The following is a 144,179-nucleotide window of genomic DNA, read 5'->3' on the forward strand; positions in this document are numbered from 1 at the left end:
CAACGTTTATAGCAGCGACAGTAAATCAAATGAGAATGTTCTAATTATAATACAATATGTATCTATTCGCAACTTGAATGGAAAAGAAGCTGAATTGGTACAACGCACCTAACAATTGCAATGGAGAAATCTTATCTAGGCCTACGCGTCTTCGAGTTTTGGGATCACAATTGATACATGTTGAGTTGTGAACTGAATATTCCAGTGGCGGCTCGTGACAATATCGGGTGGTGGGGCAAGGGCTGCAAGCGACATCAAGATGACGTCACAATGGCGTTTTCCAACGTAAACAAGTAACTTGGTGGTACGGTAACACGACGACAACAGTGATTTTAACGTATGTGCCGCGAGAGGTCTGCTGGTGAGCTGTGACTTGAAGTGTGGTAACTGCGTAAACGGCGTGCGGAACAAAGATTCGACACGGTTCATGTTCGCACTACACCTGACTAATTATCACAGAAATGGAAATGACTATAACTCGAGAGATTGCGTTAGCTTAACTGGAAAGGTCAACGAGTTCGGACACATACGCAATTGTTATCTCATAGATTGGACAATGGACATGGACATGTCATATTGAATCCAAAACATCATTCTGAAGAACTACGGATAGCAGCCTCGGAAATTCGGTCCCGGTACAGCATAGGAGATTTTGGCCTTGAGGCTGGAGACTGTCACACGACACATACGGCTTACGGTCTATATGTCTGCTGCAAAATCGCCTTTGGAAAATATATTACCGAATAAATACGTGATTGAAAGCCGAAAACTTGGTACACTGTTACATGAAATCATCGAGAAGTAGCCTCATGACCGTTTTCGGTATGGTACACTGTCAAAATTAATACGAACAGACCAACACCAAATTTTGCGTAAAATTTACTGCAGAATAGGCTGATCAAGCGATCAGCTGTTAGCCGCCATCGAAACGAAACAGCTATCGCGCTTGACAGGGGTTGTATTGTAAGCAAATGGCCTGAAGGCCACAATTGCACGGTGAAATTGACATTGAAGAATATAAAATAAAACTAAATATTTGAATGCAACGAGGATGTTAGTAAACCGTTTCATATCATCATCTCATCAACTATCTCAGCATGGAACACAGTTAGCGTTAACACAGATACACCGGCTTTTGCGTGAAATCCGCAAAGCGTTAGGTAGGCTAAGTGTCAGATCAGCGCACATCTCTACCATACTCGACCTTGACAACGAAATTGCTGCCCGAATCATTGAGTACCAACCTTGAGACTTGGCACAGCGTTCGATACTAAAATCAAGACATACCATGCAAAAGCTCATGACGGATCTAGCTCAGGAGCATCGTTAAAATCAACGGAAACCAATACCGGTTTTGCGTAAAATATGTTTGCGATAAATGACGAGTCAGCTCTCACTCGACTTAGGAAACGAAATTACAACTAACATAGTTCAGTGACAAACTTGAAACTTAGTACAGCGTTCGATACTAACATTAAGACTCACCGTACCAAATGTCATGACCGATCTCGGTATGGAACATCGTCAAAATCAATGGACATGGACACCAATACCGGCGTTTGAGTAAAATCTGTTTGCGATACATGACGGATCAGCACACACTCAACTTCGGAAACGGAATTACTACCCTAAACTTTGAGTAGAAACCCTGAAACTTAGGACAGTGTTAAATACCACCATTACGACATGACATACCAAGTTTCCAGAATTAACATGGAGTGAAACACCATCAAAATCGACCTATACCAGCAAAGATCGACTCAACGCATATGACGGTAACCGAGTTCAGATATAGATACGATTGTTACATCACACCTTAAGGGCAACTAAGCTATGTTGCACCGGTTGCTCGGTAATTTTATGAATAGGAGAGAGTAAATCACCGTTTCTTTATTATGCGCGGCTTTGAGAGAATAGACAGTGAAAGCTTGTTATGAGCGCTACCGGGGCATGCCCCGGCTAGGCATTCGCAAAGCGAAAACACGCGGAAGAGAATTCGATTTTCGCAGAGACTTCGCTATATATGGGCATTTACAAGCGAAAGGACAAGAAGAATACGATTTTCGCTGTGATTTCGGTGCGTCTATAAATGGTAAAGAATTGTTATTGAACAGAATTTTAGGTGGGGCAATGCCCCAGTTGCCCTATAGGACGAGCCGCCACTGGAATATTCCCAGCGTGAGCTTCACAAGGGAGTTAGCGTATGTGTGTAATCTGTGTATTGTAACATCACCAGTAAAAAAGCGTCGTCATATCCAATCCATGATACAGCGTAGGGATGCCAGTGCTTCATTGGTTACACACGGCGTCCGCTTAAAACATTTCAGCAACCTGCTGTATGCGACTACAAATTTGCGGCCCTGGCCACAAATATTCATTCAACACAGTTTCGGCATATAGGTTTAGGTACTGCTGGGCAGTCTTGGAAAACTAGAAAATTCTCAGCTTTCCCGAATTAGATTAGAGCTCGAATGAGAGCTATACAATTTCTCCACGTCAGACTAGAATTAGAATTACAGCTACACAGTTTTTTTTCTTCAAATTAGAATGGAATTTCTGAATTCGCGAAGATTTGCAAATGGAATCAAGATCATTTCCTATCAGATCAGAGTTCGTTTCCGTGTCTGTGCTCTGTACAGCAAGCTCGGCTCATTTCGCATCATATTGTTCTCCTGCAGCATTTTCAGGAACACCACAATTTAGATTTAAATAAAAATGATAGCAAAGAAACATTTAACAGATTAGATTAAAATGTAATTACCGGCAATTCGCTCTAACTAGACAACTATTATCTAGTCCAGTGGTTCTCAACCGGTGTGACATTTAGCCTACGTCTCGCAGGTGTGCCGCGAGCGATTTCATCGGAATTTTGAAATTATGCGCAAAATAATTCTAGTCCATAGCAAACGATCAATAGTAATCTAATTCGAGCTTGATGTGAAGTTTGTACACTTGAAAAATAAAAATAAAAATTGATGTTATGCCCGCAATCAATACCCCCTCGAATTCACTTAACGGAAGTGCTGGCACGATACCTAACAATCGCAATGTGGATTGCCATGTCTGTAATTCGAATTTGTTAACGCGAACCTCAATTCCAAAGAAGTTCATTTTTCGCTGGTGATTGGCGAGACAATGAGAATTAGAAAACTGCATTGTCATGCAGGCGCCGTTAAGTCTGCTCTTCTCTGCGATCAATCAACGCATTGTGCAAAACTGAATTCAGCCTTCAAGACACGCGATCTGTCCGGTTAAATATAATTGAACTGCGGGTGGCTGCCAGTACGACCATTGAGGTATGGCTATGCTCAGTTCCTCACGCGTGCTACACGATCTGCGTGGAAACGCATTGTACAGCCTGGTATAGCCTACACCTATACGCCTCCGTATTCGTTAGCGGGTATCGTGTATGACCTCGTCGACCCAATGCGGCAGTGGGCAGATTTATTGTAAAACAAATCTTATGAAATAGTATCTCAGGGCAGCCCGAAGTTTCTGTGAAGTCGCATATCAAAATGGCCCCTTTTACTTTCGTCCGAATACGCCCTGTTTGTTGTAATCACGAAGGAACGATATTCTGGCCCGAGGAAAACGACGGTTTTTTATCACGGCTTAGTAAGCTATACGAGGGACGTTTACTTGCAAAAGTTTACTTTTAGAAATATTAAAATGGAGAAGTTTATTTCAAAAGAAAGGAAGTACAGAAATATTTTGGATTGACTGCAGATGTGGTCACATTAGTCGGCGTTACTATTGGGTGATAATAAGTATTCTGGTAGTTTGCAGGTGCTGTAAGCCAAAAAAGTTGAAAAACCACTGTGATGGTGTGCCGCGAACTATTTTTCATTTTCGAAGGGTGCCGCGAGGTCAAAAAGGTTGAGAACCACTGATCTAGTCCGAGTATGCTAATGAGCCGGGTATGCTGCATGTCCTGAAACAAATGGTTTCTGTCAACAGACCCAATCTTTCACCAAGATCACCTCCAGTGAGTATGGAGCGCAATGATCAATTACTTTTTTCAAATACAAATATCGACTTTAGAGGGATAGATAGTCAGGACATGCCGCTTGGAAGCGTCCGGACTTCAGTGCATATAAGCCTAGAAATATCAATCTACCACGACCACGCTACGCAACCAAGTATTCCGTAACAGTGCTTACAAGACAATTGTATTCCAAAATAAAATTCAACATCAGTTCACAGTTGATGATATCGTTGCACTATAAAACAGCTTAAAAGCATCCACACAGTAGCGCAAATAGCTGATTGGTCGTATCGAACCACATGAAACATGAAGTACAAATATACTCATATTGTGGGTATGAGATATCTGTGTAGTAGAGACCAACACACAGCATTTGCACAAAGTGCAATGAAATAGGTATGGTCAAAGAATACCAAATTATCTTGCAGTCCTGTAGAACTGGCTTTCTATTCTTTGTGGTCGCATAAAAGGTATATATCTGAACTTTCCCCATCGTTCATACTGCCATGAGATCATATGCGGTCAAATTCGAGATACACTACAAAACAAATTGCATTGCAATATAAAATCCGACACAGGTTCACAGTCGGTAATCTCACACTTCAATACGGTCGTCTACTATGGATAGCAGCTAAGTAGACCCACACGCAAAGCACAGAAGCGGGGTACGGGTGCACGTGCACAGCAATCGCAAATTCAATGTCGGTGTCCTGAATCTTATGCACTTCGGTGCTGCGTACTGCTTTCACCACGGCCTCTATGTCCGTGAACGGTATGTCCATCGGAAAACCGATGAAACGCGCGTCGCCAATCAGCTCGCGCAAGCGCTGCACGTGATCGTCCCGCGAATACCTTCGATTGTGATCGCCGCCCGAAGCCGTGCCGTATCTGCAATCGTAACAGCGACAGCTCAAGGTGATTTCTAGTGTCACAAATCATAAATTAGACACGGAAAAAGACATCAGCTACACGCTGGCTTGATTTTCTGGGACGGGAAATTCACGCTCGTCACGCTGGTCAGAAAGGCATTACTTCTACTTCTTCGGAGGACTAACGCACTACTTACCCAAGTGCTTATGTTTTAGAACTACTCCCTTTTCAAAATCCGCAACTTGAACTAGAACTAAAAGTACTCATTTTTCAAAACCCACAACCAGAACTAGAACTAGAACTACTCGTTTGTCAAAATCAGAAACCAGAGGTAGAACTAGAACTACTCGCTTTTCAGAATCAGGAACTAGAACTAGAAATACTCAATTTTCAGAATCCGCAACTAGAACTAGAATCACTCGCTTTTCAAAATCAGAAACTAGAACTACTCAATTTTCAAAATTCGGAACTAGAACTAGAATCACTCGCTTTTCAAAATCAGAAACTAGAACTACTCAATTTTCAAAATTCGGAACTAGAACTAGAATCACTCGCTTTTCAAAATCAGAAACTAGAACTAGAACTAGTCACTTTTCAACATCCACAACTAGAAGTAGGACTACTCATCTTTTTATATCGGCAACTAGAGCTAGAAATACTCAATTTTCAGAATCCGCAACTAGGACTAGAACTACTCGCTTTTCAAAATCCGCAGAACTAGAACTAGAAGTATTCATTTTTCAAAATCCACAACTAGAACTAGAACTAGAACTAGAACTACTCGCTTTTCAAAATCCGCAGAACTAGAACTAGAAGTATTCATTTTTCAAAATCCACAACTAGAACTAGAACTAGAACTACTCGTTTGTCAAGATCAGAAACCAAAGGTAGAACTAGAACTACTTACTTTTCAGAATCAGGAACTAGAACTACTCAATTTTCATAATCCGCAACTGAAACTAGAACTAGAACTACTCGCTTTCCAAAATCAGAAACTAGAACTAGAATTACTCAATTTTCAGAATCCGCAACTAGGACTAGAACTACTCGCTTTTCAAAATCCGCAGAACTAGAACTAGAAGTATTCATTTTTCAAAATCCACAACTAGAACTAGAACTAGAACTACTCGTTTGTCAAGATCAGAAACCAAAGGTAGAACTAGAACTACTTACTTTTCAGAATCAGGAACTAGAACTAGAAATACTCAATTTTCATAATCCGCAACTGAAACTAGAACTAGAACTACTCGCTTTCCAAAATCAGAAACTAGAACTAGAATTACTCAATTTTTAGAATCCACAACTAGAACTAGAACTACTCGTTTGTCAAGATCAGAAACCAAAGGTAGAACTAGAACTACTTACTTTCCAAAATCCGAAACTAGAACTAGAACAACTCTTCAAAATTCGCAACTAGAACTAGAACTACTCAACTTTCAGAATCCGCAACTAGAACTAGAATTACTCGTTTGTCAAGATCAGAAACCAAAGGTAGAACTAGAACTACTCAACTTTCAGAATCCGCAACTAGAACTAGAACTACTCGTTTGTCAAGATCAGAAACCAAAGGTAGAACTAGAACTACTCAACTTTCCAAAATCAGAAACTAGAACTAGAACAACTCTTCAAAATTCGCAACTAGAACTAGAACTACTCAACTTTCAGAATCCGCAACTAGAACTAGAATTACTCTTCAAAATTCGCAACCAGAACTAGAACTACTCAACTTTCAGAATCCGCAACTAGAACTAGAATTACTCTTCAAAATTCGCAACCAGAACTAGAACTACTCAACTTTCAGAATCCGCAACTAGAACTAGAATTACTCTTCAAAATTCGCAACCAGAACTAGAACTACTCAACTTTCAGAATCCGCAACTAGAACTAGAATTACTCTTCAAAATTCGCAACCAGAACTAGAACTACTCAACTTTCAGAATCCGCAACTAGAACTAGAATTACTCTTCAAAATTCGCGACTAGAACTAGAACTACTCAAAAAGCCAGTAGTTATATCACTATCAAGTAACTAAACTGGCAGTTTACACAAGTCCGTTTCCAGACAGCATAAAACACAAACACGGACCCACCGTTCCTTCTCCATCCCTTCCAGACAATGCTTGAGAGCGGACGAGCATGACCGGTTCCACCTAGTGACGTGCCTCGTCCTCCAGCCCATTATCGCGTCCTTCAGCGCTCTCTCGATCTTTTCCTCCAGCCTCTGCACGTAAGCCACCTCCGTGTCAGGGTAGACGAGCGCGTCAGGCTGGACAGAGGACAGGCCCTGGGTGGCGCCGGCCGATTGAAACAGGGGCTTCCAGCCTGGCGCGGCGACGTTGAAGGTCATTCGAGACGGCGCGTCGTGCGTTTGCATGTTGAACCAGATGTTGTCCTGGTGACGAGGAGAATACTTCAATGACTAAGTCATTCCCATTGGCGGAAACATGGATGAAAATGTCCTATTTTATTTTCATTATTTCGTTTTTTATTTTTATTGTTGAGGGGGTGCACCTTATAAATTTTGTTTATTTATGTAAGGGTGGCGACCAACTCTGAAGGCTTCACGGCCCCTCGCCGTCTACTAGCCCACACTGCAATTTTGTCATGAATATTTTTCCCTGTTTACTGGTGTGACAAATAAACATTCTATGAAAAATTTATTTTTTATCATAATTTTTTTTTTTGGGAGGGAGAATTTTGCTATTTTTTTATGTTAATTATTTATTTGTGGAATCAGATATTGGCCTGATAATGGGGAAGACAGCTTTATTGATTTATTTTTCAATTTTTTTCGAGGGAGGAAGCGCGTTTTTATTTTTATTTGGGGGAAGGGAATAGGAATCGGGCATTATATAATTTTGTCTTCGATGGTTTTTCAATTTTTCATTCATTTCATTTTTTTTGGGGGGGAGGGGCAGATTTTTTGAAAATGATATTACATCAGAATGTCTGATTGAAAAACTCCAAAACGTTGTTGCCCCCCTCGTTCCACCCCTTTGTTAGTATGACTCCTGGGAATATAATTTTCTATTAGTAAATATGTACCTGGGACATGAAGATAAATCTAGGTGTGGCACACGCAGATTGAAGACGATTGAATATTGTACTCACATTGAAATAGGACCAAATATTTTAAGCTGACACTCGTCAGTAACTAGTAGAGAATTGGAAAGGACATTGTATATAAACAATCGTATCATTGGAGACAGTATCGCATTCATACAAATTGTGCTTATCTTTACCGGTTTAAGCTTACCAGTTATGATTTGATGTCCAAATATTTCAAGGCCATCGAAGAGTTTTAATATGTATATCGTGTAATGTCAAACATAATTCGGAACGAGGATATTCAGAAATTCGCTCACAGCTACCCAAAAATAAACACACGCTAGGACGCCACAAACCTGGTTTATCAGAGCGTACACATTTTGCAGAGGACACAGGCTGTCCGAGCTCTTGTAATGCTCGCCGTTGCTGGCGTTCCAGAGTAGGAAATCCTGGATTGAAATCGAACATGGTCAATAAACAAAGTAGGTAAGGGTCATGGTTGTAACCAAGTCGCAAGGTCACGAGTCACAAGTCAACTCCACTTTTACAGTTTGACTCGAGTCATTTTCAATTCACCACAGAGTCAAGTCTGAGTTCAAGTCGGTAAGTAGAGGTTCGAGTCCGAGTCATAGTGTTGTGACTCAAGTCCAAGTCTTTGTGGTTCACTGCTCAGCTTCGAGTTCAATATGGTTCAACCCCCTTTTTCCAACTCTGCCCGAGCGATATAGAATGGCTCGCATTCATAATATCGTAATTTTCTTCAGTCCTAACAGATTCTGGCCCTATTTTCCAAGTATCAGAACTGATAGACGAAATACTAATCATGTGGTGACTTGACTATTCTTCGAAGTTACAACAAAATGTCTGTCTTGGCCGTCCTAGTCTCGAGTCTTACGACTTGGTTCGAGTCATGCACAATGGCCCGAGTACAAGTCGAATCAGTATACAAATTGACTCGAGTCGAGTCCTTTTACGCATTTGACTACTTCTACCACATCTGCCTACTTTGACCACCTCTACGTAAAAATGACACACTCACCTGTCCTTGCTTGTGAGTCAAGACGTACGCCGTGTCGCCTTCCGGTATAGCGTTGCCAAGGACGAGAAAGGCTGTTACTCCGACGTGCAAGAAAAAATTCAAGAGCAAAACCGCGTGCTCCTCCTCATCCCCGCACAGCATGCTCATAAACTGAAACAAGCGTCGTACTCGTACTCTAACCGACACAGATAACGATAACGCGGGAGCACCTAATCGGTCCGTGGACATATGAGCACTGAGCAGAGCACGCGACACAATAGCATGCTACTAGAGCATACAAATTAGAATTAGCGTTAGACTTAGATATAGGGTGAGATTAGGTATAGGGATCGGTTTAAGTTGAGGGTAATGGTTACATTTGGATATTCATACGACTCCCACGGGTTCGTCAATCAAGTGTAAGGATTTGCTGGAGGCTAAAACACGCAGTTCACTCATACAGCATAATCATTCATTATTTCAATTCAATTTATTTTTAATAATTTCATCATTCCAATACACTACAAGAATGCGATACAATGAGAAGATAGGAAGGTGTCGATACGACTTGGAGTAGCCTTTGGAATCAGAGACCCACCTGGGCCTAGGCGATGTAAAAAGGAGGCATGCACACTGAATAAAAAGTAAGATGAGATAATATAGAAGGACAGGCGACAAAAAGAGGTGGCATGTGCCAGAAGGCGAGATCGATATGTCAGGTCGTGGTCCGGTAAACTTGATGGCTGACTAGTATTGATTCGAATATCGTCTTTTGGTTTTGTTGTTTTAATACTTGTGTTCTTTCAACACTGTTGATTTTGTGCACCCGTGTTCTGTGTTTCGTTTTTGCGACGAAAATTTGGGGTTTGCCGAAGCCTTGCAGATTAGCGTACGCCGTGTTAGTAAAGATAGGAAATACTGGTTTCCGGGTTAGGGTTAGATTTGGGGCTATAAATACACATTGGGATTGTTCAAAAATAACTTTTGTTCCAGATTCCAGGGATTCACTAATTAAATTGTTAGGTCGTCTCAAAAGACGCTGCGTACCACATTTGGATCGATTCCAACCGGTAGATGTGAAAGCACAGGAGTTTGAAAATTTTGAATTTATTAAAAAAAATTCAAAATATTTTTTTCGCATCTTTCTGTCAACCCCATGAAATTGTTGAGTTGTTTACAAAAACGATGTAAAACAAATTTGACGCAATTCCAACCCGCGGAAGCGAGTTTTTCACTGATAATACTACGATAACCCACAGTCCGAGCTATTTTTGAGAGTCCAAAATTTTCAACTGCAATAACTTCACTTCTACCGATTTCTTTCAATTTAATCAGTGAATTCCCGGAATCCAAAAAAAAAGCTATTTTGGAACAGCCCTAATACACACGACCAAGTGTAGCATGCTAAAATCACTTGCAACCCACCTGATCGCAAGTGCTCCACAGATCGCAAGTTCCGGCGTAGATCACGTTGTCCGATACAAACGGTATCAGCGATACGTAACGAGCTAGTCTTTCTAACGTCTGGAGAGATTGACTTTCACCGCCCGACAGAAGACTGGACGGCGGCGGGATAGGTTTCACGTATCTGTGATATGGCAGTCGTATTGGTCATTTCCAGGGTAACAAAGTGATTCGATTTCGAATCGTAGACTATGGTCGAGTATTTAAGTGTCACTGATGAGTGGGCGATTTTTTTTGATATGTTGAAAAAAGTCAAAATTTTGTCAAAATTGTAGCGTTATGTCAAATACTTGTCAAAATTGTAGCGTTAGGCCAAATTTTTCGCAACCTGCATTTCGTTTGTATCGTAGATGTTTGCACTGTCCGTGAACTTATCATTTGACGTCTTACAGCTTGTAGCCTACTTTATAGGCCTACCGTTGTAGACGGCCCATAGTCTGCTCACTGGGAATCATAAACATTCAAATGAAACAAATGGGTCGACATGGTGTTATGCTCCACGTACCGCGATATCCTAACTGAAGCAAGACCCCATGGGCATTGGTTCTTATATCAAGAAGTGCATGATTAAAAATTGTGATGTAGACAACATTGTCAGAACGCACAATTTCAGTGTTGTCAGCCGACAGCTGCTGCTGTTGAACGTTCTTTCTCCATATCTTTCGTTGTACTGCAACAAATTTTAATAATTTCTACCGTAATAACTACTGGAATTCTTCATAGGTCCAGATTTTGTTAAATGAAGTTTTTTCATGTAAACATTTAAAAGTTTTCAAGTCAAAAAGTCTTTTCGGGCCAAACTACTCCGTAAGGACAGACAGTTCCAACCAGAAATAAAGATAAGTATTACAATTCTAACATTATATGCGAAAACACCTAATTTACATACATGAGGGCAAAATTTTGTTAAAATGAAGTTTTGCAAGGTCAAAAAATCGCCCTTGAGGTAATACGGTGGCTTTTCACACGGTTTTATGACAATTTAACTTTCAAACCTACTTTCCAGAATCCAGGGAAGAGTAAAAAGTAGCAGTTTTCCCACAGGGAAACGGGAAAGTAATCTAAAACATAAACGCTTGAGTATGTCGTGAAAATATCCCAAACCCACTTGAGTAGTGTAAAAATTAGAAGTAATTCCTAAATTCTAGACAAGTGCATATTTAGCCTCCTCACCTGGTGATAAACACGCTCTCCCCTTTAATGTCGATGACGGTGGTCTTGATTTTTCGGTTGGGAAATTTCCTTTTGCATTCCTCCATGAAACGTATCGATTGGTCGATCAGCTTCTGTTCTTCCTGCGTTTCGAACTTTTGCGGCACGGGTTCCAGCTTGCCTAGCTGCGGCTCCAGCGTGACGTAGATCGTCAAATACGAGCCATCTTGCGGTCGAAGGAATTGATTTTGCATCAGTGCGTATGGGTCCGTCGGAGGTTGCTACGATGCAATAAAATAATCGATGACAAAATATAGAAAAAATCCTTTTTTGCACCATGCATTCGATGTGTGTAATTAGAGTCTTTCATATTGAAATGAACCCGAATATCTTCTGCCGACACTCATCATGGGTAATCGTCAGCAACTAGTAGAGAATTGGAAAGAAAATTGTACCATGTACAATTGTGTACTTAAAATAGTGCATTGAGCTTAAGCGATCTCTTCGCCCCGATACTTTGGACTGGAATAGACCAAGAATTAAACATTTTGTCCAAAACCAAATTAGATTAGGGTTTTAGGAAAGAATTCAGACCGAGGATCTGTGAATTCCATTATCTTCGAGGCTAGCAACTCGATTATAATTGCATTACATTATCTACCTCAAGGAATGGATTGTTATGTGAATTCTTGTGGGATCGCACCAGGGCTCCACGGACCCCATTGGGGTAAGAAACACCAAATCAGGGGTTACGAGATGCATTGTGGAACTATCTAAAGTCCAAAATTATTTTGCAAACCAACAAAAAGAGGAATTATTTCCGGGCAGATTTATTCAACTTTGTTCGCGCAATTTCATGTGAATGGCGTTTTTGATTTTATTACAGGTACTATCAGGGGTTGCGTTGAAACTAAATAGGGGGTACGAGAAATAGAACTGAAAGCGAAAACTATTCTAGGCTGTACGATACAACGTGCAACTATCTTCAATTGCCCATCAGATTAGTAACTGTAGCTTTTTCAGGAGAAGATAGTAGTTCAACTAGATATATATAGCATGTACAATATATCTAGCAGCCAAAATACTGTGTAGTAGGGGTATGAAAATGATTTAACATATATCAATCTTTTCGATTTGATATGCAGCTAGTGCTAAGACATGTGATGGTATTAAATTACAGAGGGATAGTCGTTCATGCGAACAGGTAATGAATGTAAACATATCATAAGATGGAATGTATAGTGTACACTTCAAATTAACTGAAGACGAATATAGAAATTGGGTAGTATACGATGCTCAAATGTTAACTTAAACATGATACTACCGATGTACAGAATCATGCAAATTGTTAGTATCAAGCTGTGACAATTACACGATGAATATAAGGCTCAGATTTCATAAGCTCATGAAATATGTGATACATGCAGCGATTTAGCGAGCAAGCTATGTGAAATATTATGCCTGTATATTTTGTTCTTCTTGTCTATCCACCTGAAAAATATCCGTGAAATAATAAAAATACCGTCAGAAATCGTCCATTAAACGAGAAATCGTTACATTAATCTTCATACGGCATAAAACTCGGCACAAGGTGCCGAAGATAGCAAGATTTATATCGATATATCGATTGGACCTTGATAAGACACATTATATATTATATGTTACAATATATTCATATTGAAATAAACCTGAATATTTCGGCTGACACTTGTAAGAGGTAGGCCTAATCGTCAGCAACTAGTAGAGAATTGAAAAGAAGATAGTATATCAACAATCAAATCGCATAAAATTTATTGAGACGAAAGATTTCGCGAAATTTCATGCCGGTGACGTCATATTTTGGTAATACGATTGCTGACACAAAATGTTCCTTCCAATTCATTACTAGTTGCTGACGATTACCCCTGACGAGTGTCAGCGGAAAATATTCGGGTTAATTTCAATATAAATGTATTATTCGATTGTATATTAAAATTCTGTACCTCCAAGAAGCTCTTCATAGACACAATAAACAGAATTCCAACAAAAAAAAGGAAAAATGAACTACTAAACATGTCTTACCGCCTTGTTAGCCGAATATCCCAACATCATCGCTGGTATGTTCAATTTGAAGGTGCCTTCGATTTTTCCTCGCTGGTACAACGTGGAAAACGGAATCTTCAAAGTGCCCAGCCAGTGATTCTGGATGCGGTGGGACACCACGCCGGTGGCTGCCCCCGACGCTTCGCCTACGTTGTGACGATCGCGATTATCCCCCGCCACGTCACTCACAACTCTTAAAAATAAAGTATTGTTGTAAATTTTCATCTTTCCCGAATTAAACTGGAATTAGAACTATAGCTACACATTGTTTTTCCAGATTAGATTAGAATTATAGCGTCGTGTTTTTTTTTACATTAGAAGATAATTAGAATTACTGAATTCGCGAAAACTTGAAAGTTGAATAAGTTAAGTTCATATCAAATTATTGTTTTGTTGAATAATGCATATTTGTAAGTGTGCTATTCATTTTGGCGTCAACGGTTGACGAAATGCATCTATCTATCTCTCTCTCTTTGCTTTGAATTATGACGGTGAATATTTATTCTTTTTTGTTAACTAACCGTCCCTTCCTCATTACTTAAATTCAACACATCCATTCAACAGCATGTATTAACAATGTCACTCACTACTTCCAATTTGAAAAAGAAATCAATGCGCTGCAGAATATGGTTAAAATTTTTGATCCGGCCCGCCAACGTATTTTCTGCTTTTCATTTGGCCGGCGGGGAAAATAATTGCCCACCCTTAATTTAAGGGTGAGTAGCCTAAAAACGTTTGCATTTGGTTGTACGAAGAAAAGAAATTCACCCACTTGTCAAAAACGTGCACAAATAACATGTCGTCCACCGTTTGCATGTTGTCGGGGCTGTAGTCGTTGCTGGGGGCGGAAAACGGCACCTGTCGGAGAGAATTGATCGTAATTACCATCAGATTTTCTATTATTTTCGTTTGCTCAAGACACGTAATGTATGATGCTGTACGTAAGATATAACGACCAAGTACCATCCATCAATATGATATCAGCTCGGCCCAGGGTTGTAATGACCCGACTCGAGTCCGTCTCGAGTCACGATTTTTTGGTGACTCAACTTGACTCGAGTCATTTTTTCAAATACGTAGAATATGTCGACTCGAGTCAATTCGTGTATTGACTCGACTTGTACTCGAGTAGTTGTGCAAGACTCGAACCAAGTCATATGACTCGAGACTAGGATGGCCAAACCGACATTCATTGTACCTTCGAAGAATAGTAAAGTCACCGCATGGTCGGTATTTCGTCGATCAGTCCTGATACTTGGAAAATACGGCCAGAAATTGTTAGGACTGAGGAAAATTACGATATTATGAATGCGAGCCATTCTATATCACTCGAGCAGAGTTGAAAAAGTGGGTGTAACCGACTTGAACTCAAAACTGAACATGAACACAATGACTCGGACACGAGTCACAACATTACGACTCGGACTCGACCTCTACTCACTGACTTGGACTTGACTCGGTTGTGCATTGAAAATGACTCGACTTGACTCGAGTCAAAACAATAAAAGTGAGATAGATCTTGTGGCTCGGAACCTTGTGACTTGGTTACAATCCTGCCTCGACCTACTGGTATTACCAGTACTAGTTTCTGTCTTTCTTCCACAAAGAAATTAACCCCAGTTGCACGTCGTACAAAATAGTTTTGTGTGTCTCGAGCACGGCTATTTCATAATGAGGGTCGATCACTACTACAGAAACGAGGGGGAAAGAGTATTACTATTACTATTACTATTACTCCAGGTGTGAAGAAGTATAATAACTCCAACCAAAATATTATTAGCACAGCAGTCCTTAACAGGCGTTCAAATGAATGGCAGGAGTTCTCCAAGCCAATCTCATGGGTTGTCAGCGGTCAAGACGCACATACAACAAGATGTGAAGTAAATATTCATAATCATTTTATTGTTTTGTGTGCATATCATGTTTCACGGTTTGTTATTTTGTGCTCATTTTGTGCACCAGTATCCTATCGTGGTGTATTAAATTTGAAATGTGCTAAGTGTCTGTCCTTCTGACTCTAGCCGAGTATATAGGCTTTTACATACCACAATTTCTTCGTTCCAGTTGGGATTCGGACCTTCCGCGACGCCCGTGGCTTTCACGTTGCCCTGGAAGCTCACCGAGACAAACGGCGAGAGGTGGATTTGACTCGAGTCTGTCTCGGGCGCGGGCTGGTTGCTGCCTCCGAAAATAGTCTGCGTCAAAGGATCTGAAACGCGAAAAATTCATGCCAGCCAATCGGTCTACGGCTGTTAGGATATAGGCGCTTAAAAACAGATTGCCAACGTGTCTTAATCCAGTGTGGAAATAGGGGTAGTAAGTAACAAACAAAGTATTTCTACTTTTACGGAGTACCGGTCCTCAGTAGGTTTCACTACCAGTAGGTACTACTGCCAAGGTTGTAATGACTCGAGCTGCGATTTTTTGGTGCATTGACTCGACTTGTACTCGAGTCCTTGTGCGTGACTCGAGACTAGGACGGCCAAGACAGACATTTCATTGTAACTTGAACGTATAGTAAAGTCACCACATGATTGGTATTTCGTCAATCAGTCCTGATACTTGAAAAATAGGGCCAGAAACTGTTAAGACTGAGGAAATTTACTATATTATGAATGCGAGCCATTCTACATCACTCTGGCCATGGCCTACTACTGTTTTTAGTAGGCCATGCTCTGGCAGAGTTGAAAAAATGGGTTGAGCCTGATTGACGTGAAAACTGAACAGTGAACATTATTACTTGGGCTCGAACGTGACTTGGCAGTGAATTGAAAATGACTCGACTTGACTTGAGTCAAAATTACAAAAGTGAGATTTGACTTGTGACTCGGAACCTTGCGACTTGGTTACAACCCAGACTACTACCATGCTTTACGCTACCGTACTTCAACTTATAGGCTACTTAACAGCAAAGCCAAGGCTACATATTTTTGACATCGCTTTTTGAGTGAAATTGTCAAACAAGAGGTCGGAATAGCCCCTGTTTCAGTAACACAAAGTAAATGAATGTAGTTTTTGAATGAATTTTTCATATGCCTATATTTGTAACGTATTAGTCATGATGATAGACCCTGCGATTTCCAGTCTCTACTAGTGAAGTGGACACATGAACGTGAATTTTGAAGGAAAATTGAAAACAAAACTGACCGGTTTATGTCGGAATTATATGGTCAAAGTCAAAATTTCCAAAAAATGGACATAAGACTGTTTGGTTTTCCAGCGACGATATATTATAACTTCATTGATATATACAGTAGAGATACATTCAAATTTATATCTGGTTCAATAAGAATACATCTGTTGGAAAGGTTACAAAAAATCCTTGTTATGTGCGTAGGCCTATACAAGACAGGCTGTTGCATGTTACGTCAAAGTTATGCACGCGATTGAGTCAGGTCCGTCGGAAGATGAAATGATACGCAGCGAAGTACGCAAGCAACCTTCTAAAGTTAGATTACACAAGTCAATAACATGACATAATTATTAGCCATGTGTAATAGGTAGCAACGCTGACTAATTTGACCATCTCCGGTCATGGTCAACCAATATTATATTTTAACGGTACATTTAGCTCGGGTATTATGAACTTACTTCCGGTGTTCAGCATTTGCTGCCTGTCGCGAGTGGGCAGATTGTACGCCCGTACGACAGACACCAATATAGTGACGCTGCCTTCCGTCAGATTTTGACTGGACGCCTTCTTGCGCTGCGTTCTCGCCGGTTTCAACGGCCGTCGGGGTTCAACGGTTTTGAGCAGGCTGATGCCGAGAGTGCCAATGTCGGGGACCTGCTCTTCGATGACCATATCCTGGAAAAAGATTTAACGGAGTGTGAGAATTTTCAACTTTTCCAAATGAGATTAGAACTAGAATTACAGCTTCAAAGTTTGGTTCTGAATTATTGCAGAATTAGAATTATAGCTACACAGCTATTTCCAAATTACATTAAAACTAGGATTATAGCGGTACACTTTTTTCAGATTAGAATAGAACAGTGGTTCCCAACGTGGGCGATATCGCTCCTCAGGGGGCGATTCGTCGGTCCAGGGGGGCGAAAATAGCCAAGGGGGCGATAGGGGGGCGAAAACGGACGAATGGGGCGATAGGGGGGCGATGGCGCATTGAAATGGCTATATTGGCGTGGATCCATGACCGTAACTGCCACACCAAAATCCCCAATTGGGATGGGGGCCCGAGTTCGAAGGGGGCCCACAATTTTTTCGTGAATTAACAATAATTATATAGTATTATTTTAAAAATTTAGGCAACTTTTTCAAAAAGTTTCGCAATGCGCGCCATTCCGTATCACATATTTTTTGCTTATTGGATACCCTTCCTCCAAGAAATAATACACATGAGTTATAGAAATGGGCATTGGCGTGAGCCATTGTCACACCATGACGCACGAAGACATATGAAGTTTCAGGCCATGTGACATGGGACTCCGAGAAGTGTGCCAGAACGAGAAAACCTTGGCGGAAAAGGACTGCCTTTATGCTGACCGACTTCGACATATATACGATATACATATATAGTTAATTGTCCATAGGCGCCTGAATGGCTAGCGCCAAATGTTCCTGTCCTGGCAACCAGAACCCCACAAAAAATGCCATCTCGCGGAGAAAAATTAATTGCCAGTGCGGAAATACCAATTTGAAATCTTGTGCGTCTTTTAGTCTGGTACGTATGGGCGATTTGAATATCTTTTGTCATAGCAAACAGGTCACGAAATGTCATTACGTAACAAAGTCATTATACCCACTGGTCCGCCCGAATATGTTCAATTATCATTTACGGGCCCTACATTTTCCAAGACACTTCAATCAGCTTTACCGGTATATCTGAATACATGAGCAGAGAGAGGATATAAAATTGACAGCAATATATATGCAATTCCCGATCATATTGACCGATTCAATCATGAATGATAGAAGTTTTTCGCGCTTCGCGCGAATTAAGCCGGCTAACTAAAGAGTTCAACAATTTGTGCTGAGAAGTAGCGGTAAAGAGGTATCGGGGTGAGTTGTGTCTGAGGGGTGGAGAAATTTGCTTTATCGCCCTATGGAGGGGGTCAAGACGGGGGACGGGGTCTGACGAAGTGCTGTTACGGTCCTTTTGGGAACAAGTCGGAGAAATCACCTTTTTAGTTAGTCAACTCACCAAAATTTAGCTGGAAAAGTGTAATTTCGAGGTCGAGCCTTTTTTCTTAGTCAACTCGCCGGTGACTTCAGTCTGTACGGCCATTTTTCGGTTCTCTATATTTGGGGGGCGATTATCGGTGTGGAGTTTGAAAAGGGGGCGATGAGTCGAAAAAAGGTTGGGAACCACTGGATTAGAACTAGAGTTACGGCTACAAAGTTTGTTCCTGAATTAGTGTAGAATAAGAATTATAGCCACACAGTTATTTCGAAATTAGATTAAAACTAGAATTGTAGCTACAAAGTTTTTTCTAAATTAGTGTAGAATTGGAATTATTGCAGCACGGTTATTTCCACATTGAATTAAGACTAGAATTATAGCTACACAATCATTTCAAAATTATATTGAAATCAAAATAATGGCTACATACTTTTTTCAGATTAGATTAGAACTAGAATTACCGCTACAAAGGTTTTTCTAAATTAGTGTAGAATTAGAATTATTGCAACATAGTTATTTCCAAATTATATTAAAATTAGAATTATAGCTACACACTTTTTTCCGGATAAGATTAGAACTAGAATTACAGCTACAAAGTTTTTTTTTCTGAATCAGTGTAGAATTATAACTAAACCTACATAGGCTACTTTGTTCCGAATTAGAATAAAACTAGAATTACTGAATTTGCGCAAACTTGGACATTGAATAAGTTCTGTAAATAGCAAATCATGGTCGTTCTTATGTGCCAGAGAATGGTAAATGTCTGTACAGCAAGCTTGGCTCGTTTCACACTATACCCCTCTCCTGCAGCATTTACAGGAAAGCCAGAAATTATATTAGAATTAAAATAAGAACATAGAGGCATTTCACAAATTAGATTAAAATTAGATTACCTTTAATTAGCCCAATTTGACAGCTAGAATTAACGAATTGTCAAAGTCTGGCTACATCCTGTCAGTCAGACCGCAGATAGAAAGAGCGAGATTTTCACAATGGAACATGTCCTATAAATTATGATACACCACAATGGTCTCGTGCCTTCACAAAGTACCAGTTCTAGTCTGCAAAAATCAGCGTTACCTGCAACGTGCGGTAATGTTTTGCCGTATAGAATCTTCTCAACACGCTTTCGCGAACTCTCTGACGGAACCGCAACACTTCCAGCCTGAAAGAACGAGTGCATTCATTCATATTTCCAGCGAGTCACAATATAGCTAAAAATTTAAGGAATATAATATGTTAAAATCTAAGAATAAGAACTTAATTGACTTATAGTAATATTACCATCTAATCAAATTTAACCAGGTTGAAAATTAGTCGCGCCCGGTTACACGGAACAAGGGAATTCATGCAGATTTCCATTCACAATACAGCCACAAATATAGAAAATATATCACAAAAGAATGAACGTTATTATTAACATCAATTCGTATTAAGGCAGGTTGAATATTACCGCACCAAGTTGTATAAAACAAGTAACTTCATTTCAATTCCCACGGAGTCACCGTATAGCTACAAATAAAGGGAATAGAAAATCTAACAAGAAAATAATTGAAGAGCTTCTTGGAGGTACAGATCTTTTATATACAATTGAATAGTAGGGGAGAGTGGGTAGGTATGGGCCATTGTTGAGGTGTGGGCCACTGCCATATCTGGTGACTGTGACATCACATATGTTTGTCAAGCTGTGTGATTGTTAGAAAAAGGCTTCAGACTCACCCATGTTACTCACAGCCATGAGATGAGGTCAGCGGAGTTTTTGACTCAGCTAGAGATATATCATTTTTGCGGTCTAAAGTAAATTTATTTGAAAGTATGGAATTTGGGTTTGAGTCCACATATGTGCATGTTTGGATTAGACTTATTTATGGTGTGAAAGCTATAGAAATATGCTATCTATAGAGTGTAGTTTTAATGCGTTGTCAATCTCTTGGATCTTGAAATTATGGTAAGAATCCCCAAGATGGGGTGTTTGAGGTATGGGCCTTTTAGCAGACTGGGGTATGGGCCGGCCCATACCTCAATAGTCTGAGGAATGGGACAGCATAACATATACCTGAAATCAATATTTGATTGATCCTATTAAATATATTTATCTCTAGAATACAGAAGGTGTTGGTCTTATCCCTCCCAAATACAATCACTTGAAAGTAAATCATGAAACCCATAAAAAGGCCAGTTTTCAGAATCAGATCTGAGCTTGGCAATATGAAACGTTAAAGCATGGGACGTATCAAAAAGAGAAGCATGTCGTCAGTACAAAATTGGTAGAGCTACATTAAACAGGTATATGGAAAAACAGGGAATGAGTCTCACATGAAAAAGATTTCGAAATCGTTTTCCAATACTGTCTTTAATGAAGAGGAGAAAAGTTTGTTAGCACAGTATGTCATCATATGCTCAAATATGCATCATGGTTTGTCACTCCCACTTAAATAAGAGATAGAGCTGTGAGATTTGGATTTGATGGGGTAGTTGAGGCGGAAGAAGCATGATTTGATAGTGATTTTAATGTTACATATTTTTAGTTATCTTGTTTCATTATGCGTTATGGCTTACGATCAATACGGGAATTGAAATATATGAAATGTCCACTTCCAGCCCAGCTTTATTTATATCAGTATATACAAATTGTTGGAAACTGTGACAATAGTTGAGGTTTGTAGGATATGAATGGAATTTATTGATTCAATACAGACAGCGGCCCGTACCTCACCACCCCCCGGCCCATACCTCATAGCCTATTTTTTGTTTACAAAAATGATGTATTGTTACAAAATTTGATGTCACTTTCAAATACATGGGTATTTTAGCTTAATTCTATCAGTAATAGTTAGATATATAACTAATGATCGTCTATACCGAAATTTAGGAATATTAGACCAAGTTTGGCCAAGTTATAGCTTTGTAAGATTTGGTGGCCCATACATACCCACTCTCCCCTATATTCATATTGAAATAAAGGGTTAATCCTCAGCAAATAGTAGAGAATTGGAAATAACATTGAATATCAACAAACATATCACATATTATATCATATGTTTTTTGTGCTAATTTAATATTTTGATTTGTTATTATTTTTATTAATTACCTGTGAGCGCTCAAGATGCCGTCCTTGACTTTACGTTCGGCCGCGTCCCCAAGGGAGTCTTTCTCTCTCTGTCTCCGTTCGAACGCCGTAAACGCCGAGTCCATGATCTCGTACTCGTTGGCCGGCACCATGGCCAGGTTACGGAATTCGGCCACGCCTTTCGAGCGGTATTCCAATATCCGCAGGCGTCTCATGTTGGCCAGGTCCTCGTCCGTAATGAAATCAAACTGCTGCTGCAGCTGGTCAAGGCGGAAAAAATCCATGGCAGGCACGAAACCTGACATTCAAAATTGATACGAACATTATTCAAACCCCCCGTTAGGGTTAAAAAAAGACTGAATTGAATATTTATATTTTCAATTAATGTAGTAATGCTATGAACACTGGCGAAATCAATCTTCAAGTTCTGTACCAGGAACCAGCTATTTAATGTATGGAATCACAGCTGCGCCGGTGTGATCAATTCAGTTTGAAGATTGCTTGACAGCTTTTTTGTAAAATTACGTGCTGTCGGCCTTTGAACGCAAAACCCTCAAAAAAGTATATTTGATAAGCTTCTTGGAGGTACAGAACTTCAATATACAATCGAATGGTATATTCATATTGAAATAAACCCGAATATTTTTGGCTGACGCTCGTCAGGGGTAATCGTCAGCAACTAGTAGAGAATCAAAAGAACATCGTATATCAACAATCTTATCACAAAATATGACGTCACCGGCATGAAATGTCGAATACTAGAGCTTTCAATGTACTATTTTCAGATGGTTGCTGACATTTACACCTGACGAGTGTCAGCCGAAAATATTCGGGCTCATTTCAATATGAATATACTATTCAAAAAGGTATAGACTCGTCGGTTTTATTGAACAATATTGCTTCTAAAGTTTGTCGGTATTTACAAATAGAATCGTAGTTTGGCAAAATTATTAGTGAGGAATATTCTTAAGAGAGCTGACCAAGTACAACTGATCCTTACATCTGGGAAAAATCGAGCAACTGAGTGATTCAGTTCTCTGCTCAAGTCGAGTATTCAAGAAACACTCATTATGACTTCATATGAGTATGGACGATGTGGAATGTTTAAAAAATGTACCTTTTCGACTGACAAAAAAGAAAATACCATCAGTTCTAAAGCACATAAGATAATTTGCTATTTTGATCACAAGTTCACAGAAAAGTCATTTTCACTAAAAGTGCTTTGTTTTTTTATCGGGTTGTAATGACTCGCGTCACGATTTTTAGGTGACTAGACTCGAGTGATTTTTTCAAATGCATAAAATTGACTCGACTTGTACTCGAACTAAGTCATATGACTACAGGACGGCCAACGCCAGTGGCGGCTCGTGACAATATCGGGTGGTGGGGCAAGGGCTGCAAGCGACTTTTTATCAAGATGACGTCACAATGGCGTTTTCCAACGTAAACAAGTAACTTAATGATGGTACGGTAACATGAATTTCCCGGCAACAGTGATTTTAACGTATGTGCCACGAGAGGTCCGCCGGTGAGCTGTGACTTGAAGTGTGGTAAGTGCGTAAACGGCGTACGGAACAAAGATTCAACACGGTTCATGTTCGCATTAGACCTGACTAATTATCTGCAGAAATGGAAATGACTAACTCGAGAGATAGCGTAAGCCTAATTGGAAAGGTCAACGAGTTCGGACAGATCGCAATTGTTATTTAATAGATTGGGCCTGTCATATTGAATCCAAAACATCATTCTGAAAAACTAGCAGCCTCGGAAATTCGGTCTCGGTACAGCATAGGAGATTTTGGCCTTGAAACTGGAGACTGTAACACGTCACATACGGCTTTATTACTGTCTATAGGTCTGCTGCGAAATCGCCTTTGGAAAATATATTACCGAATAAATACGTGGATGAAAGCCCTAAACTTAATACACTGTTACATGACATCATCGAGAAGTGGCCTCATGACCCTTTTCGGTATGGTACACTGTCAAAATTAATACGAACAGACTAACACCGAATTTTGCGTAAAATTTACTGAGGAATAGGCTGATCAAGTATAAGTGATCAGCTGTTAGCCGCCATCGAAAACGAAATAGCTATCGCGCTTGACAGGGGGTTGTAAGCAAATGGCTTGAAGGCTACAATTTCACGGTGAAATTGACATTGGAGAATATAATATCAAAGTAAATATTTGAATGCAAACTGAGAATGATATCATCATCTCAGTTAACGTTACCGCAGATACACCGGCTTTTGCGTGACATCCGCAATGCGTTGTAGGCTAAAGTGTCAGATCGGAGCACATCTCTACCATACTCGACCTTGATAACGAAATTACTGCCCTAATCATTGAGTGTCAACCTTGAGACTTGGCACAGCGTTCGATACTAAAATCAAGACATACCGTGCAAAAGCTTATGACGGATCTAGGTAAGGAGCATCGTTAAAATCAATGGAGACCAATACCGGCTTTGCGTGTAATCTGTTAGCGATAAATGAAGAGTCAGCTCTCACTCGAATTAGGAAACGAAATTACCACTAACACAGTTCAGTGACAAACTTAAAACTTGGTACAGCGTTCGATACTAACATTAAGACTTACCGTGCCAAATGTCATAACCGATCTCAATATTGAACATCGTCAAAATCAATGGATACCAATACCGGCTTTTGAGTAAAATCTGTTTGCGATATATGGCGGATCAGCACACACTCAACTTCGGAAACGGAATTACTACCCTAAACGTTGAGTAGAAACCCTGAAACTTGGGGCAGTGTTAAATACCACCATCACGACATGACAAACCAAGTTTCAAGAGTTTTTATGGTGTGAAACACCATCAAAATCGACCTATACCAGCAAAGGTCGACTAAACGCATATGACGGTAACCGAGTTCAGCTATAAATACGATTGTTACATCACACCTTAGGGGCACAGAGCTATTGTGCCCCGGTTGCTCGGTAATTTTATGAATATGAGAGAGTAAATGACCGTTTCTTTATTGTGCGCGGCTTTGAGAGAATAGACAGTGAAAGCTTGTTATGAGCGCTACCGGGGCATGCCCCGGCTAGGCATTCGCAAAGCGAAAACACAGAAGAGAATTCGCTTTTCGCGGAGACTTCGCTATATATGGGCATTTACAAGCGAAAGGACAAGAAGAATACGATTTTCGCTGTGATTTCGGTTTATATAGATTGGCGTGCGTCTATAAATGGTAAAGAACTGTTATTGAACAGAATTTTAGGTGGGGCAATGCCCCAGTTGCCCTATAGGACGAGCCGCCACTGGCCAACGCAGATATTTCATTGTAACTTTGAAGAATAGTAAAGATACCACATTATTGGTATTTCATCTATCAGTCCTGATACTCGGAAAATGGGACCAGAAACTGTTAGGACTGAGGAAAATTACGATATTATGAATGCGAGCCATTCTATATCGCTCGAGCAAGTTGAAAAAAGTGGGTTGAAACGGATTGAACTCAAAACTGACCAGCGCACACTATGACTTGGACTCGTACTCGAGTCACAACATTATGACTCGGACTCGACCCTCTACTCACTGACTTGCACTTGACTCGGTGGTGAATTGAAAATGACTCGACTTGACTCGAGTCAAAACTATTAAAGTGAGATTGACTTGTGACTCGGAACCTTGTGACTTGGTTACAACCCTGTTTTTTCTAAACGTTTTGTATGCTATGGCACGATTAGTCCACAGTGGGAAAAAACATCGATACTATAATTCCCAATGTTCATGTCAATAATATAACTCTCGAGCACTTAAATCATTATGCCCAACCCTACTCCAGATTACTGGAGGCACCACACGGATAACTCACCTTCCTGCACATTCCCAAATGTCACAAGACCCGCATTACCCGGATCATTGGGGTCCAGCTTTCCTTCTTGGGACCACAACGCGTCGATATCGACCACTTCACCCCCAAACGTATTCTGTTGAGGCCGCTGACGCACTTCCTGTAATTCAGACCCGTGTTGGGTCAAAACTTTCGGCGCTAACACTCGCCCGTCCTCCGTCAAACCCCAAGCGATGCTCAAAAACAGGCTCCCCCTCGTTTCCAACGAAACAGGAATACGGCTGGGGTCAGGGTATAGTTTAAAAGGGGTGCTGCTACCCACACCTTCGTGATTGTTATAAGTTACGATCCTCTTGTTTGAAAACTTACACGGGAAGCTTTGAGAGTTCGCCGAGTTCACAGATGCATCCGGCACATTTAGAAACACCTCGTCCAGTAATGGACTGGTCAGCCTGCCGACTTCGCGCAGCTGTACCTTGACCGTGTCCGGCCATTGGGAAATGTAGATCTTGAAGATCTGACCAAAGTGTACTTGGAATTCGGGAGTCACTATTCTCGGTTCCGAAGTGCAGACGTCCTTGCCGTTGATCTTCACTTGGGCCAGGATGGAGGCGCTCTGGAGAGCGCGGCGTCTTGCTAATTCACCCGTAGGGACTTGAGTGTCCGGGGTGACGTTGTGGGTCTTTGTGACCTCGAGGGATAGCTTTGCTTCGGCTGAAAAATTAAGAGAGTGTTGCCGTTGACATGGGGCAACACTAAGGATAGTCAACACTTTAGTAAAGACTTAATATCACCTGTTCATGGCCATTTTGGTAAGCTGACGACCGGAAAAATGTCCCCTCATTGCCGAAAATAAGGACAAACAAGGGACACAAGTCATAAATCTGATAAATGAGGTCGGTGCGGCGAGCCTGACTATAGACTCCTCGTAATACAGCCAGGGTTGTAATGATTTGAGTCACGGTTTTCTGGTCATATGACTCGATAATCAGATGACCAAGACCGACATTTCATTGTAATTTCGAAGATTAGTTAAGTAGCGACACTGTCGGGATTTCGTCCGATGGCACTGGTACTTGAAAGTGCGACCAGAAACTGCTAAAAGTGAGGGAAATTAGTATATTATAAATGCGAACCATTCGATATCACCAGAGTTATAAAAAGTGGATTTAACAAGACTTCAACTGGTAACTGACTTGGACTCGGACTTGAGTCATAATACCATGACTCGGACTCGACCCTCTGTTCACCGACTTGGACTTGACTCGAGTCAAAACTATAAAAGTGAGATTGACTTGTGACTCAGGGCCTTGTGACTTGGTTACAGCCCTGCTACCGGTAAGAGAAATTCTTCAAGTAATAACTTAGGAGCAGAATTTTGGCTATCAGTGGATTACCTGGATTTCTTCTATGCTCTATCGCTTGCGTGATCAATCTCTGGCGTCTTTCCTCGGCGTTGAAAACTTCGGGAGCAATCGGTTTGAGCGGCTTCGGGTTCGCGCCGACAAGCACGTCTTCTTCTTCAGGCTGTTTCTAGTAAATGTAAAATAAAATTATTGTCACAGGAACACGGACCCTTAAATAAGCGTCTGCCATTATAGGGGCCGAGTGGTCTTGTTGGATATGGTTCCTTACTGTCTAAAACAGTATGACGAAATATATTCTGATGGTATACTAGGTAATATGTTCGTTTGTTTATTAATATTTAAAAAGTTCAAAACAACAATATATTATGAAAAGATGGGAAGGAGTCAAAATGACTTGGGAGGATTCTTGCTATCCGACACCCATCTTTGCCTAGAACCGGGGTTCTTAACAAAGGGTCCTCGGAACTCTTGGGGTGATAAGCCCCAAATCAGGGGATGGGATACGTATTGTGGAATTATGCCTATACGCTATCTAGAGCCCAAAATTATTTTGCGAACCAACAAATAGTGGAATATTTTATGGACAGATTTATTCAACTCAAAAATTTTCTTCATGCTACACGCAATCTCATGCCAATGGTCGTTTTGATTTTTATATGGGTACCATAAGAAGTCGAGTTGAAAATGCACGGAGGAGTTGAGTTGAAAAAAACACTGGCCTAGAACATTTAAATATGCACACTAAAAAGTGATAACATAAAATAATAAATAACGAGGCAATTGGCAGTAGGCCGGGCCCGGTAATCACAAGAAATCCCGAGAAACTAGGTACAAGGTAGCTTAACGAACAAGTACCATCAGTGCTCCACACAGATACTAGTCATACTTTGGAGTAGTTTTGATTCGGCTAAACAACCCACCTGAGATCCAGACTTCCCTGCGCGGGCCGCTGCCAGTTTCTGCTGCCTTTTCAATTGGAGCTTCTTCTTTTTCCAGTCCTTAACAAACCACATCAATGGTACGTCGCATTGAAAAAGATACGGGGCTAGAACACAGCTGTTTTACAGACGTTCTTGCTAATTTTATCCGGGCTTAGAGTCGTGCAGCAGCCGCTTGTATGATTTCGTTTTGTTTGCAAATTTACCATAGCAATTCATTCAAAATAACTCTAGCCAGCCCTAACCCTATCCTAATATAACCTCACCATATTCCCTAACGCTGCACACTATTTTGCTATGAAGTAGCTTGAACTGTTGTATATACCGCAATGTAATTTATAGTCTTAACTCTCCTTAACGCATATATCATTTAGTGCAAACGCAAACGCATATGGGATTGTGAAGTCCTGCATCAGATAAGTCTCCTAACAAACCGTATTTATTTCAATATCAAGGACTCTCACCTGAATATCAGCTTGGTACCGGACCATTAACCTTTTATAAGGACGCAGGACAGTATACTCGTATTCCTCTTGACACTCCACCAGCTCCTGGTCGATTTCTTTGGTCCACTCCATTCTGTCGGCGTCATGGTCAACCTGGCGGTGCCGAGTTGCAAAATGAAGGCGCAAAATTTTCAAGGCAAAATTCTTGCATAATGTGCTTACGCAACTACTTCATACTGAATATTTATAACTGCAAGGGTGAATTTGCAAGAGTGCAAGAGTGAATTTGCAGTAATTTAAGTACAATCCACAGTGTTTTGGGTCTAGTATACTTTCTTATCCACATCAAGAAGTGCACTTCATGACCATTGTCCACAAAAGTTCCACATGAACATCACAAAATCGATGGTTTTTGACGTGATCATCAACTGTATTCTCCATGAAACTTGATAGATGCAGTTTTATACGTTGAGGGTTAGATTTGGCGTATCGTAAGATTAGGGTTGCGTCTTAGTGCTGGGTTAGGATTGGGGGTTGGGGTATTGTATGATTATGGATAAGGGGCTAAAGGTACGCTGCCATGACAGCTTAACCTAAACCAATTATAAGAAGGTACACTAGACCCTAGTTTTCTAAATTGGATCAGACAACATTCGATTCAAAACCAACAAACTGAATTTAACACAAGCCAGATCCTATTCATAACAACCTCTTGTTTTTTGACGGTGAGCTTGACGTTGGTGTTGCTGAAATTCTGCGTGGTCCTCAACTTCCTTATTTCGTTCCACTCCTTGATGATCTTCTTGACCAAGTCCCTCTCATAAAATTCGGACTGATCGCGCTGATTGCAAGTGCGACGAATCTCGACCAAATAGTCTTGGATTCGCAGAGCGTGATTCCCGGAGCTGTGAGCCTCGTCTAAACGTAAGTATGTATGCAATAAATCTGTTGAAAAACAACGTCCACACGGTTCGGTCATAAGGGATGATACCTCGCTTTTTGTATATGCTGTTACCTTACACTTTTTAAAGAACATTAGTCACATGTGGATTTTTCAATATCTATTTTCAAAGTGTTATAAAATGCATTGGCGTTCTACTAAGCAAATATCATACTGCACTGTGAAAAACACAGCCATAAGCTTAGTACTGATTTCGTGAAATTTACATCAGACACTTTCATATATTGGTTATCACTTGGGAAATATTTGCATTTTACCAGTTTCCGTTGGTTTATTTACTCCTCGTGATCGATGATTTCAGTCCAAAAAGATATTTCCTTCACGAATTATGTCACAGTAGATTTACCCAGGCCATTTCAATGAAATTTACTCATTTCCAGCTAATGAGCATCATTTCTTTTTCATAAATTAAAAAAATGGTTGAAATTTCAAATTCTAATAAGTACACTTCTTCTGGTTGGAATTGCGCCAGATTTGGTGTGCAGCGTTTTATCAGGCAACTCAACAATTAATCACTATACGAGTGATAGTTGGAAAGAAATTCTCAACTGCCAAGACCAAGACACTCAGTAAACGACTTCATGGCTTCCCGGCAAGATCAAACCTTACAAGGAAATAGTTTTCCAACACGTACCGTGTCCAGCTCACCCCAATATCGTTTCTCAAACTGCTGAAAAGTGTTGTCAGGTAACGTGTGCAGCTAATGGTTCAAAATAGAATGACTTTGATGATCATAATACATTGTAACTCATCAAAATGTTTTTTACATTATGGTAACTGATTATGCCCGTTGTCCATGTTAGAGAGCACAGCGTTGTTCTGATGTAAGATTTAAAACCATGGTTGATAAAGTTTGCGGCCCTCGATATTGAATTGATGCGGCTCACGGCCTCGTCGAAATTGAATGTACATCATTAGATGCACCATAGAATAACGTGTTGGAGTGTGTTGCACAAGCTATCAACGAGTAAGGTAACGTATAACGTGGACCCTGCGATGCAAACATTTTGTACTTGTTTTGCAGGGACACTTTACCTTCGGTATCCAAACTAGCCGGCGTATACTTCTTCATTGTGTTCAACGCCAATCTCAACGTCCGCAATTTTTCGTGGTAGAATATCGCATAGTTCTTCTGTCTGTGTTTGATGTAGGCTTCGTAGTACTCGCCAATACGAGCGGCTACTACGTGCTCCCGACTCATCAGGGGGTGATGGTGAAACACAATCATCCCGATATCGATTTGCAGCTCATGCTCATCGCTACCCTGGCGCAAAAATACCGGTACTACAAGGAAGCCCCACTATTCGATATACACTTCAATTATTTGAACAGCTTCTTGGAGGTACAGAACTTCAATATACAATTGTATAGTATATTCATATTGAAATGAACCCGAATATTTTCGGCTGACACTCGTCAGGGGTAATCGTCAGCAACTGGTAGAGAATTCAAAAGAACATCGTATATCAACAAACATAGCACAAAATATGATGTCACCAGCATGAAATGATTCATTAGAACACGCTCGGTGAAAAGCTCACCTTTAACTCATCCGCTCAAGATTGATGCGGAACAATCAAAGGCCATAAATTCTGCAATTGGCAAACACTTGTTGGATAATCCCGCCTGTGCGAAAAATCATCGAGACGACAGATTTCGCATACTCGAAAAGGGTCGTTCACACTTTCATTTGTGTGCCTTGGAGTCGACTTTTATCAAAATACACCAGCCAAGGCTGTGTCAACAAAAAGAGTTCATGTATCATCTAAAAATAGTACATTGAACGCTCTCGTATTCGACATTTCATGCTGGTGACGTCATATTTTGTGCTACGATTGTTGATATACGATGTTCTTTTGAATTCTCTACTAGTTGCTGACGATTACCCCTGACGAGTGTCAGCCGAAAATATTATGGTTCATTTCAATATGAATACTATTCACTTCAATTATTATTATTACTGTCAGAGTGCAACTTCCTCAAGCAATTTCGAGTGCCAAATGCGACACTTCTGCGTTTTTAGTCAGGATAGGTGAATTCTTCTTGAAGTTTTAAGGAATATACTTTTGACAAGACTCTTGGAGGTACAGAACTTCAATATACAATTGAATAGTTTATTCATATTGAAATAAAGCCGAATATTTTCGGCTGACACTAGTAAAGGTAATCGTCAGACTCAATTATTTGAAATTTCATGCCGGCGGCGTCATTTGTGATACGATTGTCGATATACAACATAGGTCAAAAGCATAGCTATGCTTCTACGAGTACCTCTAGATATTTTTCTTCCACGCTGCTTTCGTACGCCTTGACGTAGACGGTCTCGATTGAACGATCGACCTCGCTGAACTCAGCGACCCACGGTTTGGTTGGGTGCATTCGAACCGGGTTGGGTAGGATTCTCACTCGGCCGTCAGCTCCAAACCATGATTTATGATCTGATAATTGAAACGGTTACCAATGAATTCGGCACTTGTTGAATTCTGGCATAAAAACTACTATTATTACGTAAGTGATTTAAATATTGTATTAACATGGTCGAAAATGAATGTTTCACTGAACATGAGCATGAATTGTGATCAGGGTTCTAACGATTCGAGTCGAAATTTCTGGTAACTCGACTTGAGTCATTTTCTCAAAATACGGAAAATGACTCAACTCGAGTCAATCTATGTATTGACTCGACTTGTGCTCATGACTCGGACCAAGTCATATGACTTGGGACTCCAACGGCCAGACCGACATTTCATTGTAATTTCGAAGAATAGTAAAGTAACCACGCTGTTGGTATTTCGTTTATGGGTACCAGTACTAGAAAATGCGACCAGAAACTGTTAAAAGTGAGGAAAATTAGTATATTATAAATGCCAAGTATTCACTGACACTGAGCAGAGTTATAAAAAGTGGGCTTAACAAGATTTGGACTCGAAACTGAACAGTCCGCACAGTGACTTGGGACTCGAGTCATAACACTATGACTCGGACTCAATCCTCTGCTCGCCAACTTGGACTTGACTCGGTAGTGAATTGAAAATGCCGTTAAAATCCAATACACACTTTCACACTCATATCGACAAGACCGTTCCGACTTACTGACGGCTTCTTGGTTTAAAATCCGATTTTCCAAAATATTCCGGTTTCGGATTTGAACCTCCGGCATCAACCCCACGTAGAAGCCCTCTTCCTCCAGATAGACCGGAGTCACGCCGTCGAGATTTTTACTTTCGGCCGGGGCATCCAAGACGCTCGGCACAAAACTGACCTTCTGTTCTTCCTCGACACACGTGCTGAACAAAATTATTAATACTCAACTCTCGCATGAAAAGCAGTATTTCCGTTCAACGATATTACTGGGAATATAGTGTCATATAAATTTTAACCTGCTTATTAGCTCTAGAATTGAGAACATTAATCGGATTTTGAATGTCCCCACTAAACCGAATAATTAAGGTTTAAGGCAAGGTAATATTAGAACAACATTTACAGATCTTCAAAAAATTAAGAAATTTAACTTCAAGACTGTCTGTTCGCATTGAGATGAAAATCAAAATTACTGTAACGGCGCCTTAATAAGCAGGATAATTTTTTATCCCTTTATTGTATATCAACAATCACCAAATATGACGATGACATCACAAGCATGAAATTTCGAATAATCATGACGAAGAGATCGCTAAAGCTCAATGTAGGCTACTATTTTTAGATGGTACACAAACTCCTTGTGTACTATTGAATTCTAACGGAATGAGTTCGTGTATCATCTAAAAATAGTACATTGGGCTCGCCTCAAGCGATCTCTTCGACCCAATTATTTGAAATTTCATGACGGTGGCATCATATTTAGTGATACGATTGCTAATGTACAATATTCTAATTCTCTGCTACTTGTTGGATATTCTGGTTTATTGCAAATGAATATATTATCTAACTGTAGCCTATATTGAAATTCTGTAACACCAAGAAGTTCTTCAAAGATTAATAGTCATAAACATCTGCCACACGGAAACAAGCAGCTTTATAAGCGTAAAACGAAATACCTGTATCCCGGATATTGCGCGGACATGACGCTGAATAACTTGAAATCCAATTCCGGCGGTATTATATCGTCCAGCAATTTTTTCTTTTCATCCGCCGTCTCCTCTCCCTCTGCCTGGTCCCCCTCCTGCGCCGGTTCTTCCTGGCCCGGCTCTTCGACCGGAACTGGGGCTGCTGGAAATCATGGTACAAAAATATGAATAACATGGTGCATATTTGCATCAGTTCAAGGTGAAGCTTACGATGGCAATTTCTTTGTCAGTACGTGTCTTAAACAACCAATTACATTTGCTATGAAAAGCTAGGAATTTTCCCCTTCGTTTGATAAATTACCAATATTTTTTCATGTAGAATATTTCTTTGCTGCCAAAAATTCGAAGAACATGGTGTTCAACTCAAATTTTTCGTCAGAAAATATCGCCCATATTCTGCCAGAACATCTCAAGACAGCTTTGTAGTGCAGCGTACGGTGCTCTGGGTGATTTTCCAGCGTTGCGAACGACAAACCGGGTCCGGGGGGGTTGGGGGGTGATATGACGTTGAAAGTCATGCTTCAGTGACTTTCAAGTGTAAATTCACAGCGGAAAATTGTCCAAGAACGGTTTAGTATGATTGCGGAGGGCTGGATGCATGACAAGAGAAAGTATACTACGTTGCTTCAAGCTTTATAAGTGGGAGTAGGGGCTCGAATGTGTATTGACCTAATTACCACGCCCCTACAGAAACGAGTCATACAATTTTTTCATATTTTGATATCTTACGAACAGTACGGACTACGATCATGGTTGACGGCTTGTTCGAAACCTGACAAAGGCGGCTACGCGCCAAGCATCGTATATGACTCTCGTACTCCGCCTTGAGGGTCAGCTTCGACGAAATCCGAAAGTGAATGATTTTTCCCTACACTTTTACTCACGTTGCTCCTGGGAGGGCCCCGGCTCCTCATCAGCTGCAGCCGGAGTCTCTCCTTCGGGCTGTTGTTCCTCCGTTGTTTGTGTCTGCGAGTCTGGGTCGGGAGGGGGCGGTCTGTCTTCGTATTGCTTTGTGAAAAAGTCGTAGGAATCCGCATCTGTCGGCAGGCCGGTGTCTCCTCTAAATTGACGTTTTTTAATTCAATTTTGATTCGAGGCCAAAGCGTTGTATACTTTTGTGAAAAAAAATTGGCTTCATCTTCCGAACTCTGCTCAAACGGAAGCGACAAATTCATTGATTTGATAGGCTAACTCAAAGTCGTTTGACACCATCCTATCTTTTCTTATATCGCAATCTTGCGATGCGTTGAGCTGATATATATTGCGATAAATGACCTGAGACCAAAACCCACATTATAACTAAAATTATTCAAGAATTACATAAATTCTAAATAATTTTATTGCAAAAGACCACAATCAATGACTGTATCACTTAAAAACGAAGCACGACACTGTGTTAGGCTTAGGTTTCTCAATTGGCAGAACATTTTAATCAAATGCCTGGTGTGAATTTAGCATGATAACACTTGTTACAGGATATTTGAAGAGAGCAAAACTTATCGCAAAGACAAAAATGAGACCGAGTTTAATAACAGTTGAATAAAAATCGGGGCACAGCAATTATTATGTGAATGATGGAAAGTGAAGTAAAGTAGGTAATGACAGCTCTACTACCGGTAAATTTCATTTACAATTACCTTATTTGATTCATTTAATTTCTAGTTTTTCGATGATGTTGCGTTTTTTTATTTTTTTTTTTATTTTATTAGTTTTGAGGGTATCGACCTTGCTGATTTGCACGGTTCGGAAATAAAGATTCTCTCCCACTCTCTCTTAGTACAGTAAAAGCATTATGTATCATTTAAACATACTTGGCCTTCAGCATCTTTCTTCTGGCGAGCAGTTTCGCGGTCACTTTGGATTCCAATTCCCTCTCTCGCTCAATCTCCACCCGACTCAACGTGCGAAGCGGGTCGTCAAATCTAGGAACATAGGTAACGTTGAAGAGAGTAAATTTGCGGGGAGTTTTCAAATTTGGGCTAATCGTCTCAAAGGTAAAATCAGACGAGTCCTATTAAAGAGATAAACCATCATACCCAGAAGTTACGTATATTTTCAATCATAAGGCCTGTTGGCAGTTAGAATTGGGTAAATCGTAAATACCTACCGCAATAAGTCTGGGTTCAGCCTATCTGCAGGGACATAAACTGGGATAGGTTCGCTTACTGATAACATCTCTGATTGAAAAAGTCAGTCATAAACAGACGCTTGTTAAGAATGTGATCGAAATCTCTCAGGTGTATAAAGGGGTGATAACAAAAATTTCAACATAAATACCTGGTATGACTGGTGATGATTTTATCTTTCAGTCTGTGAGATCTTTTCAAAGTTTCATTTACATTTGTCTGACCTGCAAAAAAATAATTGCAAATTACAGATAGAGGCCTACAACTGCCATCATTGCTTCCAAAAATGGTCGTCGAATTCGCCAAAATTCTTCACGATAGGTAGTTGTAAGCAATTGATTGCACAAAGCATAATTAGTCATATAACTTTGTTCGAGTCATGAATAATGAGTCGAGTACAAGTCGAATCATTACAAAAATTGACTCAAGTCGAGTCGCTTCACGTAGTGAAAAAAAAATGACTCAAGTCACCAAAAAATCGTGACTCAAGTCATTAAAACCCTGGTGAGTTGGCCTACTTTTGCATAGTAGATGTGGTTCACATAAATTTGGCAGTTAATCAATGTCGGAAAGTTTTGGCTTTGCAAGATACGCCATTGACTCAAAATGACTGGTAATGCTAAATGTAGGTATAATCTTCGGAAATATATCCACCAGTCACTGTAACGGCTATGCCACATGATTATAAGACAATTTTACACATAAAAGGGGTGCAAACATATCCTAAAATAACTTTCTACTGTTCAAAGTAAGAAATATTGCCTAAAAACTGTCATGCACTGTTACTGACCGCCTCAACTATAAAGTGCATGTTGTTGACCTCAAAAAAATAATATTACTTTGTTGCAGTTTGGCAGCTTCCAATTTTTCCTGCAATCGACTTCTCAAAGACTTGGCACCAGAGGATCGTCCGAGCGTACTTCCCAGAGTACTTTCGCCTTCTGATCTGGGACTGAGATTTCGAAACGTGAAAAACAAATGAACATTCACTGGCCTGTATGCACTTCCCCCCTATGCCAAATACGGTCAACATGAATCGATACTACTTAAGGTTTTACGCGGAACGCTAGACAGAGTCATCTCACAATATACCTATCCCCAAACACATAAGACATTTTGACGCCCTGAAACTGGCTGTTTATCATTACACATAAGGAAGAAAAGTTAACGAATAAGAAAAGAAATTCCTCGATATGAAATTGTCCCCCTACCGCAGACCAATACATCGCTCTAAGTGCGTGCAAGGGAAAACTCATATTTTCTCTATTCAGCGATACAATTTTCCATCAAATATTCATGGTTAGGCACAGAACTGAGCGACACAATACCAAACGTCCCTTGTGGCCAACATAACCAGTAATGATAGCGTGCCAATGTGTGACAATGGCTTGTGATCCAAGAATATACAATGAAACATATCTCGGAACTGGTAGTGGAAAAGAATTGTCTCAGACTCGTTCTAAAGTTGTTATTCTTCTATTCCGTACACAGTCAAGAAAACATAATAGCTGAATTTATTCATTTCATTCCGAAAGTAATGAATATAGACGACAGGCTTATTGGTGGGGCCGATTCATGGATATCTAGACTAGATATCCCTGGTTGGTACTACGATAACTAAGACTATTAATCAAAAGAAATAAAATCATTTCAGATGATAGTAACAGTCTATCACAATCATCGTGGTGTATAGGTTGAGGTCAGACAAAAGCAAATCTTATAGTCTTGCACTACACAAATTGCACACACAATTCAAAAACTTTGAAAGTATATAGAGTGTTTTGTTTCTCTTTCACTACTATTATTAGGGATACTAAAGAAATACGTGCAGCGGTCGTAAAGCTGACATTTTGCTTCACTTCTGCTTTCACAGGACATATTTGACAGCTGCAATCATGTTATCGAAGAGAGGTAGCAAATCTACAGCAAGCATCCGTATATATTTATACATTCTGGGCCAAAACAGCAATTTGTCAGCTCCCCTCCTAATTTAAAATCAAGAAATGTAGTTACACTAAATCCATGACTAACCCAAAAACATTCAACTTCAAGTACGATACTAATCTTAGCCCCTCCCGAGCTCCTGCTGAATATCACAATTTACGGCATTTACGGAACTGATATTTTAGTCATCAGCATCCCAAATTTCGCAGTCAGTCTAATCAAATTTTTGTTTGGCCATGCAAGTTCACAATATATTACCTGGGTAATTTATTTTTGATAATATAACTAATTTCGAGAATTACCCCACAGGCCACTCAAAACGTTCTCGTGCGCCACGGGTTGGCCGCCTCTGATTTAGGGTCATCTTGAGTCAAACATTCATTTTTGAATATAGGCTACTGTATTAATTTCTTTCATAATAATAATAGTTGGGCCTATTACATTTTGTTAACGAATTCACCAGGTGCAATTCTGCAGTAGGCCTCGATATCACAATTCCTGCTTATATTCAGTGAAACATTCAGTTTCGAATTTATTTATACAATATTGATGCATCACTGTCCGGCTTCTCGATCAGTAGGTCGTGGGTTCGATCCCCGGCGGGGTCATACCAAAGACTCGAAAATTGGTGTCCGCAGTTATCCTGCTAAGCGCTCAGCAACCACGGATAGCATGGAGGAGAAAAAACACGGAGGTGCAGGCTATGTGAATGTGACCTTGCGGTCGTATCGCATCTCCAATGTCAAAGCATCTCGATGGTGCAGGCGAAAAATAATATCATATCTTTCTCTCTCTCTCCCTTTCATGATAGTCATTGCATTTCTATAATACCCAATTCAACAAGTGCCGAATTCACTGATAACATTTCTAAAATCCTACCTTGCGAACTCTTGAGATTGGCCAGGCGATTTAGCGCTGTCTTTCTTCGGCTCGGTCTTCACCGGGCTGAGGGTGCGTGGCGGCGGACTCTGCATTTCCGACGCCTGCAATCTACGTCTGGTGGCGTCGTGCCGTGATTCCAATTTCTCTTTCAAATGACTCGCCACTTGCGTTTCGTCAACATCCTCCAGCTGCTCTTGCAGCATCGGGATGTTGTCTTCTTCGTCCGAATCGGCTTTGGTGACATTTTGCGACGTCTGACTGCCGCTTTCTAACGCTTCACGTCGAGCCTTGAGTTTTTCTTGGATGGAGCGCTTGGATTCATCCATTTTGTAGTTTTTTGGTGTCCTTGCGGTGTAATATTACAGGCCCCGACAGGCCTGAATTAAGATTGTGTCATCTAATGCTATCTGTAGAAACTACAAAGTATAATAGTATACAACTGAACATAAACATATATAAATATACGTAAACATACATAGAAAATTATTGCTCCAAGTATTGACCCAAAGTTATCCTCCATTATCCAATTTTCTACATGTTAGAGTAATTGAATTGTGTATTCACGAGTCAAACATCTCTATTCTGTTTATGTTACCACCTTCTCCTATACTATAGAGTTAATTATGTAATCTCTGTTCCACTTACTAGCTTTCAACTTGTGGGACTGTCACCACATATGACCAATTTGTAATATATCAAGAATACATGATGCTATGTGTATTTGTCTTGAAGAAACTTACATAGAAATGTGCTCTCGGAATGGCTGGCTCTGAATCCTGAATATGTTCTATATTTTTGCTCAGTATATACCCAAGAATACTTTAAGCGCGGAGATATTGGAAAATCTTCACAATTTTGCTGGATAAAGATAGTTGATATCATACATGTTCGATAGCGCAGTACTAAGCAGTTTGTGTTTTTTTCAGAGGTTATAGATTATAGAGACTTTAGCCAACTCAGAAGGCCAGAATATTCATGGCCAATTGGCCATCAACAAATAAGATATTTCTTCAAATTAACTTAAAGTTACCCAAGCATGTGGGGTAACATCAATTGAACAAGGCCGCCGCCGCCCGGTAACGTATCAATACCATCTGCACCAGTATCAGTTGCAAACAAGGCTGGGCAAAATCGAGTACCTGAGTGATTCGATTATGAATCATGTATTATGCCTCTAGTCAAGTCGAATATTCGTGTATAACTCAATATGACGAAACAACAGAATGTACTATGTCAAAGTTCAAATATGTAACTTTCATGTCACCACAAAGAACATCTTTCCTGTTATCCGTTACATTAAAGATATTTCGGTATTTTTTCAACCATACTGACACTGACAGCACTGCACCCGCACGGTAAGGATATACGAAAATATATATCGGCGATTTGAACAAGAAACTTTAGCAGAACAGTAATGTGAATATTCTTGAAATAGTAGAGTTAATTCTGGAAACCAACTGACAGAATGAAAGCAACAACCAATTCCAGACATATGGTGAAGCCTGTATGGAATCGGTGACCTGTGCCCACACTGTTTCATTTCTTTATTTTATTTTTGTTCAAATTACTTCAACTTGTAAAATCATCGCTGCTCACATGATATATTAGGCAAATCGTACCGAGATTTCATCAGGGTTGTGAAGAATGTGAACGAATTTACCACAAGACTTTGGTAGTCGTTAAGGCAAAATATAGACGCTTGTCGCTAGAGCGATTGAGCGGTTTTAATCGTACGCTTGGTTAGCCATTTGATAAACAAAACCACGGATATGTGGGAGAGCATCAGTGATCACTATCAGCATTGGTATTACACTGAGCTATATAAGCTATATATTACCAGAAAAACGATCGTCACACCGAAATTACCCGTGTATATGGTAAATGGCCCACTCCGAACACCCACTCCAATCAAATCAGATATTTGCATCTGGAGAAGTCTATACCAACACTGACCAAACGCATTATGTCGCTTACTGACTCAACGCTGTATAACAACGTGCATAAGTACCACGCGCGTGGAATTCTAATAATATTTGACGTTAGTATTCGGCTTTAGATGGTAGGCCATATATATTGATGGATCCATTCATCATCATCATTGGTTTATTAGCAATTTTTATCAGTTCAATACACCACAAAAATGCGATACAATGAAAAGACAGGAAGATGTCGAAGCGACTTGGAGTAGTCTATGGAATCAGACACCCACCTTGGCCTAGGCGATGTAAAGAGGAGGCATGCACACTGAATGAAAGTAAAGAAGATAGTATAGAAAAAAGAAAGCCACAAGAAATAGTGCGTCATGTCATGGAAAGCGAGATCGATAGGTCATAGTCGTGGTCTGGTAATCTTGAGGATGGGCTGATGAGAGAGAGAGAGAGAGAGAGAGAGTCTTTATTTTCATCCAACCAAAATGCATAACAACAGACGGCAATGATGACAGTGGTACAGAAAATATGCATGCACAATATTCGGTATTAAATAGGAATGATCGATACAACCTTGAGGGTCAACTAGTCTGATCACACCCGCATCGAACAAGGCACACCAGACTCTGTACAGTACAGTCTGGCTATAAGAAATGTTAGTTAAAAACGGAAAATAAAAAGAAGAATTAAACTGATTCAGTCAGTATCAGTTATTGATATTATGATTTTAAAACACCACAGAGCTGCGATATAATGAACATCTAGGAAAGTTTCTAAAAGACTTGGAGTCAGGGCTTTGGAGCCGGAGCCGGAGCCCGGAGCCGGAGCCCCGGAGCCGTGCATTTTTGCCGGAGCTGGAGCCGGAGCCGGAGCTCTATATAAAATTCAGCCGGAGCCGGAGCCGGAGCTGGAGCCAGTTATTTGAGGGGTAGCTCCGGCTCCGACATATTTCATAAGATGCTATTATATGTGCAACAACCATATCTGCTGAGTTCACCGAATTCAACAGCAGGCCTTCGCGAAATTAAGAATCTTTTCCTCTTTGGCGCTACATTTTCCGACTAACCATGTTCCTGCAGGGTTTAACAGCAGAGCAGTCGTATGTTCAATGTTCAAGTTTCATACATGAGTGCCGAAACTCGGTATGCGACATAAGCCTGTGAATATTGTGGATATTCGGCATACCCGCAATTTCATCATCAGCACAACCTTGTTGGCCATTGTATACGGTTCGAAAATAATGATCACTATGTATTATCCGAAATGGGAGAGATGATAAAAACGTGATTTCGGTGCACATGTCGATATGACGAGCACGAGCCGAGAAATTGAGTCTCATCATTGCTATGAATCGGATAAGCAAATACTCGTTTTTTCGTGATATAGTTCTTTAGTCGGGCTGCGAAAGTGAGTGGACAGTGTTATTGCGAGTATGCAAATGCATGCTAATTGCAATTCATTACTGCGCATCATTGTCATTCACTCCAGTAAGGATTTTCGAGCTTAAATAGGGGATGGCAGAAGAGTAGGCCAAAACACCATAGTATTCTATGTTGGAGACAAACTACTGATTTGATACGCGATTTCCAATTTGTAATCATCTGTTTCGTAAACTTGTAAATAATGTGCAATGTGCATATTGCATAGTTTAATTTGTTATGGGCATGGCGCAATGTGCATGGCACAGTGTTTATTTCGATTATTCGATTCATTTCAACGGGAAAATATTATTCCGATAAACTTGATCGACACCGGATGGACTGGTAACGAGTGCACCAATATCGAACGTCAAACCATTGGCCATTTGGTACAAATCGAATTTCTATTGATCACGCACGTCGTTATATCCGCCCCTTACTACAGTTACAGTTGAATAATAATCGCACATTTGAAGATTGAATTGAGCTGTATGGCCTAATGGTAATGAGTACAGTGCCAGTGTTAAAACGCCGCATCAGAATTTTATTGCTGTGGCACGGAGTAAAGTGCTTTTTTAGTTTATTGTAATATACGACGATTTACTAAAATGTGACTGGACCCTGGATCTGCCAATGCGTCGAAACTGATATTTAAGTCCAGTCATCAACATCCCAAGTGCCGCGGCCAGACTAATCATATTTTTGGTTGGCCTAGCGAGTTCACAATCTGAGCAATTCAATTTCAATAATATAACAGAATTTCGATAATATAATGTGAAATTAGCTCGCGGGCTACTCAAAGCCTTCTCGCGGGCCACATATGGCCCGCATGCCGCGGGTTGCTCACCCCTGATACAGACAGACACCTTCGATAGTTTTCAGAGCCGGAGCCGGAGCTGGAGCCGGAGCAGTGGTAATAATGCTGCTCCGGAGCTGGAGCCGGAGCTGATGTATGATCGAAGAAAGCTCCGGAGCCGGAGCTGGAGCAATGCAAATTTACGGCTGCTCCGAAGCCCTGCTTGGAGTAGTGTTTCAAATCAGACACCCGCCACCTGGTCCTAGACCAGTGTTTATTAACCATTTTAGCGCTCGTACCCGTGAGCTGTCATAAAAGCTTCTCTTAACCCTATCCAGGATAGAAACAGCACTTTGTTAGGCCGCGCCAAACGCATGGCCACCGTAAGGTTTTCAGTACAACTTCTGTGCATTTCACGAGAAGGAGACATTTCAGCGACTGGAGATATCAATATCGATGTGCTGTGTGTTAGTGGTAAAATATTCATCGCTGTTGATATCTCTTTGGCAATCCAGTTGACTGCGCCGCAGGTGTTTACTAGGTCTTGGTGTTTTTGCGGCGAGATTTAACGCCAGAACCGTAATGCCTGTGTCTGTGTGCGAAGTAGGCCTATATATTTAGAAGATGAAAACATAAAATTCGACAACTGCAAGGCAACAATAAAAAACGACTTTATCTCCGCGGGTCACACGAGCTCTGTGTGCCAATAATATTCATGATCATCAACCAACACCATTCGAACTAATTAACGAGCAATCAATCAGTCGCATGATCAACGTCCGAGGTAACAGTCAGTATAAAATCTACACAAAGCCACAAGCTGATGGTCCCGCGCCAGCGGTTTCCATACCCTTGGACTAAATCCCCCTGACGGCCTCAAGCGACCCTTCTCTCATCGTTGCGAAAAGCTTGACACATTTAAGCTATTTTTTATTTACTAGCCTACTATTATTTTGTCGGAGTTGGGACCCAAATTGGAAGCATCAGATTCTACTGATGCAGCACACACACAGCTAGAGAGAGAATCTTTATTTGTCCACCTTACGATCGAATCAACATCTCACACAACCAAAATAGAAAACACGGTGAAATGCGACATGTAAGGTAGGAGGCAGGACCGTAACTGCCGGGAGCTCAAATGGGCCAAAAATTATTTCGTGAATGAACGTAAATTAAGGAGTACTTTTTTTGAAAAAATTCTGATTTGATACGCGATTTCCAATTTGTAATCATCTGTTTCGTATATTCATTGTTGATGTCTGCTGGATAGGCTACTCTAGTATTCGGGAATTGCATATATATTGTTATCAATTTTTATCTTCTCTCTGCTCACGTAATCAGATTTGCCGGTTGAGCTGAGTGAGGTGTGTTTGAAAAGGTAGGACCACTCAATAGGGATGGTGTGAAAGTGAGGTTCACGTTCGCGTTCTGTGTGTGAACCTCGGAAAATGAGAGGTTCACGTTCACAAACGAACCTTGGCAGGTTCTGGACTGTGAACCATTTTCATATATTACAATTTTTCATGTCATTATAACGTCTTTGGTTGAAATTCTTTGCATTTCAACTTCGGATCACTCGATACATGGCGCTGGCAGCATAAAAATCAACACTAAACGAGCACGCACCTTGCCAATCTTAAATATTTTACTTGCTTTGTTACAAAAGTTCGCTCGAAATATTCAGCTTTCCGTTTGTGGATATTTATAGTGACTCTCTGCTGTGAGCTTTACCCGCAATAAAACAACATCAAGAACGAAATACACTACATTTGGGAAGTCAGCGAATGATGCTTATTCAAACAATCAGTGAAATTGATACAAATAAGACATCATCGTTGTCGAATGTAAAAAAAAATCTAGCAGGCGTACGGGATATATCTTGATTTGATATGTTCATTGTATCATAATAACCAAATCAGTGCGATTGGAGTGTTGGCTACGGTATAACCTAATTGTTTATGGGGTAATATCGGTTGCAATTAATAAAAAAAAACGTTTTACACTCTGCTCAATACCAATGTAGCAATAGTCAGACGCCGAATACATTGTACGATCTGGCCTACACCGTTAAGGCGAAAGCTTATATGTTCCCTTGTAAGTCATCGTCGAAATTGATGGCAAAGCGACGGAAGAGAATTATTTTATTATAGGATTTGATTGCTCAGGTTGATACATTTGGTGACGTTTAAAACGATAACAAGTACTTGATTGAATATTGTGGCTTATGTGGCCTGAAATGTAGGGTTGGAATTGGCAATGTGACGTCACGTGACGTCATAAGGTTCGCGTTCACACAGAACCTTTCAAAAAGGTTCGCGTTCACACAGAACCTTTCAAAAAGGTTCGCGTTCACACGAACCTGAACCTTTCTGAGGTTCACACCATCCCTAAATATTAATTAAACATCTTCGGGCGTATACCCGTTGGCAGGAACGAAACAGCACCTCGTCAGGCCCCTAAAAACGTCTGTCTTGGGCTCCCATAGGGTGATGAAACAACACCTTCATCACGTTGTTCGCGTTTGTCACGAAATCACGTGTACTATATTGTGAGCCAGCGCGAAGCGCGAATATTTTCGATAATTTCTGATAAAATCGGTCAATCAGATCGGCGATTGCATATATATTATGCTATCAATTTATTGTCCTTTTCTACTCACGTTATTAGATTTACCGGTAGAGCAGAGTGAAGTGTATTGAAAACGGGAGGACCCGTAAATAATAATTAAACATATTCTGGCGGGCGGACCCGTTGATATGACTTCGTTACATAATGTTATTTCGTGATCCAAACGTAGGCTTCTAAACTAAGAGACTTACACGATTTCAAATTGGTATTTCTACACTGGCATAAAATTTTTCCCAGCGGGGTGGTATTTGTCTCGTGAGGTTCAGATTGCAAAGACAGGAACATTCGGCGCCAGTCATTCAGGCACCTATGGACAATTTAAACCTATATGTATTTTGTATATATAACGAAGTCTTCGGTCAGCATAATGGCATAGACCTTTTCGGCCAAGGTTTTCTCGCTGCTGACCGTTCTGGCACACTTCTTGGAGTCGCATGTTATATAGGCTTACCATACGTCCTCTTTTAAGAGGATTTGTCATCTCTTTTTTGACTTTTTTGAAAGAGTCCTCGGAGGACGCCCTCTTGTCCTCTTTTTTGAGATTTTGTCCTCTTTTTTGAAAATTTATGCAGATTTAGAGCAAATTGCGAGTGATATGGCGCATATTAGCACAGAAGTGAAGCTCAGGCGGCGGTGATTTTAGACCTGATCGAAAAGATGACTTTTTTTTTTTTTTTTAGTCATCCACCCGGCAATGTGAAGTAAAAAACGTTATTTTGAGCTGCTCTGAGTGGAAGTGATGACCTTTTTTTTTTTTAGTGAACCGATCACAAAGTGGGAAAAATTAACCGGTTTTTGAGAATTTCACTCCGGCTCTGCAAGTTGCAAATTTCTGAAAAAGTGTCCTCTTTTTTTATTTCCAAAATATGGTAAGCCTAATGTTATATGGCCTAAAACTTGATTGTATGTCTTCGTGGGTTGTGGCGCGGTAATGGCCCAATACCCAATAATGAAGATAAATGGCCGCTTGAATTCGCGCAACGCGCGAGAAAATTTTTGAAAAAATTGCATAAATTTTCAAAAAATACTCTATGATTTATACTAATTCACGAAATACTTTTGGGCCCCCTTCGAGCTCGCCCCCCCCCCAGTGGGGGGGGGGGGGGGGTGCGGCAGTTACGGTGCTGAGTGCCACTGTTCTTTTGTAATTCAGTTTGGTCATTTATTACGGTATGTAAACTTGCACAGTCTGCACCTTTATCATTTCCAAGGATACCTAGCCTAGACTATACTCCAGTTATCCCATATTCATTTCGTACGTGCCAGTAAAACATAACATGATGCTATCATTGTGCGACACCTCAATAAGGGCTGAGATAATAAAGTTAGCTGATCCGAAAGAATGCTAATCGTGTGATTAAATACTGCTGATCACGACGCATAAAGTTGGAAAAGGTTAGCGCTATGGTTGGTAGAGGTGTCCCGAGCTTTCAATCAAGTGGGTTATCTGTTGCATCATAATCCGAAAACGCGTTATTGGCTGTCAGTTGTCAATTTGTTGAATGAAACAGCAGCCTGCTGCCACTGTAATAGGTCGAATTATCATCATCGCGAAATGAAAGTCGTGTCCGATTCGCACGCGGTACAGCTAAGAAACGGATGATAGAATATTGATATCGCTTTGCAATGGCGGGTACATAATTCATTGATTGTTTAGTGAAGCCGTTACCTAGGAGACAATCGCCACGCTCATTATCGGAAATATTTGTGCGTAGGAATGGTACGCCTACGCAGTGTACGCAGTTTTTATAGGAAACTTTATCTATAGATCCTCTGGTTTGTCAAATCATGAGAGTAACACTAACTTTATGCTAACTTAATCCTGGGTTGATAAATCCCGACGAACGCGATAATCGACTTTATTTCTAATCCAACTTTATTATCTCCGCCCTTAGACTCCGTTTCGCAGGCGCTCGAAAAGTTTGGGAACCACTGTCATATGATATAATTATAAATAATATAATGCGACAAAATTATAAAAATACGATCTTAAACAATCATCTTGAGCAAGACGACGCAAGAAATACTCGCGAACGCCGAAATGACGGCAGCACCGAAGTAGAGTTCCCTCTTCATTCTTCTAAATGGCTCCAGGTCCCAAACCGCTGAGGAAATCTTCCCGGCCTTGTTTTCGTGTGGGAATATTTGATCCGGAATTGGTTTTCCCAAAAACTCGCAAAGAGGCTTCCAACCATCTCGAAAATCAAACTGGAGAAGTCTTTCCTCGCTGCAGCGCTACATGTTATTGCACAGAAATTAACGCATATAGTGATGCCGATATAATCTATCCGTTTCTATTATCGCGTATAAGTTGAGGAAGTTATGGTATTTTGTCCTTAAATAAATATTAGACTTAACGGCAATTATTGAGCGACATCCATTCGTACTCTTTTGTATCGCCTAGATTTAAGAATCTACAATGTATAATAATTGGGAAGCACATCTGCTAATTTTCAGTGTCCCGATTCCAGTAAAGGACAGGTAGGAGGTATCGTGTTTTTAACAGTGTTGGGATAACTCGAGTCAGACTCGAGTCAACTTTTTCGTATGACTTGACTTGACTCGAGTCACTTTGCAAAAATGACTTGACTTGACTTGACTTGACTCGACGCTTCAGAAATGTGGATTGACTCGTGACTCGGAGCAAAATTTACGAGTCAATTTCAAGTCATCAAGAAATAAACGGTGTCGACTAAATCACTGTATCATGTGTACGTTCGGATTATTCGCGACACGCCGGTGAAACTTGTGAGAGCAACCAGTAATTTACTTATCACACGTTTCACTGGTTCTCCATTGTTACATCACGAATAAATTGACCGCAAACGAAATGACCACAGCTTACGTTGTCGTATGTAGTAGATTAATAGAAACGTATCTCTGGTTCTTAGTCGACTCGACGCTTACATTGAACAGTGCTCACCTTTACCAACCCTCCTGCATGATTTATATCGAATGAATATAGTTCATACGTTTATATTCTGACGGATGTGTAGATGGGTAGTGTATTGTACCATATCAATTTGTTTAAACTTATCGAAGCTTCGTATTCGATCCTCTATTTTGGCTGATAATAACAGACTGTAGCATGTAGCTAGTTATTCACGTATTTTTTAGCAGTTCTACGTGTGTGTGTGCGATACATCGCCTTTTAGCTTGTATATTTGACTTTATAGTAGGCTTACCATACGTCCTCTTTTAAGAGGATTTGTCCTCTTTTTTGACTTTTTTGAAAGTGTCCTCGGAGGACGCCCATTTGTCCTCTTTTTTGAGATTTTGTCCTCTTTTTTGAAAATTTAGGTAAGATTTAGAGCAAATTGCGAGTGATATGCCGCAAATTAGCACAGAAGTGAAGCTCCGACGGGTATCTCGGAGTGAAAAACGGTAATTTTAGCTCTGAGCGAAAAGATGACCTTTTTTTTTTTGTCATCCACCTGGCAATGTGGAGTGAAAAACGGTATTTTGAGCTCTGAGCGGAAAAGATGACCTTTTTTTTTTTTAAGTCAACCGATCACAAAGTCGGAAAAATTCACCGGTTTTTGAGAATTCTACTCCGGTTTTGCAAGTTGCGAATTTCTGAAAAAGTGTCCTCTTTTTAGATTTCCAAAATATGGTAAGCCTACATAGTCGTTATTTCTTTCAAGCTAAATGGCTAATTAATCTGTCGTTCACGCAGCTGGCAAAATGTTATGACTTTGAATCATCACTTACACTTCGAAAATTCAATGTGACTTGAATTGTGACTTGACTCGTGACTTGACTCGACTTGACTCGAGTCACCTCCAAAAATTGAGTGACTTGACTTGACTCGAGTCACCTTCGAAAATCGATTGACTTGACTTGACTTGACTCGAGTCAAAACGTGCAATGGCTCGAGATGACTCGTGACTCGAAGGTACTGACTTGTTCCCAACACTGGTTTTTAACAGACCGTTCGAATAGTCGTAGAAGTCACGTTGACATTTTTTGATAGGCTACTATGCCAATTCTAAAATACTTTATATCCCCCAAGTCAACGCCCGTCAACGAAAGGTTTGAAGAACGGCAAGACGCCCTTACGGTGCGGCTACCCGCTACAATTCACTTACAGATACTACGGATGCGATATGTTCCCGGTATCTCCGTCTTAAGAGGTCCTTGTTCGGCTGGTAAAGAACTTGAAACATTCCTTGCGGTGGAATTGAATATAGAACGCGACCTAAAAGGGGAAATGATACAGCTTTCGATCTTCAATAACTTTGTAGGATTGTCATGAAATGTCATTTCGTATATACACTTTAGAGCAGAGACGTGAAACCTATGCAGCCTGATGTGGGCTGGAACATTTCATCCGGCTACTGAAGCAATGCTAGTTAATCAAAGAATGCTTGTAGCATCCATTACATTCATAGCACTATTTCAGATTTTTAGTAAGAAATACTTTCATATGCCCCGCCCCACGGTAATGCTGCGTTTGCTGACTCGAGATACCCATATACAACTGCTGCAAGGGATCGAAAGGTCTGCATGCGGTCCGCGACCAATCCCTGATTTAAATCCTCAAATATACATTGACTATGGCTCCCATTTTCTAACCGAATCGACGAGTATGATCTCGCGCCTCTCGTCCTGTAGGAGTCAAATTGTAGCAAAGCCTGACCAACCAAGATGAAGAAAATCCATTCATCTGATCCTGAAAGCTCTTAACCCACGCATGTTCGTCACTTCTGGTTGTGAGGATCACCTGCATGGATGCGAGGAAACGTATTTATTTTGATAACTAACTTCCGTATGTTAGTTATCTATACTATTTCCGTGACAGCCCAACACCCACTAGGGGTGCATTAACTGCATTTTGAATATTGTTATGGGCACCAAGTGTCTAGTACTGAGCACAGTGAACGGACACTTGGTACACGCAAGACAGAGCATGACACAATAGAGGGACAGTTCACCAACCGAGTTACTATCAACCAGTCAGCTATATGACATATCACTAGCACTATAATGTGTACTCAAAAATGGTGAGGAGACTGGGGGGGAATAAGTCACGGGACTCACGCTTCAATTACTTTGAAAACTTTGTTATTTCTCGCCTGTGATTAAACGCAAACGTCGGCATTAAATTGGTCTGTGTTGATTTTGATAGTGTTCTGTTCCCTACCGAGATGGGTGACAATATTTTCGCTTGGTTTACCTTGATGATATTATCTTACACTGTGCCAAGATTCAAGGTAATAGTTAGGGTAGTAATTTCGGTATCGAAGTCAAATATGTATTTGTTTAGGTTTGTGCTAATCTGAAGTTGGGCCTTAAGCCATACCTTCGCGTCGGGAAACGCGGTGGCTATCTCTTCCCAGAAGTAGAACACAGGAGCGCCACACACTGCATCGATATCTTTGTACATTTTGTAAAATTGCTCACTGGAACTTCCGTAAATAAGGATCTTTTCCCATTCTTCTCGGTCTTGAAAGGTATGGTGATCGAAATCAGCAACCGTGTATCCCAACGTTTCCAAGCATTTATGCAGTGTCTTTGTTCCACATTTGGACATGCTAGCTACTATTACTTTCATGCTCACAGACAGATCAGGATATATGATAACTACCCTACCTGGAAATAGAGCAAGATTATATAACGTTTTGACTACTAGATTTATTTATTTATTTCATGCATACAATAGTGGTGTTTATCGCCTTAAGGCCGTGTGCTCCACGAAATTGACTTGGTAATGTTCACGAACTTTCCTTTCCGCCTACATACTATTTTTCTTTTTTATCTTCCTTTTTTAGCTAACAATTTTACAGCCAGAATGTATAGAGTCAAGTGTACCTGTTTGATGCGGGTGTGCTCAGACTAGTTGACCTTCAAGGTCGTATCGATCATTCCCATCTGGTACCGAATACTGCACGTACGTACATGCATATTCTTCTGTACCACCATCATTGCCGTCTGTTTATTATGCATTATGGTGGGATGAAAAAAATAAAGACTCTCTCTCTCTCTCCGGACGACTTCCACATTCGTGCGCTTCCAACATTAGTCTCTCTCGTTTTGCGTGCGCCCGGAATTTTACCTTTGCTGCCCGCTTTTTTGGCTCGGCTCACCACCAATCTGGGTTTTTGTAACACTGTTATGGCAGTGAGGGTAGCGACGAGGAGCCCAGATTAACCTTCGGCAGTCGGCGTGCATATCCATATTCAAATCACAGAAGCATACCCTACTGAATAAATACTAGGCAGCGCTGGAGATTACTGGCTCACGATCTGATACCGCGGCCTCGCCTTCCATAACATGTCATCTCCTTTTTGATGCTTCTCCTTTTAGGTTTTTGTCTTACTTTTCATTCTGTGTGCAACTGTGCATGCCTCTATTCTCTTTGCTTCGCCTAGGCCCACGATGGTGTCTGATTCCAAATACTACTCCAAGTCGTTTTGACAACTTTATATGTTTTCATTGTATCGAAATCTTGTGTTGTATGGATCTGATAAAATTATAAATAATTAACCGACCTCAACTAAACTGAACTGAGGTTTATCGATTCGTATATTATTATGGTGACAAATATCCGCACGATATAGGCTATCGTCGATTAGAGGCTAGCCGAGGTTATTATTTTCGTCCAGTCAAGACGCGCAATTCACAATGCGATACATCGAGCACAACGCAATAATTCATAAGATACAGAGGGATGCAATGAATAGATAGGACGACGTGTTCCTTACCCCTTCTCCGTCTTTCATACTTTTACCTTGTATATGCGTGCTTGATTTTGCCTTCCTCCGAGCATGCCACATGAACATGAACAGCGGTGCATTCTATTACAAAACACTACCCCGGAGACGGAGAGGAAGGCCGACTGCTACTTAGTCAACTGTTAAATTTTATTAGTTCCAAAGTGCACAATGGCATCTCTGACTTTACAAAAAGCACACATGTTTACTTTTCCGTTCATTTGTCTCGTGTGCACTGTGCAGTGTGTACTGTATATAATATGCGAGTGAGCAAGCTGCGTGTAACGTTAGCAGTGTGTTGCCAGCTGCAGATGGACCGCGCGAAATCGCTAAAAACGCGTGTTGAAAATAGCTTGATGCCGTTAAATCTAAATCTAAATTAATTCTAAAAGTGAACCATAATATCCAAAATAATTTGTCAGCTATTCATTACTCGCCTGTGTCAAATGCCAAATTTACAGTCCGTAATACGCAAGAGTCACCACAATGCAGGAAGGAACAGCCATGTCAACGATAACAATGCAATCACAACGACAACCATACTTGGTATAGGCGTGACATAAACAACCGCCGAAAGGGAATTTGATGCGAAAAGCCTCCTAGATATAACTGTGCCTTGCTCGATGCGTCCGTCAGGTGAAAACTATATATCATCCACCGATTATCGCTGAAACGGGATTGCCTTCACTGAACTGCTGTGTTGGAAACTGTAGTAGCCTATTACTTGGACACAGAGATGCCACTGGGATATTTCGGAAAAACCCAGATGTGGAGGCGAAATAAACCCAGAAAAACCCAGATCCTGTATTTCACTCAAAATACACGAGATAGCTGTGAAAGTGGAGCCTGATAGTCGTCGAATACAGTCATTGAAGCCTTTGATATTGAATTTACAACAGTTCATAATACACATTTTGCTTGGTTAATACGGCAAATCGCACAAAAAACATGTTGTTTTCCTCTCGACACATCTCAATGAAACAATTGGGGCGCAGCTTGAATACTTAATAGTGTACCGATACTAATTAAATCATCGTGCTGCGAAAGTTCAATGCAATGCCATCCATTCCCTATTTCTAAGGATGATTTCATGTATTTTCAGCGACCTGGACAGATTGAAAGTAGCTTTCGATTGAATAATCCTACGACAATCACTTTTATTTGGAATAATCACAGACCAATGTATAGTAAACATAAATACCGTAACTGCTGCCAAATCATGAAATTCAGGGTTAGGGTTAGGGTTCGAATGTGCTTATTGATAACCAATGCCTCTGATTAACTTGCTAGGGTGTCCAACTAACTAACTAACTAACTCTCTCTCTCTCTCTGAGTGTCCCTGTTGGAACTGCAAATATACTAAGATAACAATATGATTATATTAGTCGAATCATCACTTGGTCTGTTCATGTGCTTGTGCATACCATACAGTTACATGATATTTATCGATCCATGCCGAATTGTTCACCAAGTGCCGAGTTCGCTACTGGCATTGGTCCTATATGAACATGACTTTCTGCGACCTAGAAGTTACCATTCAATGAAGCTCCATCGCATCAAGCGGAAGCCTCTTAGTAGTGAAATAGATTCTCAACATTTTGTCGTTACAATAACGGCAAATTCCATCGACAATGGCGAACTGAAGTGCGTGGATTTTACGATACTGCGACCAAACGAATCTAATAATTAATTTTTGAGCGTAAAACTGACCTGGCGAACTGGATGTTGAAAAAAACCCAGATTTCAAGGATAAAAACCCAGAAACCCAGGTGATGCTAAAAAAACCCAGATCTGGGTGGAAAAACCCAGGAGTGGCATCTCTGCTTGGACATAGCATGACTTGCATCGGGATTGTGATTGAGACCAGTGGTTCCCAACCTTTTCGACCTCGCAGACCGGTAAAACTTCAAAACCAATCTCGCGGACCGGTGAACCTTCAAAAGCTGAAATTCACCCCTATATTTAAGCTGTGCTTGTTCAGTATGCGGTAAATTTATTTGTGATCCAACAATCGAGGTTCAGTGAAACGGTCAATTAGTGAATGAAGGGTTGCTCTCACAGTCTCACAAGTAACACCGGCGTATCTCGAACAACCTGAACATGCACAAATACAGTGATTTATTCGATACCGTTTACTTGATGACTTGAATTTGACTCGTAAATTTTGCTCCGAGTCACGAGTCAATGCACACTTTTGAAGCTCCGAGTCAAGTCAAGTCATACGAAAAAGTTGACTCGAGTCTGACTCGAGTCATCCCAACACTGCTGTATAGTGTGGAACAACATCTCGCCCGCTATCCGACGGTCGTCGAGGATGTCCACATTCAAATCGAAATACAAGCAATTTATATTGAATACTAGTCGTCCCTCAAGATTTCCGGCCACGATCTGACATATCGACCTAGCCTACCGACACAGCATTCATTTTCGTCGCTTTCTTTTATGTTATTCTTTCTTAAATCGAGTGCCAGCGACAGACAGACAGAAGTTTATTGCCAAAATACATGAAAAGTATTGCGGTGAAATGGTGGCCGGCGATACGACCACCAGGTCATCAAGTCAGCTGGTCAGTGGTCACCTTATACATTAATTACACAGTCATGTATAAGCCTATATGCAACATCAATTACATACATCCCATATAGCACCCGCGTCGTGTGAGTTGTTGGAGCGATAGGGATTAGGCTATAGTCAGTGCCACTGTTCTTTTCTATTTCAGTTTGGTCATTTATTACGGTATGTAGACTTGCACAGTCTGCACCTTTATCATTTCCAAGGATACCTAGACTATACTCCAGTTATCCCATATTTATTTCGTACGTGCCCGTAAAACATAACATGATGCTATCATTGTGCGACACCTCAATAAGGGCGGAGATAATAAAGTTAGCTGATCCGAAAGAATGCTAATCGTGTGATTAAATACTGCTAATAGCGACGCATAAAGTTGAAAAAGGTTAAGCCATAGTGTCCTATATGGTGTCGACACTGCCAAATCTCACGCCTCAGTGAAATTGTATCACGTCACAATTTCCATTTGGCTACGGCAGGCAATTTGACGGTCATTTTTGACCGGCTTGACGAGTATTAAATTTGGTAAACCGGGCATCAATCGAAAGCTGACTCTGCACTGATTACGAAAATGTAAATTTTATTCCGCTCGTGTCCCTGGAACTCCCACAATCAGCCTCGAATTTTTCATTGTTATGGAGATTGGCATTGGGACGCAACAATGGTGTCTGACTCCTTTTCTCTTGATCTACTCTCTCGTTTCACCAGACAGCATTGTTGCGTCCCAATGACAATCTCCATAACAATGAAAAATTCGAGGCTGATTGTGGGAGTTCCAGGGCCACGAGCGGAATAAAATTTATATTTTCGTAATCAGTGCAGAGTCAGCTTTCGATTGATACCCGTTTTACCAAATTTAATGCTCGGCAAGCCGGTCAAAAATGACCGTCAAATTGCCTGTAGCCAAATGGAAATTGTAACGTGATAAAATTTCACTGAGACGTGAGATTTGCCTGTGTCGACACCATATAGGACACTATGCTACCACTGTAATAGGTCGAATTATCATCATCGCGAAATGAAAGTCGTGTCCGATTCGTACGCGGTACAGCTAAGAAACGGATGATAAAATATTGATATCGCTTTGCAATGGCGGGTACATAATTCGTTGATTTTTTAGTTAAGCCGTTACCTAGGAGACAATCGGCACGCTCATTATCGGAAATATTTGTGCGTAGGAATGGTACGCCTACGCAGTGTACGCAGTTTTTATAGGAAACTTTATCTATAGTTGTTCTGGTTTGTCAAATCATGAGATTAACACTAACTTTATGCGCTGCGATCAACCGGTTTCCTTCATCCTGGGTTGATAAATCCCGACGAACGCGATAATCGACTTTATTGCTAATCCAACTTTATTATCTCCGCCCTTAGACTCCGATTTTGCAGGCGCTCGAAAAGTTTGAGAACCACTGTCATATGATATAATTATAAATCATACAATGCGACAAAATTATAAAAATGCCATCTTAAGCAATCATCTTGAGCAAGACGACGCAAGAAATACTCGCGAACGCCGAAATGATGGCAGCACCGAAGTAGAGTTCCCTCTTCATTTTTCTAAATGGTTCCAGGTCCCAAACCGTTGAGGACAGCTTCCCGGCCTTGTTTTCGTGTGGGAATATTTGATCCGGAATTGCTTTTCCCAAAAACTCGCAAAGAGGCTTCCAACCATCTCGAAAATCAAACTGGAGAAGTCTTTCCTCGCTGCAGCGCTACATGTTATTGCACAGAAATTAACGCATATAGTGATGCCGATATAATCCATCCGTTTCTATTATCGCGTATAAGTTGAGGAATAGTTATGGTTTCGTGTCCGTAAATACATATTAGAATTAATGGCAATTATTGAGCGACATGCATTCGTAGTCTTTTGTATCGCCTAGATTTAAGAATCTACAATGCATAATAATTGGGAAGCACATCCGCTAATTTTCAGTGTCCCGATTCCAGCAAAGGACAGGTAGGAGGTATTGTGTTTTTAACAGACCGTTCGAATAGTCGTAGCAGAAGTCAAGTTGACATTTACGCATAGTTATGGTGATGTTTTCTTTATCTCTAATAGGCTACTGTGCCATTTCTAGAATACTTTATATCCCCCAAGTCAACGCCCTGAAAGGTTTGAAGAACGGCAAGACGCCCTTACGGTGCGGCTACCAGCTACAATTCACTTACAGATACTACGGAGGCGATATGTTCCCGGTATCTCCGTCTTAAGAGGTCCTTGTTCGGCTGGTAAAGAACTTGAAATATTCCTTGCGGTGGAATTGAATATAGAACGCGACCTAAAATGGGAAATGATACAGCTTTCGATCTTCAATAACTTTTAGGATTGTCATGAAATGTCATTTCATATATGCAATTTAAAGCAGAGACGTGAACCTATGCAGCCTGATGTGGGCTGGAACATTTCATCCGGCTACCGAAGCAATGCTAATGAATCAAAGAATGCTTGTAGCATCCATCACATTCATATCACTATTTCAGATTTTTAGTAAGAAATATTTTCATATGCCCCGCCCCACGGTAATGCTGCGTTTTCTGACTCGTGATACCCATATACAACTGCTACAAGGGATCGAAAGGTCTGCATGCGGTCCGCGGCCTATCCCTGATTTAAATCCTCAAATATACATTGACTATATGGTGTCCATTTTCTCACCGAGTCGACGAGTATGATCTCGCGCCTGTCGTCCTGTGGGAGTCAAATTGAAGCAAAGCCTGACCAACCAAGATGAAGAAAATCCATTCATCTGATCCTGAAAGCTCTTAACCCACGCATTTTCGTCACTTCTGGTTGTGAGGATCACCTGCATGGATGCGAGGAAACGTATTAATTTTGATAACTAACTTCCTTATGTTAGTTATCTATAGCATTTCCGTGACATCCCAACACCCACTAGGGGTGCATTAACTGCATTTTGAATATTGTTATGGCCACCAAGTGTCTAGTACTGAGCACAGTGAACGGACACTTGGTACACGCAAGACAGAGCATGACACAATAGAGGGACAGTTCACCAACCGAGTTACTATCAGCCAGTCAGCTATATGACATATCACTAGCACTATAATGTGTACTCAAAAATGGTGAGGAGACTGGGGGGGAATAAGTCACGGGACTCACGCTTCAATTACTTTGAAAACTTTGTTATTTCTCGCCTGTGATTAAACGCAAACGTCGGCATTAAATTGGTCTGTGTTGATTTTGATAGTGTTCTGTTCCCTACCGAGATGGGTGACAATATTTTCGCTTGGTTTACCTTGATGATATTATCTTACACTGTGCCAAGATTCAAGGTAATAGTTAGGGTAGTAATTTCGGTATCGAAGTCAAATATGTATTTGTTTAGGTTTGTGCTAATCTGAAGTTGGGCCTTAAGCCATACCTTCGCGTCGGGAAACGCGGTGGCTATCTCTTCCCAGAAGTAGAACACAGGAGCGCCACACACTGCATCGATATCTTTGTACATTTTGTAAAATTGCTCACTGGAACTTCCGTAAATAAGGATCTTTTCCCATTCTTCTCGGTCTTGAAAGGTATGGTGATCAAAATCAGCAACTGTGTATCCCAACGTTTCCAAGCATTTATGCAGTGTCTTTGTTCCACATTTGGACATGCTAGCTACTATTACTTTCATGCTCACAGACAGATCAAAATATATGATAACTACCCTACCTGGAAATAGAACAAGACTATATAACGTTTTGACTACTCACAGATTTATTTATTTATTTTATGCATACAATAGTGGTGCTTATCGGCTACTAAGGCCGTGTGCTCCACGAAATTGACTTGGTAATGTTCACGATCTTTCCTCTTCGCCTTCGAAATATATTTTTTATTTTCCTTTTTTAACTAACATTTTTTACAGCCAGACTGTATAGAGACAAGGACCTTCAAGGTCGTATCGATCATTCCCATCTGATACGGAATACTGCACGTACATGCACGTACAGTACATGCATATTTTTCTGTACCACCATCATTGTCGTCTGTTTGTTATGCATTATGGTGGGATGAAAAAATTATAGACTATCTCTCTCTCCGGACGACTTCCACACTCGCGCGCTTCAAACATTAGTCTCGCTCGTTTTGCGTGCGCCCCGAATTTTATCTTTGCTGCCGACTTTTTCGGCTCGGCTCACCACCATTCCACCAATTTGGGCGTTTTGTAACATTGTTATGGTAGTGAGGTTAGCGACGAGGAGGCCAGGTTAACCTTCGGCACATAGAAACGTCAGTCGGCGAGCATATCCATATTCAAATCTAGTCAGCGCTGGAGATTACTGGCTCACGATCTGATACCGCGGCCTCGCCTTCCATCACATGTCATCTCATTTTTGATGCTTCTCCTTTCAGGTTTTCGTCTTACTTTTCATTCAGTGTGCGACTGTGCATGTGCATGCCTCTATACTCTTTGCATCGCCTAGGCCCATGTGGTGTCTGATTTCAAATACTACTCCAAGTCGTTTTGACAACTTTATATGTTTTCATTGTATCGAAATCTTGTGGTGTGGCCTACTGATCTGATAAAATTATAAATAATTACCCTCAACTTTCTTAATTCACTTACCTCAACTAAACTTAACATAGGTTTATCGATTCCTATATTATTATGGTGACAAATATCCGCACGATATAGGCTATCGTCGATTAGAGGCTAGCCGAGGTTATTATTTTGGGTGCCTTTATTTTCGTCCAGTCAAGACGCGCAATTCACAATGCGATACATCGAGCACAACGCAATAATTCATAAGATACAGAGGGATGCAATGAATAGATAGGACGACGTGTTCCTTACCCCTTCTTCGTCTTTCATACTTTTACCTTGTATATGCGTGCTTGATTTTGCCTTCCTCCGAGCATGTCACATGAACATGAACACTGAACAGCGGTGCATTCTTTTACAAAACACTACGCCGGAGACGGAGAGTAAGGCCGACTGCTACTTAGTCAACTGTTAAATTTTATTAGTTCCATAAAGCGCACAATGGCATCTCTGACTTTACAAAAAGCACACATGTTTACTTTTACGTTCATTTGTCTCGTGTGCAGTGTGTACTGTGCATAATGTGCGAGTGAGCAAGCTGCGTGGAAGGTATAAGCAGTGTGTTGCCAGCTGTAGATGGACCGAAATCGCTAAAAACGCGTGTTGAAAATAGCTTGATGTCGTTAAATCTAAATCTAAATTAATTCTAAAAGTGAACCATAATATCCAAAATAATTTGTCAGCTATTCATTACTCGCCTCTGTCAAATACCAAATTTACAGTTCGTAATACGCAAGAGTCATTACAATGCAGGACGGAACGGGCATGTCAACAATAACAATGCAATCACAACGACAACCATACTTGGTATAGGCGTGACATAAACAACCGCCGAAAGGGAATTTGATGCGAAAAGCCTCCTAGATATAACTGTGCCTTGCTCGATGCGTCCGTGAGGTGAAAACTTTATATCATCCACCGATTATCGCTGAAATGGGATTGCCTTCACTGAACTGCTGTGTTGGAAACTGGAGTAGCCTATTACTTAAACATAGCATGACTTGCATCGGGATTGCCGGTCACTTGTGTGTGATTTAGACCATAGTGGTTCTCAATCTTTTTGACCTCGCAGACCGGTAAAACTTCAAAACCAATCTCGCGGACCGGTGAACCTTCAAAAGCTGAAATTCACCCCTAGATTTAATCACAACTTTAACGTGATGTCGGAAACTCCATTTAGTGATGACTTTTTAATACTAAACGTAAGACCTTGATAGCTGTCACACCGTATTTAACGTCCACTTGTATGAATATAACTTTATTAGTTACACGAGCTTTCGGAGCTCTGCTCCTTCATCAGGTGTTAAAGCGAAAGTCCGCTTTAAGTTCGCTTTAACACCTGATGAAGGAGCAGAGCTCCGAAAGCTCGTGTAACTAATAAAGTTATATTCATACAAGTGGACGTTAAATACGGTGTGAAAGCTATCAAGGTCTTACGTTTATATATATCGTCTGCTATCGGCGCAACAAAGTATTTTTAATACTAGATATTTATACGTGGTTCTATTAAATTAAAGTTTCTACAAGGCGAAGTTCGCGAAGTCCTGTTAAATACTACTAACTTGATTGTGATTGTTCGGTATCATTTGAAAGAAATCGCCAGTTTCTATTTGATATAGCCTCTATTATACTGCCAATATATACCTTCTTAATTGAAGTTTGTTTTAAAGTCTCCTAGCTTTTACATATACATTGTCCGGAACGAGTTATAGGCTACTTTTTGACAGATTCTTATAACACATGTACCATTGTGACATGTATAAAATAGGTCCCACACTTCTAAATAAGTTGTTTGTATTTTGCAATTCCATCATCATTGCAAAAAGCTAGTACGGTATGCAATGCATATCGGGATGGCGAACGTGAGGTGCTGGTGATGTGGCAGACCTGGTGCTGCAGCAGCGTAGGCCTGTACATTATTATTTATGCTATTTGTGGTCATGAACTATTCATGCGCGCGGTTTCTTGTAATCATGAGATTCTCTCTCTCTGATTTGGATGTCGTGCTGGCCGCCGGCCGGTCGTGTTATCGCGCGCGTTTGGTGCTGTACTGTTGTGCTGTGGTGCCGATACGTTGCAGTTTGCGTGCGAAGCTTCGTAAAGCATTCCCAATCCGAAGATATAGCGAATCATTTTTGCACGCTGTTGATACTTGTATTCACAAGATATCTGAGTATATATAATAAAAGCATACACAATAAGCCATATCAAATTACATTTGCCAGAAACTCCAGCAACTCCTTGTTATTAGAAATTGCTTTATGGCTCTGACGGCAGCTCAGGTCTAGGTTTACCTTTATTTGTGACTGGGATATGAATCGTTATTTCAACTGCTTGTAGGTTGATACATCTACAAGTACAGCAATAATGCACTGCACAATGCACATGTACGCCATAGGAGTTCTTGTTCATTGTGCAATGTGCACAGTGTGCAATGTGCACAGCTCAACAATTTCATGGGATTGGCAGAAAAATTTGTAATTTTTTTTTTTAATTTTCCATAATAAATTAAAATTTTTAATTGGATCTGCGGAGGCCTTTACTGGCTGGAATCGAGTGAAATTTGGTGAGCAAGGTTTTCTACTGCAACCTGACGATTTAAGAGGTGACCGGCTTGAATCGGGGAAAAAACGTTATTTTTGAACAGCCCTAGCCTACAGCCGTGGTTCGAAATACAATTGTCTCTTCCATCATACTATCGGCCGATGACTAGACCTATCTAAATTTCACTCTGTCTTGATCTCGTCGACAATGGGCAACATGGATGGAGCACGGACCAGAAATTAGGCTACGGATTAAGAAGCGATGCCGCATGACCTCGATACCGTATTGGCGGCTTTTTGAATCGTAGCTTTTGTGAAAAGCTTTTAGCTGCATTTCGAATAGGGTGGCTTTCTGATGAAAACGGCTGCTGCCGAAATGTTAGTCACACGTTCAACTCGGAAGTCAGTGGACGCGGTACACTCTACGGCACAATAGATCTGTGATGTCATGATATTGTTGCAAATTCCCTGCACTTCCAATTGACCGGTTTACTATTTTTCACTTTAATTTTCAGTTCCAGGTCGTATTAGACAGAGGTGTTCAACGTAGTCAATAAAGCTACTCAAGTAGAAGTAGAAGTAGCGACGCAAAAATCTACTCAATTACAAGTAGAAGTACTTCTTCCATAAGCAACCTAAAACTACTTGAAGTAGAAGTAGAGTTTGCTGACTTCAAATCTACTCAAATAAGTAAGTAGTTTTGAAAACGGTCATAATACGTTTGCATGGACTTTCAAAAACTGCAAATTGAGCTATGCGGATTGCGGAAGGTGCAGAGAGCTTCATAAACAATGCGTATTGATGCATCCCAGAAGGTATAAATTTCCGACAGCACGATCATTCGACTGCATCACGAGATACAAAAGATAGTTTTTCTATGGAAATGACGTGATACTAATCTTTTGTTTACTCGAACATCCCGTTTTAGAAAATGTCATGGCATGTTCCCTCACGCAAATTACGGCCTTAGTTCAGTCGAAGAGCAATACGGAGAAGTTGTATGGATACAATGTTAGCACTTTGCGCGATTAGTATACGATAATAAAAAATATTGCGTAACGTAAAAACGCCATATAGTGTAATCGTATTTTAGGAAAATAGATGGCGATGCTACACTTGCTTTTAAACTTAAACATGTATGTTCTCCAGACAAAAGAACTGAAACTATAATTAGAGCTCCAAGTAATGATACTGCGACTTGAACGAGAAATACCAATACTACATCAGAAAGACTGAAAATGAATATTATTTCTTTTGTCGAGACATTTTTAATGGTGGTCTGCTAAAACAGATCTAACGCTAAAAAATTCAGAGCCCTCTCCTCCAGATTAGAATTAATTCACAAAATTTAACAACCAAATGCATATAGAAACTAGATTAGGGTTTCCATATTTGAGTTACACAAATTCCGGACCCTCTTTAGCGCCCACTAGGGGATTTCAAAATGAGGTATGAGTACATTGTCGATCAATATGACTTCACACCAGCAGAGCTTTGTCTATCGACTAGAGGTGTCACGGTCCGGTTCAGGCAGGAGTATGTGGTTGTGTGTTACAAGTTGTAACCAGCGCCGAAGCCACATTTTTTCAGCCACCTGTCGTCCTAATAAACGCTGCTCTTGGGCTCACCGTAGGGCAAACTGTGCAACTTCCGGGGGGTTACTCTTACTATATGCATCTGTTCATTAAATGATTTGAATGAATTATATTAATAATATTGGTTCTTCCATATTCTACTATATAATTTTGATCCTCTCTCCGCCCACATGATCAGAGTTAGCGGTAGAGCTGGTGGAGGATGATGACAAGCTGAATGCAGGGAACGTAATAGTACAAGTACACCGTAAAGTCATGCTCATGTCACACGGATAGTCTATTTATGAGCCTAACTGCCGGTCCGCACCAGCTGGTTGCACATCCGGAGGTTTTCAACCGTTTATGGTTGCGACTCCGTCTCTAATTTGAAAATGTTCCGTGACCCATGCAGTTCAACATTTGATAAGCTGATTACTAAAAAACGGCCGGCACCTTTGCCCAGACTTACTCGCGGCCTATTTTTGAAGCTGATTGCGTTCAACATATTCGCGAACTCCGGAATAAAGGCAAACTAACCCCAGGTTTAGAACCACTATCTTTGAATAAAGCATCCAAACGGCGTAAACCGACTCTATTAATATGCCGTTATCTTGTAATTGCGATAACAATTAGACTTATTTCTGTAAATGGATGTTATATTTATTTATTTTTGATCGCAGTCTTTGCGAGGGTGGCATTCCCCATATTAAAACCAATATATATACGGTACTAAATCGCGCGCAGCGCAAAGAAAAATTTCATGTAGCATAAATCTGCCCAAAATAATATTGTTTATGTTGACTTACGTATGATATTACTTCAAGCGTTCAAGATTCCGGACATCTTGGCATATTTTGGAAATTCCTCCAGGACGCAGTTTTAACAGTGAAATTTCGGACATGTCCGGGAAATTCCGGACGTATGGCAACCCTAAACCAGATGCATATAGTAAGCCCCCTATAGAAGTTGCATCGATTACCCTACGGTGGGCCTAAGATCAGTGTTTATTTGAGCGGGGGTGGCGGGTAACAAAATGTTATTTAGGATACAGCACACAACCACAAACTCTGGCTTCTGAGCCGGATCGTCACCACCTCTGGTCGATAGGTGAGGCTTAGCTAATGTGACGTCTTATTGAAAGACAACCTTATTTTAAAATCCGCTAGTTGGCTCTAAAGAGTGTCCGTCAGTGTTGGGATGACTAGAGTCATGAATTGACTCGGGTCAACTTTTTCGTATGACTCGACTTGACTCGAGTCACTTTGGAAAAATGACTTGACTTGACTTGACTCGGAGCTTCAAAAATGTGCATTGACTCGTGACTCGGAGCAAAATTTCGGAGTCAATTTCAAGTCATCAGGTAAACGGTGTCGAATAAACCACTGTATCTTGTGTATGTTCGGATTGTTCGAGATACGCCGGTGTCACTTGTGAGAGCAACCAGTCATTCACTGATTTTACGATACACGGATCCTCGATTGTTAGATCACAAATAAATTGACCGCAAACTAAACAATCACACCCTGCGTTGTCGTCGTAGTAGTAGAAGATTAATCTAAATAGCAATGTGTCTCTGTTTCTTAGATGACTCCCAATGCTCACGTTACGCAGTGCACACCTTTACCAACCATCCTGTATGATTTAAATCGAACAAATATAGTTTGTGCGTTTATATTTTCACGGATGTGTTAATGTTTAGTGTACGCTATTTTTCCATATATCTATTTGTTTCAACTTATCGAAGCTTCGTATTAGGACCTATATTTTTTCCTGATAATAACTGACCGTAGCATGTAGCTGCACACGTGCACAGTTACGCACGTATGTTATTAGAAGTTGTACGTGTGCGTATATATATATTTAACTAGATATTCGTTATTCGATCGACATAAATGATCAATTAATCTGTCTTTCAGGCAGTTAGAAAAATCTAACGACTTTGAATCGTCACTCGTACTTCGCAAATTCAATTTGACTTAAATTGTGACTTGACTCGAGTCACCTTTGAAAATCGATTGACTTGACTTGAGTCGAGTCAAAATCTGCAATGACTCGAGATGACTCGTGACTCGAAGGTAGTGACTTGATCCCAACACTGCCGTAATTTGGTCACTAGAATAGGGTAACCCTACTATAGCATAACAATCCGATCCTAGAGAAAACAGTATTGTCTGTGACACAGAAACGGAGAGAGGCGCCATATAAAACGCATGATTATTAACAATAACAATAATTCCACGTTACTGTATCGTGCAGAGGCACGGTTTCATTGGTGGATGCTGCAGAGGTCAAATATATTTGGTGGCAAAGATATAGGCCTACAATGCATGGAAGGTTTCAGGAGATGACGAAAATGCATGACAAGAACATATAGTCGCTGTTGGAACATAGATCAGATAATCAAAAGATCAAAAATTGTACACAGAAGCAAGTAATTACGAGAATAATTGCAATAATGTAGTTCAACTCCGTTTTCAACGCCCCAAACGTATCGCTCTGCCATTTTGATACCGCCAGGCTACCTTTTTGATTTTCATGCGGAAACGGTTGATTTGGAATATCTTTTCCAAGAAACGAACACAACGGCTCCCAACCGTCAGAGAATGTTAAATGAAGAAATTTCTCCCTCTCGCAATTCTGTAAGCATGCAAAGGAGGAAAAGTTGTCTACAGACGTTTGTTCGACGATCTGCATGTCTAAATGTCAGGACAGTTACTGAATCGAAAGAATAATACCGTAGATTAAACCGGAACTTGTTTTTAACCAGCTTTACTCGGGACCCAAGTACCGTAGTGTTTTAAATGATACAATGCTTTTGTTATCTAGAAATCTGAACTGATATATGGGACTGAAGTTGTCTCTTGTCACAAAAGATATCAGCAGTGGCGGCTCGTCCTATAGGGCAACTGGGGCATTGCCCCACCTAAAATTCTGTTCAATAACAATTATTAATCATTTATAGACGCACAGCAATCAATAGGACCGAGATCACAGCGAAACCCGCGTTCTTCTTGTGCTTTCGCTTGCAAATGCCCATACATAGCGAAGTATCTGCGAAAATCGAATTCTCTTCTGTGTTTTCGCTTTGTGAATGCCTAGCCGGGGCTTGCCCCGGTAGCGCTCATAACAAGCTTTCACTATCTATTCTCTCAAAGCCGCGCACAATAAAGAAACGGTGATTTACTCTCTCCTATTCGTAAAATGGCCGAGCAACCGGGGCAAATATGCCTAGTCGCCCCTAAGGTGTGATGTAACAATCGTATCTATATCTGAACTCGGTTACCGTAATATGCGTTGAGTCGACCTTTGCTGGTATAGGTCGATTTTGACGGTGTTTCGCACTATGATAATTCTTGAAACTTGGTATGATATGTCGTGAAGGTAGTATTTAACACTGCTCCAAGTTTCAGGCTTGCTACTTGAAGATAAGGGTAGTAATTCCGTTTCCGAAGTTCAGTGTGTGCTGATCTATCATGTACATAGTACAGCAAACAGATTTTACTCAAAAGCCGGTATTGGTCTCCATTGATTTTGACGATGTTCTATACCGAGATCGGTCATGACATTTGACACGGTAAGTGTTAGTATCGACCGCTGTAACAAGTTTTAAGTTTGTCACTGAACTATGTGGGTGGTAATTTCGTTTCCAAAGTCGAGTAAGAGCTGAATATTCATTTATCGCTAACAAATTTACGCAAAAGCCTTTATTGGTCTCTATTGATTTTAACGATGTTCCATACCTAGATCTGTCATGAGCTTTTGCACGGTATGTCTTGATTTTAGTATCGAACGCGGTGCCAAGTCTTAAAGTTGAGACTCAATGATTGAGGCAGTTATTTCGTTTTCGAGGTCGAGTATGATAGAGATGCGCGCTGATCTGATACTCAGCCTACCTACGTCATTGCGGATCTCACGCAAAAGCCGGTGTCGGTCTGTGCTAATCTATGGTCTATGCCAGAGGTCTCAAACTCAAATGTACTCGCGGGCCAATTTCTTAGTTGTGACGACGCCGCGGGCCGCACCACCAATAATAGGGATGTTCAACGTAGAAATTCCAAGTAGACCTTATTTGACGGGGGCTTGAATGAACACAGGCATTCCAAAGACGCCATGAAAATGTAATTTACTATTGTACTATTCACGCTTGACACGGAAAAAATCATATTTTCAAATATTAAAAAAAAAATTGTTTTTATGCCGGGCATTATTTTTCAAATAATGAGTCGTAGACATCATGCGAGAGGATGCATCATGAGTCATGACATCGTCAAACTGTCGGGTTATAATATTGCAGCTAGTGGACCTTTGACCTGCCACAATTTTATGTAGAATATTTTAAAATCTACTGAAGATTGATATGATATCAGCGTGATAAGTAGGCTATTGTTACTGTGTCATTGCCAAAGTCAAATTGAATCAGCGTCAGATTTTGTCGTCGAATATTATTGGAACATGCCAATAACAACTTGAATATAATCATTATTGAGCCATAGTAATGGCATTTGTTTCTTAACCTTAGCGATCGTACCCCTCGTGCTTCCAATAAGATTTCTCGTAGCCCCTGCTCATTTTCAGCACAATTCTGATTGTACCTATATGAAAATTATAGAAAGCCCATACACGTAAAATCGTGCGCGGCGCGCAGACCATTTTCCAGTTGAATAAATTGGTCAAGAAAATATTCCACAGCATATAGGCCTAATTCCAAAATGCATCTCGTATTTGGTGCTCCGTACCCCGAAGGGGTCTACGGACCCTGGTTAAGAACCCCTGGAATAGAAATGTCCAGTCGCCGATGAATTCATTGGTGTAGCGGCTGCGGAGCGTACTACTACCTTACTTGACACCGATGATAACATGCATAAAGAGATCAGACAACACCCAGCATGCAACCAACTATACGTCGCGGGGGTAATGCCGATGGTTGCCATACAGTATGGCCCATACTGACCTGATTAGATAGCTATATATACCATACGCAACGCAAGCTACGACCTTTTGATATATTACTATTATCCATGACAGTTTCATGGATTGTTGCATCCGTAGGATTGCCAAGTCACCGTTCCGAGTCGCATGTCATTCTCTGATTTTAACGTTTGACTCGACTTAACTCGAGTCATTTTTATTGAATAACCTAGTCGATCCGAACTCAAGTAATTTTACGAAAGATCGCACAAAAACAAATTCACAATTTTCAGTCACGAATCATCAACGGATCATGTTTGATCATTATGAACTAGAAATGTGACGTAATAGCTGATCTTCTATCGCATGGTAGCTTTTAAAGGGATGTGATGGTGTAGTTTGTTCAGATTTCAGTGTCTTTATAGTAATTTTAGGGTTAACTTCAAGTTCTTATATCTTAAATGGATATGTGGCACTGGAATATACTGTCGAATACTTGAAATTCCCAAATGCCGTCGCGGGCCGCACAAAATGCTCTCGTGGGCCGCATGCGGCCCGCGGGCCGCGTGTTTGAGACCTCTGGTCTATGCGTTCCCTAACGAGATCGGTGATGATATTTCCAATGCTATATCTCGATGATCGCATGAAACAGCTAACCAATATTCTCGGTTTGCATTCAAATATTCACATAATTTTATGTTCGCCAATGCCCATTTCACTGTGAAATTGTGGCCTTCAAACCATTTGCTTACAATCCCCCTGTCAAATGCGATAGCTCTTTCATTTTCGATGTCGGCTAACAGCTGATCATTCGATCAGCCTATTCCTCGATCTATTTTACTCAAAGTTCGGTATTCGTCTGTTTGTATTGATTTTGACAGTGTACCATACCAGAATGGGTTATGAGATTGCGTATGCTACTTCTCGATGATTTCTTGTAACAGTATACTAAGTTTACGGCTTTTATTCATGTATTTATTGATTAATATATTTTCCAACGGCGATTTCGCAGCAGACTTATAGACAGTAAGCCGTATGTGTTGTGTCACAGTCTCCAGTTTCAAGGCCAAAATGTCCTTTGTTGTTCCGAGACCGAATTTCCGAGGCTGCTGTCCTTAGTTCTTCAAAGACCATTCAAATTGATGTTCTGGATTCAATATGACAGGCCCAATCTATGAGATAACAATTGTGTATGTGTCCGAACTCGTTGACCTTTCCAGTTAGGCTTACGCAATCTCTCGAGTTCTAGTTCTAGTCATTGGAATTAGTCAGGTCAAGTCAAGTGCGAACATGAATCGTATTGAATCTTTGCTCCGTACGTAGTTTACGCAGTTGCCTTTAGAGCGAACATTAGAGGTTTAGAAGTTGTCCAGTCCATTGATCCAATCGTACGCCGGGTGCCTCCGCTTTGTTTGCCTATCACCTGGTCGTAACCACCAGCTCAGTGGTCGTAACACACCAGGATCGTGTACGAAACACTTTCGGACGGGCTTAGAAAAATTAGGGCCTATCGATTTGCGTGATCTCTAACTCTACCATGAAATCATAACGCATGCTACTATAAAGATGACCTGATAATTGATTCGTGGCATAGGGACGTACAGTTTGTAAATTAATCCTTTGGTATGAATAAAACATTTGTTACCACACTTCAAGTCACGGCTCACCGGCAAACCTCTCGCAGCACCCTGAAGTTGTTAGGGAAAGTGAGGTTGAAATAATAATTACCTTCAGTGATACGACGTCATCATGTGTTCAACCAAGTTCTCTGCTATCTGATGGCTATCTCGTTACCATAGTGCGCGTGCAGCAGCAAGGGAAGGGGTTCTGGCCACACCTCGCGGTCAACGATTCAATGACAGATGTGACTTCAGAACTCGTTCTTCTCCTCTGTACAGTATGATTTGTGGTAGAGGAAGTAATCAATGACTATAGTAGCTTACTGAATAATACTGTACATCGGTGAGCATTTTATTAACGAGACAGCCTTCCTTATATTTTACTGTAAAAAACGTCTCTCCGGGCTTGATTTTCTTCTGCTCTCTGCATCTGTTTTCATTGAAAAGAGGTGGCGTTTCCATGGAATCAATACATGAGATGTAAACAGAACTGGATTCTTGCCTTGCACGTTCGCTTCTGTACTCTCTGTACACTAGGCATCGCAAATTATATGAGCCTGAAGTACCATAAAATGAAGATGGAATAGTCCAGTCGGGCACGAGAGATCAAAACAACGCAGCATCAGGCAGTTTAGGCGAAGACAACAACCTGCGATTGACTTGGACATCCCATTCAGTTTTCCATGTATCGGCAAAACATCCTGGTAGTACGTCATCGACACGGTTGCTGATTTTACAACCGTTTCTCAGAAGTCGGCAGTTTGCACTGTGATATCTCAAGAAATACTTAATTTTAGAAGGTAGGATGTATATTATTGGAATCAGCATAACAAACTCTACAAAATGAGCCAAAGTTGTTTTGGTCGATATAGTTCACCTTTAAAATCACTGTTGTCGCGAAATTCATGTGACCATCATAAAGTTACTTGTTTACGTTGGAAAACGCCATTGTGACGTAATGCTGATAAAAGTCGCTCGCAGCCCTTGCCCCACCACCCGATATTGTCACGAGCCGCCACTGGATATCAGCATTGCGATCCCCTCTATATTCGTTACGTAGCATTGGATCCGCGATGTTACGTAATTATTGAACTATCATAACAAGCCTGTTTCAGTCCTAGTCACGCCCAAGCGCATGCACATCAGACGAACAATCGAACATGTACTGCAAATATCCATGGATGGGAAATAGGCGTGTTTATCAGATTCTCTCCATGGCGTGGAATGTAAACCAGGTAAACGGCACATTCCGGTTTCAAATGGTGCTTTCACGCCCATTCCAATGGGGGAAATGAGTCAATTAGGCAACACACCAATCCACATGGAGATATATCACAGAGTATGTAGTATAGGTTGTGGGTAGGCCCTATGTGCACCACCGTTTAGCGATTTCTTGGGGCAGCACACGAAAACGGAACCTATCCCTGGGTTATATCTCCATGAGAATCGGTGTGTTTGGGTCATTTTCAGCGATTGGAAAGGTGTTGAGACACAATTTTGTACAGTGAAAGCGCCGTTTACCTGATTTCCACTAGGGTTACCATATTTCCATATTTTGGAAATCGTAATAGAGGACACTTTTTCAAAATTTTCAGACTTACAATATTGGAGTAAAATCCAAAAAAAATGGTAAATTTTTCCCGACTTTATGGTTGGTTGACTAAAAAATAAAATAAAAAAGGTCAACTTTTCGGCGCAGCTCCCGAAATTACTTCAGTGCTGATTTACTATACCTCAGTAGTCCAATTTTAGCCTCTACTGAACCAAAATTCTCCAAAAACGTGGACAAATTCTCAAAAAAGAAGACGTATGGTAACCCTACCCTACACTAGGGTGAAATTAGGCGAAATACACGATTTTCGTTTACAGTGTGTGCTTATTATCAGCCATTTCGTGAGAGTAACGAGAACTGCTTGAGAGGGAGAGAGAGAGATAAATATTTATTGATTCGTCCAACCGTAAAGAAAATAACATTGACGCAGGAAATAGGTAGGCATAGAATTCCAAATAACAGGACCGGCATAGTCGATTTATTTATTTGTGAGGTTACTGATGGGTAGGAGGGCGTGTATGGATGATGTCCTTGGAAGAAAAATTGGTATTGTGGGGGTGTACACTTCGAGCAAGCACGAAGAAATGATTGAAGACAGGAGGTAAGTCATTGAAAGAATATCGATGCATAAAATTTGGTACTTCAAAAATACGTAGCCTATATATCATCAAATTTCGAGATTCAGCGACCTTGGTAATTTAGAATGGGGTGTAAATCTATGGCACAAACTTTTTGAGGTTGCGAGATTATTCGGCGTCACTGTTTTCGCGCTAGCTATAAGGTCTCAACCCCTCAAAATCTGCCTCGAATTTTGCATTCTAACGGAGTTTGGTATCGTGACGCAACGATGACTTATGGAAGCAGGTGAGGAACAGCGCAAACCGCAAGCGCATTGGCCATTGTTCATTGGCCATTGAGGATTCACACTCTCACTCTCGTGCGCACTTGCTCCTGAGCTGCGCCATATTATTCGAGACGGCATTGTTGCGGCACAATACCTAATCAGTTACAATGCAACATTCGTGGCTGATTTTCGGGGTTCTATAGATACCGGGCGACAACAAGACTATTCGTACACTTAATAGCCACGTCATATTTGTTCTAAACTTGGTATGTCGTGAAATGGTTAGTGCTAGGGATGGTTTGGACGTGAGGTTCACGTTCACGTTCATATATGAACGCCACCGCCCACTATTGAATAACAAAGGCGGAAGATATTGCTCTATACATAGAAAAAGATGTATGGGATAGTTTTTATATTGCTCACTTACAGCGAGTACGTCAGCGACATGTTCCCGGTATCTTCTTTTCATAAGTTGCCGGTTCGGCTGGACCATTCTTTTGAACATCCTTTGCTGCGGACACGAGAATATCAGGCGACCTAAACGCATATCGACCAGCTATATATTGTCGACGGTCCAGGGGTAAGCAGTTTCATGCGCAAGCAGCCGAATATCAAAAATCTTTATTTTAAAAGAGCTACCCACAACACAAAGATTCAAAATTGCGAATTTACGTCATTACGTCACAATGAAATATAAGTGATCGATTGAAGTTTATTATTGTGTGGTGATACTATAGTGATACGGTGCGTCCCCACCTAGGCTACATTGGTTGCCATACGTCCGGAATTTCCCGGACATGTCCGGAATTTCACTGAAAAATCGGCGTCCGGGAGGAATTTCTAAAATATGCCTAAATGTCCGGAATTTTGAAGGCTTGAAGCAGGCTCAAAGATTTTTCGTAAATCAACATAAACAATATTAATTTCAAGCAAATTTATGCTATTCAAAATTGTTCTTCGTGCCGCGCGCGAGTTAATGCAACGTATAATGATATATGTATGGGCACCAGGCACCACCCTCGTTAAAAATGCAATCAAAATAAATATAAATAACCATCATTTACTGAAATAAGTCTGATTGTAATCGCAATTATAAGCTAACGGTATATTCCTAGAGTTGGTTAAGGCCGATTGGATGCTTCAGTCACAGACAGTGGTTCCGAATCTTGGGGTCGTTCGCCTTTATCTGGGGATCGCGATGATGTTGGACGTAATCAGCTTCCTAGGCCGTGAGTAAGTAAGTTTGGGCAAGCTGAATTTTTTTAGTAATCAGCTTATCAAATTTTGAGCTGGTGATCAAGTGAATAGTGACCATAAAAGGTTGGAAATCACCGGATGTGCAACCTGCTGGTGCATTTTATAGTAGCCTAATGTATGGAAGAATCAATATTATTTACAGAATTCATACATAAAATTTACCAGCCAAATGCATATAGTAAGTGCCCAACAAGTTACATCGACTACCCTATGCCCTATGGTGGGCCCAAGATCAGTGCTTTGTTGAGCGGAAGGGGGCAGAAAAAATGTGGTTTCGGACCTGATTAAAACACATAAACAGATAGCCGCACCGACCTAACAGTATAGCAGGGCTGTTCAACACAATCCTGACAGGTCAGACACGGCCCGTCAGATGATTTCATCGGGCCCGTGGAGGAATCTATTGCAGACACTAGCAGGTAGCAATCACCAGAGCTCACATTACAGATGGCCCAATTCATGACCTATGTTCCACTCCATTCCTGTATAGTGTATTTGTGTATACCAGGGGCAGTCAACCCGTGGCCCGCGGGCTAAATGTGGCCCGCGAGAAGGTTTTGAGTGGCCCGCGACGTAATTCTCGAAATTAGTTATAACACAAAAAATTAATTAGCTAGGTAATGTATTGTGGACTGGCAAGGCAAACTAAAAATTTGATTAGTCTGACCACGGGCTGTATGATGTTGATGACTAAAATATCAGTTCCGACGAATGTACGTCGCTAGGGGCCAGCCACATTTTCCGTAGATCTTCGTATATGACCAAACAATATAATATTTCGTGGCCGATTTATTTGACTTGATATTTTTCTTAGAACTTCTCGCGATTTATTGTCACTCGATTTCTTTGTTTTAGTATTGGTACCCCCTGAAGATTAAAATATGTCCAATTTACAGAATGGGTCATGACTATATTCGAAATTATAAGAGAACGTGTCGTCCAACATGTTCTAGTATGGCGATAAAACCTATTATATATTAATATATTAATATGCCCAAGAACCGATTAATCAGGTCCTTCCCAAATGAGCCTAGCGGTATATAGATTCGACCCACAATATATGCAAGTGACATAATTATTGACCGAATACGTTCATAAACTTTTAGAAATTTTCGCAGCGGTTGGGACCAGAGTGCACTGCACACTGACTTTTCATGACACAATTGTAATCGATTTTGGCGCGTAGTCATATAAGTACCGTATTGTTTTCGCCGTTACCTAACAAATATGGTTATTAACAGCAAGTGGCCCGCGCAAAGGTTCTTAAATCTCATGTGGCCCTTTGGCCGAAAAGGTTGGCCGCCCCTGGTATATACAGTCGATGGGCAATGGTTTGCTAGTGTGACGTCATATTGACTGTCAATGTGTTAGCCCTCATTTTAAAATCCGCTAGTGGGCGCTCAAGAGTGTCCGGAATTTGTTTCACAAAAATATGGTAACCCTACGCTACAAGGTGTTAGGAATCAGACTGATATGACGTCAAAGCAATGTGGAGCAGTTCCTTCAAGTGCAGCTGAGCATTTAATGAAGATTTCAACTAGGTTAGCTAGGTTCCTACTTTACAGCTTCAGAGCTAAGATAGTCGATAGATTCGAGTGAAATGGGCATAAAGAACGCTAAATCGCTAAATAGGAAATTCGTGGTTGGAACGAAAGTGACGACGTTTGTTTTTAGTGAACCAACCCCAGAGACGGCAAAAAGTTACAATTTTTCCGGATTTTTATACTCCAGTATTCTAAGTTTGAAAATTTTGAAAAACTTTCCTCATTTCCCGATTCCAAAATATGGTAACCCTATCACAAATGGAAGAGCCGTATTTAAAATATGTTGTTAGTGCGGAAATGATGACTTATCGTGATTAATTCATCAAGTCCGTTGTTGAACACAATGATTTATCATTGATCAGTGACCAATCTGACCATTCACCATGCACCATTGTTGCGGGTTGAGCGTTCATATGAACTCGATTCATATGGCCCACGTGTTGACGATTGACCGCCCCGGTGATAGGGAATTCGTGGTCTACTTTCGATTTACCCTACGTCGCAATATTGCAAGTGTTGTAATTGTAAAATTGGCCTATACAACTCCGTCTAGGCCAGTAATACGTGAAACCCAACTTTCGAAATAGAATTGATGGCATTAACATAGGAGCTAGCAGATCTTACAGAAACTACAGTTGCAATATTATAAAGACACCAGTAAATATCGCATTACACAAAAGTTCCAATTCTCTTTCCACGGAATCCAGTGAAAAGGTTTCATCAACATTAACCTTCATGTGCGTAATAGCTCACTGGCGTTGTCGTGTACGAAAATTTTGGTTCAGAAAACAAACAAACAGAGCACATTGCTCAGAACACCGTTGATACCAACCAACTCACCGATTTCGCGAAAGTGGTGCTGGACCTTTCTGCCGGTCGGAGTGAAATTATGAGTGACTGCGTCGGTCCAGGAAGAGTGCATTCTCGCAAAATAATTTTCATAACTCTTCAGCCATTCCTCCTCGTCTCTTGTTGTGAGAATAACCTGGACAGTTGTTAAATTAGACAATGGACCGAAGGCTTGTGTGAAAGTATTTCGAAACATAATTGCAACAGACAGTGGCTCTCAACTGCCGGGTTGCGACTCGCGACGACGTCCTGGTTACAAGAATGAAATTTCACTATTTATCCAACGAATATTATAAATGTGATGAAGTTGCAAAAATTGTGAAATATATTCCAAGCTAATGCGAGTGCTATAACGTGGCGTAGCCTACACCCCTTATTTTGAAAATCGAAATTGACTGTCGCTTAGATTTTGCAATTTCATCGTCACTGCAAATATGCTAGTATACCCGAGGCCGTAGCAGAACTTCGTCATCCCCCCCCCCCCCATAGGCAGATAAACTGAACTTCTGAACGAAACGGCACTTCTTCACCCCCCCCCACAAGAGAACTGGAATCTTGGGCTCCCATTGGGTGATAAACCTACCCCCATCACGTTGTTCGCCTTTGCCACGTACCGTTAAGTGAGCCAGCGAGACGCGAAAATTTTCGATAATTCTTGATAAAATGGGTCAATAAGATAGGGAATTGCATATATATTGCTATCAATTTCTTGTCCTCTCTGCTCACGTAATCAGATTTACCGGTAGAGCTGAGTGAGGTGTCTTGAGACTGTAGAGCCCGTAAATAATAATTAGGCTAAACATCTTCGGGCGGGCGGACCCGTTGGTATGACTTCGTTACATTATGTTGTTTCGTGACCTCCTGTCTGCTATATCAAAAAATATAGAATCGCTCAAACGTACTAAACTAAAAGATCACACGATTTCAAATTGGTATTTCTTCACTGGCATATAATTTTTCCCTGCGGGATGGTATTTGTCTTGTGAGGTTCTGATTGCCAAGACAGGAACTTTCGGCGGCGGTCATTTAGGAGCCTATATGGACAGTTTATCCTATATTTATTTTGTATATATATAACGAAGTTTTCAGTCAGCATAAGGGCAGTCCCTTTCGGCCAAGGTTTTCTCGCTGTCGATCATTCTGGCACACTTCTTAGAGTCGCATATTGCATGCCCTAAAACTTTATATGTCTTGGTGCATCGTGGCGCGGTAATGGCCAACGCTGACATGCCCATTTCTATAAATCCTGCGTATTTCTTCTTGGGGGAAGAACACCCAATAATCCAGAAAAAATTTGAAAAAGTTACATAAATTTTCAAAATATACTCTATAATTTATGCTAATTCGCGAAATAATTTTGGGCCCCCTTCGAGCCGCCTCCTCAATCCTCATCACCTATTTTTCGTCATTTATGCCGATCTTCAGTTGACCCTGTCCTTCAGATTAGCTGTGAAAGCTGTAAAGGAGGACGAATAGCCAAAACAGGAGGACATTTATAGTCGTCCTGGGGGGATATTTTCCATTTCCCGAAAAATTAGGACAATCAATCCTCCTTGAGGGCATATGGTAGCCCTATTTATAATCCCGGCACAAAGGCATAATAATCTCAGCCCGAATTATCGTTGAAAATGCGGACATAGTCAAAACCAGGACAAATCGGAGAGATAGGGACATAACGCAGTTGTATCAGTAGGTACAAATCCGAGAAATCAGGAGGGCATGGCAACTTGCTAATAGGTGTAAATACACTTAGTTATTACAAAATGTTGATTCGAAGAGTTAAGGCGCCGTACAAGAGGTTGTGTAACACTCTCAGCCTAATGCCGCTTGACATACAATCAATTGGATGACCCGCCAAATGTAGGCATGTCGATCATTACCCAATTTCGAGGCGGAACAACGATGATGGCATAGAGAACTTATAGCAACCATCAGCATATAGGCGGGCTATGTCTTGTGTGTCGGCACATGGAACATATGGCAGCGGCTTATATTGCATCAATTTCGCATATAAACAATAAACATGTTCAATATTAACCTATATACCTTCGCATCAGGGAATTCTGCCACGATTTCTTTCCAGTAGTGGTATGCCGGTGAGCCACAGACCGCGTCGATGTCCTTGTACATTTTGTAAAATTGTCCCTTCTCACTTCCATACATCATTATTTTTTTCCATTCATCTCGATCAACAAATGCATGATAATCGTAATCAACAACGGTGTATCCCAATATCTCCAGGCAATTGCGAATTGTCTGGGTTCCAGATTTCAACATGCTAGCTACTATTATCTTCATTGTCGGATAAATCTAGCCTCACATCTAGCTAAAGTTGAGCTCTACAATGTAAAAATTGGGCCCACCTTTAAAGGAGGATACAAAATTAACCCTAAATTATTGAAATAATTGATATTTATTTGATATTGATAGTTGACCGACAAGATAGCGTAATGGTTAAGCGTCCAGCTTCTTGATCGGTAGGTCGTGGGTTCGATTCCCGGCCGGGTCAGACCAAAGACCTGATTACTGATTAGTAACACTGGTATCCATGGCTTCCCTGCTTGGCGCTCATGCATTACTGGGATAGCATGGAGGGGTGGTGCATGACTTAGAAAGCCGTAAAGGCTATATCTGCACTTCCTTGTCCAGCGGTATGGATGGTCCAGCTAATGGTATGCATATGCGCAGATCGTGTGTATGTGTATCATGAGTCGGTGTATATGCCGTAAAAACATCAAGGACAAAAATAAACTACGTCCTTTCCGTCCCTTTCCACCTTTATGCCCATCTGGACGCCGTCTAATAGGCCTAATAATAATAGGCCTAATAGGTTCGTTTATGCAACAGCCGATGATACATATGCGTAACCACAGTATTTTGGAGGTTCGCATTAAAATTGGGAGTTGACGCGAAAATTCTTTCTTACACAATCTACCAATTAATGCGTTAACGCAACAATATCCAAGTCGATAATCTTGGGCCGTACTGCGTCTTCTATGCCCGAGCTAACCATGCTTCATAGCGCAACAGAGATTAGATATCATTATGTATTTGCTAGAATTTCCATGGTCTCCCGGCTACAAAAGGCTTTGCTAAGCTCGTTCTATTGGCTGCAAACGTGCCTTACCACTCTGGGATATGCGTGCTTGATGTGATCAGTCACACCAAATTTTGCAAATTCCGGGAAAGCGCGCAGTACGCGTAACGATATTTCGGAGAGTCGCATTAAAATTGGGGGTTTCGACGCGAACATTAATTAATCTACCAAGCCAAAAATCTTGGGCCGTAAGGCGTCTCCTGTGCCCGAGCTAATCATATATGCTTTATAGCGCCACAGAGATTAGATATCTTTAGGCTATGTATTTTCTAGAATTCCGAGGTCTCCCAGCTACCAAACGCTTTGCTATAAGCTCATTCTATTGGTTTCAAGCGCGCCTTCCCATCCTAGGATATGCCGAATCGCAATTGTGGCCACCAGTGAGTACTATAAAACCAGTGCATGCTTGTGATCAGTTACGATTAATTGCAAATTCACACTAAATGTTGCAAATTCAGGGAAAGCGCGCAGTACGCATAACGTTAATGTACAAACTTTGAGGTGAATAGCAGATCTTTCCGGTGCTCAGAAACAGAAGAGGATGTGTTATCGGAATCTGCTCTTTTTCAGGTGGCTTCGTTGTTACGCCGTCCATGAAGCGCCGGTACAGTACGCTTTCACCGTGGTTCGAAATACAGTTTTCTCTTCCGTCATACTATCGGCTAACGACTAGAACTATCTGAATTACTATGTCTTGATCTCGTCGAGAAAGTGCAACACGGATGAAATACGGCTCAGAAATTAGGCTACGGATGAAGAGCAAGGTTCCGTCTACTTTTGACGAGTCTGCGCACACTCACCAACTCACTGGACAGACCCATAGACAACAGTGCGTAACGATTAAAAAAAAGGTCATCACTTCGGAATTTTTGTGCGCAACTTAGATTTTCTGTGCGTGTCAGCACTGCGCAGCTTAGACGGAACATTGGTCTGACCTTGGTACCGCATCGGCATATAGATTCGGATCGTACCTTTCGTGAAAAGCTTTTAGCTGCATTCCGAATTATACGGTAGCTTTCTGAACTAAATGGCTGCTGCCATAATGTTAATCAAACTTTCAACCTGAAGTCAAGCCAGTCGGCTCGGTACACGCGACGGCGCAATAGATCTGCGATGTCACGATTTGCTGTGAATTCCCTCAGTTTCCAACCGGTTTATTAAGTTATCACTTTCATTTTCTGTCACCATGTCGTATTAAACCTCCTATAACTGTAGGCTACATAACCCAGCGATCTCAGTTTTCTCCTCAGATTCGACAGATGATGGCTTCCCTAATCCTCGAAAATGTAATTCCATCCCAATCATATACAAAGCCTTCATGACAATCAGTTTCAACACCGTGTTAAATCTGAATGGATCACGAGATGCCGGAAGTCACGAAAAATTGCCAAGCTTCGCAGATGATCGAAAGCATCATTCAAAACCACTGCGAAGACAGCAATTGGCGAAATGTTTAAAATGCTAATTCAGCAACAATCCCAATCCGAATGGGAACATCGTCTCGTCTCAAGGAAGGTCAGAGAGATAACGCAAAGAGCAAATTTAGTTTGTCAGTCACAATGGTGAAAAATTTGCTGCCCAGCAACCAGATAGCCCCGCGGTAGTTGAAATATAGCGAAAACATCATGCTGCCGACGTTATCATTAGGTAGCAACATAATCTGTTCGATTATCTTGCGTTCACAATAAAAGCACTATAAACAATCTGTAAAAGTCACCGCCGTGGTGGACACAATCAAATCAATAGGACGAAAAAAAACTTCAACAAAAAGGCAAAATGGAACATTCCCATCGAGAGCACAGCTCCCAATGAAAAACAGACCAAGAACATACAAAAGGTATTCATTTTCCACATGTACCATACGAGGGGCATAACAGAACAGCTTGCAATCGAGATTCTATCCCAGAGAGAAATAGCATACCTGCCGGTGGAGCCAGCCACCTTAGTAACACGCAAACATATTCAGAATCTTAACGAGCATTCGCAATATCGTTCCTGGAAAATCTCACAAATGTCAGCCATGTACCAGTCGATTACGTTAGCAGAACTAGTACAGGAAAAATCAATATACTCTCAAAAAATTTACCACGTCAAAACGACATTAGCAAGGATATAAAGGACGCTGCCACCCGAATCATAACGAATAACGGAGAGTTATGTCCATTAGGGCTCTTCAAAAATGACTTTTTTCCTCAAATCGTACTGGTTACTTGATAAAATTGTTAAGCCTACACACAAAATTTGGTTCAATTCCAGCCAGTAACCGCTTTGCTACAGGAGAAGAAAGTTTCTATTTATTATATAAAAATAAATAATAAAAAATTTGAAAATTTTCTGTTGACCCCATGAAAGTGTCAGGCTGTCTATAGAAACGATGCTCACCAAATTTGGTTCAATTCCAACCAGTGTAAGCGGAGTTATTGCCGTCGAAAAATTTGGATTTGAATAAAATAGTATTTACGGTGACCGATTCTTTGTTTATTCATTATAGTTGTGCTCACCGTAAATACTATTTTATTCAAATCCAAATTTTTCGACGGCAATAACTCCGCTTACACTGGTTGGAATTGAACCAAATTTGGTGCGTAGGCTTAAATTAGGTACCCTAACAATTTTATCAAGTAGCCAGTACGATTTGAGAAAAAAAGTCATTTTTGAAGAGCCCTAATGTCCATTTCCGACACGCGGACATCACAATGGTTTCTCAAAGGACAGAGTAAGCGCATTCAACTGTACATCAGCAAGCCCTCGACGAAAAGTGGAGTCCGAACAGCATCGAAACTAGTGTTCCGAATTTCAAATACCACAATACCACAAGCATTATGTCAAGCGTAGGTAGGTAGGCTTTTGGTAAGCGTATGGACCAGCCAGCTGTAAAGTATATTCCCGTAAACTCGTAGAAACTATTCCCCGTCTCTGCCAGAGTCGTTTCTCCACTCCCAAATGCCAGCGTTGTCGTCGGTCGAAGGCCACAGCTGGAACGTGCCTGGCCAGGTCCCGGTTTTAAATTGCTCACTCTGAAAATGGTCGCGGTCGTGTCGCTGTAGGAAATCTCACAAAAAAATTCACAAGCCGGAACGAATAACGGAATGGAAACTTGAAACCAACCAAATTTTATCAATTTTCTGCCAATTGTAGACTTCAACGTCAATTAATTCCAAAAAATTTCGAACAACCATTTCAAAATGTCCGACTAAACAGATCGGGAAAGCTCATACTTCAAATATTAAATTCTTACACAATACTTACGCTCATATCAGAAATTGAAGATAAGATGTCCCCGGGTCCAGTAGAACTGCAAAACATAGTTTGTTGGGTAAAACAATCGAAACACAAGAATAACAGGAGCGATTAGAGCGGCCGCAACCAAAAAAGTCTTGCACAGCATTAGTCCTTGATTTGATTATCGTCTCTCAATAATCCTGTACCCATAACTAACAAGCGTCTCATCAATATTCTACTGGCATTCTATACTATATCACTTATTTGTCAGTTAAGATATTTACGAACATCCGAGGTTTCAAAGTCAAAACTATACATGTCTACAATACGTTTGATAGGCCTGTCATACCTTCCGTTGCCATTGTTGAAAGATCTTGGATTCGACAGGGGTTGCTCCAAACACTGGTTTTCCCAAAGAATTCTGCAAAGCAAGTGATACACGATAGAACACGTAACACGGGGATACCAGACACAGTAATTTTTAGCAGCTAAAAATAACCTATCGTGCACACTTGGGGTCTTTAAAAATGACTTTTTTTCTCAAATCGTACTGGCTACTTGATAAAATTGCTAGGATACCTAATTTAAGCCTACACACCAAATTTGGTTCAATTCCAACCAGTGGAAGCGGATTTACTGCCGTCGAAAAATTTGGATTTGAATAAAATAGCATTGACGGTGGGCACCACTATTATAAATTATTAATGAATTGGTCACCGTAAATACTATTTTATTCATAATCCAAATTTTTCGACGGCAATAACTCCGCTTCCACTGGTTGGAATCGAACCAAATTTGGTGAACATCGTTTCTATAGATAACCTAACACTTACATGGGCTGAATTCATATTTTTTGTTATTTATTTTTATATAATAAATAGAAACTTTCTTCTCCTGTAGCAATGCGGCTACTGGTTGAAATTGAAGCAAATTTGGTGTGTCGGCTTAAATAAGGTAACCTAACAATTTTATCAAGTAGCCAGTACGATTAGAGAAGAAAAGTCATTTTTGAAAACAAAATTGTGCCACACCGATTTCCGAGTGGATTTTCCAAGAAGCAGAAATGTTCATGCTGTTCACTTGCGACAAATTTAAGCGAGCTCATTGAGTGTGAAAAGTAATTGCCACTGCTATGACAGGAAGTAATCGCATTCGATGTATATTCATTCATGCAATTCAACCATAACTTATAGCTAAAGAAACGGGGAAACTTTCATCAAACCAATCGATTTGTACGCTCCTGCGTTTCCTCTATATTAGCATAATTACCTTCAGAAATCTATTTTTATACTGCTTGTTCAATGCAACGAAACAAGTGTGCAGGGTAATTTGCATAGGTCATATGAACCAATAGATCTATGGAGCACGAAAAAGGCAGCGTGTTTGGTTTGTAACGTTTATGACCGGGAACTAAGGTTGGGCGCAATGATCCAATTGTGTTGAGTAATAAAAGTCGGCCATTTTGAGTAACGAATACACACACACTTTGCAACATCGTTTGGAGTTAAAGTTTGTTAACATGCTCCGACTTCGACTGCTTTAAAATTGCACGAAATACTCTCAAATATTACTAAAAAGTGTCGCTGCGGTTACAGATGTTTGATTTCATACCTTGCGACTGCAATTTTTAATTGAATTACCAAAAATAGGTGGATTCACTCAATGAAATAACTCATAATGTAAAAAAATATATTTTTCATAGTAGATTTACAGGAATGCTGGAGTCGGTATATTGAAATTTTGTAGAGACTCTTAGAGTTACAGCACTTCAATATACAATCAGATAACATATTCATGTCAAAATAAACCAGACTGTTTTCGTTTGACACTCGTCAGCAACTAGCAGTTGATTTCAAAAGAACAGTCGTATCGCCAGATATGACGTCACTGCTGAAGATTTGGTGCTGGTGACGTCATAATTTTTGATACAACTATAAATATTCATAAGTTCTTCTGAAATACACTACTTACTGACGATTACCCCTGACGAGTGTCAGACGAAAGCGCCCGGGCTCATTTCAATATGAATATACTATTCATTTGTATACATAAAAAATATGCGGAGTCGGTGATAGAGTCTTGGATGAATGGCTGCTTCTAGTCTAATTTGTTAAACCTTTTTTTGTTCTAATTCTAATTCAAATTTTGATCCAAGCTGTGAAATGTTTCTATGGTCTAATTTTAATTCTAGTCTAATTTGGAAAAAATGGGTAGCTATAATTCTAATTCCAATCTAATTTGAAAAAACTCTGCCGCTATAATTCTAATTCTAATCTAATTTGGAAAAAATGTAGAGCTGTAATTTTAATACTAATCTAATTTGGAAAAATGTGCAGCTATAATCCTAATTCTAGTCTAATTTGAAAAAACTGTGTAGCTCTGATGCAAATTGTAATCTAATTTGGAAAAACGTATGTATCTATAATTCTAATTCTAATTTAAGTTGGAAAAAACTGTAGCTCCAATTCTAATCTAATTTGAAAAAACTGTAGCTCTAATTGTAATCTAATTTGAAAAAAAAATGGGTGTAGCACTAATTCTAATCTAAATTGGAAAAAATAGCGTGGCTATATTTTCAATTCTAAACTAATTTTGAAAATGCTGTGCGGTCATAATTCTAACTCTAGTCAATTTGGAAAAGTCAGTAGCTTTAATTCTAATCTAATTGGGAAAAAACTGTGTAGCTATAATTCTAATTGTAATCTAATTTGGAAAAGGCTGTGTAGCTGCAATTCTAATTGTAATCTAATTTGAAAAGAATAGTGTGGCTATAATTTTAATTCTAATCTAATTTGGAAAACGTTGTGCAGTCATAGTTCTAACTCGAGTCAATTTGGAAGAATCTGTGTAGCTCAAATTTCAATAAAATTGGGGTAAAACGGTGTAGCTATAATTCTAATTCCAATCTAATTTGGAAAAGATTAAAATGTTTCAGTTGTTCAAGTATGGCGGCAACCGTACCTGTTGTTCCACGCGACGACATCGGCCGTATCAAACGGATGCGCCACGGGACTCTGCGTCTGTTTCCGCATCGCCGCATTTCGTAGCTCGGCCACGTATTTCTGATACTCCCGGTCTTTCCCTGTGAATAATAACGGTTATCGTCTATCATTGCAAAATCTCGGAGACCCATCAACGGTCACAACAGAATTACCTCCGGCGTTCTCTGGTGGGAAGGCGCCGAATTCCTGCAGAAATGGCCACGTGTTGCTGGCGTGGTGTTGCTGGAGAATTTCCGTTTTGACTTTTCTTTGCCTGCTGCCTACCGGACCTAAATCCCAAGAAGATATCTATTGACTCTTTGAACGGTTACTAGTGAATTCAGCACTGAATTTGGCGCTAGAAATGTAATAGATATAGACCTTCAATACACGGTTGAACAATATATTCATATTGAGATAAACCCACATATTTTCGGCAGACACTTGTTAGGTGTAATCGTCAGCAACTAGTAGAGAATTGGAAAGAACATTCTATATAAACAATCGTATCACTACACACCATACCATTCGATTGTATATTATTCTTGTGCAAGCGATGTATCGATAATAATGTATTAATAAATTCAAATATAAACGTTTCATCGAATATGAGCGTGAATTGTGATACACTCGGTGAATTTGGCGTTATAAATGTAGGCTAATAACTGACGCGATTTTTTTCACCTATAAAAAACGAAAGATTTTGACCTAAAAAATCAAAATTTTGATTTTTTTTTTACATTGAAAAACTTAATTTTGACCAAATTTTGACCTCGCGTATAAAAATTGGGTGTTTTCCCACAAAATCTTCGAATTGTACTACTTAACTTCATTTCTGGTTGGAACTGTCTGTCATTACGAAGAAGTTAGGCCTGAGCTAACTTTTTTGACTTGAAAACTGACAAATTTTTACATGAAAAAAAAATCATTTTAACGAAATCTGGACCTACGAAGAATTTCAGTAATTACATCACGTATTATGGTAGGAATAATTATAATTTGTTACAGTACAACAAAAGACAATTTCCCACATTGAGCATAAACACCATGTCAACCGATCTGTTTCATTTGACCGTTTATGATTCGCAATTAGCAGACAACGGTAGGCCTATAAAGTAGGCTACATGATGAAAAATGTCAAATGATAAGTTCACCGACAGTGCAAACATCTACGATACAAACGAAATGCAGGTTGTAAAAAATCGCCCTAATAATAACTCACATTACTGTGAAAGCAATGCATCAATATTGTATTGATAAATTCGAAAATGAATATTTCGCTGAATGTAAGCGTCAATTGGGGTGTACCACACTTGTGGTCCGCGCACTAGTTTTAGGGGACTCGTGATAAGGCAATGTTGAAATACAAAACCAGATTGTCCTTTTGTAATAAAAGCGATGTTTATCAGTAGTGGGGCGATCATTTTTTTAGCGAAAAATAGTAAGATTCAGACATTTAAATATGTCCAATGATCAGTTTACTGACAGAATTTTGACCGTTTCTGACCTGACGCTACAATTTTCACAAAATCTTGACTATTTTCACATGTAATAGTCATTAGGTAGCTTTGTGGGGGGGCAAGAAATGCCCCGAATAGAGAGATTGGGCTAATGAGATGACCTTTTTTCTTTTGTTTGTTCATCAGCTTCCAAACTTTTTGGGATGCACGGGGTCTGCGATAAAAAAAGACCTACTTATACCGGGAGAGCGCGGCTGCATGGCATTGCCTACGAGCGTGCCTCTAGCATCAGTATTCTGACAAAATAAAATATATTGACAACACCACCAAAACCCAATCCTGTAACAGCACGATACTTCGTTCAGCCGGAGCGAATTCTGAAACAGCATCGGCGCCGAGTCGCTCGCGAAATTGCGCTGCATTGCGTCGGCCGAAACGCTGACGGACCGGTTCAAATCCCCGAAATGGGGCGGCCCCGGTCGGGGAAGCGAGCGGCTCTCCCTCATGCCCCGTACGAAATTGTTGTTGTTCATATTAGGACCGGCCATCTTCTCGCGCAATTGATTGGGGCCTGAAACGACAAGAGATTCATTTTGAAAGGCGTTAAGTCGACATAACTCGAGTCATTTTTTTGAATGGAAAATGACTCGAATAGATTTGAGTCAATTTGAGAATTGACTTGACCTCGAGTCATTGCGTATGACTCGACCAAGTCATATGACTCGAGAGATTCGATATGACTCGAGTCAAGTCTCGCGTATCAGGAGCGATACTTCAAAAATAGGCCAACAAACAAACCATCTTTTATCTGTTCAAATAAACAAGCTAAGAGTGAGAAAAATGAGTATATCATGAATGCGAGGTAGGGCTGTTCAAAAATAACTTTTTTTTTCGATTCAAGCCGGTCACCTCTTAAATCGTCAGGTTACCCTAAAAAACGCTGCACACCAAATTTGGTTTAATTCAAACAAGTATAGGGCTCCGCAGATCCAATTGAATTTTTTAATTTAAACAGGAAAATTAAAAAAAAAATTTCAAATTTTTCTGTCAACCCTGACTTAGACTCGACTTGTATTTCAATCAGTGGTGAATTGAAAATGACTCGACTTGACTCGAGTCAAAACTATATTAAGTAAATTTAACTTGCGACTCGGAACCCATAGCCAATATATGATATTACATAGTATACACACCAAACGCCAAATTCACCATTCTAATTCTAACCTAATTTGAAAAAAAAGTGTAGCAGGGTTGTAACCAAGTCACAAGGTTCAGAGTCACAAGTCAATCTCACTTTTATAGTTTCAACTCGGGTCAAGTCGAGTCATTTTTAATTCACCACCGAGTCAAAGTCAGTGAGCAGAGGGTCGAGTCCGAGCCATGGTATTATGACTCGAGTCTGAGTCCAAGTCGTCGCCTTTACAGCCCAGTTTCGAGTTGAAGTCTTGACAAAACCACTTTTTATAACTCTGTTTGGTGATATCGAATGATTCGCATTTGAAATATACTAATTTACTTCACTTTTAACAGTTTCTGGTCGCATTTTCAAGTACCAGTACCAATAGGCGAAATACCAACAGCGTAGTTAGTTAAAGTTTCTTCGAAATTACAATGAAATGTCGGTCTTGGCCGTCTGAGACTCGAGTCATATGACTTGGTTCGAGTCATGCGCAATCACTCGTGTACAAGTCGAGTCAATACACAAATTGACTCGAGTCGAGTCATTACAACAATGGCATTAATTAAACCATCACCCCCATCTTACCGATAATCAGGTCCGGCTGATTCTGGAACACGGCCATCAAATTCGCGTCGGCCTGAAAACTCTTCGCATGCGTCCACGAGTCATACTGACTCGACCGGACCGACTGTGCCAGGCCTAAATTCGGCCTCGGGCTGATGCTCGGCGACGCGTGGGAATACGGCGGGTTGGACGCGGGCGTCCCAAAATACGACGAACCAAACCGGTTCTGTAATGCTTGCCCGGTGGGCCGAGCAGCCAGGGCTGCGTTGTTTGCCGCCATTTACGGCGGGGTCAAACGCGCGAACGGGGAGCCCCACGCCGGGGAACAAGTCATGGCATGTTCCCTCATGCATATCACGGCCTTTATAGTTTAGTCGAAGAGCAATACGGAGGAGTTGTATGGATACGATGTTAACACTTTGCGCAATTCGTATACGATGATAAAAAAATATGGCGTAAGGTAAAAATGCCATATGGTGTAATTGTATTGTAGGAAAATAGACGGCGATGCTACACTTTCTTTTAAACTTAAACATGTATGTTCTCCAGACAAAAGAACTGAAACTAATTAGAACTGTAAGTAATAATACTGCCAATTGAACGAGAATTACCAATACTACATCAGAAAAGCGGAAAATCTATTTTATGTCTTTTGTCGAGTCAGTTTTAACGGTGGTCTGCTAGAGCAGATCTAACGCTCAAAAATTCAGAGCCCACTTTTCCGGATTAGGACACGCCAAGGGCTGCTAGATAACGATATGATGGGTAAATGCTAAATTGCGAAACGGTATAGTTTCAAATGTTATGATGAGCCATATTTACTGTGATGAAATATGTCATATGGACAACAATGCGATGCAATGCAACCTGCAACCTAAATAATATTCACTTTCGTGAAAGCATATTTGTAACTCTATATCTACTTGATGTGAAGGGCGACGGAAATTCTAGGTTTGACTTAAATTTTCTCAAAATTGAAAGTTAGAACTCCGTGGAAACAGGCTGTGAATTGTTTGTGGTATTCATGGTGTTTGTCGACTACTATGGTCATGTACACCAGGCCGATATTCTTCATTATTTTCCGTAACTGCCGACTTATAGCACGGCCCACCTCTAGGCTTTTGTAAGACACCGCTTACGCGGATGAGGTGGCGAGGAGGATCCTAGGCTGAGAATTCACCCAGTTTCTCTTTCTAATTGGAGGGTTACACTACTTCTACTTGACAAGCTGAAAATAGTGAAAAGTAAGTAAGTAGATCACTAAATATTATGAAGTCGCAAGAACATGGATTTTTAGGTATTTTGGGAATGAAGAATTTGGTGCGGCCCGCGAGCGATCTGAAGTGTTGAATCCGGCCCGCGAAGTCAGTTGAGTTTCACACCCCTGTCCTACATGGTAGGAATTGTTACGACAATGATGGTGGCGTCTATTCTTGCTACGTCGAAATATAACGTGAACAGGTATGCGGTGGAAAGATAGTCACGATCTTGAGTCCATCCTAAGTGTTGGAGGTTTATCTATAGGCCCCTCCTCGACATTCTATTGGAGAAAGTGTTGCCTTACAAAAGCCTAGAACGAAGTGGGCCGTGCTGAAAGTCGGCAGGAATCATAATAGGCCTAACCAAACATCGACCTGGTGTAAAATTATCAACGTTGTCGTTGTGGCCACGCAGTATATGAAAGGAACATAGAAATTATTATGAAATTCGAAAACTAATAGTTAGTTAGTTAGTTGATTGAATGAATTAAAGTTAAGCTGTCTTATTGTGTTCATGGTGATTTGTCGACTCGACTGGTAGCACTGCCCACTTTCATTCTAGGCAGCGGATGTGCAACTGATAAATCTCTATTAAAAAGATTTGGTTTTTGTAAACATAGAAGATATGATGAAGCTGGAAATTTCCAAGTTTATGTATTAGTTCCATTGTGGTCAGAGTCCCACCAATTTCAACGACTACTTCCCCTCGGAATCAAAAGCGCACAACTACAACACACGCGCATCCTCGAAGACCAACTATAGGCTACCATATGATCAGGACGGAATACAAGAAAACGCATCGCTCTATCAAGTATGTCGGAACTGTATAGTGTGGAACAACATCTCGCCGGCTATCCGACAGTCGTCGAGGATGTCCACAATCAAATCGAAATACAAGCAATTTCTATTGAATACTAGTCGGCCCTCAAGATTTCCGGACCACGATCTGACATATCGACCTAGCCTACCGACACAGCCAGCGACAGACAGACAGAAGTTTATTGCCAAAATACATGAAAGCATTGCGGTGAAATGGTGGCCGGCGATACGACCACCAGGTCATCAAGTCAGCTGGTCAGTGGTCACCTTATACATTACACAGTGATGTATAGGCCTATATGCAACATCAATTACATATATCCCATATAGCCCCCGCGTCGTGCGAGTTGTTGTAGTGATTAGAGCCCGACCGATATTGGATTTCTGAGCCGATACCGATAAGACCGATATCCAGTACCTCCACCGATAACCCCGATATATTCAGCCGATATTCAAAAGATATGAAATCTAGCTCAAGGCCCATATTTAACACCTCAAGAGCATTTCTTTCAACAACTTTACAGCCATTGATATGCTTGAACATGAAATAAATGATCAAGGAACTATAAAAATGTATCAAAAGCACCAATCCAGCAGTTGCAGATTACAGTTCACGAAGCACAATTTCTCGGCCCTTTCTCCAAGGAGTGAACTTCTGTGGTCTTCCATCCATAGATGATGTATATAGTACTAAACACAGTGAGCAGTCTTTCACTTGGTAGCATAGTTAGTGGCACAGCAGGAAATCTTTCTTCATTTCGGTTCCACCACTCCCTTGCAGGGGATCTTTCCTTCAATGGTTTAACCAAATATTGATATTGATATTCTTCTGACAATGCACCTGGAGCCTTCAGCACATCATTAACAAATAGCTGAAGAGAATGTGCAGAACAACTCAAATTGTCCACGTCTGCAACTGCTCCACCCATCCCCCATGGGCCTTGACCAGCATTTCAACAATCAATTGATCAATATTTTACACTCTTTTGTCAGCATTGGCCAATGTCATCATGGAATCAAAAATTTTCGTATCAATTATTGGCTTTACTCCACGTTTGCTTGATTTTCTTGCCCTCTATGCTCGCATATTTCCTATCATGGTGGCCCCGCAGCCGCAGGCCTCAGTCAGACGACTTCATACATTACCAGTATAATCAGCTCTGTTGGTACCGAACCGGGAAATGTTTCGACACGACGCTTTTCTCTATCATTACGAGGGTCAGTCCAGCATGATTGAGAGTAGGGGTTAAACCCGCTCAGAGGCCAAACGCCAGACGCCAAACGCCGAGCGGCGGCCGAATATCTATACGGCGTTTGGCGTCTGGTTTTCTGAGACGCCAAGTAGCTATACGGCGTCTGGCGTCTGATATGGTGAGACGCCGAGTATCTATACGGCGTTTGGCGTCTGTTATGTTGGGACGCCGAGTAGCTATACGGCGTTTGGCGTCTGATATGGTGAGACGCCGAGTAGCTATACGGCGTTTGGCGTCTGCTATGTTCAGACGCCGAGTAGCTATACGGCGTTCGGTGTCTAGTATGTTGAGACGCCGAGTAGCGTTTGGCGTCTCGATAAACTGAGCAGATGCTAAATCCTTTCATGGCGCGACTACTGAGTTCTCGCAACTATATGATACCGAAGGTTGCATATTGTTACATTTTTTTCATAATATGCGTTGGCAGAATCCCGAATGATTGTATGTTCATGTTCAGATTCAAAAAGACCTACTTGATCACCTCCTGTCGTTATACTACTAACTCGACTCACAATTTTTTCGCTGACCTGAGTTATTTTCTTAAAAATGGATTTACTAATTCTGTGGCTTATTCAAGAATAGTATATCAGGACTGATAAATGAAAAATAGGCCCTAAACCTGCCTTTTATCTGTTACAATAAACATGTTCAGAGTGAGAAAAAATGAACATGAATTATCCGAGGCCTTCGATATGACCCTCCGAGAGTTCCACAGAAGTGACCTAAAGCTGAACTGGATGGGGCAACATTAAACACCATGACGTGGACTCAACCCAGTGCTCTCGGAAATGACTCGAGTCAAATTGACTTGGTTACAACCCTGTCACCACCCCATATCAGTGTTGGGATGACTCGAGTCATGACTTGACTCAAGTCACCTTTTTCGTATGACTTGACTTGACTCGAGTGAGTCAAAATGTGTAATGACTCGAAGGTAGTGACTTGAACCCAGCCCTTTATTTGTACACTCGCAATGAATTTCAGACCCAAGTCTGTAGATACAATATGTAATGACACCACAATAAGAAATATGCAACGAATACCACAGTAAAAATTATCAAGAAAAAAGCAACAAAACCACAGTAAAAGTCAGTTAGAAACAAGCAACGAAACCACAGAAAAAGTCACAAAGAAATAAGCAGTGGAACCACAGTAGAAGTCACAGAGAAATAAGCAATGGAACCACAGCAAACGTCATTGAGAAATCAGCAGTGGAACCACAGTAAAAGTGACCGAGATATAAGCAATGAAACCACAGTAAAAATCATTATGAAACAAGCGACGAAACCACAGTAAAAGTCATTAGTAAATACGCAACGAAACCACAGTAAAATGTCCCCAATAAATATATAAACATCAGAATTTACATCTGGGTACATAGCATGCAATAAAAATCAGGATCAGGTATCTGCTGTCCCGGGCAACAGTGCTCGTGCGTCCATCGACCACAGCCGTCACACGCATCCTGGAAACAAGTTAGAATCAATATACCTGACAAATGCAATCTCGTAATTGCATAGAAAAGATGTGGTACCGCGATGGATCAGGGTTGTAATGACTCGAGTCGTGACTCGACTCGAGTCACGATTTTTTGATGACTCGACTTGACTCGAGTCATTTTTTCAAAATACGGAAATGACTCGACTCGAGTCAATCTGTGTATTGACTCGACTTGGACTAGAGTCATTGCTCATGACTCGAACCAAGTCATATGACTCGAGACTCAGACGGCAAAGACCGACATTTCATTGTAATTTCCAAGAATAGTAAAGTAACCACCTTATTGGGATTTTGTCTATTAGTACTGGTACTTGAAAATGCGACCAGAAACGGCTAAATGTGAGGAAAATTAGTATACAGTCAACACAATGACTTGGACTCGGACTCGAGCCATAACACCATGACTCGGACTCGAACCTCTGCTCGATGACTTGGACTCGGACGTAAATTGAAAATGACTTGACCTGACTCGAGTCAAAACTATAAAAGTGTGATTGACTTGTGACTCGCAGCCTTGTGGCTTGGTTACAACCCTGCGATGGATAAAAAATTGCAAAATGATCTCTGGCCCTCAAATCTTCATCTGAGAATATATCTTTTGCTGGCTCAACACTTTGATCCAAGCTCTACGTATCTTGGACATTTACACGAATATCCGCTTTTTCAAAAAATATTCATGAACGTTCAAAATTTGTTGCTCGAACGCAACATTGGTCCCCACTCGGTAGGTCCAAAGGCACACGAGTGACACAAACATGGGACCTGGGACCACCTTCAAGAATAAAATAGTTTATTTGATTATATATCAACTCAAATGTTGGAGTAAAATCACGTTTCGATTTACGCCCAAAACAACAAAATTATTGGCACATACATATTACCCGTAAATCGACATTTTGACTTTCAATTACCTCGTTATAGCGATAAAGCACCACATGAAACTATGATTTGCAGCCTCTATTTGTGTAGGCGTGTTTCTGTTGTTAAGTGATTAGTTGATTCAAACATTTTGCTCGATTTGGTTATGGCACCAGAGGCCCCCCACCCTATAAATATTGTAATTGAATTGAAAATAGTCAACTCAAGGATGGTCTTGAATTAAAAAAGATGTGGCATTATATACCCAGCATGATACAACCCCTACACTTCACATTAAAATTAATGGCTGGTTTGTTAGTGTGAAAGATTCTGCCAGCATGCATTTGTAGACAAATTCGCGTACTGTAATCATAGGATTATCTCAGATAATTTTTCCAGTATTTTCGGTTCCACTGTCTCATCGGTACCACATCTCCCCAACCCATTTCATGTTTTTTTATTGGGTTTGAACCACTGCATTCAATGCAATAATCTCCCAATTCTTACTCATCTGCATGCAAAACATACTACGTATTTAAAATGGTTTTAATCCAACATTGACTAACATACCCGTCGCATCAAGCAAGATTTGACCAAACTGCTGGCGGTAGCTTTCGCAAGCTCGTCGAGAATAATCAAAATCCAGGTTTGCATCGGGTAGAGTTTGGCGGGACGGCGGCCTATTACGTGAAAGTAGATTGCAAATCAATTTTCTCAAATCTCAATACGTGAACGCATCCCAAACCTTCAAAGCAAGTACTCCACAATTTCATCCATCTTTTAGAACATCAATCCTGGTCTTTAACCTTGAACTTCTCACAACCGAAGATCATTTGGAGTATACTTGTGTTGTGTAGAATTTTGCGGAGTAATATAGAAACGAAATTTTAGGTGTGTCTTGAATACGATCTCAGTGACGCGAACTGTTGATTTACCACAGCACGTGAAGTGGAGATACAAAGGATTTTGCAGCTGTTTCAGTCTAGTCTAGAATCAATCACTAACTAACTATAGGCCTACTAGAAAACAATAAAATATCTTGTTACTACACGTCACATACTGTAATCTTCTTGCGGTGGTTAAGTTCCCAGCAACAAATCATGCAGTATCTGTAGTAACGTGACTGACGATCTGTCTAATACAAAACGTGTACGTTCTCAAGCAGCCAGATCTTCAGTGTCGACCCAGCACCGAAGCACACGCGATGTCGTCACTTAGTAGCGTGTACGGTACAGTCAGTGTACCCTGTACACTGTACAGGTACACACGAAACAACCATCAAATCACTTGCCCACTGGCCAATGATATGGCATGCTTTGCTTAGATTTAACTGCAGAAAACTCCTGTTCAAGCCTCAACCTTCAAATCAAACCCTATTCTCAACATACCAGATGCCGAACGCCGTATAGCTACTCGGCGTCTGAACAGACACCAAACGCCGTATAGCTACTCGGCGTCTGAACATAGCAGACGCCAAACGCCGTATAGCTACTCGGCGTCTCAGAAAACCAGACGCCAAACGCCGTATAGACATTCGGCCGCCGCGCGGCGTTTGGCGTCTGGCGTTTGGCCTCTGAGCGGGTTTAACCCCTGTTGTGTCTTTGGTGATCGATTACTACAGGGGGATTCCCACGAAGTCAGTGGGGCATAACGGTGGTTAGGTATTTATATTATTTTTCAGATAGACACGCCTACTACCCTGTATGTAGTATGCTCTATATGCAGCTTGGCCATTTATTTTTATAATTGACCGTCCTCACGTCTTTTATCGACTTCTCTTGACTCTCTGCCACCATGTTGTGACGTCACGAAAATGGCCGATATTTTTTTTACCTTCAATGGCCGATACCGATATTTCTCTCCAAGCGTGATATCGAGTCGATATTATCGGCGAGCCGATAATCGGTCGGGCTCTAGTAGTGATAGGGATTAGGCTATAGTCAGTGCCACTGTTCTTTTGTATTTCAGTTTGGTCATTTATTACGGTATGTAGACTTGCACAGTCTGCACTTTTATCATTTCCAAGGATACCTAGACTATACTCCAGTTATCCCATATTCATTTCGTACGTGCCCGTAAAACATAACATGATGCTATCATTGTGCGACACCTCAATAAGGGCGGAGATAATAAAGTTAGCTGATCCGAAAGAATGCAAATCGTGTGATTAAATAGGCCTACTGCTAATCGCGACGCATAAAGCATGAAAAGGTTAAGCGCCATGGTTAGTAGTGGTATCCCGAGTTTTCAATCAAGTGGCGTAGTCTGTTGCATCATAATGGGAAAACGCGTTATTGGCTGTCAGTTGTCAATATGTTGAATGAAACAGCCGCTTCCTGCCACTGTAATAGGTCGCATTATCATCATCGCGAAATGAAAGTCGTGTCCGATTCGCACGCGGTACAGCTAAGAAACGGATGATAGAATATTGATATCGCTTTGCAATGGCGGGTACATAATTCGTTGATTGTTTAGTGAAGCCGTTACCTAGTAGACAATCGGCACGCTCATTATCGGAAATATTTGTTCGTAGGAATGGTACGCCTACGCAGTGTACGCAGTTTTTATAGGAAACTTTATCTATAGTTGTTCTGGTTTGTCAATAAATCATGTGATTAACACTAACTTTATGCGCTGCGGTTTCCTTAATCCTGGATTGATAAATCCCGACGAACGCGATAATCGACTTTATCGCTAATCCAACTTTATTATCTCCGCCCTTAGACTCCGATTTCGCAGGCGCTCGAAAAGTTTGGGAATCACTGTCATATGATATAATTATAAATCATACAATGCGACAAAATTATAAAATTACGATCTTAAACAATCATCTTGAGCAAGACGACGCAAGAAATACTCGCGAACGCCGAAATGATGGCAGCACCGAAGTAGAGTTCCCTCTTCATTCTTCTAAATGGCTCCAGGTCCCAAACCGTTGAGGAAATCTTGCCGGCCTTGTTTTCGTGTGGGAATATTTGATCCGGAATTGGTTTTCCCAAAAACTCGCAAAGAGGCTTCCAACCATCTCGAAAATCAAACAGGAGAAGTCTGTCCTCGCTGCAGCGCTACATGTTATTGCACAGAAATTAACGCATATAGTGATGCCGATATAATCCATCCGTTTCTATTATCGCGTATAAGTTGAGGAAGTTATGGTATCGTGTCCTTAAATATATATTAGAGTTAACGGCAATTATTGCGCGACATCCATTCGTACTCTTTTGTATCGCCTAGATTTAAGAATCTACAATGTATAATAATTGGGAAGCACATCTGCTAATTTTCAGTGTCCCGATTCCAGTAAAGAACCTCCTTTATAGGTATCGTGTTTTTAACAGACCGTTCGAATAGTCGTAGTAGAAGTCACGTTGACATTTTTTGATAGGCTACTGTGCCAATTCTAAAATACTTTATGTCCCCCAAGTCAACGCCCTGAAAGGTTTGAAGAACGGCAAGACGACCTTACGGTGCGGCTACCCGCTACAATTCACTTACAGATACTACGGATGCGATATGTTCCCGGTATCTCCGTCTTAAGAGGTCCTTGTTCGGCTGGTAAAGAACTTGAAACATTCCTTGCGGTGGAATTGAAAATAGAACGCGACCTAAAATGGGAAATGATACAGCTTTCGATCTTCAATAACTTTGTAGGATTGTCATGAAATGTCATTTCATATATAGGCTACACTTTAGAGCAGAGACGTGAAACCTATGCAGCTTGATGTGGGCTGGAGCATTTCATCCGGCTACTGAAGCAATGCTAGTTAATCAAAGAATGCTTGTAGCATCCATCACATCCATAGCACTATTTCAGATTTTTAGTAAGAAATACTTTCATATGCCCCGCCCCACGGTATAATGCTGCGTTTGCTGACTCGAGATACCCATATACAACTGCTGCAAGGGATCAAAAGGTCTGCATGCGGTCCGCGACCCATTCCTGATTTAAATCCTCAATATATACATTGACTATGGCTCCCATTTTCTCACCAAATCGACGAGTATGATCTCGCGCCTGTCTTCCTGTAGGAGTCAAATTATAGCAAAGCCTGACCAACCAAGATGAAGAAAATCCATTCATCTGATCCTGAAAGCTCTTAACCCACGCATGTTCGTCACTTCTGGTTGTGAGGATCACCTGCATGGATGCGAGGAAACGCATTTATTTTGATAACTAACTTCCGTATGTTAGTTATCTATAGTATTTCTGTGACAGCCACTAGGGGTGCATTAACTGCATTTGGAATATTGTTATGGCCACCAAGTGTCTAGTACTGAGCACAGTGAACGGACACCTGGTAGACGCAAGACAGAGCATGACACAATAGAGGGATAGTTTACCTACCGAGTTACTATCAACCAGTCAGCTATATGACATATCACTAGCACTGTAGTGTGTACTCAAAAATGGCGTGGAGACTGGGGGGAATAAGTCACGGGACTCACGCTTCAATTACTTTGGAAACTTTGTTATTTCTCGCCTGTGATTAAACGCAAAAGTCGGCATTAAATTGGTCTGTGTTGATTTTGATAGTGTTCTGTTCCCTACCGAGATTGGTGACAATATTTCGCACGGTTTACCTTAATGATATCATCTTACACTGTGCCAAGATTCAAGGTTAGTTGGGGTAGTAATTTCGGTATCGAAGTCAAATATGTATTTTTATAGGTTTGTGCTAATCTGAAGTTGGGCCCTAAGCCATACCTTCGCATCGGGAAACGCGGTGGCTATCTCTTCCCAGAAGTAGAACGCAGGAGCGTCACACACTGCATCGATATCTTTGTACATTTTGTAAAATTGCTCACTGGAACTTCCGTAAATAAGGATCTTTTCCCATTCTTCTCGGTCTTGAAAGGTATGGTGATCGAAATCAGCAACTGTGTATCCCAACGTTTCCAAGCATTTATGCAGTGTCTTTGTTCCACATTTGGACATGCTAGCTACTATTACTTTCATGCTCACAGACAGTTCAGAATATATGATAACTACCCTACCTGGAAATAGAGCAAGATTATACGTTTTGACTACTTTCAGATTTATTTATTTATTTCATGCATTCAATAGTGGTGCTTATCGCCTACTAAGGCCGTGTGCTCCACAAAATTGACTTGGTAATGTTCACGATCTTTCCTTTTCGCCTTCGAAATATTTTTTTATCTTCCTTTTGTAACTAACATTTTTTACAACCAGACTGTATAGAGACAAGGGTACCTGTTTGATGCGCGTGTGATCCGACTAGTTGACCTTCAAGGTCGTATCGATCATTCCCATCTGATACGGAATACTGCACGTACATGCACGTACATGCATATTTTTCTTTACCACCATCATTGCCGTCTGTTTGTTATGCATTATGACGGGATGAAAAAATTATGGACTATCTCTCTCTCTCTCTCCGGACGACTTCCACACTCGCGCGCTTCCAGTCTTTCTCGTTTTGCGTGCGCCCGGAATTTGATCTTTGCTGCAGACTTTTTTGGCTCGGCTCACCACCAATTTGGGCTTTTTGTAACATTGTTATGGCAGTGAGGTTAGCGACGAGGAGCCCAGATTAACCTTCGGCACATAGAAACGTCAGTCGGCGAGCATATCCATATTCAAATCATAGAAGCATACCCTACTGAATAAATACTAGTCAGCGCTGGAGATTACTGGCTCACGATCGGATACCGCGGCCTCGCCTTCCATCACATGCCATCTCATTTTTGATGCTTCTCCTTTTAGGTTTTCGTCTTGATTTTCATTCGGTGTGCAACTGTGCAATTGTGCATGCCTCTATCCCCTTTGCATCGCCTAGGCCCATGTGGTGTCTAATTTCAAATGCTACTCCAAGTCGTTTTGACAACTTTATATGTTTTCATTGTATCGAAATCTTGTGGTGTAGACTATTGATCTGATAAAATTATAAATAATTAACCTACCTCAACTAAACTTAACTGAGGTTTATCGATTCCTATATTATTATGGAGACAAATAACGGCATGATATAGACTATCGCCGATTAGAGGTTAGCCGAGGTCATTATTTTCGTCCAGTCAAGACGCGCAATTCACAATGCGATACATCGAGCACAAGGCAATAATTCATAAGATACAGAGGGATGCAATGAATAGATAGGACGACGTGTTCCATACCCCTTCTCTGTCTTTCATACTTTTACCTTGTATATGCGTTCTTGATTTTGCCTTCCTTCGAGCATGCCACTTGAACAGCGGTGCATTCTTTTACAAAACACTACGTCGGAGACGGAGAGTAAGGCCGACTGCTATACTTAGTCAACTGTTAAATTTTATTAGCTCTATAAAGCGCACAATGGCATCTCTGACTTTACAAAAAGCACACATGTTTACTTTTACGTTCATTTGTCTCGTGTGCAGTGTTTACTGTGCATAATGTGCGAGTGAGCAAGCTGCATGTAACGTTAGCAGTAGGGATGGTGTGAACGTGAGGTTCACGTTCGCGTTCTGTGTGTGAACCTCGGAAATTTAGAGGTTCACGTTCACAAACGAACCTTGGTAGGTTCTGCACAGTGAACCTTTTTCATATAGGCCTATTACAATTTTCACTTCATCTTTCACAACATGTTTGGTTGAAATTTATTGCATTTCAAATTCAACTGTGGGCCACTCTATATGCATTGCGCTGGCGGCATAAAAATTCAACACCAAACGATCTCAAAAATTTCACTTGCTTTGTTACAAACGTTTGCTCGAAATATCCAACTTTCAGTTTGTGAATATTTTGTGACTCTCTGCTCTGAGCTTGACCCGTAATCTCACAACTTCGAGAGCGAAATACACTACATGTAGTTGGCGAAGGATGCTTATTCAACCAATCAATGAAATTGATATCGTTGTCTGATGCAAAAAGATTTTGCTCCAGATCTGATAGCTGCGCACTATTTCAACCCGGACGTGCTCCAGATCTGATAGCTGCGCACTATTTGAAGCCAGACGTGCTCCAGATCTGATAGCTGCGCACTATTTGAAGCCAGATGTGCTCCGGAGCTGATAGCTGCGCCCTAAACGATACGTGACCTTTAAATGACCTGTATGTCTGCGATTTTTGGTGATAGCTGCGATAGCTGTGATAGCTGAGTATATCCACAAGTGATAGCTGCGATAGCTGCGGGAGCTGCGATAGCTGAGTATATCCACGGGGCCAAAAATCTAGTAGGCATACGGGGTCAAACTTGACTTCATATGTTTATTGTATCATAAAAACCAAATACGTGCGATTGAGGTGTTGGCTACTGATGTATAACTTGTTAATGAGGGTAATATCGGTAGCAAGTATAGAATGCTGTTTTACACTCTGCTCAATATCAACGTCGAAATACTAAGACGCCGAATACATTGTCCGGTCTGGCCTAGACCGTTAAGGCGTAAGCTTATATTACTTTGCAAGCTCTCGTCGAAATTGTTTGCAAAGCGACAGAAGATATTATTGGTTTAATGGGATTATTGTATTATTTGATTGCTCTTGTTGATACATTTATCGAAGTTTAAACTATTGATATGTACTTCAGCATTGTGGCATTATGTAATATATTAATGATGATGATTATGTTGCCCGTGTCGTCGCTATATGTATCGTGTACATCAGTGGTTCTTAACCTTTTTTCCTCCAGCGCCCCCTTTCAAAAATTATCGTGCTCCAGCGCCCCCCCAACTTCATATTGTAAGGAATGTAATAAAGACAATGAGTAAGAGCGAGGGCCGTAACAGCACTTCGTCAACCCCCCTATAAACGATTGCCTTGCGCACCCATAGCGTGATAAATCAAACTTCTGAGGGCTTCGCCCCCACGAACCCCATAGCGTGATTTCGATGGTCAACAAAGTTTGTGTGGCCTGGTCGCCCTAGGTACCAAAATTTTCTATAATCCATGAATGAATAGGTGATAATTAAATATATAAGTCGCTATAAACTTTTTATCCTCTCAGCCCACGTAATCAGATTTACCAGTAGCGCTGAGTGAGCTGTTGTATAGGAAAATAAAGGGCACGTAATTAATAATTAAACATATTCGGGCGTGCCCGTAGGTACAATTATTAGTTACCAGGGTCGTAACAGCACTTCATCAGCCCCCCCAAACAAAAAACGTTGGTCCTGGGCCCCCATCGGGTGATAAACCAAACTTCCGGTGGACTTCACCCCCAGACCCCCATTCGGCTGTCCGCTATTTGCTGATACTAGGTATCTACATTGGGTGCCCATTTACTGAGGCAGCTACTCTCGCCTAGACGCGCAAAGCGCGAAAAATTTCACTAATTAATGATCGAATTGGTCAATATGATCGGGAATTGCGTGTAAATTGAGATCAATTTTTATCCTTTCGCTGCTCACGTAAACAGATTTACCGGTAGAGCTGAGTGATGTGTGTTTGAAAGGGTAGGACCCCTCAATAATAATTATACATCTTCGGGCGTATACCCGTTGGCAGGAACGAAACGTCACTTCGTCAGGCCCCCGAAAAAAACTGGGTCTTGGGCTCCCATGGGGCGATAAACCGACCGCCCCCCCCCCCATCACGTTGTTTGCTTTTGCCACGGAATCAGCTGTACTGTTTAGCGAGCCAGTGCGAAGCGCGAAAACTTTCGATAATAATTCATGCTAAAATCGGTCAGTAAGATCGGGGATTGCAAATATATTGCTATCAATTTCTTGTCCTCTCTGCTCACGTTACCTGATTTACCGGTAGAGCTTAGTGAGATGCAATGTTCCCTCTAAGCTGCCCACGTGCGCAGTGCTGACACCGTCTCTGCGGCTGCGCACAGAAAATCTACGTTGCGCACAACAAATCTGAAGTTATGACCTTTTTTAGTCGTTACGCACTGTTGTCCAAGGGCCAGCGCAGTGAGTTGTTGAGTGTGCGCAGACTCGTCAAAACTTAAAGCAAACATTGTGAGGTGTCTTGGAAACTGTAGGGCCCGTAACTAATAATTAAGCATATTCGGGCGGGAGAACCCGTTAATATGACTTCGTTGCATGATGTTATTTCGTGACCTCCTGTCTGCAATATCAAAAAATATAGAATCGCCCAACAGGGATATCGCCCAACAGGAATATCCCTGTCGCCCAATCGTACTAAACTAAGAGACACACACGATTTCAAATTGGTGTTTTTTCACTGGCATATAATTTTTCCCTGCCAGATGGAATTCATCTTCTGGGGTTCAGATTGCCAATTCAGGAACATTCGGTGCCAGTCATTTAGGCGCCCATGGACAATTAAACCTATATGTATTTTGAAGGCTATATATAACGAAGTTTTCGGTGTTAATTTGCTCTGAATACTCATAAGGATATGTTCTATCACCACATCATCTACTGCGAAGCCATTTTTCTCCAGTGCCCCCCATACCGCCCCCTGAGCCCAGCCCATATCGCCCCATGAGCGTTTCCGCCCCCTTCAAAATCGCCAGCGCCCCTTGGGGGGTGCTGGGAGCAAGGTTTAGAACCACTGGTGTATATTAATATAGGCTATCACTTCACTGAAATGTAGGGTTGGAATTAGCGTTCACACGAACCTGAACCTTTCAGAGGTTCACACCATCCCTGGTTAACAGTGTTTTGCCAGCTCCAGATGGACCGAAATTGCTAAAAACGCGTGTTGAAAATAGCTTGATGTCGTTAAATCCAAATCTAAATAAATTCTAAAAGTTAACCAGAATATCCAAAAAATTTTGTCAGCTATCCATTGCTCGTCTGTGTCAAACGCCAAATTTACATTCCGTAATGCGCAACGGTCACCACAATGCAGGACGGAACGGGCATGTCAACAATAACAAAGCAGATCGCTTTGCGCAATGATCCCTCTGCCTGGTGAGGTTTGCAATCACGACAACCACTTAGTATAGTCGTGACATAAACAACCGCTGAAAGGGAATTTGATACGAAAAGCCTCCTAGATATAACTGTGCCTTGCTCGATGCGTCCGTGAGGTGAAAACTTGATATCATCCACCGATTATCGCTGAAACGGGATTGCCTTCACTGAACTGCTATGTTGGAAGCTGGGGTAGCCTATTAGCCTACTTGAACATAGCATGGCTTGCATCGGGATTTCTGGTCACTTGTGTGTGATTTAGACCACTGGTTCTCAACCTGTTTAACCTCGCAGACCGGTAAAACTTCAAAACCAATCTCACGGACCGGTGAACCTTCAAAAGCTGAAATTCACCCCTAGATTTAATCACGACAACTTTAACGTGATGTTGGAAACGCCATTTAATGATAACTTATTTAATACTAGATATTTATACATGGTTCTATTGAAGTTTCTACAAGGCGAAGCTCGCGAAGTCCTGTTAAATACTACTAACTTGATTGTGATTGTTTGGTATCATTTGAAAGAAATGGCCATTTTCTATTTGATATAGCCTCTATTATACTGCCAATATACTTTCGTAATTGAAGTTTGTTTTAAAGTCTCGTAGCTTTTAGATATACATTGTCCGAAACGGGTTATAGGCTACTTTTTGACAGATTCTAATAACACATGTACCATTGTGACGAACGCCTATGAACTCTCTGTTGCGGCGCCATGTATAAAATACACTTCTAAATTAGTTCAAAATTTGAGGTTTTTTCTCTAATCTATGAAAAAGTATCCAACTTCTTGCATTTAGGAAATAATATATAAAATCTAATATATCTGGCGAACCGGCAGGAAACTTGCTACGGACCGGCACCGGTCCGCGGACAGGCGGTTGTGAACCACTGCTTTAGACCATGCTATCTGGGAGCAGGTGAGCACTGAGCAGTAGAGCAAACCGGCCATTATTGCGCAGCCGATTGAGCATTTACACCAAGGGTCGGCAACCTACGGCCCGCCAAGCGAAATCGTCCGGCACGCAACATAATAATTAGTTTTCACATGAATGCGGCCCGCCGTTTCACAATGAGTTTCAATCAGCAGTGCAGCTATAGAAATTAATTTCTATAAGTGCAGCACTGCTTGGAAAGAATGCGGCATTGATACGATATAAGTTGCTTAAATCGTATTAGTCTATTGTGACGCCACAAAACGAAGGCGGTTGAAGTAGGAGATTGAGATTGTCTAGAGTAGACTAGATCAGTGCTTATCAATCGGGTATATCTCGCAACCGAAGGTGTACCATGCTTTTTGAAGGGTTTACCGATGGGGTGTGACAATAAAGGTGTCCTTCCTCTGCTTCAAAAACGCTTGGAACATCTCAGACGCAATGACAAAATCTCAAACTTAAACTGTTTAATTACAGATAGCTAGCCTCCGTAGGCTAGTTATTCATAATTTAATTCACCAGAAGGCATTGTGCGCCAATACTACAAACCTGAAGTGTTTTGGTCACAATGATTAAAACTGTAAATATGATTCTGTCTCACAAACTGAATCACCAACATTGTTACGACAGATAACTAGAAGCATAGAATCAATATGGCGATGTAATGTATATCTGCCATGTTCGCGCATTAAGTCGAGCAGCTATGCTTCCACGAGTCTATGAACTGAGAAATGAAATAGCATCTTTCCCCGAAAATACAAGTATCGCCGACTCATAATCTTGTAATCGAAAATGGGTATATAATCTTGCTTTCCTGGTAGGCTACATTTAATGTCACATTTGAACAAATTGAATTTTCAACTTCGGGGGGGGGGGGGGGGGACAACTGAATACATGAGATGTTGAGGTGCATTTGAAACAAATCTGCGACTCGGGGAATGTCAACAGTACAGAGTAAATTATGCTCACTTTCGTATACTGGAGGAGAGAAAACCTAGTACCAACACTATATCTGTAACTGTGATACGAAATTTAATTACTGTATAGTCACCCGCGCTTTTCCGACATTCCTTCTATATAAAATAAATTCTGACTATTCAGTACTGCATTTAATGTGGACGCCAATACCATTGTCTGAAAATTTCAAATGGGCCTTTTTGAAATGCGATGCAGTTGGATTGAATGACAAATTTCATACAAAGAGCATATCGCTGCATGACTTTGACAAAGAGTACGTTCTAGAAATTGATCTTTATCCCAGCTTATCTAACGATTCAAAACACATCGCATCGATTTTGGTAGCACGTACGCATGTGAGCAATAGCTTTGAACAATGAAATTCACGAATAGAAAGCCAAGATCACGTATCTCGGACGCCCATTTAGAAGATGGTCTGATTCTTGCTTCATCTGACTGTTACCAGAAGTTGAAAACCTTTCTCAAAGCAAGCTGCGTCAATTTTCATCTTTATTCTGCGTTGTTGAAGTGTAGGCCTTAATACTTGTGTTTTATGATTGGTATGATTGAGATTGCAGCAATGTAGGATAATATACCGAAGTGAGCGAAAAATATAGTATTAAGAAAAATTCCGGCCCGCCAAAATGTTGTACAGTACACTCGAAATCTGGCCCGTGACTAGCAAAAGGTTGCCGACCCATGATTTACACTCTCACTCTCGTCCGCGTTTGCTCCTGAACTGCTCAGACGGCATGGTTGCGTCACAATACGAAACTCCGTTACAATGCAATATTTGAACAAGCCATTTGTGGTACAGAACTTCAGAATAACGCGAAACAATAACTTCATATTGTTAATTTATTCGCTAAAAGCTTTTCGACTGACCCTCATCAGTAGCGAACGTCAGTGATAGGGTGGATCAAATTCGAAATGTAAGAACTATTTTGTGTCTATGACGTAATAATAACAAAAGCAAACAACTAGTAGACAGGCAAGATACGGTATAGTAACGATACAAAACAAACGTTAACGAGCACATATTCGGTTATAAATAACCGAGAACACAGCACACAACATTAATGAAATATTCCAAGGGTGTAGAGGCGTTCCTTCTGGCGACAGAGAATCGGCTTTCGCAGCTTTATGATCGTAGATTCCAGGACCTTCAAATGAAAAAGATAACGGCCACGAGCAACTATAGAAAATTGACTGTCATTGTAATGATCAGCACATTCTGGATGGGATAAGAGATGCTGTCCAATATAGCCGAATTACAACCAGTAAATTGATCATAATCACGCAGTGTGTCAACAGACTGCGATGATGGAGTTGGAGAAACATTACTCATTCTAATTTGCCGTGGGATATGCTGGCGAATTCTTTGCTGCAAGCTCTGAGACGTTCGACCTACATACCGACTGTCACATCGGCACGTGTATTCATATATAATGTTGCTTTGATTTGTCGCAGGTAGCACATCCTTTTGCGTTGCAGGCATCAGAGATTTCGTCATGAAGATTATCTGCGGTTCTACTTGTGAAAAACAATGCCTCACTGACGATTTAATTTGCTTTTCAAACCCGTTGGACACTTTCCCAATCCAGGGAAGATGCAAATAAACGGGACACTTTCTAGGTCCAAACTGTAAACTTTTCTGAAATCTTTGAGTTTACGATCCATGGTCATTTTAATGATATGATCAGGATAACCATTTGACTGAAAGATTGACCGAATGTTCTCCTATTCAGAATCAAGTTTGACTCTACTACAAACAGCACCGTAACTGCCGCACCCCAAACCCCCCAATTGGGGGGGGCGAGCTCGAAGGGGGCCCAAAATTATTTCGTGAATTAGCATAAATCATAGAGTATTTTTTGAAAATTTATGCAAATTTTTCAAATTTTTTTCGCGATGCGCGCGAATTCCAGTAGCCATTTGTCTTTATTATTGGGGATTGGGCCATTACCACGCCACGACCCACCAAGACATACAATCAAGTTTTGGGCCATATAACATGCGACTCCAAGAAGTGTGCCCGAACGATCGGCAGCGAGAAAACCTTGGTCGAAAAGGTCTATGCTCTTATGCTGATCGAAGACTTCGTTATATATACAAAATACATATAGGTTTAATTGTCCATAGGCGCCTAAATGACTGGCGCCGAATGTTGCTGTCTTTGCAATCTGAACCTCACAAGACAAATATCATCCTGCTGGGGAAAATGTTATGCCAGTGAAGAATACCAATTTGAAATCGTGTGCGTCTCTTAGTTTAGAAGCTCACGTTTGGGCGATTCTATAGTTTTTGTTATAGCAGACTGGAAGTCACGAAATAACATCATGTAACGAAGTCATATCAACGGGTCCGCCCGCCTAAGATGTTTAATTATTATTGACGGGCCCTCCCGTTTTCAAGACACTTCACTCGGCTCTACCGGTGAATCTAATTACGTGAGTAGAGAGGACAATAAATTGATAGCATAATATATATGCAATCGCCGATCTGATTGACCGATTTTATCATAAATTTTCGAAAATTTTCGCGCTTCGCGCTGCCTCACAATGCAGTACGGATGATTTCGTGACAAACGCGAACAACGTGATGGGGGGGGGTCGTTTTACACCCTATGAGAGCCCAAGACCCACGTTTTTGGGGGCCTGACGAGGTACCTCGTTGTTTCGTTCCTGTCAATGGGTATACGCCCGAAGATGTTTAATTATTATTGAGTCGTCCTACCTTTTGTAACACACCTCACTCAGCTCTACCGACAAATCTGATTACGTGAGCAGAGAGAAGATAAAAATAGATAACAATATATATGCAATTTCCGATCTTACTGACCGATTCAATCATGAATTCTAGAAATATTCCACGCTTCGCGCGCTTAGGCGACAAAAGCTGATTCACTAAACAAACTCCCAACAATATGATAAATAGCAGTAAACAGGGTATCGCCGGAGGGGGGTCTGGGGGGCTTCGCCCCCCTGAAGTTCGGCCTATAACCCTATGGGGGGTCCAAGACCAAAGTTTTGGGGAGGGCCTGACGAATTGCTGTTACGGCCCTGACTACAAATCATCAGAGCCCTGTGCACCAGAGTTCTTACCAAATTAACTTTACGTTTAACTGGACAGAAAAAATCCCACGAAATATATTGCCCACTGAATGTAGGCTTACGGTAAACTGATGTAACAAAGTTAGCACCCATCTTTTCAACAACAACATCAAGGAATGCTAATGAATTATTAACCTCTTTTTCCATGGTGAATTTCAGTGACGGGTGAAGACCATTCAATTTGCTCAGAAACAAATCACACAGGGATTCATTCTCAAATATGGCGAAGGTGTCATCAAGATATCTTTGATACATTAATGGTCGATCAATATCATCGAATAACCGTTTCTCGTAATACCCCACAAAAATGTTGGCCAGAATGGGACCAAGAGGTGATCCCATTGCAACACCATCGGTCTGACCATTCTGGCCAACATTTTTGTGGGGTATTACGAGAAACGCTTATTCGATTTTACTTCATTACAGTAGAACTCACACCAACAGGATGGCCGTCTGAGATGGAATATCCTGCTGTGTTGACTCAATTTAGTTGCTAAATTGCCAATAGCCCACCGATACAAATATTTGGCTGGACGTGTTTCATTGGGCATTGTGTAAAAATAAATGGTTGGATTAGTAAAGTCAATCACGAAGACTTCGAAATGTTCGCAAAAATCCGTTTTCTCCTGTGATGTAGGCATACATAACCATTTTCCCTAATAACTCCAAGGTGAGCAGCTAGATATAAATTAACAGGCTTGACGTTATATGTTCAATAAAAAAATTGTTTGTCACTTTTGGTGTCATCATTGTTGCGATCATACCCAAATGTGTTGCCGGAAGCTTTATGCCCAATTATTACATTCGCCCCCACCTTTCTTTGTCTAAATGCATTTTCAGCAGTTGTTGCTATGAAATCGAAGGCGCAGATTTTAAAGACAGGACCACGTATTTCAAAAAACGCAGTTAAATAATTAGCTTTGAAATAATAAAAGTCAATCCAATTTCTGCGGGGATCCGCGAATACCAAAAGGTTGAGAACCACGGCTCAAGTTCATATTAAAATATTACGGCAAATCAGAAACCGTCAAAATTGTAAAGCTTTTTGTATATAGAACTGACGTTTGGAGAAATTATTAGCACAGAATCGGATTCAGCAACCATAAATTAGCCTAAATCAATCATTAAAATTTTTTACGCTAATTTTTTTTTTGAAATTTGTAAACCAGTGTTATCTCCGCCTCGGTCAACGTTTGCCCCCGTAACGTATGATATATACCTCTGAATAAAGTTATGTTTCATTTTTTTGCTGTTCGATTGTTAGTTTGCTTTGCTGAGAGTGATATTCAAATTCATGGTGTTGTATTATGTTACGAAGGTATCGTATTTTAGTTTATAATTGTATTTTAATGTTAGGCAAAGTAGTGTTTTACTCGCTGGTACGTATTTGGTCATAATTTTTTCCCCAAGGTAAAAAAATGACAAAACCCATCATTGAAAAGCTGATAAAATTATCTTTCCAACAGAATATAATACGTCTTTATAAGAATTTTTTCTAGATTGACCGAAAATTCTACAGGACTATTATTGGCGAAATGCATACGCAAACTTGAGAAAAAAAATCGCGAGACCAGCAAATTTATGCATGCTGATTTTTCACAGCAGTTATATTAGCGATTGGTGCATGATAAGTCGAAAACACAAATGGAAGTGTGGGGGTCTGTTGAGTCAAGCTTTCCAGAATTTGTTTGATTGGGTCCAAGACCATTGTTTTTGGAGGTCTACAAAGTGTTGTTACAGCCCTGCTAGAAACAAACACTTCCTTCCGTCTTATTCTTCGGTCAACAGGTGATTGCGCGGTAAAAAATGACCTTTTTTAATCATCGGGCAGATTTCTCCTAAGGGTGGAATTTTGGCTCAAATTTCGGCCAAGGGAGGCACGAGATGAAAAAGGTTGGGAACCACTGGCCTATAGGCGATGTAAAGAGGAGGCATGCACACTGAATGAAAGTAATGAAGATAGTATAGAAAAAAGAAAGCCACAAGAAATAGTGACGCATGTCATGAAAAGCGAGATCGATTGGTCAGTCGTGGTCTGGTAATCTTGAGGATGGACTGTATTGTGATGAGAGAGAGAGAGAGAGAGAGAGAGAGAGAGAGAGAGAGAGAGAAACAGTCTTTATTTTCATCCAACCAAAATGCATAACAACAGACGGCAATGATAGTGGTATACAGAAGATATGCTTGCACAGTATTCGGTATTAAATAGGAATGATCGATACAACCTTGAGGGTCAACTAGTCTGATCACACCCACGTCGAACAAGGCACACTTGACTCCGTACAGTACAGTCTGGCTATAAAAATGATAGTTAAAAACGGAAAATAAAACGGATTCAGTCAGTATCAGTTATTAATATTACGATTTTAAAACACCACAGAGCTCCGATATAATGAAAATATAGGAAGGTTTCAAAAAGACTTGGAGTAGCATTTCAAATCAGACACCCACCAGGTCCTAGGCCAGTGTTTATTAACCTTTTTAGCGCTCGTGCCCTTGAGCTGTCATAAAATGTTTCTCTTAACCCTATCCAGGATAGAAACAGCACTTTGTTAGGCCGCGCCAAACGCATATATTGGCCACCGTAAGGTTTTCAGTACAACTTCTGTGGATTTCACGAACAGGAGACATTTCAGTGACTGGAGATATCAATACCGAAGTTCTTGCCCAATGTGCTGTGTGTTAGTGATAAAATATTCATCGCCGCCGGTCTCTTTGGCAATTCAGTTGACTGCGCCGCAGGTGTTCACTTGGTCCTGGTGTTTTTGCGGCGAGATTCAAGGCCAGCACCGTAATGCCTGTGTCTGTGTGCGAAGTAGGCCTATATATTTAAAAGATGAAAACATTAAATTCGACAACTGCAACGCAAAAATAAAAAACGACTTTATCTCCACGGGTGACACGAGCTCTGTGTGCCAATAATATTCACGATCATCAACCAACACCATTCGAAGTAATTAACGAGCAATCAATCAGTCGCTCGCGCTATTATCAACGTCCGAGGTAACAGTCAATACATAAAATCTACACAAAGCCACAGTCTGATGGTCCCGCGCCAGCGGTTTCCATAGCCTTGGACTAAATCTCCCTGACGGCCTCAAGCGAACCTTATCTCATAATTGCGAAAAGCTTGACCCATTTCAGCTATTTTTAATTATTTATTAGCCTATACTATTATTTTGTCGGAGGAGTTGGGACCTAAATTGAAAGCATCAGATTCTATTGATGCGGCACACACACAGCTAGAGAGAGAATCTTTATTTGTCCAGCTTACGAATCAACATCTCACACAACCAAAATAGAAAACACGGTGAAATGCGACATGTAAGGTAGCAGGCAGGACCGTTACTGCTGGGAGCTCAAAGGGGCCAAAAATTATTTTGTGAATGAACGTAAATTATGGAGTACTTTTTTTGAAAAAATGACTGATTTTATACGTGATTTCCAATTTGTAATCATCTGTTTCGTATATTCATTCTTGATGTCTGCTGAATAGGGTACTCTAGTATTCCAGAATTATTGCGTACTGCGACTTGTAAATGTGCATATTTTAATTCATTACGGGCACGGCGCAGGGTGCATGGCGCAGTGTTTAATTCGATTATTCGATTCGTTTCAACGGGAAAATATTATATTCCGATAAACTTGATCGACACCGAATGTGGGATGATGCCGGAACGAACAGTCTCAAAATCCGGCATCCACCTCGGCATGGTGCCACATGGACGAGAGACGATCAAAATGACTGTTGTGTTCACCACCAAATACGTTATTCCTACCTTGCAGCAAATCAATAAAAGTTCACAATTTACGTTCCATTGTCATTTTAAGTAGGCTTGAAGTAGACTCCGCTTAGTTGGTGCACTTCGCTTCAGCTGTCCTTTGGTCGCATTAAGCGGAAAATTATGTCTCAGGTTTCAGAGTGAAAAGCATTTTATGTGCGAATTATATACGTATCACCATAGTTTTAACGTGACTATTTCAATGAAGTTGACTAATTTTCAGCAATTCAGTGCCATATCAATTTTTTCGTGAAATGGCGATGTCTTTATTCAAACTCTATTATACACGCCCATGTCGAAATGGAAGCATGTGGAATTAGCATCACTCTCCAATAAGCATATCTGGAACGTGTCGAAATGAGTAAATTATAGCCACCGTAAATATAGCCTAGGCGATACTGTTAATTCCAAAAAATGCCAAAAATGACCGAAATTTAAATTTGGCCTGGCAATCAATCAATCAGGTTTATAAATATTTTCATCGTTTCAAAACATCACAAGACTGCGATACAATGAAAAGATAAGAAGGCGCAGCTTCTATTGACTCGAGTACAGTTTTGTATGGAATCCAAAATGGTTAGGCAAGCCCTATTTCAAGGAATATGCTTGCGCTAACGATTCATTTGAATATTGAACACCGTATTCATATGTAAATATTCCTATTCGCCCGTCGTCAATTTACCAAATAAAACTAACCAAGTTAATATATCGATTGTCGGAATTTAAATTACGCTGCATATGCAGTTTACCTGTAAAAAGGATTCGGTGCTCTGGGAAATGAACAACTATATATGCGAGGATGAACATGAACGCATTACAGTAAAAGTGTTTGTTAGTCTGTGCGCCAACATTATAAAGATCGCTTGGCAATCGACATATAATGGTGAAGCAACATAACAAATATGTTTACTACGGAAAAATGTTACCAAGATGACTACAGCTCAGGCGACGTCGTACAGAGATACAACAGTGCAACACTAGATGGGATCGTTCAAATGATCACACAGTTGATTTGTGAGCATGGGGAATTGGAAGGTAAAGATCTTGAATGTTTACTCGACGTGGCGTGCGGGGACGGCGAAAAGACAAGGTTGCTGTCCAGGCACTTTAAGCGTGCGATAGGACTAGACGCGAGCGCTGAACAGATAGCCCAAGCGGTTCGCCGCACCAACTCCGCACATGTCGAGTTTCGGTGCTCGACCGCGGAGAAATTGCCGCTTGCTGATCATAGAGTAGATGTCATTACGAGCATATTCGGTTTGCACTACTTTGACGTGAAGGCATTCATACCTGAATGCCGACGCGTCCTGAAAGAAGATGGTATTGCAATATTTTATGCGCATCGGCCATCCAAGATTATAGCAAGCGACAACGACGCTTTGCCAGTCATTGATGCTGATGTCGCGGCGATGAACGAAAAGCTATGTAATAGAGCAAGGGAACTATCGCATCCTGGCGTCAACCTAAGCGATCTTCACTGGTCCCAATTCCAAGAAATCGACTACAAACATAAGGAGAGGATAGAAACAACGATGATTGTCGAGACTACTCTTGGCGGATGGGGCAATCATTTCCTTTCAATCCCAGGTAACAAACGACTTTGCATCAATCCCACCGACAATCCAGTCACAGAATTATTGCAATCCGTGAAAAGGAAATGGTTGAAAGAAGATGTCGATTCCAATACCATAAAGATCAAAATGGTCAATCGTGCTGCGATAATAAAATTGAGAAAATGACTGACCAACACTCTGGGGCAAAACTCCACCTGAATTAAAAACCCGTATTTCAACGAACTTAAACATCATTATAAAAAGCAGCTCCTGCAGTCATAACCTAATTGCCATTGTTTTTGTTACGTTCATTCTCGTACCGTTGGTATCATTTGTACTATTTACTTGCTACTTCACTCTCTGGTTAATTACAATTGCTCTATATAGCTAGATTGACAGCAGTGATATGCCAAATCATTCATTATAGAGACACATATATGAGATCTATGTAATTTGTGTTGCATATAGGCTACATAGGCCTATATATATGACTGTATAATATATAAGGTAACCAGCTGACTTGATGGTCGTATCGCTGGCTACCATCTCAACGCCAGTACTTTGTTGCATCTCGAAATAAACGAGCTATCTAGTGCACTAGCATTTAGAAGAGAATGGATAGGCCTAGATACCGCTGCCTGTCAAATTTCATCCGATTACGAGTAGCAGCGATAGGGATTTACGGCAGTTTAATTTATCTACCTTACGAAACCAAATATGGCTATGCTGTTGGCGTTGTTGCTATTTACAAGAATAGGCCACTTCACTCATTAACCAATTTCTCGTGGATTCCTAGCCGATATGCATGCACAATGCACATAAGAGAGTTATTAAGGGTACCTATTAATCAGAATATTTGCTACCAATAAATCACGCATATCGCGAAAGGTTATGAAAAAGTCGCATGGATTTAGAAAAAATCTATAATATATGTCAACTCACGAAATAATTTAGGGCCCCCTCCGAGGTCGCCCCCCAATTGGGGGGTCTGGGGCAAGGTAGTTGCGGTCCTGCGTCGAACACAAAGAGGTTGTGAATAGCTTGCGTTGCGGCAATTGTTTGCTGATTAAAACGACAAATAGGACCGGATTGCTACATTTCCTGATCGATATTAGCAAAGCGTTTGCAGGAGAGAACGAATTTCAATCTCACGCACACTCAATAACGCACTGTCGAATTTCCCGCTTCAGTCAATATGACTGTGACGAAAATAGCAATGTGGCTTGGACGCTTATGGGCGTAAAACAATTTAATTTGGAGGATGTACAATTGTACATTTACTCTTCTAATCTGGAGAATATAAAGTGTTTGAAATATTTTGAAAATTGAATACGAAAGTGTAACATTTAGAACGTCTTCGCGGCCCACCTGAAATAGCTTCGCGAGTAGAGCATTTTGAAAAATTCCAGTTGGCGATAATATAGTGTTGCCATATTTTGGAAATCTGAAAAGAGGACACTTTTACAAAAAAAGGTCAACTTTCCGCCCAGCTCCTGAAATGCCCGCCGGAGCTTCACTCCGGTGCTGATTTACGCCATATCAGTCCAATTTTGCAGTAAATATGACCTAAATTCTCAAAAAAGAGGACAAAATCTCAAAAATGAGGACAAAAGGGCGTTAAAAAAGAGGAGGTAACCCTACGATAATAGGGGTTTATACCTGGCATGTTTGGTATCAAACTAGGAATATGCTACAGATGTGCAAAGCATAACCGTTTTGCCTGTGGCACTTGCCAGTTGCAACCAACTGGTTTGCCCAAGACACGGAAATCTTCAGAAGAACGAATATTGCCTGGAATGCTGAACAATTTGTTGTAGGTAGTGCTCTATGTTTCGTTGTTCTTGCGTTTGAAATATACGTGGCGAAACACCGCTTGTTGAGGTATCTCTAATATTGCGTTCAAAACTACATGGATTGCAGTATAATTTATTAACTTGAAGGCTTTTCATGTGCCCCTTATCAAGAGTTAACGGCACGATAAGAACCATACAGAAAGAGATTCAAGGGAGGAGACTATACCCCTCGAATTGAAAAATTAGTGAAATGCCTATAACTTGAAAAACTAATATAGCTATCTATCTGAAATTTGGGCACAAGGTGTTTTAGTTGACATCCTAAATTTGACAAAAATTTGGCGATATATGGTCGACGATTTTATGATTTTTATCGAATTTTGTGATTTTTCGGACTAATTTCTAGGAAAAATTTTCACATCAACATTTTTTAATAAACTCGTTCCTTAGAGCTCTTTAGGGATTAAAATAGATCTAATGCACCAGGCAGGACTTTTTTCTAGCCCTACAAGGAGTAACATATGAAAAAAATCATTTTTTTTTTTAATTGAAAATATGGCATTTTTCGACTTCCACGAACAATTGGGGATAGACCCCTTAACAAGACCATGAAAAATGTCCTGTCTGGTTCAGCATCCCAAAATATGTCTATCTTCAAATTTTCAAGTTGATTGGATAATTTTTCTGCCTCAAGAATGCTTACTAGTACTCATAGTTACGCAAAATCAAAATTTCGAGAAGAAGCCATTTTAATTTCGCCACACATAAATGTAATAGTTATACTTTGAAAACTTCATTTTAGCATAGTTTGTACACTCAAACACTCCCAGGAGTATATGTTTACTTTCAGCATTTTCAAGTTTTATGGTTTTTATAGCGTTATTCATTGTTGCACTGATCTGAGCGAGTTGATTTCCATTCTTTAAAATCAATTTTCCCTCATGATTTCACACGATTTGCTGTAGTTGCTCCGCTAGTCGACAATAAAACGTGAGTGGCTAGTTCCAAAATCTAATGCCATACTTGTTTCTTGCTTGTATATGTTCTTTCATGCCATGCACCATGGCATGAATTGAGACTGTGATATCTGTAAAGCGCTAATCCGGAGTCTCACAGTCTTCAATCCTATCATTTTATCGCCGAAAAACAGTCACCAAATCCTGTCTCTAAGCACATACCAACCACAAGCTACGAAGTGCCGCTACAGGGTTGGTTCGATTATGTTCACAATAAGAACAGTTTTGTTCACAATAAGAACAGTCTCATGTTCACAATAAGAACAGTCGTTATATTCACAATAACGTCAGTCACAGCACGAACATATCCCCCAGACACGATGTCCGAGTGGCAACATAGTCCGAACTCACCACAGACATGATGTCTGAACATCCCCGGACACGATGTCCGGGTGTCAAAGCAGTCCGAACACACCCCAGACATGATGTCTGAACACGCCACAAAAACGATTTCCGCTTGGAAACGCAGTCGGAACACACACCATACATGATGTCCGAGTGGCAACATAGTTTAACACACCCCAAACATGATGTCCGAACACCCCCAGACACGATGTCCGAGTGCCAACGCAGTCCGAACACACCCCGGACACGATCCGAGTGGCAACATAGTCTGAACACACCCCGGACATGATGTCCGAACACTCCCCAGACACGATGTCAGAGTGCCAAAGTAGTACGTCAGAACACACCCCAGACATAATGTCCGAACACGCCACAAACACGATTTCCGATTGGAAACCCAGTCCGAACACACCCCAGGCACGATGTCCGAATGACAACAGTCCGTAAGACACCCAGTCAGACATGGGGTAATCGTGAATTGTAATCGCAATCGTTTGCAGGATTTTAGAGTGGTCGTAATCGCAATCGATTATTTCACATATGTAATCGCGATTTCTTTGTAGAAGAACGCTTTTTACTTCTACAAGGGCTATATGACAACACTGCTGAGCAAGTGAGCATTCGTGAACAAGGACTATTGCGATATTATCTATCAGGTTATTGATCGCAGAAACGTCGGATTTTCAAACTCCACTGTCGATTTATTACATCACAAGTATCAGCTTTGCTAGTCATTGAGTAACGAATTATCTACACGTAGTAAATAGATCAGAGGTCCTTCGCCGGTGTCAAGAGGTGGTCAGCAACGAAGTACGTCTACTTTTTCGAAGTACTCAAGAAGTTTTCCTCTACTTCTGGTACTTACTCAAGTAGATATAATTTTCGCTACTTCTACTTCGTAATATTTTTCGATCTACTTACTGAATTAATTTTCGCTATTTTCCGTTGGTCAAGAAGTGTAACCCTCCAATTAAAGAGAAACTGGGGAAGTCTCGTAGTTCTGAATTTCAGTTTTAAGAAAATATAAGTAAAATCCAGAATTTCCGTCGCGCTTCACACGGAGTTACAAATATGTTTTCACGAAACTGAATATTATTTAGGTAGCAGGTTGGGTAGTTCGCTTCGCACCGCATTGTCGCCCATATGACATATTTCATCACAGTCAATATGGCCCATCATAATGTGTGAAACTACCGTTTCGCAATCTAGCAATTAACTATCATATCGTAATCTAGCGACCCATGACGTGTCCTGCTAATCTGGAAAATCCAGATTTTTTTAACGTTACACCTGTTTTTGCTGATCACTTTTGAAGCTGTATGGACAAAAGATATGAAATATATTTTCCACTTTTTAGAAGTAGTATTTGTATTTCACTTTCAATTCTGACTATCATACTTTGAGTTCTAATTACTTTCAATTCTTTAGTCTGCAGAACATGCATGTTGATTGAAGCATGAAAGCAAGTGTAGTAATGCCTCTATTTTCCGAAAATATAGCTACATTAAAAATAACTTTTACGATTCACACTATTTGTTATTAACGTATGCTAATCGCGCAAAGTGATGAAATCGTATCCGATAAAACTTCTACGTATTGCTCTTCGTCTGAACTTTGGGCCTCACAATATGGGGTAGGGCGCCATGCAATGATATTATCCAAAACGAGGTCTTCTAGTAAACAAAGGGTAAGTATCGCATTTTCATATCAATACTATAATTTGTAGCCCATGATGCGAAAGAATTCTTATTTTGTCGAAAATTGATACCTCCTGGGATGCGTCAATCAATACGAATCAAGCTCTCTGCACATTCCGCGTAGCTCAATTCGCAGCTTTTGACTGTCGATGCGAACGAATTAAGAATGTTTTTAAAACTACTGACTTACTCAAGTAGATTTAAAGTCAGACAATTCTACTTCTACTTCAAGTAGTTTTAGGTGGTTTATGGAAAAAGTACTTCGACTCGTACTTGAGTAGATTGTTTCGTCGCTACGTCTGCTTCTACTTGAGTAACCTTATTAACTACTTTGACCACCTCTCTCGGACTGCTTTGGAACTCTGACATCGTGTCTGGGGAGTGTTCGAACATCATGTCTGGGGTGTGTTCGGACTGTGTTGCCACTCGGACATCGTGTCTTGGATATGTTGGTGCTGCGACTGACGTTATTGTGACTATAACGACTGTTCTTATTGTGAACATGAGACTGTTCTTATTGTTGACATGATCAATCGGAAATCATGTTCGGACATCATGTCTGGGGTGTGTTCGGACTATGTTGCTACTCGGACATCATCTCTGGGGTGTGTTCATACTGCGTTGGCACTCGGACATCGTGTCTAGGGTGTGCTCGGACTGTGTTTCCAATCAGAAATCGTGTTTGGGCGTGTTCGGACATCGTGTCTGGGTTCTGTTCGGACTGCTCGGACATCGTGTCTGGAGAGTGTTCGGACATTATGTCTGGGGTATGTTCGGACTATGTTGCAACTCGGACATCGTGTCTGGGGTATGTTCGGACTATGTTGCAACTCGGACATCGTGTCTGGGGTGTGTTCGGACTGAGTTTCCAATCGGATGTCGTATTTGTTCAGACATCATGTCTGGGGTGTGTTCGGACTGCGTTGACGCCCGGACATTGTGTCTGGGGGTGTTCGGACATCATGTCTGGGGTGTGTTTGGACTATGTTGCCACTCGGACATCGTGTTTGGGAGATATGTTGGTGCTGCAACTAACGTCATTGTGAATATAACGACTGTTCTTATTGTGAACATGAGACTGTTCTTATTGTTACCATGATCAATCGGAAATCATGTTCGGACATCATGTCTGGGGTGTGTTCAGACTATGTTGCTACTCGGACATCATCTCTGGGGTGTGTTCGGACTGCGTTAGCACTCGGACATCGTGTCTAGGGTGTGCCTGGACTGTGTTTCCAATCGGAAATCGTGTTTGGGCGTGTTCGGACATCGTGCCTGGGTTGTGTTCGGACCGCTTGGCCCTCGGACATCGTGTTTGGGGAGTGTTCGGACATTATGTCTGGGGTATGCTCGGACTATGTTGCCACTCGGACATCGTCTCTGGGGTGTGTTCGGACTGAGTTTTCAATCGGCAGTCGTATTTGGGGCGTGTTCAGACATCATATCTGGGGTGTGTTCGGACTGCGTTGACACCCGGACATCGTGTCTGGGGGTGTTCGGTCATCATGTCTGGGGTGTGTTCGGACTATGTAGCCACTCGGACATCGTGTTTGGGAGATGTGTTGGTGCTGCGACTAACGTCATTGTGAATATAACGACTGTTTTTATTGTGAACATGAGACTGTTCTTATTGTGTACATAAGACTGTTCTTATTGTGAACATGACTGTTCTTATTTTGACCGTGAGACTGTTCTTATTGTGAACATAATCGAACCAACCCTCCTCAAGTGCCGAGCTCTGCATATACTTTGTTTTCATCTGTTGTAACGCTTCATTGATCAAACCGTAGATCTCGCAAATAACACTAGATCAGGGGTTTTCAACCCGCGGCCTGCAGACGTTTATTTTGCGGCCCGCGACATCTTTCCTTATGAACGCAATTATTACTGAAACGGTCTTGTTAGATAATAATTTAGCTGCTTAGCTCTCTTATCTCTATATTTCGATTAATTAATCATTTCTGATGTGTTCTGGTTTCTTGATATATGTTCGAGTTTAGATTCTTATTGTTTTGAATCTGTATTCGGTTGGACTCTGGTTCACGACAATCCCGCTACGTAGTACATTTTTTAAAGAGAGTTCCACTCACCGCGAATATAGTTTGAACAGAAACAAGAGCAAGGAATGGGCAATTAAACGGCGAAAACTGGGTTTGTAACTCTGCGTGAAACAATGAATTTGCTTTCTCAGATATAAATGGAAGACCGTTGTGTCATACTTGTCGAAGAACAGTTTTCGTATGTCTTAACGTCTGGAGTTATTCATATCGCTTGATCTTATAAATAACGTTGCTAGCTAGGTGTTAAGCCCAGTAGTCCATATTTAGAGGCATTTAAAATTGCCTACGACGTTGCAGACAAATCGTTCAAAATTGCTGGGAATATCGCTAAACCCAAGAAATTTACTAGAGAAGGTGTGATTTCAATAAAACTCTGCGAGTGTTTGATGTTTCCGGAACTTAGCAGCAATGACAACAGCACCTGACATATGTCGAAGCTACAGTTGTCTGATTCAACAATGACCAAAAGAGTTACAGCAATGTTAGTCGATCTTTTATTGCATGTTCTGAAACACGTAGTCACGTAGACTACTTTATCCTAGCTTTGGATGAATTCACAGACTTTGCACAGCTAATTATCTGGGTGCATTTTGTCAGAGTGCACATATTTGCATAGAAAATGCAGGCTGGGCCAACGTGGGAGGGGGACCAGCGAAAAACATCAACTTGACAAAGCTAACTAAGGTAACTAGTGGTGCAGGGGGCCCTGCCATGCAATGAAAGGAGAAGGGTTGATCGGTTTGCACAGAAATGACCCCCAACGCCAGACTTCTTCTCATATAACGTAGAGCTCAATGTGATAATGGCTTCTGTTACGAAAAAGTTACCGTAATTTTATACTTGCTCTCTTCCGGTTTGAAACAGAGAGTTCGGTTCTCTGTTGAAAGGGTTTAAAGGGGCATTCACCGGCCTGTATACGACTGGTAAATAGGCTACAGTAGCCTAAATATAATAGTACCCCACAAATACATGTTAATAATGTTTTGCGGCCCGTAGCGTCTTTTGCTGTCACAATGCGGCCCGCGATACAAGGGAAGTTGAGAACCCCTGCACTAGATCGTCATGATCAAGCCTTAAGACCAGAGTCCAGGGATATTGGTTGTTGTTGCACGGTGAGTTTATAATTAGAGGGGTGCGGTGACTGGATGATAGGATCATAAATTGTTAAATTTGACACACTTAGGCTCATCCAATCATTACAAAACTTGGGTAGATGAAAGATAACATCCAATAGTACAAATATCAATAAAAATAAAAATTTTGCATTTTTTTCATATTCAAGGGTAGTCTCCCCCCTCAAACGAACACCGAAACAAATTGGCCAAATATAACGTAACAATGCAATAATATAAAAGAAACGTCAAGTCTTCAGCTGTATCGGTACACCGGAGTCATAATAAAGGGACAAGAGAAATCAAATTATACAATACAAGGAAGACGTTACACAGACAATTAGCGGTATATATTAATGGAATATTTAAAGATTGTATAGAAACTATTTCTCCTTCTCATTGTGCCGTTAACTCTTGATAAGGGACACACGAAATGTCTATTATGAGTTAATAAATTCTACTGCACTAAATGTAGTTCTGTTTGTTAGTTATCAACTGTGAAAATTGCTCCAGTCCTGGGTGGCTCGGCTCTGAAGACCTTGTCATATCGAGCCTCCCGTCTACCTTGCATGTCGCATTTCACTGTTACATTTTTGTAGTGTAATGTTGATATGTATTGTATACGAATAAATATTCTCTCTCTCTTTCTGAAAGCACTATTCAAGTTCAGCGCCGCCAGTCACGTATTTGAGGTATCTTTGCATTTGATATGACGGCTATTAAGGTGACTAGCATTTCAAGAGTGGTATTTTGCGAATCACGGAGCCTAATTATCAAATCGGAATTTTACGAACCCGGACCGGGACGGGGCTTATGTACTGTACTTTCGGACCAAAACACATTTTCTCCGTAAGGCTGTAGTGAGTTTGGTCCGAAAATGCACGAGCCCCGCAGGTTCGTCAATTACATGTTCCGAAATCATATTGGAAGTGGATGAAAAACTTGAAAATTTTGACATTTTCGTGGATTTTCGACTTGCTCAAGCTAAAACTATGTCTGCAGACGTCTTTAGGTTTTATCAGTTTAAAATCAGCTAAATTAACAAATTCACAATGAGACAAGCGTCTTTCCATCGAAAAATACGAGGAAATACCAGGTTGAAAATTTGTCGACGTGTGTTCCGATTAAGTTCCCTAAAATCCCTGTGCTCGCGGAATTAGCCAGGCCCGTCCGCGGACTCGGGGCTGAGAAACATTGGTCTAGACTCTAGAGTGATCTGAAGGTTGGACGGTTCTCAGTATAATCGAAAAAGAAATAATGAAACAGAAAGTTACGCTGGACAAAGTCAACAAAGTCATAACCAATTCGGCCGAGACAATACAAATGACGAGAAAAATATCAAAAGGATTAGTTAAAAGGATGAAATTCTTCAGAAATACACTTGAGGTACGAGCGTACGAGCATTCCGAAATGAGCTAGCCTTTATCGAGGATCAAAACAAACCAACGCAATGAAAAAATGCGTTTGGCAAAAAAAGAGGAGCGATGAAACAACAACGATGACGACGAGGATCAAAATAAAGCTGACCGAACAGACGGGAATGATGATAATTATGACGGAACCAAGAGCGAGGATGTCGGACCAGAATGAAGAAAAATTGTGATACACGAGTGGAAGTGCGAGTATGAATGTGAGAGTTGTTTGTTTGTGGTATTCATGGTGTTTGTCGGCTGCTAAGGTCATTTACATTTTACACCAGGCCGATATTGTTCATTATATTCCGTAACTGCCGACTTATAGCACTGCCTATCTCTAGGCTTTTTGCAAGACACCGCTTACGCGGATGATGTGGCGAGGAGGAGCTAGGTAAACCTCCAACACTTAGGTATCGGAATTCTGAAGTCGGACTCGAGCCCGCACCCATTGGTGTTGCAGCTGCACCACTGCGCTATCTCGCCACAAATGCGAGAGTGAATTGAATATTTATTACGTCTGTTCCCTTTCATGCGTGGTATGTTGAGAAAGTATGAGTGAAGTTTTTTAAATATTATATATTCTATTTTACTTTTACCTTTGTATGTAATGCAATTATTTCTGAAATATACTTGGGATGACTACGGTCACCCAAAAAAAGGTTATGCGGTAAGCTAGTTTGACTTTAGCGAACACCTAGTCCAGCGGATCTCAACCGGGGTCCGCGAAGCATTTTCAGGGGGTCCACGAAGCCTCAAATTGGTTGATAGCCCAATTTGTATTTTTTTAAAGTCGGAAAATCACGAGGTTGTTTCGCTTCATATTACTAGTAAAAGTCCAGAGCTCCCATCCACAGAATGACCGTATGAGATGAAATATACTACTGTGCAGACTCATTTTAATTGCTGAATTGCCAATAGCCTACTGATACAAACATTTTGCTGTTTAGAGATATTTTGTTGAGGATTGTGGGGGAACAGGTTGATCCGTAAGGTCAATCACGGTGGCTTTGAAATGTTTACATAAATCCAATTTATCCTGTGTTATACATAACCATGTTTTCCATAATAAATTCAAGATAAGCTGCCTGATAGAAATGACCAGGCTTGACGTTATATGTTCATTAAAAATTTGTTTGCCAATTTTCGTGCCATATTTGCTGCGATCATGCCCAAATGTGTCGCCGGAAGCGTCACGCGTTATTATTACATTCGCCAACCACCTATATTTGTGGAAATAGATTTTCGGCAGTCGTTCATATCAAATCGAAAGCGCGGATTTTCAAGACACGTCCACGAATTTCAAGAAATGCAGTTGCAGAATTTGCTTTGAGATAACAGAAGTCAAACCAATTTTTACATGAATAGTATGATCTTATTTTCAAGGAAAGACCTTTTGTTGCTGTTTATCACTAAGCCTACAGTTATCGTTTGCATAAGACACATGACTATTTCACAATAATCGAGCTAAATTCGAACTAAAACTTCGAAAGTATCCGTGGGGGTCCGTGACGGTCAGAAAGGGCTCCACGAATACAGTTAGGTTGAGAACCACTGACCTAGTCTCAGGACCGTAGCTGCCGCACCACAAACCCCTCCCTATTGGGGAGGGGGGCGAGGTCGAAGGGGGCACAAAATTATTTCGTAAATTAGCATAAAATTCAGAGTATTTTTTGAGAATGTATGCAACTTTTTCAATATTTTTTCGCGTTATGCACGATTTAAAGGTGCGAGATATCTTGATTATTTGGTACTCTACCCCCAAGAGAAAACACGCAAGATTTATAGAAATGGCAGGGTTGTAATGACTCGAGTCATGACTCGACTCGAGTCAGACTCGAGTCACGATTTTTTTGTGACTCGACTTGACTCGAGTCATTTTCTTGAAATGGGAAAATGACTCGACTCGAGTCGAGTCAATATTTGGATTGACTCGACTTGTACTCGAGTCATTACGCATGACTCGACCCAAGTCATTGACTTGGCTTATCTTATATGACTTGAAGATGAAGAAATTTGCGAATCGTAATGGCTAGATCAACTCATCTGACGAATTCTGCCGACATCGCTATTTGTCACCACTGCTTTCGTTGCACTTGTCTGGAATCAGATATGTGACGGGGGAGATAGTGTAGTGGTTACGATAAGCGCCCACCAAGCAGCCGGACCGGATTCGATTCCCGTCGGAGGTTTATCTGGGCTCCTCTTCCCCTGCCGTTGCCGTTCTTACGGCGACAAAAAAGCCCAGGAAAAGACCCGACGAAAGGAAGCACTCACAAGGAATGAAAAGAACTAGTAGAAAGGGCCGCGGCTTCAAAAAGGATCAACATCGAAAAGAACTGTGACATCGGGCACTCTAGGCCGAGGTGGATGTTAGAGTGAAGGATCGCTACTGATGCGTGTCGTTCGACATCCTCCTATCTGTTCATGACATCGCATTGTGTCTTATCGCATTATACATTGTGTGTGACTTGTTCAGCTAAAAATTATAACCCAACCATGATATGTTATAATAATCCCATAAATCAATGTCGCCGTAAAAAGAACAGAAAATGATACTAACAATGCATTGCACAAAATCAACCAGTGATGAAGAGGTAGTAGATCCTCCGCAATCAAAGTACTCAAGACTTTTCAATTTTACAAGCAAACAATTGAAGCAAAGTTTAATTAGAGCCAATGAAATGACTCGGACGGTCAAGAGACTGATAATCTCATGTGTAGATTTGAAGGCGACGAATATTTGCATTTTTAGGCGACTAGAAAGAATGAGTATTTAATGCTCTTCAGTGTGGTTCAAAAATGCTTGTCAATTCCTGCATCTAGTGTACTAGTGGAAGGTGTATATTCAGTAGATGTGGATTTATTCTACGACCATGCCGCTTTAACATATCTGAGGACCTCCTTTCCACATTAGTATTTTTGAAGTGTAACTCATTGATTTGATCTGCTGTCTGTGAAAACACACAATACCCCCCGTCCATTTGACGTTTTGTTAGGTATGTGCATTGTGCACGTGAGTAATAACACTGGTCAACAAAATGAGAATTTTTTTTTAGGCAGAACATCTGAGAGCCGTTTCTGAGGTTTTTGAGGTTGCTGATTACGAATATCACATCAGGTTTGTCAGATTGGCTCTTTGTCAGAAGATATTTATACCCCTAAAAAAGCCCAAAATTACGAATTTTACCCGTAAATAGTTCCCTTGTTAGGAAGAAAAACGTATAGTTTTTTCTAATTTTATACTGCGCATAAATAGCTAATTGACTGTGAAGAACCCTCATGTCATTCTCAGTCATTCTATCAAACGAGGAACTTAAATCTGGTATCTTTGATAGATTTCGGATTCGAATACGGATGAAATATTCCAATTTCATATTAAGAAGGAGTTCACTGCATGTAATTTTCCCTAAGATGTAGTATATAAAACTTTTTAGATGATCACAAAGCACCCAACTACAAACAGTAGGTCCTAAAATTCGTATCTGCATATCGAAAACTTGAGCTCAAACATGAGCATAAAAGTTCACCTCCTGTTCAGTCATCTTTATATATTTACTGATCATCTTGTTGATTAGCAAGGGGAGAGGTTCTACCAAGACATCAGAACAACAAAAGAATGATATCAGCGCAGATGAGATGAATAACTAAACATATTACGCCAGACCATTGCCGGAACTTTTCGAGAAACTGCAATAAATAGCTTAGACACGAAAATCGAACAAAAAACAATTGTGATTTAAAATAGATAAATAATATTATATTCCAATTACCCAGCAAACACAAAACCGTAAAAGGATCATCCGGGATCATCTCGATTAGGTTCTGATTTTCTAAGTGTCGAGGGAATGTCTAAAATACGTAGTAGGATGGTCTTGTGGTTATATTCAATCAGAATAAATTCATACTCGGTGTTGTTCCATCTCATGCATTAGGCTTCGTTATATCCGGTAGTTAACCTAATAATGCAAATTTTCTATCTCTCGCGGGTACGACTAAAATACGTAGAAAGGATGACTTTGTCGGTACATTCAATCACGATGAATTCTATCCGGTTTTGTTCGATCTCATGCGGTAGCTTCGTTCTATCCATTAGAAAACAATGTTCTCCCTTCGTTTTATTGCGTGAGGATGTCACCGGTGTTGTATATTCGTGCTGTTGCTCTAAGGTCGAATAGTTTTGTTTTCCTCTGATATATATGATCTTCATTATATATATATTCGCTCTTTCGGTAATCTCGCATGTTCAACGAGTATGGTTAATAGTTTTATTCAGAGAATAACTAAATAAGTGATATGTTGTACGTTTAGGAAAATGATTATCGATGCGTGACTTCTAGAATATTTCGGCGATTCAAATTTTACGTCATCGCGCCATACAAAGATTTGACGCGCAACAGGTCGCACCCAGGCATAGTTCGCTCTTTCTGTATGGTAAATGCCGTAAACATATAGGAATTGTGACTGACTGAGGTAGCGGGTTAAAGGTATATATGCAGTAGCATATAGCTTATGGGGTATTTCGAATTGCCTGTAGTATATGACGCCTATGACTTTCTGCAAAACAGGTGTAGACAACTATAGAAAAGTTTCAGCTTTTCCAGGTTAGAATTAGAGCTAAACCGTTTTTCCGAATTAGATTACAATTATATTGCTGGCATTTCGCTCTAATTTAGTGAAATTAGACCACTATAATTCGCTTCAAACATCTGAATTACCGGTACCTATACCTACGGTATATCATAATATTTATGCTTGAATTTTCTAGGTATATAAGTCATATAGATACATTCCTGTAGAACACTGATTCATGATTTTATAAAAGTTGGTGCAAGAATGGACATTTTCAACTTGATGTTGATTAATGGAGCAAAATTTGATATTTGAGTGCAATTATACCTCGAATCCAGTGACAAGATTATTAATCGTTGAAACCAAACGCAGCTTGATTATGTTGGCCCAGAGAATTTAGCTAGCCAGACTATATTGATGGAATATGGTCACAGTAAGATAATATTTTGGGCTATTTTACATGAACTTTCCAACATTTGATTTGATATGTCCACTAAAACAGTTGTTATTCTGCTTTCGAATAAGACCTTAATTGCTGGTTTCAATGGTAACTGTGTTTGTCAAAGGCTGCAAAGGTAATTTCTTTTCCATGTTAGGTGTTTATTTGTTTGTTTGTGGTGTTCATGGTGGTGGTTCGACTACACTGGTCATTTTACACCAGGCCGGATCTTATTATTATTATTCCGTATCTGCCCGATTACCAGTGAACTCGGCACTTAGTGAATTCGGCCGCACAAACTCGGCACTTGGTGAATTCGGCCGTGGTAGATCTCGTAGCGGTACCGGTCACCATGATTGGTTACTGGAATGTTTGCCGGTGAACTTGGCACTTTGAGTGGTTGTCAATGTTGTACGGGGGTCAGGGCAAGCGTAGATCACACAGTCACGGCGTGATTAGATCACAGATTGCGTAATTGCGGGACGCTCTTTACTTGGTGAACTCGGCCCTTGGAGGAATTGGCACTAGAACACCTTCGCATTAGAAATGCATTTAGTATGAATGAACAGTATCAAAAAGGAAATTTAAACGTGTCGTGGCTCGTAGTAAATCTCGTAATCTTGGGATCCTTCAACCGTGTCATCGAGACACCCTAATCCCAGAGTGGAATCGTCTCTCCAAAGGCAAAAAATAATTTATTTTGACGTGATCATGCGAAACATTTGTTGATGAGGAACACTGGCTTGTCGTGATCGATAAACGAAGAAGCGCCGCTTGATGTTCCACAGTTTTGATCTCACATACAACGCCAAGATCCATCTTCTCAAAACTTACACGACACAGGCCCGTGACTCACGCCATCGATTCCAAGCAGACCGCGCGTGGTCGGTATATGAGCGCTGTGTTATTTCCCGTGGCTACGCAATCCGTGATCTAATCACGCCGTGACTGCGCGATCTACGGATGCCCTGACCTCCTTACAAGATTGACGAATCACTTGATAATACTATTATTAGTTTGATAATTCATATTAATAGCTGTAAATACACTTCATTTCAAAATTTCCCGAGGGCCGAATTCACCAAGTGCCGAGTTTGTGCGGCCGAGTTCACCAAGTGCCGGGTGCATCGGCAACCATCTGCCCACTTACAGCACGGCCCACTCCTAGGCTTTTTAAGACATGGCTATGCGAATCAGATGGCGAGGAGGAGCCTAGATAAACGGCCAACACTTCGGTAGGAATTATGGAGTCGACGTGTCACGCTCGAACCCGCAATTCATTGGTGTTTAGCTATAATGGAACGTACCACTACGTTTCCTCGCCATACCTTGTAAAATGAGACCGTAGCATTTGGCATTTCGTGTGGCAATTGACTTTTGTGTGGAAAATTGTGTTCGTTTTAGAACTTATCCGAAACTTTTATTCCGCCATAGATTGTATATGATAAAACGATATCGGAATTGATCCTAGAAGAATTCCAAAGCAACTCACCACAAATGAGGATTTAAAGAAGTTTGATGGAAAATTGAATGAAAGCAAAAGCCTTTGCAAGAGATGTGGTATGTTGAATCTGTTTTGGTATTTTTAAATAGGCCTACTTTGTTGTGCCGATAGCAGACGGTATATATAAACGTAAGATGTGGAAGCTATCAAGGTGTTTTTAGAAATTCAGTCAGTCAAAGTGGACGATCGTATTGCTTGGATTATATTTAGGCTTATTTTAGCATCTTTGAGATGCAACTCTAAACGCGGACGGTCATGAACAGTAGGGCTCTTCAAAAATGACTTTTTTTCTCAAATCGTACTGGCTACTTGATAAAATTGTTAGGTTACCTAATTTAAGCCTACAAACAAAATATGGTTCAAATCCAGCCAGTATCCGCTTTGCTACAAGAGAAGAAAGTACCTATTTATTATATAAAAATGAATAATAAAAAATTTGAAGATTTTCTGTTAACCCCATGAAAGTGTTAGGCTGTCTATAGAAACGATGCTCACCAAATTTGGTTCAATTCCAACCAGTGGAAGCGGAGTTATTGCTGTCGAAAAATTTGGATTTTAATAAAATAGTACTTACGGTGAGCACAACTTTAATAAGTAAAAGAATCGGTCACCGTAAATACTATTTTATTCAAATCCAAATTTTTCGACGGCAATATCTCCGCTTCCACTGGTTGGAATTGAACCAAATTTGGTGAGCATCGTTTCTATAGACAGCCTAACACTTTCATGGGGTGAACAGAAAATTTTCAAATTTTTATTACCTATTTATTTTTATATAATAAATAGAAACTTTCTTCTCCTGTAGCAAAGCGGTTACTGGCTGGAATTGAACCAAATTTTGTGTTTAGGCTTAAATTAGGTAACCTAACAATTTTATCAAGTAGCCAGAACGATTTGAGAAAAAAGTCATATTTTAAGAGCCCTAATGTCCATGTCAGAGAAACGTTTTAGGGTAGGCCTACTCATATGTCTCGCAGCGTTCTCTACATAATTGTCAATTGCGATACAAACTGTTTGCTTGTATTGGTAAAGCCATCCAACTTCGAATTGTAAAATGTTGGGAGTCTTGATATCAAATTTTTGAAAGGTGCACTTTGAGAAGATTTCGGAATCTGTCAAATTATACAAAAATTTAGCAAATTCTTTGACATATTTCATCTATTTGGGACTCGATCAACGTAAAAGAATTGGTAATCATTTTATACAATATATTGTATTTGTAGTTGAAGTATAGGGCCTAGTAATAATTCTTATGGTTACCGCACTTGTAACGATTCACGGCCATAACTGGAATAATTAGAATGGTAACGATTCACGGCCATAACTGGAATAATTAGAATGATGTAACTTTCAAATTGTCATGCATTTTGCAACAACATTGTTCTCAATTTTCAAGGTGCTGACCATTCGAGGAAGAATCACCCACCGGGAATTCACGATCCGTAAACGCGGCCGACTGTTTCTCTCCTCAAGCGGAAGCGACAGAAAAGAGGAACGAAGAGAAAAAAGGAGCAGAAATAGCAAGAGTGTGACAAGTCGCGTCCGTTCGCTTTAATGCGTATTTCCATCCGCGAAGTAGTAGGTGGGAAAACTAATGGGCGTTTGGTTAGCGCTTATATAAGGTTGACTCCAGCGCTGTATTTGCTAAATGTTGCTATGAAATAGGGGTGGTGTCATTTGGTATCAATATTGACTATTGAAAGACCATTTGTTAGTGGTCATGGATTTGTTCGGCCAGTATGCAGTAATTTCTGATGGTCACTTCCCGGGCTTCTGTTCTCTAACCCCTCATGATTGTTATTCTGCTTCTAGTAAGACTGTCGATTCTAATGTTTTATCGTATCATTTGTCGGAGGTTTCGCTCGCTTTATTTACAACGTTTTGCTCTCTGCTAGGTCAATTACTGGCTGAGTATCACTACAGCCTAAGAAACTGCACTAATTCTCATTTTAATGTCTTGCTGGTTATCTAGCTGTCAATTCTAATAATTTATTAATGTCTATACCAGTGCCGCCACTCAAATGTTTTGTTCTCTGTACACAATATTATTAGATCTTCAGCTTTCCATGCAGAGTATCATTCCACTTTCTAGACTTGAGTATATATCTCTCCAACTAGCTGCCAAATAACTGATTCATTTGGATTGTTGAATTGATCATTTTGGACAGAATGTGAAGAAATTTTAGTCAAGAATTCTTTTTGTGTTAGTGGCTGTTTTCAAAGAGTGCTGAAGTAGTCATCGTTGATCTTGATAATCAAGTAGAAGTGACGATTGAAGTCAGTTCTCTAGTCATATAATATTAAAAAATATAATAATAAAACTTGAAAACATGAGTGGAAATAGTTCAGAATCGAATCCATTTTAGTAAGTATGGGCGAAAAAAATGTAGGAGTCATTCGTTAGTCGCTACCTCTGCCATTTTCGCAGTACGAATGTCTTAGCTATTAATCATCATTTTCATTTTATTTCTGCAGGGTGTTGAAAAGAAAAGGCCGATGCTGGTTATATAACTGGCTCATCAGAAGATGAAACCTGATGATAAGGACTGTTTTCACTTTCTTTCTAAAGACATTCGTTCGTTTGTTCGTTTTATTTTTTACAACGGCATTATTGCCAATTCGTTTGAAATTAAATTATCACAAATGTGATTAATATGTAGTAAATAATGTGGTGTGTGTACGCAGCCGTGATCAGGGTTAAGCCCATAGTGGTAGAAAACAGGTTATTATATCAGGATCTTCTTCTTCTAACGTAGGATCTACATTCTACTCACCATGTTTAAAGGCTGTAGCATCTGCATAATATTTACATTATTGAAGGACATGGAAAAGACGTTGAATTGAGTCGACACAAAATCCCCCTTTCTACGACCTGCCAAGATCTAATATCTACTATATCGGCTCGGCTTTTCTACATCTTTGGTCTGTACTGTGTTTGCTGGGAACTGATTATTTCAAATTTATAATAGGTGTCTGACGTAAAACTGATTGAAATAATACCACGTTATTTGAGTATCTAGGTAAATACTTGTATACATGACTGGAGTTTATTTATGTTTATGATATCCGTGAAGGTCCGTAACTATTATAAATCAATTACCCCTACATATAGTGCTGTTGCTGTATTCTGATTTAAAAGAGTCTTCTGTGTGTAAAAATAACAGGCAGATTGAATTTCTAAACTTTATGGTACGACTGAGCCGATTTTATATCTGGTCATTACCTCATAAATGGGAGATTTTGGTCAAAATAGCCCCATGTGTTATCTCCACAACAAGAGCCGATTCGAAAAAAGCAAAGTCATATTCGGAATCAGTGCCCTTCAGAACCCCCAAAACCACTCTGACTTTGTCTGCCTAAAAATATGTGTTGACCAGTGTAATGAATGGCTAATGTTGTGTGATGTTTGTACAATATGGCTGTTCTAAAATAATTTCTTTTTTATTTTACTGGGTGGTTACGTGATAAAATTGTTATGTTGCATAAAAAGAACACTGAATCTGGCTTTATTTGAAAAAGTATAATCAATGATGTGAGAGGAGAATGTTTTGGATTTGAAGAAAATGGAGTATTTTTAGTGAGAAGTTCTTTCATAATAATATAATTATATACTAGTAGTAAGCCGACTAATTTTTCATATCCAAAATATTCCACTCTAATAACTTCGCTTCTTCTAGTTGGAATTGAGCCAAATTTGATATGAATCATATTTTTACACAATCTAACAACATCATGAGGTAGCTGGTAAAATTTGAAAATCTCTATTTGTAATTAATCCAAAACTTTCTCTCATAGCATTGCTTTCTACTGGTTGGAATTGAGCCAAATTTGAGTTCTTTTTGGCAATTCAACAATTTTAAGAAGCAGCCTAATTTTCGAGGTTTTGTCGTCTTTTATGAGAATTTTTGTTAAATGTAGGGCAAATTCGATGGAGATACAGTAAATCAGCACTGAAGTAACGCTCCGGCGGCTATTTCGGGAGCTGAGCAGGAAAGTTGACCTTTTTTAGTCAACCACCTGATAATGTGAAAGAAAAACTGTACCCCTACATAAATATGCATCTGTTGATTCTCTATAAGCTGGTATCTAGACTTGAATGCGTTGGTTCTCTATGAGCTATTTGTGAGCAGTCGTCGATGTGCTCGCAATAATAACTGAATGCTTGTATTTGCGATGTATCAGACGGACAAGACAGATATTTGATGTAAAGTTCTAAGATTAGTAAAGTTATCATATTGGCGGCCTCTCTCGTCTATCTGTAGCAAGTAGTAGTATAGAGCGCTCGTGATGCGCCATTGTCTCTTATGGGTGTGGTGGTGACCTGCCTGAAAACCGGGGGTGGCATGCGGCTCTTATCTCTTATGGGTGCGGTCGTGACCTGCCATTGTTTCTTATGGGTGCGGTGATGATGCCACCCTTTCAGGTATAGGCTGCGGTGATGACCTGCCGTCTCGTTGATGATACCACCCTTTCTGGTATACGTCGCGGCGATGACCTACCATGGATTTGTTTGGTAGTGAACTAACGTTGTGGATATAGGCTGTGGTGGTGATTCGCCTGTCATGTATTCTTACGGAGTCTCTGATGATTTACCATGTGTTCTTATGGGTGCGGTCGTGAATCGTACTTTCTGGTATAGGCATCTCTCGCACGGTGTTGAATATGTATCGGGTATGGTAAATAGTCACGTGGTTGGTCCTTAGTTAGTGTGTATATCCCAAATTATTATATATCACCAATTTGAGGTAATCCCAACGTTTACGGCGAATGCGACTTTAATATAGCGTTATTCTTATGGACGCGGCGGTGATTCGTACTCGGGTATAGACTGCGTCGGTATGTCGTACTTTCAGCGTAAAAGGTACGAAATAGTTTGCTAAATCTAGGAATCACGCACAAGTAATATTTTGTTAATTAGTCTGTCACAGAGCCGGCGTAGACGGCGATTCCAATATCAACAATAACCACGCTACAAACTAACACTTCAAATAGGTGTGAAATATATTACAAATCCCGCGATCGCTCACAAGATAACACCTAAGACATAACCATCGCTCGCGACTTACTGTTACATACATTCCAATCGCTACAATGTAATATTTTGATAATCGGTATGTCACAGGAACTGGATTTCACTGGTAAGATTTAATATGTAACGAATAACAGAACCGTCGCAGACGGTGATTCGAATACCGACAAATTCTCGCTTATTTCTGATCCAACCCTAATCCTTTGCGAAGTTGGCGTTTATTCAACAAGGTGTGAAATAATTGTAAATCCTACGTCGCTGTTTGTTTGTTTGGGGGGTATTCATGGTGTTTGTCGACTACTATGGTCATTTACACCAGGCCGATATTCTTCTTATTTTCCGTAACTGCCGACTTATAGCACGACCCACCTCTAGGCTTTTGTAAGACACCGCTGACGCGGATGAGGTGGCGAGGAGGAGCCTAGGTAAACCTCCAACACTTAGGTATCGAAATTCGGAAGTCGACCTCGGTCGGACTCGAACCCGCACCCATTGGTGTTGCAGCCGCGGATTATACCACTGCGCTATCTCGCCACTCCTACGTCGCTGACACGATAATGCATCAGACATAGCGATCTAGTTATAGTACGGTGTCGGAATCCATTCGCGAGATGTTCTATAGGTAAATTGAGATAATCCGAAACGAAATATTTTGACTTTGGCGTAGTGTGAATTGAAATAGGATTGACAAACATGACTATCAACTTTCCCGCAGTCCCATTTCGATATTATACGCACATTGATTTGAAACAAGTAATGAAACATTGCAACTCTATTCGCGATCCGACTTTTCGTTTGTCAAAGCGACATTTTAACATCTTACCATACTCAAAAGAATTATTCACAACATTAACAAGTGTTAAAAATTTAGTTTTCACTTACTTGATTATATCACTGCAACTCACAAATTTGAATTAATTCATCCTGGTTGTATTCGTATGATCGGTCTTTTTTATTCAATTGTAAAGGTCGTTACTATTCTGATGACAAATATTTACTAATCGACACATATACGACTTGACATAAACATATTATATTTTGAGTATACGAGATTTGAATGTCTGAATAATAACTGAAAAATAATTTATCACAATAAAATCCGTATATTACAGCGGAAAAGATGTTGGAATGTCAGCAACTCTGTACGGTCATAGTTACTACCACTAATTTACCCGACCAACTCGTCATAATCATTCCTGAAATCGACACAAACATGACCACTGACTTGAGTTAACCACAAAACAGTATCAAGTTTTAAATCCACTTGTAGCTTACGGCTTATTTGAATGCGGGTTATGTTTTGTTGCAATTGAGTGTACGGAAATAGTATTACGTCTCGACATCTTACCATCTTACCATATTCAAAGAGTCAACCACGAAAACATTGTCAAGTAAATCCGTTTGTAACTTACCCAACCAACTCAACAGTATCCTTATGAAAAGTAGACAAGACTACGCGAGTAATCACTACAATCCAAAATCCATAGCAAGTTCGGTTGTATTCATAGTCCGCCAACTCGTATTTTTATTCAACTGTAAAAGTCGTTACTATTCTGTAACCTAAAGTAATTACTACTTGGCGCGCGACTTGAGATTAACATGTGTTTTGAATATACGACATTTGAATGTCTGACCAACGTAGTTAAGAATTCATTTCTTACGATCGAACACCGGTGTTACATTGAAAGTTATCATGTTGTAAACATCCTTATTAACACATTGGTTTGACACACGAGATTTTGTAATAGTCGATCACGACTTGATTATTAAATGATGACGTAATTAGACCGGGGTTGTGTTAAAAGTTATGACAGCAACAAACTTTTCAGAAACATTGTTATTAACATATTGATTTGTAAAACTATGCGTGTCTGAAATGTTCTTGATTCGAAAGATATTCCGTGTTGGTACAAATCACCCTGCTTATTACGGATATCAGAAAATATTTTTATAAATGTAATTGTTTTCAGTAACCAAGACTAAAGATGAAACAACAATTTCGTTATTCAAACATTGAACACCCGATGCAAAATGCTTTATTGGTCGAATTCGTGACAGCTAATTGAAACGACTACGTATAGAGTCAGTATATCACAATTTCATGTCGTTACTATTGAATCCAGCAATTGATACAATTTGTTGTCGGAGTTGTGACAGGAATTGAAACATATACACTTCACAGAGTGTTGAAATATCACTTTTGGATATCGAGCGTCGTTCGAAGCGTGCGACCAATACTCAATTACATCCACACTCTCTATCGTAGGCGCTAAATGTAAAAACATTGTGAAGTCTACAGATTTACACTTCAAGACTTTGATCAACACAGAAACGATTTGGAATATCTTCACTGGACGCATCCTATTCTACTAGACTTGAGTAATACACAAAACCCATAGCATTAACAAAATCGCAATAGGCGCTACACTGAAATCTACAAAATGTGTTTGTATTGTTGTTAGTGATCATACATTATCATTTTAATCTTCTAAAGTAATTGTAATCATAAAACCAAACTACTGAAAGTTATTACCACCACAAAAACAATTTCTATGATATTCACCAAACACATCCTAACTCAGTACGCAGAAATTATTTGTAGAGTGCATACCGACAAAGAAATCAGGAACACAACCAACACCGAAAACGATAAATGCGTTTCGCGTTACTATTGATACAAGTTCATTTCTATCGGGGGAAATAAAAACAAAACACAGAGCATGCAAAGGTCTTGATTGATATGAATTTCGATTTGTGTCTTATGATACCAGCAAGCATTTTAGAAATATTATGATTCGTTAAACCAAAGTCGTATGTCCGATTATTAATTGATTGGAAACTTGATCACGTACCTCAATCATTACAGAAGAGTATAACACCATTGTCCGACAATCTTTTGCAAAAAGGATCGAAACCAAGTCACTCAAAGTCGTTGCCGTCACATAAACAATTTGTACGACGTTTGCTAAATGTATCTTATAGTTAGGTATACTAGAAATATTTGTAAAACACACTCTGGTAAAGAAATCGACGAGAAGATATCCTACACCTAAATCTGGTAAAACCATTTTGCACTTTTTGTTCGTTAGTATAGTATCCATTTGAATTTTTCCATTTCCTCTCGTCCAAGTAGATGTAATCATAGTCACTAAAGAACTTACTTGGACGTGCTTGAATTCTAGACATATAGTTCTGATTTACCCGACACAAGACCCAAGGACAACCCTAGTTTCAACCAAGCACACATATCCAAAATATCACACACTTCGCTATTCCTAAAGCGCAAACACCCGATACAAAATATTACTTGTTGTGTTGTTGCGGTATCATCTTTACATTATCACACACAATACGAATGATGGTTATGTGTAACATGCTGTCGACTTGAATCACACCAACCTGGAAGATTATTTACTCACTCTTTACATAACGGATATTGATCAACATCATGTCATCGGTGTGTATCGGTTTTTTCTAGATACAAACTATATGCTAGTGTAGCGGAAACTGGAAAATAATTTAGTGTAACAGAAACAATTTTCGCTCTCTTGACTTATGAAAACAACAGCCGAGTCTTCCTTCAATATTTTGTTTGTGTCAACTAGTTGCTTTGTATGATACGACCGATATCCCCGCGACTTTTTCAGATCGCAATATGAAAGATATTTACATCACACAAAATACTCCACTCGATATTCCCATACTATACTAAACCGCGGAATGATTGGCAAGACTCTACAAAATGTTTTGATATCGTTTTTACACGAATGGTTACGTATCTAAATATTCAAATAATCCAAAACGCAACTATAGTACTTACATAAATATCATATAGTTGTTGTAACAAAGTTGTATGAATATACTATTGAATTGCATACTAAAGTTTTGTACCTTCAAGAAGCTCTGCAAAGTTGTGTGTGTACAATGTTTATCGTGAGTCCTACACATTCATGATATCCGTCCTAGTTTGACTTTTAGAAAATATTATGTCGACATACTGATGTCTTTCAAAAACCAAACCGTGGTCACTGCTTGGGAGACCTATCAATGTCACGACAGTAATCTAGTTACTTCCACCAAAGAGTATGTATTCGACTTACGTTCCACAAATCTAACGCACAAAACAATTTACTTTACTAACGAGAAGCGCCGAGCCTCACATCAAAACAACTATAGAAGGTGGAACTGTATTAAAAAACGTCGCTAACCTTTGTGCACCAGCTGCAAATCACACAAGCAACAAGTTTCAAGATTCTGGTTATTGAAAAAACGTTAAAGTGTTTCTCCTGTGCCAAGTCGTTATGTTGACGAAAGCGTATATTGTAATATCATGATCGATTTGTATTCGTCGGTCGCAAACTGTCACTACTCCAAATAATTATTTTTCACTCAAACACAAAAGCATACTTGTCACCAATCGTTTTCATCAAGCACGAGTGCAAAAAACTTACTTGCTACGACATGAATTCCGATTTAGTTTTGCAGATATTTTATAATTATTTTTAGTAACACTATATCAATGTCATCGAGTTGAGTGTTTACGATATTAGTGTGTATGTGTGTGTCATACTTGGGGGATCCGTATTACAATTGATTCGAATTGACTAAATGCAAGAAGGGTTGAAATGTTTCGAATCGATTCATAAGTGGTCTTCGTTGTGGTTTTTATCGGGACATACAGCACGAACTAACTGTAGACTCTTCTCTGTTGTACAGCTACTCGGTAATCGAGATACATGCGGTCACATTTAAAAAACGATCTTGTTTCGTCACACCAAAAATATGTTCACTGTTGCGATACTCTGCACAAGACGTGCAAACCCTTTTCACACTCGTAATAGTATACCAACGGCTACCGGCGACAACGTTTAACAATGCCAACGACACTAAACATACGATACCTACCCAAGTAAAATTTCCATTTTCACCTGGAGATCCACCATTACCCGAGGAAAAACACCATTGTCCTTTGGAGATTTATCGTTTACTCAGAGTAACAATACATTTTCACTTTGGGGTGCTATCCTTTCGTAGAGTAACAAACCCCTTTTTCTTTGGAAATCTATTTTTTCCCTGGGTAACAAACCTTTTTCACTTGGAAATATATTTTTTCACTGAGCAACAAACCATTTTTACTTGGTGGTCCATCGTTTACCTGACTAAGAAATATCATTTTCCTTTGGAGATCTGGCGTTTACCCAGTGTAACAATACATATTCACTTGGCCATCTATCTTTTACCTAGAGTAACTAATCATTTTCTCCTGGGTAACAAACCCTTTTCGTCTGGAAAACTATCATTTACCTGAGTACCAATACCGTTTTCACTTGGAAATCTATCTTCTCCCTGGGTAACAATATCATTTTCGTTTTGAAAACTGACAACCACACCGGACAATTTGATATTTTTGTATATTGTTACAACGGGCAGTGACAAAATATACACCAACAACGACTCCGATACATTTGTCTAATCAAATATTCACTTGCTCTGATGCATCCCATCAAAATCATTGGTTACCCACATGCAATGGGCTGTTGTACATCGACATGTATGTTTTCGGAATTGGACAATAGATTTCGATATGTCCGTGATGTCCGGGTTCGTGCTTTGGATTTTCCAGAGTCAAAATGTCTGAATAAGACACCTCCTCGACGATGGCTGGTACACGGATAACGGCGGTCGGAAAACGGATGAATTTCTGTTCCCCATCGCGCTAACAACTCCGGGTTACTTGTGAGTTTCCTCAGGTCTGTTTACTATATTGTGTCTTTACCGGTCAATACATGTCGCTCCAGTCAACTGAAACCGGAAATCCGAGAAAGTATGTGGACCGGATCCGGATATTCACTCATGAACAACGACCAATTACTTTAACGTAACCTAACTTCTGCACTGACGCATCACTGCTGTGGATGCCTGCGAAACGATCTGGATATATCGCACCTGGACGTACCCGCCGTGGGACCAAGCGGATGACCCCAGAGGACTCGTCAACTCCGACCACACAGGAACACCAAAGAGAAGATATTTCTCAACATGGCGCCTGTGCAACACCGAACTGTGGCTCACAAAACAGCTCTGCTGCAAAAGAAAAAAAGAAGAGACACAGATGGAGTAAAGAAGAGTATAAAGAAATAATGAGATGTTACTTCTTAGCCAAACTTGAAAACTCGGCAGGAGTAACCGAAGGAACTTTTCAAAAATGGAAAGAGAGAACAGACAACTCTCCAACCATGACTGCCAATACCCTGGCAACTATGAGACGCTGTGTAAAGAAAAAATTGTCAGAACAAGAACTCGCAGAAATCGAGAGCGAAATTTGTAACAAAAACACAGAAAACTCTGAGGCACTAGAACTTCAGTTCGGCGAAGATGACCTGTATCCGCAACAACCACTTGACGACCTGAACATCCCAGAGGTAAGATCACAAAACACCATCGGGCACCCGAATGAACCAACATCACCTAACGTTGATGATATGGACACGGAATTAGAATTGGATATCAAAAATCGAATTATCGACCGAATAACTCCACATTGGATATAAATGACAGAGTGAATTTACCTGACCTATAAATTACCAAGAAACTGAAAACTGATATTGCAGTAGCGAACAAAATTTTGACAGAAACCATACTACCTGCAATAAATGACAAAAAAGGAGAAAGACCACAATGTCCCTTAACGACAATCAACAACCTCATTTACAGCACTGCGGCTGTTATCTCAGAAAGGCACTGCAAAATACCAAGACCTGTCAACAAAAAAAGTGGAAGCCATACGCCAGCTTGGCAACGCAGAATTGAAAACAAAATCGCAAAACTAAGGTGTGATGTTGCGATACTCTCAGAACTAAAAAAAGGAAATGTTTCCCGCAAAGTAAAAAATAAAGTAAAAAAAATAGAACTGGAGCACCAAACAAAACTGCAGTCAACAGAAAAAGTGACAATGTTGCAAGAGGAATTAAAAATGAGAATATGCGCCAAAGCACAACGATTGAAACGATATAAAAAACGAGAAACACAATATCGCCAAAACTTGTTATTTACTCGCAAACCTGGCCAATTTTTCCGAATGATGAAACAAAAGTCAAACCACAAAATTACCAGCAGCAAAATTCCAGCCACTGCAGAACTGGAATCATTTTGGAAGGAAATATGGGAAACCGAAAAATTGCACAACTCAAATGCAACTTGGATACAAGTCCTCCACACTGACCACCTACAAACACCAGAACAACAATGGTCAGAAATCACAAAACAAGAAATCAAGGAGGCCCTAAAAAGTTCACTGAACTGGAAAGCAGCTGGTCCTGACCAGATCAAAAACTTTTGGCTAAAAAAACTAACTGCAACACATAATTACCTAGCGGCGACCTACAATGAGCTTTTATCCTCAACCAACTCGCACGAGATCCCAGCCTGGTTCACACAATGGATCACCTATCTTATTCCAAAAAATGAAAACACCAGGGACCCCAAGAACTACAGGACGATAACATGCCTGACAACCATGTACAAAGCACTGACCAAAATCCTGGCAAAACGAAGCTACAAACACCTAGAAAGCCTTCTTCCGCCTGAGCAGAAAGGATGCAAGGAAGGTGCCCTTGGCTGTAAGGACCACCTGCTCCTTGACAAAACCATTCTTGAAAACTGCAAGAGGAGACACACTAACCTCAGCATGGCATGGATAGACTACAAAAAAGCTTTCGATTCAGTCCCTCACACATGGATACTGAAAACAATGCGTATGTACAAAATGAATCCGATCATCATCAGATTTATTGAAGATTCAATGAAAAATTGGCATACCAAACTGTTGATCAAACATGACCAAGGCGAAACAGAAACCTGTACAATTCAGATACGGAATGGTATCTTTCAAGGCGACTCATTCTCACCACTTCTATTCTGCCTCAGTTTAGCTCCACTCAGTGAGTTGCTGAGAAAACATGAAACAGGATACGTGATGAAAAAAGCAGCAAACTCTGAAGGTCAAAAGATTCATCACCTTTTGTTCATGGATGATCTGAAACTGTACGCGAAATCCGATGCAGACCTGAATAACCAAATGAAAATTGTTCATGAGTTTTCGGAAGATATAAAAATGAAATTTGGCTTGGATAAATGCTCAAAACTTACCATACGACGTGGAAGAGTCACCAGCACTGGCGACATGAACTTCAAACTGGGTGAAACCATAACAGAATTGAATGCCGAAGATCACTATAAATATCTAGGGATCTGTGAAAGCGACAACATTAAACATGCTGCAATGAAATCAAATCTAAAAAAGGAATACATTAGCAGGCTCAAGTCAATTCTCAAAACTGAACTCAATTCCAAAAACAAAATCAATGCCATAAACAGTCTTGCAGTGCCTGTCTTGAGATATAGCTTTGGTGTGGTGAACTGGCGCAAAGATGAAATTAAAAAATTGGATACAAAGACAAGAAAATTTATGACAATGCACCACATGCATCACCCAAAATCTGATACACAAAGACTGTACATCCCCAGAAAAAAAGGTGGTCGAGGACTACAAGAAATTGAACAAACTTTCAAAACAGAAATCATCGGCTTGTCACAGTACATCAACAACAGCGAAAACATTTACTGCATACTCATTGCACAGGAAGACAAACAGCGCAAAACAAAATCTCTGAGCTATCGTCACGACAAGTACGTCAGAGAAGTCAACATGGAAACAGCTAACCTGTACACTGCTGAAAACACTGTTGCCAAACCCACAACAATAGCAAAAGCAGCACGAGTTCAGTACAAAAATGCAATGCTCAAAATGAGAGAAACGATACGGGAATAGATGCCTCTTCATGGACAGCACAAGAAGTTAACTTCACAGCCCCATGTAGACGAGCTTTCATGGACCTGGCTATCCAGCTCTGGCCTGAAACCGGCAAGCGAAGGATTCATTTTCGCAGCACAAGACCAATCGCTTCCCACAAAATACTATCGCAAAAGAATTCTGAAGCAAAACACGGACGGCAAATGCAGAATGTGCCACAACCAAAATGAAACTGTAGCACATCTCATGTCCGGCTGTGGTGCACTTGCAGCTACCGAATACACATGGAGACACAATAGGATTGGTCACTACATTCATCTTGAATTATGCAAACATTTTAACATCACT

General features: G+C 40.5%; 7 protein-coding genes and 1 long non-coding RNA gene across 12 annotated transcripts; 1 reads left to right on the forward strand and 7 right to left on the reverse strand.

The window, feature by feature from the left end:
* Window positions 1–4,151: 4,151 nt before the first annotated feature.
* LOC145452783 (coiled-coil and C2 domain-containing protein 2A-like) lies at window positions 4,152–38,845 on the reverse strand. Of its 3 annotated transcripts, none has more exons than XM_080330929.1 (27): window positions 38,375–38,845; window positions 36,391–36,503; window positions 35,703–35,775; window positions 35,237–35,347; window positions 34,310–34,485; window positions 33,396–33,564; window positions 32,452–32,645; window positions 31,630–31,796; window positions 30,394–30,622; window positions 29,107–29,315; window positions 28,416–28,550; window positions 27,934–28,011; window positions 27,044–27,179; window positions 25,668–26,360; window positions 21,848–22,124; window positions 19,837–19,921; window positions 17,210–17,426; window positions 15,664–15,827; window positions 14,391–14,476; window positions 13,598–13,811; window positions 12,998–13,027; window positions 11,558–11,817; window positions 10,346–10,508; window positions 8,942–9,091; window positions 8,259–8,351; window positions 6,945–7,246; window positions 4,152–4,873 (listed from the first exon to the last, which is right to left on the reverse strand). In XM_080330929.1, exons 1-27 carry the CDS (start codon window positions 38,701–38,703, stop codon window positions 4,588–4,590), a joined length of 5,139 nt encoding a protein of 1,712 aa, XP_080187055.1. In that variant the 5' UTR covers window positions 38,704–38,845; the 3' UTR covers window positions 4,152–4,587. The 3 variants fall into 3 exon arrangements, with proteins under 3 accessions (XP_080187055.1, XP_080187054.1, XP_080187056.1); XM_080330928.1 differs by having other exon boundaries at window positions 33,396–33,567; window positions 38,375–38,844; XM_080330930.1 differs by lacking the exon at window positions 12,998–13,027 and having other exon boundaries at window positions 33,396–33,567; window positions 38,375–38,844.
* An 8,145-nt stretch (window positions 38,846–46,990) lies between these two features.
* Window positions 46,991–51,572, reverse strand: LOC145452162 (uncharacterized). Its single transcript, XM_080330388.1, has 4 exons — window positions 50,450–51,572; window positions 49,723–49,870; window positions 49,236–49,345; window positions 46,991–47,382 (listed from the first exon to the last, which is right to left on the reverse strand). Exons 1-4 carry the CDS (start codon window positions 50,699–50,701, stop codon window positions 47,137–47,139), a joined length of 756 nt encoding a protein of 251 aa, XP_080186514.1. The 5' UTR covers window positions 50,702–51,572; the 3' UTR covers window positions 46,991–47,136.
* A 2,759-nt stretch (window positions 51,573–54,331) lies between these two features.
* LOC145452675 (uncharacterized) lies at window positions 54,332–59,020 on the reverse strand. The gene is made up of 4 exons (XM_080330845.1): window positions 57,821–59,020; window positions 57,094–57,241; window positions 56,607–56,716; window positions 54,332–56,146 (listed from the first exon to the last, which is right to left on the reverse strand). Exons 1-4 carry the CDS (start codon window positions 58,070–58,072, stop codon window positions 55,901–55,903), a joined length of 756 nt encoding a protein of 251 aa, XP_080186971.1. The 5' UTR covers window positions 58,073–59,020; the 3' UTR covers window positions 54,332–55,900.
* Window positions 59,021–64,850: 5,830 nt separating this feature from the next.
* On the reverse strand, window positions 64,851–78,055 carry LOC145452161 (uncharacterized). Of its 2 annotated transcripts, XM_080330387.1 has the most exons (4): window positions 77,721–78,055; window positions 75,666–75,810; window positions 72,452–72,561; window positions 64,851–65,738 (listed from the first exon to the last, which is right to left on the reverse strand). In XM_080330387.1, exons 1-4 carry the CDS (start codon window positions 77,970–77,972, stop codon window positions 65,502–65,504), a joined length of 744 nt encoding a protein of 247 aa, XP_080186513.1. In that variant the 5' UTR covers window positions 77,973–78,055; the 3' UTR covers window positions 64,851–65,501. The 2 variants fall into 2 exon arrangements, with proteins under 2 accessions (XP_080186513.1, XP_080186512.1); XM_080330386.1 differs by lacking the exon at window positions 64,851–65,738 and having other exon boundaries at window positions 65,765–72,561.
* Window positions 78,056–80,090: 2,035 nt separating this feature from the next.
* LOC145452591 (uncharacterized) lies at window positions 80,091–88,495 on the reverse strand. Its single transcript, XM_080330782.1, has 9 exons — window positions 88,200–88,495; window positions 86,791–87,005; window positions 86,676–86,730; window positions 85,148–85,264; window positions 84,955–85,075; window positions 82,343–82,414; window positions 82,021–82,066; window positions 81,454–81,788; window positions 80,091–80,942 (listed from the first exon to the last, which is right to left on the reverse strand). The coding sequence occupies exons 1-8, from the start codon at window positions 88,456–88,458 to the stop codon at window positions 81,675–81,677; spliced, it is 999 nt and encodes a 332-aa protein (XP_080186908.1). The 5' UTR covers window positions 88,459–88,495; the 3' UTR covers window positions 80,091–80,942; window positions 81,454–81,674.
* A 4,193-nt stretch (window positions 88,496–92,688) lies between these two features.
* Window positions 92,689–95,054, reverse strand: LOC145452407 (uncharacterized). Its single transcript, XR_013919343.1, has 3 exons — window positions 94,613–95,054; window positions 94,438–94,547; window positions 92,689–92,974 (listed from the first exon to the last, which is right to left on the reverse strand). It is a non-coding gene; the product is annotated as an uncharacterized LOC145452407 (long non-coding RNA).
* Window positions 95,055–96,635: 1,581 nt separating this feature from the next.
* LOC145452406 (uncharacterized) lies at window positions 96,636–100,304 on the reverse strand. Of its 2 annotated transcripts, XM_080330598.1 has the most exons (5): window positions 100,003–100,304; window positions 98,573–98,715; window positions 97,858–98,005; window positions 97,363–97,472; window positions 96,636–96,932 (listed from the first exon to the last, which is right to left on the reverse strand). In XM_080330598.1, exons 2-5 carry the CDS (start codon window positions 98,654–98,656, stop codon window positions 96,687–96,689), a joined length of 588 nt encoding a protein of 195 aa, XP_080186724.1. In that variant the 5' UTR covers window positions 98,657–98,715; window positions 100,003–100,304; the 3' UTR covers window positions 96,636–96,686. The 2 variants fall into 2 exon arrangements, with proteins under 2 accessions (XP_080186724.1, XP_080186723.1); XM_080330597.1 differs by lacking the exon at window positions 100,003–100,304 and having other exon boundaries at window positions 98,573–99,967.
* A 12,883-nt stretch (window positions 100,305–113,187) lies between these two features.
* Window positions 113,188–115,021, forward strand: LOC145452382 (uncharacterized). The gene has a single exon (XM_080330577.1). The coding sequence runs from the start codon at window positions 113,390–113,392 to the stop codon at window positions 114,224–114,226; it is 837 nt and encodes a 278-aa protein (XP_080186703.1). The 5' UTR covers window positions 113,188–113,389; the 3' UTR covers window positions 114,227–115,021.
* Window positions 115,022–144,179: the final 29,158 nt, after the last annotated feature.

This window comes from Botryllus schlosseri, chromosome 12 (assembly GCF_051294905.1).
Source record: "Botryllus schlosseri isolate E-star chromosome 12, Bs_hap1, whole genome shotgun sequence".
Lineage (NCBI taxonomy): Eukaryota > Metazoa > Chordata > Ascidiacea > Stolidobranchia > Styelidae > Botryllus > Botryllus schlosseri.

Coding starts and splice junctions, on each gene's coding strand:
- LOC145452161 (XM_080330386.1), bottom strand. CDS start 77,972: ATGAAGATAATAGTAGCTAGCATGTTGAAATCTGGAACCCAGACAATT. Junction 75,811..77,720: donor CAGAATTCCCTGATGCGAAG/GTATATAGGTTA, acceptor ACAACTGTCCAG/GTTATTCTCACAACAAGAGA. Junction 72,562..75,665: donor GCACCACTTTCGCGAAATCG/GTGAGTTGGTTG, acceptor ATATGCGTTTAG/GTCGCCTGATATTCTCGTGT.
- LOC145452162 (XM_080330388.1), bottom strand. CDS start 50,701: ATGAAAGTAATAGTAGCTAGCATGTCCAAATGTGGAACAAAGACACTG. Junction 49,871..50,449: donor CCGCGTTTCCCGACGCGAAG/GTATGGCTTAAG, acceptor GCATCCATGCAG/GTGATCCTCACAACCAGAAG. Junction 49,346..49,722: donor AGATCATACTCGTCGATTCG/GTTAGAAAATGG, acceptor TTCCCCTTTTAG/GTCGCGTTCTATATTCAATT.
- LOC145452591 (XM_080330782.1), bottom strand. CDS start 88,458: ATGGCGGCAAACAACGCAGCCCTGGCTGCTCGGCCCACCGGGCAAGCA. Junction 82,067..82,342: donor TTCAACAATGGCAACGGAAG/GTATGACAGGCC, acceptor TATGTTTTGCAG/TTCTACTGGACCCGGGGACA. Junction 81,789..82,020: donor CTTCAATTTCTGATATGAGC/GTAAGTATTGTG, acceptor GACCATTTTCAG/AGTGAGCAATTTAAAACCGG.
- LOC145452382 (XM_080330577.1), top strand. CDS start 113,390: ATGTTTACTACGGAAAAATGTTACCAAGATGACTACAGCTCAGGCGAC.
- LOC145452675 (XM_080330845.1), bottom strand. CDS start 58,072: ATGAAAGTAATAGTAGCTAGCATGTCCAAATGTGGAACAAAGACACTG. Junction 57,242..57,820: donor CCGCGTTTCCCGACGCGAAG/GTATGGCTTAAG, acceptor GCATCCATGCAG/GTGATCCTCACAACCAGAAG. Junction 56,147..56,606: donor ATATCGCCTCCGTAGTATCT/GTAAGTGAATTG, acceptor AATAACATGTAG/CGCTGCAGCGAGGAAAGACT.
- LOC145452406 (XM_080330597.1), bottom strand. CDS start 98,824: ATGAAAGTAATAGTAGCTAGCATGTCCAAATGTGGAACAAAGACACTG. Junction 98,006..98,572: donor CCGCGTTTCCCGATGCGAAG/GTATGGCTTAGG, acceptor GCATCCATGCAG/GTGATCCTCACAACCAGAAG. Junction 96,933..97,362: donor ATATCGCATCCGTAGTATCT/GTAAGTGAATTG, acceptor AATAACATGTAG/CGCTGCAGCGAGGACAGACT.
- LOC145452783 (XM_080330928.1), bottom strand. CDS start 38,703: ATGGATGAATCCAAGCGCTCCATCCAAGAAAAACTCAAGGCTCGACGT. Junction 10,509..11,557: donor GAGAGCGTGTTTATCACCAG/GTGAGGAGGCTA, acceptor GCCATATCACAG/ATACGTGAAACCTATCCCGC. Junction 9,092..10,345: donor TGTGGAGCACTTGCGATCAG/GTGGGTTGCAAG, acceptor CGCTTGTTTCAG/TTTATGAGCATGCTGTGCGG.